Consider the following 144,179-nt stretch of genomic DNA (forward strand, 5'->3'; position numbering starts at 1 on the left):
AAGATAACAGAAGCATGCTTTATGTACTAATTTGATACATGTTTACCAGCCAAACAATCCAACCATGAAGCCTCTGAAAATGACTCCTTTGTAATTATGACTATGAAATTCAACCAGAACATATTGCTGTCTACAGCATCAATGCATCAAAACCCATATACAGCTACCCTGCTCAACTAAGACAACAATTTTTATGATATTATCTCATCTACATATCTGGATATCACACACCACAACAATGGCAAGATCATAACTGGCACATTATTGTTGTGCACACTTCATGGTATAATGACACATGTAGCTGAGAGTAGTCCCCAAACCATGGTTCACTTCAAGTGACAATGATGTTAACTCATCTCTAATGTTAATCGACTCACTTTAGATATTAAGGGAAGCTGCATGTCACATTTGTGGCTTTGCATTTTACATATTTCCTGAACTCTTAATAACTAAAGGTTCATGACCACCAACCTCAATATCCAAGCAAAGGAAAAACAAATAAGAAAAGGACTAGATGCCAATTTTTAGTCCCACAGAAAATGATTCAAGCATGGAAAAGTATATTACGTTGCCATTAATACATGTTAAAACTTCGTTAGTGTGGACAATGAGATCAAGATGAGCTTCTTAAAAGTCAAAAGTTTAATGAACGTAGATGCACCAATCAACACCACCAAATTACATCATGTAGCACTTCTAGTGATGGGTCACCTAACCCCTTAAAACATTATTGTCAAACTTGGGCAGCGGTTTTTGCGACACGCAATTGAGTACTACATTAGATAAGATCTTCCACTGATTTCAGTTTACTTAATTGCAAACGACTTATATCATAGTAACATTATTGTCAAACTTGGGCAGCCAATTTTGCGACACGTAATTGAGTACTACATCAGATAAGATCTTCCACTGATTTCAATTTACTTAGAATTGCAAACGACTTATATCATAGTAATCCTTCTAGTCCCTCTACTAATTGGACCTTTTGGTTTCCACTAGACCTCCAGAGGTATCAGGCATGTCCAGCAAGGACACGCGGGCTAGCGTATGACACTTATAGACACTTCCAACTAAATAAATATATGTAGAAGTCTTTGTAGTTCATACCCCATATTGGTATACTTGTTGAAGCAACACAAATCAAACAGTAGATCTACTAATCAAGGATCTAGGGAACTTGCATGCTTACAAAAGTAGAGAAAAGGATTAATGGTGTATTCTCTTCACCTTAGGGGGAAAAAAAAAGACGTTTCAAGTCTAATGAGTTCAAATAATTCAAAACAGTTTCAATAAGTTCAGAATAGATCCAATAAGATCTACCACCTTAAACAATAAGCTTCAATAAGGTTACATAAGTTCAGTTCAAATATGTTCAAAAACAATAAGGTGAATATAACACAACCTAAGGCTTCCCTCTTTTCACAAGAAAACCCCTTGTTTAAAACTTATTGGCCCTTATCAACTTATTTCAGAGTGACTTAGAGTTAGGCAGCTCTTGATCGAACTTGTTAGAACTTATTGGCCCTTCTTTCAACTTATCTAAACCTATTAGAACTTTATTGGTGCTCACCTAAACTTATCTAAACTTATTGTGCCTTATTTGAGCTTATCGACTCTTATGTGAACTTATTTTTCCCAAACCCACTTTTTCAAGGTGACAAGTACAAAGCCTTTACCTACCCCCATGACTAGAAATAGCACTCCAATTATCCTCTTTCTACTCAGTTCTAAATATCATCATAAGGCACTGAAAAAGGCTCCTAATTACCTTTCCAAAATGCTAGGGAAAGAAATATAAGAAAGAGGAGAATCATTACTAGGCTTTGTTGCTGAATACAGAGGATATTTATGTTGATGCACACAATCAAATATGTACTACGGTGCAAAGATAACATGCTCCACAGTTCTAGCCTAGAGAATTAGAAGCAGAGAAAAGCTACTAGAAGACAAGAAAGGAAAAAGAACTAGTGATATAAATACAAAACAATCTGAAGAACTGATATAGAATACGAGATATAACCCTGATATCTTGTCTGTAACACTAAATTGCTTATGAACAGACAATTTTTCAGTTGCTAGGGCATAAATTATTTACGTCTACAGAAACATACATGCAGAGTACTTATAAAATAAGCATATTAGTAGCTTAAGCTCAATATTCCACACAGCCAGAAGACTTAAGCTGCTATTAGTTTTGGGAATCAGACAGGAAGGAAAACAAAGTTAAGCACACCCTTTCCTGATTTATATAGCAGTATAGCACAGAAGGAGAAGAGGAAGGAAGGGGAAATAATTACCAGGTATCATTTCCATTCTCCAAGACTCCATGCAAAATCACCTGTGGAAACAGTAGTTAATTACTGCAGCCTTTTTGTCAGCACTAAGTCAGCAACTCATGAAACAAGCATAAAAAATTTCAAGAGAAAAACATGTGCCAATTTCAGGAATCCCGGATTCTGGATCATTATATAGAAGGAAATGAAGATGGACTGCCAGAAGAACCACCACTAATTTCTATTATAGATTAGCTTTTTTGAACTAAATATTCCCCTTATATTGTCAGTGCTAAATTGAACCTACATTCAACATTTACTCCACACTATTAGTTCCATTCACCCCCATCAATAAGTATATCATCACTGGTGTGGGGAGGTTGTGAAACTCGTAAAACATTAATCAGCTGAAAGTTTGACAAAGCCATGGGACAATCGATTTATCCATATTGAGAAGGTGCACAGATGAATTTAATAACAATAGCCCATCAAAACTACATCACTAATCCATCCATATTCACTGCCCGCACTCTACTCATGCATATGGAGCATGTTTCGAACCATAGAGTGATTTTATAACGAATTATCTTCTTGTCCCTTGATCATAAAACCTTATAGTTGTTTAACGTAATCTTTAAAATTGTCATTTAAGGATGCGGACTAAACATCGAGTTGATATATCTTCCACTTGTGGGGTGTCGTAAGTGACATCAACATTCTCATTAAGTCTAGCCAAGTAACACGAGCGAATACTTCTGCATATAGGCAAGAACATATTCTTCCCTTGGCACCTTAATCTTTGAGCCTATTTAACACCTATAGCCTTAAGGCCTTGTCACGAACAGTTAAGTTCCATATACTATTATATTCTATTGCAAGTATCTCCTCTCTCATAGTAGAACTCCATACTTCTTCCTCAATGGCTTTGTTTCCTCGAAGTTGATGAAGTTCATGGTCCGCATAGAAAGCAAAACAAGCCAACTTATTCATTCTCTTCGTAGATGTCTCAAAGGCCACTTATAACTGATGGGTGATTTCAATGATGTAACTGACACTGTAAAGAATATGTACTGCTTCTGCTTGCTGATTGTGAAGTTGGCACCTTCTTAAGACAATGATTTTGTTATCTTAATGGTTTTTGACACAGACCAAGCACCATTAGAACCATACAATCATTTGTGGACCATTGGAACCAATATCTCAAGGAGGTAATACTTTGTCGAGGATCATAGCAAGGTGTATATGCTGAAAGAAAATTCAGCAGTATTTTGTACTTTCACAGAATTCAAGGCACTACTAAAACTAGAAAGAGATGCAAAAGAAAAAAGTTGTGATTATTTGAGAGAAATGTTCATTATAACGAAATTTTGTTCCAGGGGGCGTGTTAAGAATAAGAAAAACAATAAACTTAAATTTGGAAAACTAAGAGGATATCATTACCTTGTAATCAGAGGTAATTGTTGAAATAAGTTGTTGACCTTAAAGAATAAACATTTTATAATGACAGAAGAATGTTAACTATTCCGTGGATAGACCTTATTATTGGTCACGAAGGAACATAGGTCATGCTGGGCGGATCAACAGAAGAGCAAAGAGATGGGAAAGATGAGAGAAAGAGAAGTGAGCACATGTTATATTAAAATCCCTTCTAACTTGACCCTACTCTTATACCCATCTGGATACCCTACTCAAAAACCAGGCCTAGTTGTAAAACCTCTTATATTTTCGTTCTCGGATATAAGTGGAAGAAAGTTGTGATTATTTGCAACATACACACAAGAAAAATAGAAAAGAAAAGCTCATTCTATTGAGGGGGCGTAAATCTATCAAAGTTTAGACTTCAGACAACACAGATGAGTATCTAATATTCTAATTAGCAGAAATAAGACAGAGCTATACCTGTAGTACTACTCACTTTATGGAGAAAAGCAAGTAGCCCGCACAGCTTGAGTCAAAAGACACGTTGCTTAGGAGCTGAATAGAATATCAAGGATTTGAAAAGAAATGCTAAAAAATGATGCCTTAACACCTTCGTTCCCAGGAGATGAAAGATGCTGAACTCAGCTTCAGCATGAATAGCACTCCCGCATCATCTAAATTGCATATAGAACATCCAATGTCGAAAACAAAAAGGAATATTGCAGTGTGTTAATCATCCACAGGAATCTTTAATTTAGATTAGAATCTTCTATCTCCATCAATGATAATACACCCAGTTTGTATCCTGTCAAGGAACGACTAGCATAGTGATTTCAATGTACATAGCCCCATCCATGAATAGAAGACAGAAGTCCCGAAACGGCCTCTGCACCAAGAACAGGGACAATTAAATTCTTTTCCCAAAAAAAAGCACGAAAGAGACAAGAGTAACAGATATGAGAAATATGTAAGATTAGGAAAAATAAGTGTAATAGATACTTGACACAAAATAGATTGAAGAGGTGGTCGCACAGCTAGTCTATGGTGGGATGTTCTCATATTTAGCATATACGTTGATGATGGATTGTTCACTGGTAATTGATGTTGGATAATTCAAATTTGCAAGTCTGAAGAGATTTGAAATGACAATTGTGGGCTAATGTTTTCTTTTTCTTGATACAGAGTAGAGCCGAATCAAAGTGAAAATAGAATTTCGAATTGCTGAAGAAAGATTAACAGAATCTTGACAAATTTATAATGGATTAATGCAAACCAATCAGCAATTCAGCATTTAAACATCCAATATCACCAGGCTGGATTTTGTATATGGAGTTGGGCTTGTTAGGAGACACTTAAAGAATCAGTAGAGCACAGCAAAAAGAACTATAAGGTGTATTAAGGGTACTTCAGATTTTGGGATGATTTATTCCTATCATCCTATGAAGATGAAGTAAAAGTGTTCCGTTACCCTGATAATGATTAGGCGGCAATTAAGATGATAGAAAAAACACACTTTTACCTGGAATATCAACATAAGCTTAATCAAGTTGTGAAACCGGATAGAAAGCAGGTTCCTATGCATGTGAGGACTAAAAAACTCCTACAAGAACTTGGTCACTTGCAACAAAACTTGCTAAAATCCAGTACAGCATGAAAAGAAGCAATCACTTTGGTACAACATTCCCTTTCCTTGGAGATCAAGTTAACCAAGGAACAACCATGTTGAAGTAATGTAACACTACTATTGTAGATTTTTAGTACCACTGAGTAAACTGTAGATATTCTAACTAAGCACTTACCACTTCATATGTTCGAAAATTTATGAGAAATGTCTGTCCTAATAAAATTTAAGTATAAGGGGGCATGTTTATAATAAGAAAATTAGTTAATTTAAACTTGGAAAACTATAATAATGTGATTACCTTGTAATAAGAGGTAGTAGTTTCTTTAAGATTTTAATCCTAATTATTAGCACCTTATAGTGACAAGAGAGTGTTCGGCTGTTCGCTATGTTGTGAACAGACCTCATCATTAGTCGAGGTTAGAGCACAGTGGGTATATAGCAGGAGGATAACGAGCGGGTCAATGGAAGAACAAGGAGATAGAAAGAGGAGAGAAAGAGAAGTGAGCACATGTAAAAAACTAAACCATATGTAATTCTTTTTTTACCTTATCTTTTCTCTTCTACAAAGTATTGGCCTGCAATCTTGGCCCTGCATTGACAATTTGACACTAAGTCCAACCTCATAAGTAATAAAAGCTCTTTTATATTGACCCTGCCTTTATACCCATTAGGCTACCCTACTTGTTAGTCCTGCCTAGTTGTGAACGCTTATATTTTCGCTTTATGATATATAGGAGGTTGTGATCAATTTGCAATATGCGCACATGAAAATTAGATTATTATTTTTTTTTTTTTGGTGAGGGGGTGTTAATTTATCAAACTTTATAGACTTTAGACAACAAGGACGGAGTATTCAATTAACGAAGAAAAGAAAGAGCTATACATGTGTCTCTTTATGGAGAAGTTCAAGTACCCTGCACTGCCTCAGTCTAAGACACATTGCTTAGGAGCTAATAAAATACTAAGGAATCGTCATGAATTTTGCTTCAAATAAAAAAAAAAATACACACTAACTGCCTTTGTACCTTTAGTCCCATAGGATGAAATATACTGGACTCATCTTCAACGAGAATCACACTCCTGCCGTATCTGAAATTGCATAAAGAACATCCAATATCAGCAATCAGCATGAGATGCTGAGATGAAAAAGGAGTTACAGAAAGAAAATTGCAGAGTGTTAAATATCCACAGGAATCTTAAAAACAGATTAGCATATTTTTATTGTCAGCAAAAATCATACACCCAGTTTGCATCCAGCCAAGGAATAACTAGGGAAAGTATAGCCTCGTCCCTTAACAGAAGAGAGAGAGGTCCCCAAACGGCCTCCAGACAAAGAACAGCGTAAATAGACACTTCTATACAATAAAATTGTAAGATAAGCAAAAGTATGTACTGTAAATATTCACATTTAGGCCTTCTATTAGATTATACTTCATTTCTTTACGTAATTTTATCTATTTCAAAATCAATATTCCTGATAGTGTCCATCCTACAATACTCAGCATCAACAATCTAATCGCAATTTGTGTTCTATATTCATAGACAATAATCATGTATAATGATAGCACATAGAGATTTCACTTGATCTGGAAACTAGAGTTGCCCAACTCTCAAATTAAAGCACAGAACATGAGGCAGGCTTGCCTAAATATTACTACCTCTGTCCCTTTAAATCCACTTAGAAATATGTTATCACATATTTGAGAGTCTAGGTTTCTCACGCTTCTGCCAAAAGTCAAACAAGTCAAACTCTAAATATGAGAGTCCATGATGGCTCAAGATGAAGTCAATCAAATATAGAAAATCCAAAAAGATATACAGTAATACAAGCCACTGGTTAAAATACAGATTTTCATATGTACCAGGTGCTATTACAACATGGAAATCTCCAACCTAACTTTTTTTTGTTGATTACGAAATCATATGGACAGTCATATATCCTAAAAAAAAGATTTTGGGTGAACGGTTGTTTCGAAAGATAAAGCTTGCCTCAAAAAGTTCATATCAACTATAGAATACCCTCTGTAAATTGGAACTTGCTCATATAAGAAGAGGGGTATTCCTAGCAATTACAAGTGAGAAATTCGATCCTGAAAAGTACAAAATCCGGCACAAGGAAATTCTGGTGTGATATCATCTTCAATGAGCCAATAACAGATAAAAGGGTAATATCATCCTGTCAATCATGTGTGCCTTAACTAAGGACATATCTCAATCTACAAGACTCAACAACAACAAAGACGGCCAACTGCCACAAGCAATATGTGCAGAGTCGCAAATGTATGCAGCCTTACCCCTATCTAGACGAAACTAGACTAGACAAGAGGCTACTTTCAACCACAAAAAATTACAAAACTCATCATACAGACACCTTTTGCACCAGCAGCTGCTAAAGAATTAGTAAGCATGTGCAGTAACTTACCACGTTAGAGACTAGGTACTTTCACAAGTATCTAAAATCAGCTCGTGGTGACTCCACATCGACCTAGTACATAACCATCTTCCATGAAAGAACAACGTTATGGAACATTTTAAATTGTGGAACCAGTCAAATAGACGAAACAAGAATATCCGCAACTTGTGTTTCGTATTGCACTGTGAGATTTCACCAATAATCACCACAGGAGCAAACACCGTCCGCAAAGTGGTGGAACCGATTTATATCCCGGACGACAATTTCTCGATGAACAACCTTTGATATGAGCTTAACTGCCACATGACAATCTGCACATATTCGAAGATTCTTTAGTATACGAACTGGACTACCCACAGGTGTTCTAACTAATGCAAATGCCAAAGCTAGTCTTTCACTATGTGACCACACGAGGCGCTCTTTTTCTTCATCTTCTACATCAAGCATAACAACATTGCAATTAGCAATGTATCCTTCTCTTATAATTCTCATCTTTAGCCATTCAAGAATCCCCTTGATTAGTCTTATATCAGGATGTGATGTATCACCAACAGTGAAATAATGTGCTTCACCCTGTATCTCCACCCAGCTTAACCCTGGTTCTTTCTTCACTCCTTTCATTTTCATGCTGTTCCTGACATGAGCTACATGTCCCCATCTCTTTACAGAGGCATAGATATTAGATAGTAGCACATAAGCTGACTCGTCCTGTGGCTCCAGTTCAAGCACATGTTCAGCTGCCACTTTCCCCAACTCAACATTCTTGTGTATGACACAAGCTCCAAGAACAGCACGCCAGACCATTACACTAGGTTCAAATGGCATTTCCGTAATCAATTTCATAGCCTTATCAAGATTGCCTGATCTCCCGAAAAGCCACACCATACATGTATAATGCTCTATGCATGGTTCTACGCCATAGTTCTCGATCATAGAGGTGAAATGAGCTCGTCCTTCATCTAATAGTCCCATGTTACTGCAGGCTGATAAAACACTAACAAAAGTTAGCTTGCTTGGCTTACAGTTTGTTCCCTGCATCCTCTCGAACATTATTAGTGCCTCCTTTCCAAAGCCATTCATGGCATATGCTGAAATGATAGCATTCCATGAAACTTCATCTCGTGTAATCATCATGTCAAAAACTAAACGAGCAGGCTTAATGTTTCCACACTTGGCGTACATATCTATCAAAGAATTACCTACCACACTATCTTTGTCAAATTTCGTTTTAACAGTGAAGGCATGGATCTGCATCCCAGGATCAGCTGCTGCTAAGCCAGCACAAGCACAAAGTGCACTAGAATATGTTACCTCAGTTGGTAGCACGTTGTGCTCAAGCATACACCGAAACATCATCAAAGCTTTCTCGCCATCCCCTAATTGGCCATAGCCAACAATCATAGTGTTCCAAGAGACATCATTCACGTTTGCTGCGGCGTCGAACAATACCAGTGAATCCTCTGTCCTTCCACACTTTGCATAAACATCCATAAGGGCATTAGACACAAATACATTAGAATCAAGGCCGACCTTTAAGACAATGCAGTGCATCTGCTTCCCCATATTCAGACTGGTCATACTCGCACAAGCCTGCAACATACTAGCTAAAGTAAACTCGTTAGGCATGACAGAAGCTTGCCTCATTTGATGGAATATATCCATAGCCAAACCGCTCTGGTCAGTCTGTGCACAGCGTGCAATCATAAAACTCCACGGGATAACATCCTTTATTGGCATATCCTTAAATACTAGCTCCGCTTCACAAATGTCTCCAAATTTAGTATACAAGTCAAGAAGAGCAATACCCACATAGTTGTCCTTCTCATAACCAGTCTTTAAAGCACACCCATGTAAAGTCTTGGCAACACACACTCCCCCCAAACCAATACAAGCCTTCAATCCACTAGCCAAAGTGAAATTATTGGGCATGAAACCAACCATCCGCATTTCTAAAAAAAGCCGCAACGACTCGTCAAAACAACCATTCTCAGCATACGCAGCCATCATTCCACTCCAAGAAATCATATCTTTACACAAAATCCCATCAAAGACATCCCTCGCAATATCCACAAAACCACACATGGCATAGGAATCAATAAGAGCAGTACCCACAAATGCATTACTATCCTGTCCAACCTTATAAATACAAGCATGAACATTCCAACCCAATTCCGGGCGTTCCATACTCACAAACATCTTCAAAATAGTACTAAAAACAAAGGGATTCAATTCATGACCTTCCCTATGAAGCAACAAAAAAAACCACATAGCTTCATCAAAGCAAGCAGCTTTACTTAGTCCCTGAATTAAAGTTACAAATGAAATAGTATTTCTCTTAGGCATTTCATCAAACAGTTTACATGCATCATGAAGTAGGTCAGATTTCACGTATAAATTGAGCATAACATTGCTGCCAAAAAGGTCCAGACAATTACCTTTCTTGAGAACTTGACAATGAAAGGCTTTGCCTTTGATAATGTCGTGATTTTGCACGCATTGTTGAATTGCACTTCCATATGCGTAGGAATTGAACTCCCCAAGTGAGAAAAAGGGTGTAAAAGTTGCGTAATTTGTGCAGTAATAATCTTGGTTGTGTTGAGTAGCTTGTGATGTAAATGTTTGCTCTTTTAGAAGGATGCCATTGAAGCGAGGAGATGTGTTGATTATCCATGGTAACTGCGTACCAGTTTTGCGCAACAATTTAATCATACGACCTTCGACTAAAGAATGCTTTGCTTTGTTGGTTAGAGTTAGACTTAGTAGTAGCCAAGAGGTGATACAAGACTAGAGGTGATCAAGATTAGCCCGGATTGGCTCGATTTTGAGCGGGTTTTGGGCATATTTTTTTTGGCCTTATTTTAGGGGGTGTTTAGTTAGGGTATTTTTAATGGAACGACATTCATTCCATTATTTGGTTAGGCATATTTAGGATAGAGTCTCATATCCAATGGTATCTATCCCCATTTCTCTAGAATCCAATCTCCCCTCCCCCTAAAGGGGCGTTTGGTATAAATAGTGTAAATGAAATAGAAAGGATTTAATAAGAAGGAAAAAGGGTAATGATAAGTGTTACCTTTATTTGATGTTTGGTATAATGGTGGAATGGGAACAATATGAGAAGATTATGATTGAGGAAGGAAATGGATTTTGTTTTCACTAGTTTAACAAGGGTAACAAATGGGAGGATTGTATTACCCTTTGGAAACGGTTTTTGTTACTTATAACTCATATCAAACAACTAGAAATGAAAACACTTACTTGAATCTGTTTCCAACATAAAAAAAATTCATACCAAACACCCTATAAGTTTCTAACTCCAGTCCCCTCTAGTTTCAAACTCTAATGTGTGTGGAAGGGAAAGATAGGTTAAACCCTAGACGAGAGAAGCCCACTCTGGTTGCTGGCCACTTCGCCGGCGACTCTTGCGGCCGTCTCACCGCCGCTGCACTACTTCCAGTTATTTCAATGGTGATTGGTGTTTTTGTCGTAATTCCTGTATCTTATAGTTTTGCCTCTTCGAGATTCAACAATTCTAGTCAGGAGAGATTGCAAACAGCTGATGGTGATTTGTAGATATTAAAGTAGGTACTATCATATTCCCTTTCTAAATTTCTTATCAATTTGTCATTCCTGGTAAGTATGAAGCTAAAAAGTATAGTAACACTTTTTCTCAATTTTTGTCTTTTTTTATATATATAAATTTATGTATTTTTTTAATTTTTGTCTTTTTTATGTATAAATTTATGTATTTTTTTAATATAAATCTCTGTGTTGTAAAGCTTTGGTATTGAATTTGAGCATGCTTTATGGCTACTTGGATTTTGGACACTATATGGATATTGGGGTTCTAGATCCATTCCAAAAGTGAACCAAAAGCAGCAATGAACATTGAATCCATTACAGGATTGAACCAAACAGTTTGAAATTGGTATGGGGCTTTGGATCCATACCACCCTAGTATGGACATCCATACCATTCTATTCCAGTTCAGTGAACCAAACATGGCCTTGATATAATCTTCTAATTTCGTTAGAAAATATATCCAAAGTTTATTGCACTTGATTTTAACTATAGTTAAAGAAGCGTAAAATTGAAACAATTATGAAAGATTCATTCAATTCATTACTAAGCAAAACACTAGAACTACATATACATTGACAACCTAATGTATAACCATATCAAAAAATAGGAAACTAACTCCTACAAAACCGCCTAGGATATTGACTCAATATACACCTACTATATTTACATTATACTTCATATAATATCAAATCAGATTCGATATTATTGATATCATTTTCACACTCCCCCTCAAGTTGGACCACTTGGGAGACCAAGACCCAACTTGTGTTGTAAATGATTAAACGCTTCATTTCCAAGTGCCTTGGTAAATAAATCTGCTACTTGCTCCTTGCTCCGAACATGCATTGTCTTAATAGTATTATTAACAAGATGTTGCCTAATGAAATGACAATCTATTTCAATATGCTTTGTTCTATCATGAATTACCAGGTTCTTTGCAATGTGAATTGCCGCTTGATTGTCACAATACAACATCATCGAATTTGTATGAAAAACTCCCAACGAGGCCAAGAATGATTTTAGCCAAATTAATTCGCTAGTAGCACTTGCCATTGCACGGTATTCAGCTTCCGCCGTTGACTTCGATACTGTTGCTTGTCTTTTTGCTCTCCACGAAACAGGAGATGAACCAAGAGCGACATAGTACCCGCTCAAGGATCTTCGTGTTAATGAGCATCTTTCATAATCTGAGTCACAGTAGCCTTGTAATTCCAAATCTGAATCCTTGCTCAAGACAATGCCTTTACTTGGTTAGACTTTATGTACCTGACAACTCTCTTCTCGGACTGCTCACAAAACGTGACAGTATGTGGACAGCGTATGTACACCAAATCCGGCTGTCTTATTGTCAAGTAAACCAATCGTCCAACCAGCCTTCTATATTTCATAGCATGTTTGAGTAAATAACCATTCGCAAGCTCCAGTTTATGATCAGTCTCCATGGGTGTATAGGCTGGCTTTGCTCCGTTCATTCCCGCTTCTTCAATTATCCCCAAAGCATACTTACGTTGATTAAGAAATAATCCTTTTTTCCCATGAGCCACTTCAATTCCTAGGAAGTACTTTAGCTTTCCCAAGTCCTTAATTCCAAAATTTGTATCAAGGAACTTCTTAAAGTTGGTGCTTGCGGTATTGTCGTTACTAACAATTATCATGTCATCGACATATACCAATACCCCAATGAAAATCTTCCCATTGTTATAGGTGAATAAAGAATAGTCGGCTAAGGATTGAACGAAACCATACCTTTTCAAAGAATTTGTAAGTTTTGCAAACTAGTTTCGTGAGGCTTGTTTCAAGCCATATATTGATTTCAATAGTCTACAAACTTTGTGCTCCCCCTGTCGTTCAAATCCTTGAGGAAGCCACATGTACACATCTTCTTCTAAATCACCATGCAAGAAGGCATTATTTACATCTAGTTGATCAATGTGCCATTTCTTTGCAACCGCCACGGCCAACAAGCATCGAACACTGGTCATTTTTGCGACTGGTGCGTAAGTTTCATGGTAATCAATCCCCTCTACTTGCGTGAAACCTTGAGCCACCAATCTTGCTTTGTAATGTTCAATTATACGTACCGTCAGCCCTGTACCTGACTTTATAAACCCACTTACATCCAATGGGCTTTTTTTCAATTGGTAAATTGACCACTTTCCAAGTCCCGTTATTCTCGAGTGCTGTGATTTCTTTGTGCATTGCTTTGCGCCATTTCGGATCACCTGCTGCCTCACGGTAACACCCTGGTTCTCGCACTTCATCAAGCTTCGCCAAGTATGATCTGTGGGTGTTAGGAAAACAATCCGTAATAACATAATCTACTAGAGGGTAACGAGTACTTGATTGCGAGGAGTTTGATTGGCTATGGAGGGCATTTGTGATGGGTTTTTCGAGCCTCATGGATTTGCACACATAGTCCTTTTTCCAATACGGTTCCCTTCTCTCCCTTGCTCCTCGACCAACATTCTCCCTCTGCTCACTTTCAGGTGATGCTGCCCCTGTAATATCCTCGGATCCCTGCACATTTTCGGGCAATGCTACCCCTACAGCACCATCTGGTTCCTGATTGATGTTGCTGCCATGAATTTCTTCTTCCTGGTTTACGTCATTTTCAAGTGGTGTTCCTATGTGCAGCTCTTCAGATTCATTGTTTTCCAAATACTCATCAAGTTGCTCAACATAATTATTATTTTCAGCCATGTGAGTAATAGGAACATTGGAACCAACTGGGGTGTAAAATGGGTAGACATGCTCGAAGAAGTGTACATCTCTTGAAACAAATAATCGTCGTATACTTTCCAGCCTTTTTTTACTGTGGGGCTACCCTAAAAACAGACACCGCTTTCCCCTTTCTTCAAATTTATCACGAGGGTTGTCCTTATTGTGAGCATAACATAGACATCCTAGGACCCACAAATTGGTCAGATTGGGTTGTTTGTGATACAATATCTCATATGGGGTTTTATTATGCAATAAGGGCGTTGGTGTGCGATTAATTAGATATGCTGTTGTCAACACGCATTCCCCCCAAAACTGTAAAGGTAAATGACCAGCGAATCTCAAAGCTCTAGCCTTTTTTAAGTATATGATGTGTTTATGCTCAACTCTTCCATTTTGTTGGGGGGTATCTACATTACTAGTTTGGAATAAAATTTCGTTGTCTGCATAATAGTGTTTCATAGCGCCAGATAAAAGTTCGATTCCGTTATCACTTTGTATTATTTTGACACATTTTCCGAATTGTGTTTTGACCATTTGACAGAAGATTTTCATCAATTCCGCAACCTCACTTTTTTCTTTCATAAGGTAGACCCACACTCCTCTACTATGATCGTCTACTATGGTCAAAAAATAATGAGCTCGCGACAAACTAGCAACATGATATTTTCCCCAAATATCGCAATGAATTAAACCAAATAAAGTATCACAACACTTATTATTAAGGCAAAAAGAGGAACGTGTTTGTTTGGCCCTACAACAAGGATCACAAACTTGACCAGTACTCCAATTCACATTACAACCAATTAATGCAGAGAAAAAAGGCGATTTACTACTTGACGACGGATGCCCAAGCCGCTTATGCCATAATTCACCATCCTTTGTTATTGACATCTTTCTGGCTTGCTCCAATTTCTTTCCGTGAAAAAAAATAAACCCCATCACAATGCTATCCTCTACCAATCTCCGTCCTCGTAACCTGATCCTGCATCACACAATAGTCAGAAAAAAAAGTTACTACACAATTGCTTTCACTAATCAATTGTTTGTCTGAGATCAAATCACAAGTCAGCGAAGGGACATATAACACATCCTTCAAAGTGAATGTTTCGCTCAAAATAACTTCACCATGCTCGTTGGCCTTGACACGTCGTCGTCCGTCAGGTAAGCTAACAAAATATTGTTCTCCAACCCAAATATGTTTAAGATAATCCCTTCTTCCCGTCATGTGGTGTGATGCTCCACTATCGATTAGCCAAGTTTTATTGAAATTAATATGCATACCTGCTAACTTGTCACTACCTTCGGGACTAGCATTGAGCAAATATCGAATTTTTTCAATTTCTTCATTAGTGAATGGCACATTCTGTTTTGAACTTTCCTCTTCCATTCCTGCTGATGCTGTAATACTCCGTACTTTTTAGTAAGTTATTATTTATATTTTTATAAAAGTTTTAGTTTTAAAAAGGTTTTATTTACTAAAAAGGCTTATTATTTATTAGAAAGGTTTTTTATAAGAAAGGTTTTGGGTATTTAAAATAAATTTTAGCCCAAATGAATTTTGGGCCTAACTTTCCTAAGTTTTATATTCAAGTAGTTTGTTCAAATAAAATTAAAAATATTTTAAAAATCATTTAAAAAGGTTTGCAAAAAGAAAAGAAAAAAAAAGATTTAAAGAAAAAGAATTTATAAAAAAAAAAAAAAAAAAAAAACGCACCGTGCATTATGCACGCTAATGACTAAGGAGTGAAAAAGCCAAAAGGTTTGACAAGTTTGGTTACTTTTCCCCTCAAAAAAAAAAAAAAAAGTTTGGTTATGTTGTGAGAAATAGAGAGAGAAGTTATGCAAATATATCAGAGAGTATTGTATTGCATTGATGTGTAGAAACTGATTTCTTACATCGGTATTTATAGGCAAAAAACTTACTGTGTATTTGCATAAATCAACAAATACGGCGAGAAAAAACCTACCATGCATTGAATGCATGGCAGTGGAATTCATTGTGCTCAACAGTGGAATTGGTCATTCCACTGTTTTCACAACACTCCCCCTTGAATGTCCACTGATAACTCATAACAGATGTTGTCCTATTTAGAATGCTGTTAGGAAAATTCCTGTGGGAAAAATCCATAACTAGGGAAAGGAGTATAACTATAATATATCCTTATATGCTTAAAATTAACTGCCTCATTAAAAACCTTGTCAGGAAAAACCCAGTGGGATAAAAACCTGATCGAAGGAAAAAGAGTGCAGGCATATAATACTCCCCTGAATCTAGCATATATCATGAAGATGACGCATTCCAATTTTTGGACTAATTCTTCAAATTTCTTCGCCGGAAGGGTTTGGTGAATAAATCTGCAAGATTCTCACATGATTGGATTTGTCGAATGTTGATCGTCCCTTCCTTTTGGAGGTCATGAGTGAAGAAGAGCTTTGGTGATAAATGTTTAGTTCTGTCTCCTTTGATGTACCCTTCGCTTACTTGGGTATGCATGCAGTATTGTCTTCGTAGATGATAGTTGGATATGTTGTTATTGTTTCCATCCCGCATTCTTCTTGGATATTCTTGATCATTGACCTTAGCCATACACATTCCCTTCCAGCTTCATAAAGAGCAATTAATTCCATGATTTGATGATGTGGCCGTCAAAGTCTGCTTTGTAGATTTCCAAGATATTGCAGTACCTCCATAAGTGAATACATATCCGGATTGAGACTTAGCCTTTTGTGGGTCTGAGAGGTAGCCAGCATCTGCATATCCAATGAGTGACGCATTGGGTCTTGACTGATAGAATAATCCGAGATCTTGTGTTTCGAAGATAACGTAATAAGTGTCTGACTCCATTCCAATGTCTCTTGGTTGGTGCATTGCTGTATCTAGCTAACAAGTTTACTGAAAAAGCTATGTCAGGTCGAGTATTGTTAGCCAAGTACATTAAAGCCCAATTGCACTTAGATATGGTACTTCAGGACCAAGAATCTCCTCGTTCTTTCTCGTGGTCTGAATGGATCATCTTTCTCATTCAGGGAACGCACTACCATTGGAGAACTTATTGGGTGGGCTTTGTCCATGAAAAAACGTTTCAGAATTTTTTCTGTATAGTTTGATTGATGGATAAAATCCCATTTCTTAGATGTTCCATTTGCAGGCCAAGGCAAAATTTTGTCTTCCCGAGATCTTTCATCTCAAATTCTTTCATCAAGTATTTTGCAGTTGCTTCAAGTTCTCTAGGAGTTCCGATAATGTTCAAATCATCGACATATACAGCAATGATCGCGAATCCTGATTTAGATCGCTTAATGAAAACACAGGGACTGATTTGATTATTTTTGAATCCTTCTTTCAATAGGTATTCACTAATTACCACATTCTTCCAGACTGTTTTAACCCATAGAGTGATTTTCTCAATTTTATTGAGAACATCTCTGGTAGTTTTAGTCCTTCAGGAACTTTCATATAAATATCTGTGTCAAGTGAGCCATACAAATATGCGGTCACTACATCCATCAATCTCATTTGCAATCCTTTCGAAACTGATAAACTTACCAGAAATCTTAGTGTAGTTGCATCGACTACTGGAGAATATGTCTCATCATATATCAATCCCTGGCATTTCCGAGAAGCCTTGGGCTACTAATCTTGCCTTATATCTAGTAACCTCATTTTTCTCATTTTGTTTTCTCACGAATACCCATTTGTACCCATGGTTTTACACCTTTTGGTATTTGGGTTATTTGACCGAATACTTCACGTTTTTCAAGTGATCTCAATTCTGCTTGAATTGCCTCTTTCCATTTTGGCCAATCTTTTCTACGGCGACATTCATCAACTGTATTTGGCTCTACATCATTTTCATCGTATGTCATTTCAACCGCTATCGAGTAAGCAAAAATTTCATTCAAGACAACATCTTTTCGATTCCATTGTCTCTTTGTAGAAACATAATTAATTGAAGTTTCATTGTTGTCTAGCTTTCATGTTCCTTTTCTTCTGGAACACGTTTCTCTTCATTTTTGTTTTCATCATGCTCTGTTGGGAGATTTATATTAATTTCGTTCGTTGTCTCCCCTTGCCTTTTCATTTTTCTCGGTTTTAAATCTTTAGAACCGGGTGGTCTGCCACGTTTTCGACGTGCTATTGACTCATTTTCAATTGCCTTATTCATTAGGAATTTCAATCCGTTCCGGAGCATTCGCAGCAGGTACATGTGACTTTGTCACTTTCTTAGAATCTGTGAATGCATCTGGCAATTGGTTTGCAATACTTTGCAGATGAACAATTTTCTTGACTTCTTGTTCACATGAATTTGTTCTCGGGTCCAGAAACGACATTTGCGATGCGTTCCATGTAATTTCCGATTTTATATTTTGTGGGTCCACTTTCTCTCCCCCTAAGGATGGGAATACCGACTCATTAAAATGACAGTCGGCAAATCGAGCCGTAAATAGATCACCAGTTGTTGGCTCTAAATATTTGATAATTGATGGAGATTCAAATCCAACATATATTCCCATCCTTCTTTGTGGACCCATTTTAGTACGTTGGGGGGAGCAATAGGTACATGTACAGCGCACCCAAAAATTCTCAAATGTGAGATATTCGGTTCTCGACCAGATACTAATTGTAATGGTGAGAATTTGTGATAGGCTGTCGGCCTTAATCTTATCAATGTTGCCGCATGTAATATAGCATGACCCCAAGTAGTAGATGGCAATTTTGACCTCATTATTAATGGTCTTGCAATTAATTGTAGTCTTTTGATTAATGATTCAGCAAGACCATTTTGTGTATGTACATGAGGTACAGGGTGCTCAACAATAATCCCAATAGACATGCAATAGTCATTAAATGTTTGGGATGTAAATTCCCCGCATTGTCTAATCTTATTTTCTTTATTGTATGATCTGGGAATTGAGTTCTTAATCGAATTATTTGAGCCAAAAGTTTTGCAAATGCAACATTTCTGCTTGACAGAAGGCTCACATGTGACCATCGAGTAGAGGCATCAATTAATACCATGAAATAACGAAATGGTCCACATGCAGGATGAATAGGCCCACAAATATCTCCTTGAATTCTTTCTAAAAACATTGGAGATTCAGTGGCAATCTTATTTATAGATGGCTGATTATCAATTTGCCAAGTGAGCATGCAGAGCATGTTAATTCATTTGACCGAGGAATTTTGACATTCTTTATAGAGTGTCCATTTGAGTTTTCAATGATTCTATGCATCATTCCTGTGCCAGGATGGCCTAATCGGTCATCCATAGAGTAAATGAATTTCTATTATCTAACTTCTGGTTAGATATCATATTAATTTCAATCGGACGTATATCTATGCGATATAGTCCCGAGGAAATTGCTGGCAATTTTTCATAGATGTATTTCTTGCCGTTTTTCTCTGCCGTTAGGCATATGAATTCCTCTTTGTTCACGTCATTGTTTCCAAATGGTAACCATTCTGACGTACATCTTTGAAACTTATGAGGTTCCTTCGAGATTTACTCGAATATAATGCGTCATTAATTATCAATTTTGTCCCATTTGGAAATATAATGCAAGCTTTTCCAGAGCCTTCAATTAGCTTGGCTGTCCCAGAAATTGTACTAACATTTGCTTGGAATATTGTAAGTTTTGAAAAATACTCTTTATTTTTCAATATGGTGTGTGTTGTCCCACTGTCCAGGAGACATTGTTCTTTAGTTCCAACTTCTGATGAATTCATATCTTCATAAATAATAAATACGATGATTAGTATAAGAAAAATACGTATTTTTATTAATAATAAGGAACAAATACATGAAAGTGGATATTGAAGCAGTTGAAATAAACTAAGCACATTAATCGATTGTGATCTAAACAAACTTATTTTCAACTTCAGCATCATCCATAAAAAAATCTGAAACATCAAGGCTGGGCATGGATGTAGTGGCTTCATTAACAAAGTTTGCTTCAGCATTTTTTCCTTTGTTTTTTATTGAAGCTTGATATAGATCTACCAAATGTTTGGCAGTACGACATGTGCGGCCCCAGTGCCCAGTCATGCCACATCTATGGCAAGTATCATTTCCTTTATAGGACGTCTGCTCTGATTTCCAGATGATTGTCCCCAATTTTTATCAGAATGTTTAAAATTATTATTTCTTGGGGAAAATCGGCCTCTTCCACGTCCACGCCCTCGGCCACGGTAATTACCACGTCCTCTCCCACGACCGTTGTAATTACCGCGTCCACCACTATGTATAGCATTTGCTTCTGGTGGATTAGAGCTTTCTATAGCATTTATCTCATGAGTGGCTGAAGACCCCGTAGGTCTAAGATTATGATTTTTCAGCAAAAGATCATTATTTTGTTCAGCCACAAGTAGTACTGAGATTAGCTCAGAGTACTTTTTGAAAGCTCTGAACCTGTATTGTTCTGCCAATATGATATTAGAGGCGTGGAAAGTGGAGAGCGTTTTGTTTATCATTTGCTCTTCTGTGATGGGATGATCACAATATCTTAACAATGATACAATTCTAAACAATGTTGAATTGTAATCACTGACCGTTTTAAAATCCTGGAACCTCAGATTGGTCCAGTCATAATGTGCCTTTGGGAGAAGCACATTTTTGTGATGCCCATATCTTTCATTTAGGCTATCCCATAGTTCTTTTGGATCATCCACAAGTAGATATTCACTTTTTAAACTTTCATGTAAATGATGTCTTAGGAGGACTAAGGCTTTTGCCTTTTCTTGTACAGTCGCAATTTTAACTGATGTAGTTGCATCCCCTTGTTGGGTTGTCACATCTTTAATTGTATGTTCCAGTCCTTGGGCCTTTAAATTCATTTGGGCGTCCACCGTCCATTCTAAAAACTTTTGCCCAGATAGATCTAGTATGTTAAATTGTCTTTTCACTAGATCTCCCATTCTTTTGACTACAAATAGGTAAATATTTGAAATTAGTAATGATGATAAATCACATATATATATTATCTCCCCCTGATTTATATTCTTTTTATTCTAGATAAATAATACAAACAAAAAAAATTAAAAATAGCGACAACAATAATGAAGCTAAGCAAAAAAAAAAAGAAAATACCAAAAATAGAAACAAATACAACAAGTGAATAAACAAAAAAAACTTCCTAAAATGCACTTAAAGACAAAAAAAATTGATATTCATGTGCATTTTTCGCCATTCTTCCGGGGGAAATTTTTTTTTTGTCTCCTATTTATGTATTAGGAGATATATCATTAATGCCATGAGGAGGAAAAAGAAACCGGCTATAAGAAATAAGTAGAGTTTTATTTTCCTAAAATCCTCTTCAAAAGAGGAAGATGAGGGTGGAGGACGGTTGTCGTCGGCGTTAAACATGGTGGCCGGAAGGTTGAGGAAGAAGAAAAAAATTTGTGGGTTTAGAGAGAAAAAAATCGGAAGAAGATAAGGGATATGTGGTGAAAATGGGGATGGTAATCCGCTTTTATAGAGGGTTATCCCTAACTGTGCAGTTCATATACAGTTAAAAAATATACAACGCAATAAAATTCTAATATTGACAAATATATATTAGAGCATGCTAGTAAATTGGTAATATAATATATGTAACTATAAATGCAAAAAAAAAGAGATTAGAGACAATAATATATAATAATGTTCTGAATGCTTGTTCCCTGCATACATACGACATTATTGCACATATAAGACATAATAATGCTATCATTTCACTAGGCCGTCCATATAGGGGCAATAAAAAAATTAACCTGTCCATATAGGCGGTTTAAGAGCAGATAAAATAAAATAACGTAAATAAAATGTCCTTGCCCTCCATGAAGGTGGCGTTAAAATTATTTGTTTTTGCGTTAGTAGTATGGTGACGTTTACTACTAGTTTCTTCCTGTTCATCTCTATCTCTTTTATTACTGGGCGGAGGTTGATTTTCAGCTGGTTGTATAGGAGGGTTATTATTGGTGTTGGGAGGGGTTTGTGGGTTTTCTCTGGTATGAGTATTTGTACCTTGTTACGGTTACTGGGTCGGGGCTGTATTACAGTTCCCCTCGCTGGGTTGGTAGTGAATGGCACATTGTTTCGCTCTATCCAAAAATAAATACCCGAGACAGAGACATTGTGTAAAACAATGTTAATCCCTTACTTTGTTGGTCCATGTTCGGGTAGTAAAAGGGTTGGGCTTGGAAAAAAAATTTAAACTTAAAAACAAAATGGATGTAAAAATTTTAAAGATACCTTAAAAAAATTTCCGGTAGAACACTCGTGCTGATAACGTGTTTGAGAAATAGAGAGAGATTATGCAAATATATCAGAGAGTATTGTATTGCATTGATGTGTAGAAACTGATTTCTTACATCGGTATTTATAGGCAAAAAACTTACTGTGTATTTGCATAAATCAACAAATACGGCGAGAAAAAACCTACCATGCATTGAATGCATGGCAGTGGAATTCATTGTGCTCAACAGTGGAATTGGTCATTCCACTGTTTTCACAACAGGTTACTTTTTGTTATTCTTTGTTATCTTTTAATTATGTTATCTTATATAATGATGTATTAGGGGATAATTTATATCTTTTCCTAATCTTAGTTGGATAAGCGTAAATATTAGTTATATTTTATCTAGATTAGTTTATCTTTTTCCCTAAATCTATCTTTTAGTTTTCTAATCCTATTCCAATACTACTTTTCCAACTAGTATAGATAGGGGTCTCCACCCATCATATTCTTCACACCAAATTTGAGAAATAAATCTCTTTTCTCAAGTTTAAACTCTCTCTCCCTCTTAGCCTACCTTTTCTCTTCTTCCTAGTAGTTATTATTTATTCAAGGTGCGTGTATTTGTAGATCTTTAATAATTGTTTTGCAAGTATAGTATCATGTTTTTAGGAAAATATTTTGGATCGAAATACATGTTTTATGAGTTTTATTATGAACTGCATCCGTTTTATATGAACATGTTTGAATGTTTATAAATTTTATTTATGAACTTTGAATTAACTATGTCTTTTATTTAGTATATTTATAAAGTTTGATATTTGAATTTATATTCAAATACTTTAGAATGAGTTTGATCTTTTGATTCATGTTTAAATATTTTAAAAGGAGTGTTTTTGAACTATTATTATTTTTCAAAGGTTAATCCTTGAGCAAGTTATTTTATTTATGCCTTTATATGGCTAAGTTTTAAGAATTATTATTTTTTTTAAAGGAGGATTATTTCAGAAGGATTTTTATTAGATATATGATCTTTTATGATCACAATTTATAAAGAGGTACGGCTTGTTATTTATTAGCAAGAACGGTAGCTATTATATTATTTACCCATGTACTTTTTGTATAAGTCATGTGGACAAGGTAGTTCCCCTCGTAATAGACTCAGTAAGGAATACTAAACTTGAGGGGTGTGCACACTTTAGGCAAGGTACCTAGGCAAGGAAAAAGGATTTTTATCAAGGTTATATATATTTATATTATATAAGTATTATCAAGTATTCAAGAAAGGTTTTTTGAAATTAAATATTTCAAAAGTTTAATCAAATAAAGTGTTTAATATTCCGCATATACATGTACTCCGTATTTTTACTGACACGCTTTTGTTTTGTTTTGTTTTATGGCATTGTCCCTGTGATGACCCTTTTGGTGAGCAGATTTTACAGGTTGATTGATGCATACTTCATATGGGGAGCTAGTGAGGAATCATAATTAGTCAAGGAGTTGTTATTTTAATTTCTTTATTTTCATTGTTATATAGTTGTACAATGAAATTTATATTAATAAAGAGAAGTTATTTAAGTTATTTCCGCTGCATTAGTTTAAGGTTCTGTACTATCCCAAATTTTTATAACTATTTTATAAAATTTATTTTGTTATAATAAGATTTTTATTCTGAAAAATAAAGTAAAATCATAATAAATCAGATTTTTATGAAACTGTTTTATATATTAAATCAGATTTTTTTTATCTTTTAAAAAAAAAAAATTCAAAATCAGAATTTTATCTTTTTTTTAAATCAGATTTTTTTCGTTCAAAAAGAAAGATAGAAGAAAAGAAAATTCTGAAATTTTTAATTAAAACCCTAGATTTACACACATATATATACCCTAAATACCCAAAAAATTCTCACGTAATACACTTTCTTCATCTTTTTGGTAAGTTTAAAATTTCAGATCTAAAATCACCATTGTTGTGTTTCGAAGGTTTCAACAGAAAAAAAACTTTTAAAACCGGATGACTTGGCCGGAGTCCGGCGTCGGTTTTCTTCTTTCTTCTTCCTTCTTCTTTCTTCTTTCTATTTCTTCCTTCCTCTTTCTTATTTCATTTGGCTTTGCGTGCGACGCTTCACAGTATCTCCAAGATTTGATGTTTTTAAAACAAAAAAAAACAAAAGAAAAGAAAGGGTCAAACGTGTGCAGCAAAAAAATCACGTGAAAGGATGATTTGCTGTCACACATTACATGAAAATGGTTTTTCAATAAGTGACAGTACATTTGCAAGTATTTGTTTTTTTCCCAATTATTTTTTTTCTTTTCTCGTTTCTTTTCCTATTTCGGCTATTCAACTCTATCTTGTAAACTTGATCAATTATTTTTCGGGATACTATATCAAGTGACTAACTTTAGGTAATATTATTTGTTGTAGACGGAAACTTCGTTGGAGGCGAATTTTAGTTGATATTTACTTGGGACGCGTGCGAGGTAATTCACAATGTCCATCAACAACTAGAACCCCGTTAGGAATTGTATGTGCTATGTGTAATACATGTGATTATGTGATTCTATGTTTATGATTAGATGTATATTATGTGACAGGAATAGTATAGTACTTTACTATAGTACTATTATCCCTGTGTATAATATATATGTGTCTTACTGGTATTGTTGTTATGAATTTGGATTTTTTTAATGTACCTAGTTATACCATCGTATTAAAATTATAGTAATATTGATAATGTACTTAATGGGTATAACTAGTGTGTTAATGATGTAACGAACGTATTATAAGTTGATATATTGTGACTCTATGAGGCTCTAATGATGGATATATTGGTTACTATGATTTATGGACGTTGATTATTATAATTTTATTAAGTGGCTAAGTTGTGAAAAATATTCATTGAACTGAAGATGTTCTTGTTAATGTTAATGTGATTTTTTGATGTGTCATAACTTTTAAAATTTATTAATCACGTAAAGTGAAACATTATTGAGGGAATAATCCTGTGGACTTGGATCCTCCATAGGTGATGAACAGTACTTAATTTTATTCTGTTACAACTTTTTATTGTCTTCCTCCTAATACTATTGGTGCGCATTGCGGATACCCATTAGATTAGAGAGGGGTGTGCACACTAGGGACGTTCTGCAAAACGATATTGGCCATTGCTCTTAATTTATTGGGTGACGACCCATGTTGAAGTAGGTGGTTACTGGGATTAGTCCCGGCCTACTGACGTTCGATTCCCCTCTAATAATTAAATTTGATGATGTGTGAATCATATAAACTTGGAGTATTTGAATTGATTAAGTGTGTTATATACTTGTCTGTATTACATTATACATGTCTGTTTTATGTTATACTTGTCTGCATTATATTATATTTGTATGTATGTTATAAAAACTATTTTTAAAATATAACTATTATTATTTTACGGGATGGAGTTGTAATTACTTAGCTTTCGCTAATTGTTGTGTTGTTGTTTTCCTTTGTTCTCTTCCTATTTATATTGTGCAGGTTGGTGAAAGGGACTACGTTGCAGGAATGAGTGAATTTATAGTTTTTAAGTTCACCTAGTTTAATAAATGTTATAGTACTGTTATTTGGGATTGTAGTTTTGGATTGGTTTAAATTAGACAACTTAGCTGGTTTATTTTGATACTTTGGTTTTTGAGTTAAATTTTTATTTCTAATAATTAGCCTTACATTTATTTTGAACAATAGATGCGGCGGTAACACCCTAAAGGTTTGGTCAGATATTTTAATGAAAAGACGATGTTTTATAAAATTTGAAACCAATGTTTTGGGGTGTTACAGGTTCAGTTAGTAGTTAGTATTAAAGCTTTTAACGTTATCACGTGGCGGTAATACTCTCAAGTTTCTCAAGGAGTTTTATATTAAAATAAGTTTTCCCAAAGAGAGAAATTTGGGGGTGTTACAGATGTATTTCCCACAGCGTTCGCTTGATGATTCCCTTGCTGTCCACGGCCTTGTGAACGCCCCCTACCGCGTCCACGTCCACTGCCTCCTCGGCGGCCTCTTCCTCTTTCTCTGCTTCTCACTGTCTCATATCCGTGTTTGTCATAGTAATTTTTTTTCGTATGATAATACTTGCCACAGTGGGTACACTGGGGTGGTGGTGACGACTCCTGTTCTTCCTGACTTTGGCCGAAGTGACCTCCTCTGCCCATTCCTGCAACCACGAACTTAGCAGCCATGGCTGCTTCATTATTCTCCTCCTTAATTTTCGTCATGTTCGAATGCCTTTCCTCACTGAGAATCAGTGCATAAGCCCGAGATAAATTTGTAATGGGATCTTCCATTAGCAGATTTGTACGAACATGTCCGTACAGATTCTTGTCAAGACCCATCAGAAACTGATGGACTTTCTCCTCTTCCCGTTCCTTAGCCATTGCAACCGCTGCTCCGCAAGTGCAATTTGGGATTTTGCTATAGTTTGCAAGTTCGTCCCAAATTGTCTTCAGCTTCGTATAATATTCCACCACGTTCAATTTCCCTTGCTTGCAATTCGCAAGGTCTCCTTTTAATTGATGCACCCTTGGTGCATTCCCGGCTGAATACCTACTTTGCAATTCTTCCCATACTTCTGAAACGGTCTGCTCAAAAACAATACTTGGATGTAATTTGAAATTAATTACATTCCGCAACCATGCCTTCAACATGGCATTGCACTGTCTCCAAGCCACTGACTCAACGTCCTCTTCTTCGTTTGCAACAAATGGCTTTTTAACCTTTCCTTTAATAAAACCCAACTTATTTTTCGCATCCAAACCATTGCGCACCGCGGGTGCCCATAGATCGTAATTGTCTCCATTAAAAATGATTTGTGTCAACATAAGATTTGGACTGTCGGAGGGATGAAGGTAAAGAGGAGAATTGGTAGGAATAGTTTTGATCTTCATGCCCTTGTCTTCATCTCCTGGCATGACTCTTTGATAATTGAGAATTTTAATTTTGTTATGTTTTGTGATATTCAACCTAAGCTCTATAATACCATAAAGAAGCGTAAAATTGAAAGAATAATGATGAAACATTCATTCAATTCATTACTAAGCAAAACACCATAACTACATATACATTGACAACCTAATGTATAACCATATCAAAAAAATAGGAAACTAACTCCTACAAAACCACCTAGGATATTGACTCAATATACACCTACTATATTTACATTATACTTCATATAATATCAAATCAGATTCGATATTATTGATATCAATTTCACAATGAGTTTATCTTGTAAGAGACCGCCTACTTTTAAATTAAAATTAGGCAATGGTAAGCCCAATATTAGAAAGAGAATTAGCCCAATAGTGATTAAGTAAAATTCTTTCGGTGACTAGTTTAATTCATTCAGTGACCATGTCTACTTTTATATTAAAATTAGACCGTCTCTTTCAATAATTTTTGTTTCACAATAGTGAACTTTATTTTTAAAGGGTCATTTACAATTGTTGTTAGTTTTCAAACTTTGGTTTTAAAAATATAAAAGTAGCATATAGGTGGTGTATAACATTTATCATATTGTGTATTATGACTCTACGAGTATAAGATACCCAAGCCTATCTTCCTGCTCACCGCTAATTTGGAGGATTCAATGAGAAAATTCGTATTATGGAAAGAATTGTAAATTAAATGAACAAGAAATAGTCATGGTTGCAGCAACACTGATGCACATGGTATACCAAAATGTATGGTAAATGCACACTCTAAATGGAATAATGAACTCAAAATCAATCATATTAATCCTAATAATTATGAAAATTCACAATAGAATACTGAAAACTAAACACTTCACAATGTGATAATACGTGAGGAAAACTTCGCGCTCTAACTAAGCTAGAAGATCATCTAACAGTAGCGCTTTAACACACGCCTAGGGATGTTCATGTGTGGTTAATTGTCCCGAAACAATATTTCGGTTCGATGACTGAAAGTACCGATTCACTCTTTGGTGAACCGTAACTATAGTCATTTAGACCGATTTATCTGTTAACCATTAACCGTCATTTAAGTTATACTATTACATTTTACTTAATATACACATATATATATTAAATTTTTTCAGTGCATATATTTTAATATTATATATACTCTAATATAAAATGTATTATAAAGTGGATAATAAATCCATTGGAAAACATAACTAACACTAAAAATTCACTTCATTTTCTAATTATAGTGTTTATATTATTACTAGAGTTTTCAAATAATTAAATACTTCCTCTAATTGTTGTAAGTTGTAACTTAGCAACAAATATTATAATTAATGTAATTATTTGAAAATGTTTCACAACAATTAATTAGAGAAAATTTTTTAGTATTTCGGTTAACCGTTCACTTAGAAATCATAACCGTACCGTTTTAACCGTTAATTCTTTTGGTTCGATAACCGTACCGTTATTTTTTTTTCCCTGTACGACAACCATCCATTTAGACCGATTTTACAGTATTTCGATCCGATATTTCGGTTTTGTTTTTTTTTTAACACTCCCACGCCCACTACATTACAAACAAATTAAAAAAAACTAATGACATGGGTTTCGAGTTTGGACTCAATTTTGTGTTTCGTTTAGCAACAGCCCACATAATAGGCGTAATAACTACACTAGTTTACCCAGCAACAAACAGCACGGCTTAAATATAGCGCGGCCCATTCAATCTCTCTCCCTCTTTTACATCTAGGGTTTTCTTTATCTTCCTTTAAATTGAGACGCTTTTTTTGTTTTCCTCACTCATTCACTATTTCATCTGCAAATCTTTGATCTTTCATATTCACTTTTCCGTTCTCTTTAATATATTTCTACTCGTTTTGATTTCAAATTTATGAATTTTTTATATTCACTTCTCCATTCTCTCTAATATATTTCTACTTGTTTTGATTCCCAATTTTTGATTTTTTTTTGGTTTCATTCACCAATTTTTTTTTTATGAGTATTAATTTTTCCAACTTTTTTTTTGCGAATTTGTGAGCAGATGATGAAAGAAATGAAACAACTACTGCTGAAATTAAATTGCATGATGTTTCAAAATTTCGAGCTTTTTAAAACTGATGCTCAAAAGTTAAATCTTTAAGATTTATGATCTTATATTAAAATTAGTAGTATGATTCTGTAGTTTGTATTTATTATCTGTGTAATTAATTATGAAACTGTGTACAATAAGCCGATGCTCTGGATTAAAAAATATAATGAAGGAAGCATGGTAATGTACACAGAGATTGATAATTTAGGTCAACATGTCTGCTCCCTTGGATTTAATTCATGATATGGGGGCCTGGTTAAACCTACATTTTTTTTTCTAATTTTTCAATTATTTGATTTTGATCTTGATTTAATTTACAATGATTTCTAACTATAAAGTGTTTTATAAAATAGAAAGAAGATCTTATGCTTCGGTTACAGAGTGATTATGCTTCGGTTATGGAGTGATTACATATATACAAATTGCGCAAAAAGTGAAATACAAGGAAGTGAATTGAGATGCTCTACACAAATAGACTGTGTGGTGAACAAACTATTGGGACTAATTTCGTTGAGAATTTTTACATGACCTATGTTTGGTAGGCAGTGTTAAAAAAGATGCTAGAACAAAAAAATATTGATGATTTTCTAGAAAAGAATTTGAACACCCAATATTCCAATTATTTCTCCTTATGGTGTTGAAATTTTTATAAAAGACTGGTTTTTTTTAGTTGCACATTTCCTTTTTCATGATTTACGAGACATAAACATGTATGAAAAAATGAAAAATACAAATCTAGACTAATCAAACAAGATTTAAGATTCAACATAAACTTAGATTATAAAGTGACTAGATTAATATTTTTTCGTCTCAAAATATAGTTTCTATTTTTATTTTAGGAGTCAAATTTTAAAAACTGTGACCAAATATTCTTATTAATGTATAAAAAAAACATGAGAGATTTTGTTAGATTTGTAAATTTGTAATATTAATTTTTTATATTTTTTATTAACAAAAAATAGAAGATGTCGTAGGTTAAAGATAGTCTTGGATATTGTGCAAAATAAAATAAGAACTATATTTTAGGACGGAGGGAGTAACAAATAGAGCCAGTAGAAATTAGAGAAACATAGGAAGGAGTTAAAAACTCCAATGCACTTTGTCCTTTGATATTATTTAAACCCTATCCTATGATGTGCGTAAGTGACCTAATCCAACCCAAAAAATCATTGCATTTAGGGTTCAATTTAGATGGGCCTAATTGGACTTGGTATTTAAAGTTTTTTAGACTTGAAAATTGAGTTCACGTTTAAACATTTCTTAGACTAAGATATGATGCCCGAGATTGCAAAAAATTAAGCAAAGTTGGAGGCCAAGATTTGGGAATCAAGTTTATTGGCCCATTCAAGAGCAAGGCCTACCAGCAATACAAATAATTAGAAAACACTATCTCTATTCACAATAGTTGCACCATTTGACATTTGATATTTAGGAACCAATTTTGTTAACACGTGATATTAACATTTAAAAAAGTGTTTTGACAAACGAAAAAAGCAAACGTTGCAACTATTTTGAAACGAAGAAAGTAAGTATACAATTAAGATTTAACGGAAACTACAGCCTAAAATGAGACAATTTGTGATCTTAGATCATCAATAATTCAATATCATATGGTTTAGATGCTTTCAATGTTATATACTACCTCCGTTTCTTTTTAATTGTTACACTTACACTTTTCACGCATGTCGATGCACTACTTTGAGCCTTTATATCTCTAATTTTGTATTTGTAAAAAATATAAAAACTACATATTAATAAAATACATACTAATACGAATCTAACAAGATCCCACATGACTATGTTTTTATTCACGTATAAATCACAAACGAGGGTCAAAGTGCAATTTGTGAATAGTGTAAAATGTCAAAGTGTAACAATTAAAAAGAAACGGAGGTAGTATATCTATTTAACTTTACAAACTGGTTTCCAAATTCTCTATTTTTAAATTAATTGTAAAAACTTTTTACCGGTTGCATTTACTTTTCCTCTTAAAAGCAAATTCGACATTATCCAACTTACTTTTGTTGAGCTCTTAATAACTGAGTCATTTCTTGTGCAACGAGTGATTAGGCTATGTTCTATTCAATCGATTTTAGAAATATAAGATTTTATAAGATAAAATCAGATAAGATAATATATAATAAGATGTTAGACATACCTAATAAACTATCTTATAAGATATGATAAGATTTTATAAAATCTTATAAAATAAGATAAGACAAAAATTTACATGAATAATCCCAACTTTCACCAGCCTTCTAAAAATAATCCCAACTTTGGATTATTTTAGAATAATCCCTACTTTATGAAGTACCTCCTCAAAATAATCCAACCTATTAATTTTCTATATATTATAGACCTAAAACAGATTAGTGTAGGTAAGAAAAGTGATACTTTGGTTTATTTTGAGAAGATTCCCTCAAAGTTAGGATTATTTTGAAATAATCCGAAATTGGGATTATTTTGAGAAGACAGCTGAAAGTTGGGATTATTCACAAGGGTTAAAATTACTCAAACCCATGATTCCAATGAATGAAATATCTCATACTGTATAATCACAAATTCACAGGGCAGGGAGAATGAAACTTGTTTGTCTGACTGTCTCCACTCCCCCAATATATCCAGCAACAGAAGAGTACACAAATGAAGAAAAAAACCTCATAGTAATTAATATCAATGGTATATAAAACAATAAACTACTATAGAAGAAGAAGACTAGTACTTCATCACGGAAGACTAATTAGATGCAAAAGATAAATACAATGTCAACCAAACTTGGTTGGTGGAGATTGGAGAATGAAGAAGAACAAGTCAAATTAAACGTGACTGAAATCTTTATTTAATTTAACGTAACAAACAAAAGAAATAAAGGATATAATTATATAAAATAATAAGCACCCTCTTCATTGCTTTATGAACCACTCCATGCTAGACATATATAAAGAGTATTTTCTTTAATGATTTGTCGTTGGTCGGTGTGGTCTACACCCTAGAAGCTTCATTTTTCAACCATATAGTAATTTATATACGACAAATCAAAACGTGCAAAATTCCCATAGGAAAGAGGCACGAAATATGGAAGAAACTTTATACAAAAAGAGAACAAGACTAATATACTATAAAGAATACTACTAGATAGAACAACAATAATAAAGAGGGTGGTAATAAACATAATTAATTTAACGTTTGTTTGTTAGTTTGATAACGTTAATTAGGTCCTTTGTAGGTGGAGGAAGGAAGCAACGTGGTCCATGCTTGTATATGGTGATACTGATATCAACCTGCATACAACAACCAACAACCAATACCACCACGTCGTTAGTTGGTTCCAAATTGAAAAATAACTATTGATGAAAATTGTATAATTGATGTTTTAAATTATCTTTTATGTATGGGATTATATTATGATAGATGACGATGTATGATAATTTATTAATAACAATAATCTCCTTGGTCCTTTCAAAAGAAAAAATCGCAAGGAAGATTGGAGTATTATGTTAATATATACTCTTATTCAACAAAAAAAAATGTTATTATTTCTAAGTTCTTGTTTTGGGTGTATAGAACTATGTGGAAAATAGTACTGATGTTTTCCATGAACAAAAATGATATTGATTTTTCTCAAAAAAAAAGATAGGTTTATATAAAACCGTTTAAACAGGTTTAGATGAACTAAAAAGTAAGTGGCCTTATAGATCATCAGTATATGTATAAATCTCACTCGGCTGATATGTTGTCGATAAATCAGAACCTCTTATTGAGTATAATACATTGTATTTATGATTATATATTATTTTGGATTTATCACAGATATGCCACTTGATGTAATACTATATTTATATTAAAAAGATCAGTTGTGTTACTTAACCCAATAACATCATAATATATTCAACTAATTACTTTGTATTTCGATGTTTCTATTTGCTTATTTAATACACTTTTCAGTGTAGCATTATTAATGATGTGAAGTATTTTAATACGAATATAGCAAGATATCGTTGTCTCAATATATAAGAGTGTATGTGACACGTATTTTTTTTTTTATTATTTTTGTTTTAGTATAATGTAATAGTTTTTTTTATCCATATTAGATACAAAGGTAGTAGAAAAAAAAGAAGGGAGGATTCAAACATGTGACCTATCGTTTCTGAACTTCTAAACATCGCCCAACAATTACTTAAAATCGCCCAAAAAAAACAATGAAATTACATTTATAACCTTCCTCATTTTTTTCTTAAATAAACACCATCCACCTCACCTCCTGCCTGCCTGGCTGCTGCCACCACCACCACCACCATCTCCCTCACCTCCTGCCTTCCACCACCACCCACGCACCTCACTCCACCACCCTCACCTCCATTGAAATTACCCCTCTCTCCTTCACTGTTTATGTACCACCACCACCACCCTCACCTCCACTTCGCGTGACGTCGCACACCACCACCCTCACCCTCACCTCCACTTCGCGTGACGTCGCACACCAGCACCACCGTCGCATTACGTTGCACACAACCACATTTGCGTCGAAATTTTTTTTACAGGAGAACGTCCCGCCAGGACGTTCAGCCCATGGGGCGATCGTCCGGCCAGGACGTTCTGCCCATGGGGTGAACGTCCTCACCGGACGATCGCCCCATGGGCTGAACGTCCTGGCCGGACGATCGCCCCATGGGCTGAACGTCCTGGCGGGACGTTCTCCTGTAAAAAAAATTTCGATGCAAGCAAAGCTGGCTGCGGTCGAGGTTGACGGTGGTAGTGGGAAGATAGGTGGTGGTGGGGTGGTGGGTGGTGGGTGGTGGGAAAAAGAGAAGGTGAATGGCAGTGATTACTGAACTTCACATTCTAAATCACAACTATATCAACCAAAACAAGAGTAATTCAAAAATATATAATTGCGAAATCAACGAACATGTGAAAAGCAGATTGACCAACAAAATCATAATGTTGTTTCAATTGAACGGAGGTAGAAGCTCGAACGAAATAATAAAATCAAAGTGAGAAAGATGCAAATTTCGAGCAATAATTTGAGTTGAGTTAACTCGGAATCTCATTATCTCAGTAAGCATGGTGGAAAACTCAGTGTTGAGTTAACTCGTCGGCAAACGCAATGCGATGGTGAACCTGAAAAGAGGAATCTCATTATCTCAGTAAGCATGGATGTACATCATACCGTCGCGTGGAAATCTCATTATACCGTCGCAGGGTGGTGGGTAGTGTAGAAAAGAGGAAAGGGTAGATTGGGCTATAAAAATATATTTTGGGCGATTTTAAGTATTTTATGGGCGATGTTTAACAAACCCCCTATCGTTTACATCACCTCAATTTTAACCATTAGGTCAAGACATTCTTCGTAGTATAATATAATAGTAGTAGATGTTAGAAGTAGATGAGAAAGAGGTTACACGGATATCACGGAAGGGGAGAGGAAGAAGACCCACTCAACCAAACAGACAAAGATGTTTGGAGAAAGTTGTCAATTCACATAAAGATAATCAGATGATACTTCCAGGAAAGAATGCAAATAATGTCCCCCAAACACTAAAAACGTGTATACCTTCCACTTCCAGAATTAAAGTACATCACATGATATCGTTGCCAATCTTGCCATGTGAAAGTCTAAACTAGTAAAAATGTACTCCTTCACGAGTCAATCATCAATGCAATTTAGGGGGCCATTGCATATTACTTGCTAACATACGTCAATGGTCTCAAGTCTATTATTATGTGCCCATCTTGGTGGAAAATGGTTATTGTCGTAGACATCGTTTGGTTCAAAGATATCGAAAGAAAAGAAAATGAAGGGGTTGAACCAAACAAAAAAGAAGTGATGAATTCGGTAATTGATTTTGTTTCTTGGATCCCACAATAGCGAACCAAACAACTCCTTAGAAAAATACTAAACATGTGATTTGCTGATTCAGTTGTTCCAAATTAGCCTTCACTTATTACTAATTGAATGTTCTATAAATAATCACAAACTTCACGTATACAATTACAATTTTTTTTTTTCACATTTGAAGTATGCAATTTATTATCCTTTTACCTTTATTGAAATGATCTTTTGTACCTTTTGTGGTTTTTTTTTCTTGCGTAAATTATCAATGCTTGTCTTAATTGTTTTTCAAAATTGTAAAAGATAAATCCTTGAATAATAGTATGCAGACATATTTGTGAATGTCATAGCCTTTTATAATGAATAATGCATATCTTATTTCCCCTTTTCCGAAAACCATTTTTTCGAGGGGAATTTTAGAGACAAATTCTTTTGAGGGGAATTTTAGAGAACCATTTAAAACAATTGGACAACTACTTCTAAATTCGTACCCTTTTTGTGTCAAGTAGTTGAAGGTTTCAACTTTTCAAGCATGTTTATCATCTTTTCTTTTGTGAGGGATCCTCTTAGTCTAAGATATCGTTCTCACAAGAGTCTTATTAATCGCAAAGGTCTTTAAAGTCCAACATTCAAAGCAAATGCATGACTCATTAACTGACCGATGTTCTTAGTCTCATGATACTTGCGGAAAATTCAATCTGGGGTGTCAAAATTACTTCTTTTACCTTGTCATGGTTACACTTAAAATTCATTCCCATTACCGCAATTTATTAACGACTACCAAACAGATCGTAAGAGATAGAAAGAAATAGATCCATCCCATTAATCATAAGGTACTATGGCAAATAAGTTATCGTACATGAGTCCAATACATTTCCTACTCCATCCTCTCCTATATTCCTTGTTTCGAGTCCGAAACAATCACGTAATTCACACCATGTTCCACTCTTCAAGATTAATAGATATTGTCTCTCTTATAATTCTTTACTAAAACATTGAAGGGGAGTTTCTCAATAACTAATCTCAATTTTAACTTATGTGTATCCTATGCAGATAATTAGTTAGACGCATGTGATCGTAAAAATTAAGTCTTTTCTTACGTCTTGCAACAACTCTAAATTAGGTTCAAAAGTGACTTATAACAACTACTCTTGTAAACCCGACCAATAGAGTAGAGAGTTAGATAAATGTATACAAAAGACATGTGGAACTCTTAACTTCTAATTAACTTATAACAACTACTTATTATGTACGGAATGAAAGACTTTGTTTTTTTTAAAAAAAAAAACAGCACGTGGAATGTGTAGTTCGTATAATTAAATTATTGTTGTTAATAATGACTAATCATGCGATAATTACTGAAATTAACTTATAACTTGAAATCGGGCGACATCAATTGGCATGCTTTGCTATGACATTTCTAATTAACTTAATTAAACACTAATTTAAGAAAAAATTATGGAATAAACCATCCTAAAAGGGGAGATTTTAACAATTCCATAAGAAGATAATAAATTACCTCTCTTTGCGCTTCTCAAAGAACCTTTGAAGTGATTTTTTACGTTTAATAGGCATATCTACATAAATGCAAAAAAATCATGTTATGAAAGAAGCTATTTGCAAATAACAGCTTTAATTGTTAAATCAAATTAAACTTACTACTAACCCCCATCATTAAGTGGCCCAAAGATATTCATACTGTCAGTAGTTTCGGAGTTAAAACAGGAATCATCCACGATTTGGCCATCATTACCAGAGATATTATTCTTTTCCATTGCATACTTGATTATGTACTCAACCTGTTGATCATCAACTAAATTAATTATTTCCTTACTAAACAGCTTATTATAGCGCAATTTAGATCCTACACACGAGAGTATACTTCGAGTAAACAGATTATACGTGTTCTTTAATTATTATCTACGAAACGATAACAACAACAATAACAATAACAATAACAAAACCTTGTCTTGGGGAAGATCAAAAACTGAGACTGTCCCATTGTAGAATATGGTCATGGGAGGAGTATCTCCTGCTTCTTTCTCCATGCTTCCTTGCCTGTTTTATAATATAGATTAGTTAAATCATTGAAAAATATTATATTCATATTTAATTCATTCATAAACTATTTTTTTAAAAAAAATTAAAAGTTAAACTTTTATAATGCTTATAATTTTTGAATGTCCACCTGTTCTAAAAAATAAGTAAATAATAAGTGAAGCGCTTATCTCGAAAAACTCTCACATGCATAACATAAACGAGCATAGTATTTCACTCATTTCAGAATAGACGATTTTTTTTCCATTTGATTGTTCTATCCACGTTCAGTTACTTTACTCATTTGATTTAGCACGGCAATATTAAAATAAAGCACAGATTGTAAGATTAAAAGTTCTTAAAAAATCAATTATATTATAATGGATATAGAATTTGACCATTTAATTTTTCTACAATTTTCTCTAAATTCAACTTTAGAAGTTGAAGAAAAGTATATACTTATACTCCCTAAAAAAAAGGAAGAAAAAAAACCTGGAATATGGATGAGGATGAAAGATGGGCAGTTGAGAAACTCCAACACGAGGAGTTCCAGGGAGAGTAGCATTTTCTGGTGTACTATACTTACTAGCTGATGCAAGTACACTTTTCACAATCTCTGGATTCATCTTTGAAATTCCTGTTGATATAATATAGTTATTATTTACTTTATAATAAAACATAGTAAAATCATTCAAAAAGAGTATAAAATATTATTTTATTTTATTTCTCTCGAGAGAAAGTTATCCTATGATCAACGTTAATAAATAAATAATATCGGGATTAGTAAAGAGATAGTTTCGAGAAAGAATAATCTTACCACGGAAACTTTGACGGCGATCAAGGCGAGATTGAGGTTGAGGTTGAGGAGTAGGAACCAATCCAAAGAAGTCGAGTTCAACGTGAGATTTTGCCATAGCGGGAATTAATGCGTTACGTTTAGAGTGGTGTGTTTGTCGTGAAATAATATAACTGCATAAGAAGAAAATAGAAGAATATGTAAACAAGAGAATGAATCAACCTATTAATATAAAGAAGTTGAAAAGAAAGAGTTGGTTTATATAGTGTATGTAGTATGTACTTTGGAGTGAGAAAAGGAAGGGAGGAGACAAGAAGTTGAGAAGTGGGGTTTTAATTCAATCACGTTCACGGTGTTCACGAGATACAATAGGGACTACCTATAGGGGTAGAAGTGGTAAAGTGCGTGAAAGAGCTCTAATTCTATCTTTATTTTATATTTTTATATTATTTGTGCGGGGTTGTAATAGATGTTAATATTTCACTTATTATTTTACTTTAAAATTGCAAAAGATCGTTAAACCTCATTGTAGAAGACCGTATCAGACAGCTATATGAGAGATTATGGTTTTTGGAAGTGTTAGATGACTTAGATTTTCTCACGATCGTGGTTTTGTCATATTAAGATTATATTTATTTCAATTTGATTTGTACTCCCTCCATCCCTAAATAGAGTGTCAATTACTTTTAACCACAAGTATTAAGAAGAAATCATGTATAGGACCTTATTTGTATTGAATCATGATTAAATATAGAAGAAGTTGGTACATTTTTTTTTATAAATTGTTCATTAAGGAGCGAGAGAGAATGTGAATATTATAAAAGTTGAAAGCAAAATAATATTTTAATTTGTGGATTCATACCAAATAAGGAAATGAGAAATCTATTTGAGACAAGCATAAATGAAAAAATGGACATTCTATTTAATTAGGAACGGAGAGACTATTGTTGAATTTGAGCATGGTAAATATCTTATGACTTTTAAATGAATGAATGAGAATTTTAATTAAAAAAAAGATTATTTCATCATACTTTATGGTAAGATAAGAATTACTATGACTTATGAAGTTGAAATAACCTATATAAGGTAGACAATGAACTTTTGTTTATAAGTGATCCATTTGATTTAGGGTGCGTTCTCTTAACTTGAAAAAATATAAACTTATTTGAACTGAACTTATAAGACTTGATTGACCCTTATTGGAACTTATTTTTGATCTTGTGTTAGACCTGATTAGACTTGATATGAACTTATTGGACTTGAAACTTATTTTTTAAGTCGCAGAGAACACACTCTTATATATACTCCCTCCGTTTCATTTTAATGGTTACACTTTGATATTTCACACTATTCACAAATTTCACTTTGACCATCATTTGTGATTTATACGCGGATGAAAATATAGTCATGTGAGATCTTGTTAGATTCATCATAACATGTATTTTTTTAATGAGTTTGTCTTGTAAGAGACCGTCTACTTTTAAATTAAAATTACGCAATAATAAGTCCAATTTTAAAAAGAGAACTAGTCCAATAGTGATTAGTTTAATTTATTCCGGTGATTAGTTTAATTCACTTAGTAACTAGGTCTACTTTTATACTAAAACTACACCGTCTCTTTTAATAATTTTTGTTTATTAATATGTACTTTTTGTAATTTTTACAAATATAAAACTAAAAATATATGTCCTCAAAATTTTGCATTGACATGCGTGAAAAGTATAAATGTCTAGATTAAAATGAAACGGATGGAGTAGTAGGTTATCTTTTAGGGTGACAAGTGAAAAATCATTATCATAACTTTATTGTAAGACAATTTTACAATGAAGATACTAATCCTCAAACAAGGTACTTAAGTCTTTGCGGTGGCTTTTTTTCATCTTAAACAAGTTTTTAAAGCTAATAATTTTTATTTACGACTAATCACATTAATAAAGACTAATCACATTAATAAAGTAAAATTGGGGTTGATCGGGGGTCCAGTCATATATGATAATCTTAGCATAGTTTAATCTAGATGAAAAGATCCGTATCCTTAGAATTCTTTGAGGTAAACATTTTCAAAACAAAATGACTTTCTACTTGGAAATTATAGAGCAAAACAAATCTTCGCATGGAAAATTTAGATGGAACTATTATGTATTACCCTCTTTCTCTTTTCCCCATCTACCTTCTTCATTCAATTTTTAATTTTCTTTTTTTGACTAATTTTAATTGTTATGAATCACATAAATAAAGAAAAATTAACTTATACTTGAGGTTTGTACATGAATTGATTTTCCATTATAAATGTTTCCATCCAACCAACTTAATTTAATTTGAAAAAATTTATCTATTTTGAGGTGTAATTTTGATTCATCATGGAACACGCAAACTTTGCTGGGGGTGGGGGAGTAGGACTGTAGGAGGGATAAGGGGGATGTTGCGAATTTGTGATTGGGTATTAAGGGGAGATCAACACTTTTAAGATTAAGCACGTCTTACACGCAGAATTGACAATAATTCAACGTTTTTGTCATTGTTAGGACCGGTTCTCTTCGACGTAAAACAATTGAATTGAAAGTGAACTGATTGCAGTTGAATAGAGCTGATTCGATTGCAATAGAATTGAACTGAACTGAAATAAATTAAATTATAACTAATAGAAATGATAATTAAAGCCGAACTGAACTAAAGTTATTGCAACTGATCTGAACTAAACTGACTTGAATTAAGGGAGTCAATCCCTTATTCTTATAGATCTAGGGAAACATAACATATCATCTTATCGACAGGAAGTTTGTCAAATTGACGAGCATATAAAGTAACCACGTTTCTAATCTTTACACCTCGTGCATATGTTTGCTATTTTCTTTTGGTGTCGAATACTTACCGATCATTTTAGTATAAAACAAAGACTATTATCGTTCATAATTAGATGTGGGGCTACTTTTGAGATGTGATATTTTTTACTCCACTTTTGATTTTTTTTTTTGTATTTTGTTTTATAAAATGGAAATTCCTGATAGTACATTTTTAGATCTAACCTTTGCGAACAATACATTCAGGGACGTCTTGAAGATTTTGGAGCCCCGATTCTAACATAAAAATTGGGCCCTAATTTATAGAAAATAAAAATGGAAGGTTAGAATTCTAAAGACGAAAAGTTGAAAATCTAAAAATAAATCATTGACAAATTTATTAAGGGTGGGAAACAAGAGTGATTTCTTAAAATATAAAGTGAAATTTTCTAAATAATATATTTTGGGGCCTTTATAATTTTGGAAACTCTGTACTGTTAGGCTCCTTGCATACCCTCATCTACCCTCTAAATACATGCACTTACTTTTAGTTATGTTATCAATAATACACTTAGACCAATGAGTTTTTAACTATATCGAACCAGCCATATGTTAATACATGACTTTTTACGCTAGCTCTCTAATATATTATTGTAGATCTGCTACTGCCCATGATATGTACGTCTATTTTTTTTGTTGGAGTCTATAAACTGATGTATGATTTACTAATTATTTTTTTTGCATAAGTTATTAGTTAGATTGAATATATAGTTTTTTCACCATATTATCACCAACTATATAAACTATTTAAGCTGGTTTATAAATTAGTTAGATTTAATAAAGTTGGATGTGAAATTTAATTCCACAAAGTGGCAAAATCATTGGGAAAAAAAGAATATGAGTTCATACACATCTCATTTTATATATTCCGATGGAAATTTAAGCTTCCAGTTCCATGTCCTCGAGAATTCGATTGAGTTTTTTTTTTTTTCAAATGACGTCCACATGGTTTTTCCTATCTTTCTCATCAAACTTTAACCTAAATTTAGAATTTGGCTCAAATTCGACCCATTATCGTCAGCTTTATATATCATATTTAATTAGTCTAATTTCTTTAGGGTTTTAAGAAAAGATAAGTTATTTTGATCTTATGTAGACTATTCCCAATGCTAAGAAACATTAATCACCCAAAAATGTTACCATTGTATATAGATGTGGTCATTAGCCATCCATCTTTTGACCTATCCTTCGCTTGAAAACCAATTTAATGTATAGTATTAGTAGCTAGTGTCAAACTTTTAAAATTTCAACTTTTAATATCTTTCACATTAAAAAAATTATTTTCAATATTATTATTGATTATTTACATAAGTACTTTGGAAGATATAGCTAAAGTCTATTCAAAGAAATCGTGTAAATTAAATGAAAGTGAGAACAACAAGTCAACAACTAACCAAGTAGTTAAGATAACGAAGACACAGGTTGTTTTGGCCCGTAAATTAGCATCTTTTTTTTTTGGTTAAAACGGCAAGCATAGCATAACTAAATCCAGTTAGGGTTTAAAGCACCCATTACAATCCAAGATAAGTAATTCATTACAGACATTAGGGGGGAAAGGGAAGTCTCCTCAATACATTAATTTCATCATCACTAGTTCTACTACTTTTAGCTAGGCAGTCCGCAACTTGATTTTCCTCACGCTTCACGAACACGAACTGGGCATTCCTGAACACATGTTCATACTCCCTACACGCACTCAAAGCATATGCATATAGATCAGTAGTCTCTTTCTCTTGATTCAGTAACGTAACAATCTCCTTACAATCCAAGCATATCAGAATAAAATTACAATTATTATCAATAGCGATTTTCATACCATGAATTATTGCAAGCAATTCAGACATTTTGGCACTTAGGGTGTAAATTCTTTTTTGAAAACCCTCCACCCAAATACCCGTTCTCGTACGTAAACAACCTGCAATTCCAGCAGGGACCTTAGGTGAGATAAAGGAGGCGTCGGTGTGGAGCACCAACCAATTTTGTGGAAGGAAAGAAATTGCGGAGGGGTTAGAATCAAGATTCGTTTTGTTAGACAAATTGGGCATTAGGGCCCTGAATTCTTGTGCCGCAGCAGAAGCTCGCTGTAGGATTTGAGAGTGGTGGGGGATGGGCGTGCTTTCAAAGAGGTATTTGTTACAGGACGTCTAGATAACATAGCAAATGAAAGGGAAAAGGATGGCCCACGGGATATCTTTAAAGGTATTGTGATTGGACAGGTTCTTAATGAACCAATTTTCAGTTTCGGTGGTATCTCCGAAGGTTTCGAAGGGGATTAAGCTCCAGACTTCTCTTATAAGCTCACAGTCTCTCAGGACATGTAAAATATCCTCCTCAAAGGAATCACACATGTTACAAATCGAATTAGGGACAATTTTCCTGTTATATAAAAGTTTTTGCGTGGGGATTCTATCATGCCAGACTAACCATAAGAGAGTTTTATTTTTGGTGGTTGTTGGCTTCCCCAGACCCATGATGTGCTCCTTGTGATGTCAACTTGTTTATTTGTCATTGTTTGGAAGGCCATTTTCAAGGAGAAAGTATCACTCATCACAAGAGAAGAGAAGGGTGTATCATGGTCTTCCGTTGGGTGCCACTGAAAGCTGTAAATGTTATTCATAACATATTCTGGAAGGTCCAGAGAGAAGGTGATGCCATCCCAGTCCCCCATGTTCCAAACTTTCCGGACACTCACATCTGATTCCTTTTCTGACAAGGGACCAATCACACAGTTGCGGATAGGGCCTAGACCTAGCCAGTCATCATCCCAAAAGGAGGTCGCTAACCCATTCCCTAGTTTCCACTAACAACTATTCTCGAGGATATGCCAACCTTTCCCAATACTCTGCCATACATGGGATCCATTATTAAATTTAGTGACCCTCGAATTTTTGACATATTTTGATAAAATACATTCCTGAGCAAGATTGGGTGGGCCCTGACACATTTTCCACCCTAGCTTAGCCATGAGGGAGGTATTTAAGGTTCGGTGATTCCTAATTCCTAGGTCCCCAAGCTTCTTGGGTAGGAAGGTGTTGTCTTTAGAGACCAAATGCATGCGATTTCTTCCCTCAGTCTCACCCCATAAGAAATTATTACAGATTTTATCAAGTTCGACCAGGGTAGCTACAGGGAAAAAGTTAGCTTGCATGTAGTAACTGGGGATAGTATTCAAAGTTGAGGAGATAAGAATTAACCTACCCGCCCTTGACAAGAAATTCGTTTTCCATGAGGCTAGTCTTTTCCTTACTTTATCAACCACAAATTCCACATCTCTTTTCTTTGGTCGTTTATGGGAAAGAGGAAGGCTTAGGTACATTCCTATGTTTTCAGAGCTCTTGACCTTAATTGTTTCCTGGAAGAGATCCTGGAGATCCCTAGGTGTATTGGGGGAGAAGATTAGCTTACTTTTGTCCTCATTGATTTTTTGACCTGACTCCGCACTAAAAACCTGAAGCACCTCTCGGACCGCCCCCGCAGTTGACTCATCCACCCTCCCAAACAACAGAAGGTCATCTGCGAACATTAGATGAGATATCGGAACTCTCTTCCTACCAACCCAAAAGGGAATCCAGGTCTTAGACTCAGTGGCCTGATTGATAAGACTTGTTAGATATTCAAGGCAGATATTAAACAAGTATGACGACATAGGGTTTCCTTGTCTAAGGCCCCTGGAGTGAGCAAATGCATCAGTCTTTTGGCCATTGACAAGCACAGAGGAAGAAGCTTTGGAAATGCAATTCATTATTAAGTTCACTGAAGCAGGGTCAAGGTTATGCATTTGCAGGCATTTTTTAACAAAACTCCACTCCATACGATCATAAGCTTTCTCAAGGTCAATTTTAAGGGCGAACCAACCCCATTTTCCTTTCTTTTTGTGGAGAGAATGAAGAATTTCAGAAGCCACCACTATGTTAATTTCAGGCCCCCTACCCTTCATAAAACTGTTTTGGTTCGGGGAAATCCACTGGGGGATGACAGGCTTTAACCTATTGACAATAATCTTGGTGACCAGCTTGTAAAGAGTGTTGCAGAGGCTTATAGGTCTTAGGTGTTTTACAATTTCCGGGCATGGTTGTTTAGGGATAAGATAGATTAGGGCTTGGCAAAGTTGATCCGGGATCCTCCCGCTTTCAAACCAACTTTGAATGTCATGAGACACCCTGGGGCCACAACCTCCCACTTTTTCTGAAAGAATACAGGGTGGAAACCATCAGGACCCGGGGTCTTAAGGGGTTTCATTGAGAAAAGCGCTAGTTTAATTTCTTCAGCACTAGGCTTTTGGGCAATGCTAAGGTCAACATACTGAAAATGCATATCATGCTGGCTCACTAAGTGGTCAGTAGTGTAAAGGTTCAGGAAGGCATTCCTAAGGTGATTCCTAATAACCTCCGGTCTGTTCAAATTTTCCCCCACGTCATTTCTAAGGGTAAGAATGCGGTTGGAGCTACGCTTTATTATGACACTTCGATGAAAAAAGGCTGTATTTCTCTCCCCATCCGTCATCCAATCCACCCTACATTTCATGATCCAAAGCCACTCTTCTTGATCTAGAATTTCCTTTATTTCCTTCTCTAGGTTTTCCTCAAGATTTTGAAGGAATGGTGAAGTTGGGTTCAGGTGTAACGCTATTTGAGTTCCCTCAAGTCTTCTAAACGCCCTTTTCTTTCTTAAATATATGTTCCCAAAAACTTCCTTATTCCACTCAATTAGAGAATCCTTCACATTTTCTAACCTTCCTTGCGCATTGGTATTTTCTCTCTCCCACGCTCTATCCACAGTTTGGTCAAAGGATGGATCTCTAAACCACATGGGTTCAAATCTAAAGGGCTTAGGACCATGCCTAGGGGTCGGGTTATCAAGCTTTAACAGGAGAGGACAATGGTCGGAAGTAACCCGCGGGAGGTGCCACAAGCTCGCATTTGGAAACTTCGAACACCAAGCCCCGTTACCCCACCCCCGGTCTAGACGTTCGAGAATTGGGTTGTTTCGGCGCTTATTGGTCCAAGTAAATTTAGACCCATTATACCCCAAGTCAATTAGCTTGCAATAATTCATGGCATTCACATACATATTGACCTTTCTATAATTAATCCTTCTACCCCCAAATTTTTCATTTTGGCAAGTAACTTCATTAAAGTCCCCTATAACTAACCATGGATGGTTTAAATTATCAGAAAAATTACACAAATCATCCCACAAATTCACACGCAGATCATGATGAGGGATCGCATAAACGGCCGTAATAATAAAAGAAGTTTGAGAAGAACATACCTCCACCAGCGCGTATATTCCTTGACGATTCTCCCCAAGTATGTGGATGTTGATTTTATTCGACTTCCACAGTAGGAGAATCCCCCCCGCTCTACCAGTAGGTTCAACAAGATGTGATGAGTCAAAACCCAAGTCATTAACCAAGCATCCCGTAGATACTCTCGGAACTTGCGTTTCAACCAAGATAATCAAGTGTCGCACATTCGGTTTAAAGGAGGGGCGACTTATCCCCCTTGCATTCCACATGATTATGGACATATCAAAGGGTAGGTGGGGTTTGTTTTTGAGTGATTTCACTACCGCACTCTCGGTTTCCACCCACGGCAAGACCGGTTCGCCCGTCTCGGGGCATAGCCACATGTTCCTCATCGGTTTGAGAGTGACCTCGGCTTCCCGCAGGCCATTTTCTCCTGTGACCTCGTCCCAATTTGCCATAATTTTCATCTGTTTTAGCATGGGAAGAAGGTTCGCGAGAAGGAGAGCGTTGGTATTACTCAATGCCTTGAACACAGTCGGTTCTAACCTGAGTTTTACTTTTTGGCGGTGGTGAGGCAGCAAACTTCGGGGGTCCAACCACGGCCCGAAGTTGTGAAGAAGATCGCGTTCTTCGTTGTCGGCTCCGTCCTCTCTCCTCATTAGCCACTTTAGCAATATCTGAACCACCGGGGGAAGATGGTTTGTGTTTTGAATTTGGGGAAGGTGAGCGGGAAAGAACCCCACTCCCGAGATATACATTAACAGCCCCTTGAACCGTGGGTCCGCATTCTTGGGGTCGAGGATCATTTGTTTCTCTTCGAACAATGATATTTCTATTATTTCCCCGTGATCCTCCGCTAGCATGTAGTCCACGAATAGGGGAGAAGTTTCTGGTTTGAGGGGAAGGGCTGGGGTAGTAAACCTTATTGGGGCTATCAGTTTTATGTGATGGACTCGAGGGGGTGATTCTGGAGAGGGTGGGCTTAAGGATGGTGATAGAGGTGGTGGGGAGGATACTTCGATCTCCATGGGGAAGTTCATCATTTTTTGAAGCTGGGCTAGTGTTTAATGTTTTTTGTGGTTTAGAAATTGGGTGGGTATGGGTTTCGATCTGTTTTAAGCTATTTTTTGGAGCCGGACTCACACACACACTTGACGAGGAGCCATCGGTTTTCCGGGGCAGCAGGGTAGCAGTACCCTGAACGCCACGTTTCGGCAGCAGAGGGGATATGGTATTTTCCATAAAATCTTTCGAAAGATTTTGAAGGAGGGTGAAGGGATTTTTATCATTGTTTACCTCTACAGCGACAGGTTTCCTAGGACGAGACATTTCTCTCTAACCCGCGCCGCCTTCTTTTTCTTCGATTCTCTCTCCTGTTTCTTTTTCTTTCGTCTTTTTTGGGGTCCACCTAGAAATGTGGGATTGCCCTCTTATTTTTGACTTTCCTCTTTCAGTCATCATTTCCTTTGTGTTGACTTTTTTCTTGTACCCAGATGGCATCCACGTGGCTTTGGGATTCTCAGGGAGTTTACCCTCCTTCGCGACCTCCGGAGCTTTATTATTCCGGCATGAGTTCCCTGAATGACCACTTATGTTGCAGCACTCACAAAACCACTGGCCCTCCATGAATTCAAGAGGTTGGAAGGATTTCCCAAGCCAAGCACCTGAAGGAGGTTTTTTATTTCCTTCCATTAGAAGACAGATCGAGTCTTGCAAATCGCTTATTCCCTCCCTCTAGCGTCCTCGCATCGATCTTCACAACCTCTCCCATGGTGCGACCCAATTTTACTAAAATTTCTTGCTTATAGAATTCCAAGGGTAGTTCTGGTAGGTTAACCCAAACTACACCCTTGCTACATTTTGCTTGTGACGGCCTAAACCCTGGTTCCCAACATTGCACCCAAATGTGCGCTCCTTGGATGATCCATGGACCATCGGCAAGTATGGTAGCTCTTTTTTGGTAAGATGGGCAAACAACCACGTAAAACCCTCTCCCAACAGCGATAAGATCAATGTTCTCCGGCAAAGACCATAATTTAACTAGTTGTATCTTCAAAATTTCTCTTGAGAAAGATTTTCCAACTACCTTGCAAATTATGGCCATGTTCCATGGCGTACTCAGAGCCGAGTAATCTTCATCAGATATTGGAACTATGACATGATCCTTTTGGATGGCTAAAGGGCCACCCCGATCTTGGCTCGAGAAGGGGATGGATTCAGGCTTACCCTTGAAGCTGGAAATCTCAGATGATACGGAAAGCCGAAGAGAATGACTCGAGGGATGACCATCATCAACAACCTGGGATGGACTCAAAGCACTCTTGTTGACCCTACTTGGCGGCGGAGCAGAACTATGGCGCTGGTGGAGGCTGGATGGTGCCGTGAGGGCGGGCTGAGGGGGGGAGGGGCTTTTGGGTGGAGGAGTTAAGGGTTTGTCTCTCTCTACAATTTTCTCTCTCATCTCTCTATAGCAAAACTAAATACAATTATCTTTATTCTTGGTGTCGACAATACCGTATGGATGTTTAGTTTTCCTTCTGTAATCTTTATTTTATTGTAAGTTACTTCGATGTCAAAAAAAAAAAAAAATCAAATTGGTGATTCATTTGTTTTAAAATAACCCAAACACAAACTAAGGAAATTCCATGCAATACTACATCTTAATCTTGTTTTTTATCTCGTTCAACCTTAAAATAGCTCTGAAAGCCACTACATGTCCTTTCTAATTATGAACTTGCTTTCAAGTAGTCTCTCATGGCTCTAGGACGCATCTCATGAGATATATTATATTGCTCAAACCACAAGAATATTTGAAAATGTGTAGCAGCCTTCAAGTTTGGATGGTTTATTTCTATTTGTTTTTTCATGGTCCTTATTACTCATTCTTAACTATAAAACTCCAACTTTGGATGTATGTATAAATTTTGACATCCTAACCTACATTACTTACTAGGTACACATGGTATCGAATTGGTCAAATTACCATGACTCCGTCTAGCACTATTTTCCCCATGAATTGTGCAAATTCTTTGGCTTTTCCTTTTACTGGCTCCAACCCGAATATACCGGAAACTCAATCCCAATCCTATCTCATAACTTTATAAGCCTTTTTATTCGGGTGAAATCTCGTCACGCCCGCCTTTATAACTCAATTTAATATGAGAGTTAGTCTTGTACGAGATCTTCTACTTTTAGATTAAAACTATTATTTGGGTATGGGCATTGCCCCTAGTTAATTGGTATTGTGTTTCCGACTTAATATCATTTTTTTCCACTCCCATTAAAATATGTTAAGGAAAACTCAATATTTAAAAGGTGCAAATATAGTAATGTAAAATTAACTTGCAACAAGATTTGAACCACATGGTGTGTGTAGTGTGTACATTATTATGTACGCCTTTTAATGTATTTATATAGATTAGGCAATGACAATTCCTATATTAATAACAAATTTAGCTCAATAGCGAGTAGTTTGATTTCATTCACTGACTAGTTTAATCTATTTGGTGATTAGATCTACTTTTATATTAAAATTAAAATGTCTCTTTTAATAAATCTATACAAATATATTAAAAGGCGTGCATAAACAATAAATTGTGCCACGTGACGCTCTCCCTAGGGAGTTTTAGTTCATGTAATCCATGTACAATAAAACATTTAGAAATTGCATAGTACTTCTATAAGGTTTGATCCCAAGACCTCAAGTACGTATACTAAAGTCTTAACCACTAGTTAAGTTGTATTTAGTGTTATTATAATAAAGTATTATATTAATAAATGAAATTTTCTCTTACCCGGGACATAATCTGGGCCTAATAACTAATTGTGTTAATATAATACTAATTTATAATTTCTTTGTTTGTATAGTGGACAATCGGAGATAGATGTCGGCAACAGAATACATTATTCAGCAGCTTTTATCGACATGAAATGAAAAAGAAATCAAAAGTAGCAAAAACGTCAAAAACATGAAACTGGCAGAGTGGCAGGCGTGAAAACCTTTTAATCTAGCAACAAATCCATATTCCTAACTTCCCGGCTGCCACTAATGCTAACAAGTAAAAAGTCCATCAAAGTGCATCTTTTAGCCTAAACACACAAGGTTTACAAGTTTGAAAAATTAGTTCGGTGGGCACACTTTTTCTGGTAGATTATCTTTCAAATTGAATGAGTTTTAATGCTGATGAACCATAAAAATTCTAGACCAAAATTGAAGAGCACGTTTTTTACATTGCTACTGACTATGTTATCATATATTGTACTGTCCTTAGACAAGAAAAGTTTGCGTGAACAACGGACTTGGTCAGTGCCTCAGTGTGTTGGATGACCAAACGTTCGCATTCTTCATTTTCCACACTTGCGTGAGGCGTGAGGCAGCTCGTTGAAGATTCTAGTGTGGGCCGGATGGGGACTGGGGAGCACGTTGGATTCTTCATTTTCCAATATACTAACTATTGTTAATTAATTTGTTTATCCGGTATATACTGACTCAGGGGTGGAACTAGCGTGGATTCAGTTGAACTCACGCAAAATCCTGAAAAAAAAAGGGTGAAAAATCGAAATGAAAATAGTATATTAAAATTTCGCATGCTGTTTGTTTGATTGTAGACATTTGGCTCAGCGGTCAACTGGGCTGCATCAAAACTTCCCTACTAGTTTAGGACGCAGGATCTCTTCTTATGAAGAGCATTTTTCTTCCTCCCCTTCTCATTTTTCTCGTTTTACTTGGCAGTTGGCATTGCATCCTGCTTTCCATTTTTTAGGTTTTTTTTTAATGCAATTTTTAACTTTTTATTTATTTTTTCTTTTAAGTCTTATGGAATATGTCTGTCTCATACTATTCATTTTATTTTTTGAAAATCTATCTAAACAACTTTTATCGATCGTTCGAAAATAATTTTGACTTTGAATTGTTATGATAAATTCCAAAAAGTTTGGGTGTTATCTTATCAAATAATTTGGACTTTTTATTCTTTGAACCTTAATATTTCTAACTGCTATCAGTAACTTTTACATTTCTTACATATCCAAAATGATCAACGAATGCAAAAAAAAAAGTAAAGGTTGATTATTTTGAGAAATCCCTCTAAAACATGAGAAAGTTCCTGAATGATACAAAGTTGAGATTATCTTCAAAAAGTGGTCGAAAATTTAGAAGTTGGGTTAATATTGCATGGGATAGTTTTAACATTTAACAAATGGATGATAAACAAATTATAATAAGTCATAATTAATTTTACTACTTTTAAATGTAAGTTATAAAATTTGGACTAGTGAATTTCAACTTTAACTAATCTATCTTGATTTTTTTTCTCCAAATAATTTCGAACCCATGTAGGTAAATTCTTGGATCCGCCACTATATATTGTACTACATAAGATATACAACGATTGTACTTCCTCCGTTTCATATTACTCGCTACACTTCACAATTCACGGACTCCTAGGCAATTTTTGAAGAAGAGAGAGGTAGAGAGTAAAAAGAAAAGGGACCCATGTGAGAGGAGAGAGATAGAGAGAGTTTATTGCGCAAAAAGGAAGTGTAGCAAATAATGTGAAACTTCCTACAATGAAAAATGTAACGAGTATTATGAAACGGAAGAAGTATGAGATTTTACTAAACGAAAAAAAACGACTTTTGAGTAAAGGAAATAGAGTTGGGGTAAGTTTTGAGGATTTTTAGGGTAGGCTTCGAGCCAAAAAAGGGAAAAACCAAACAAGGCAGATCGAATCTGTGCACCCCGATCAACTCTACACTATGTGTAGCTAATAGAAAATGAAGTTCAGATGTCAAATTTCTTGAATACAATTCAAAAATTTAATAGTTATGTTTAACAGAGATCATGAAAAAAAATTAGAATAAAAAAAATAATAGCTGAAAGATAACAAGTATCCAATTATCAAAACTTGAAGGCTACTTCTTACTTTGAGGGCCATGTCCCTTGTCGCTCCAAAGAGGAAGGTTTGGATCTTTCAATATTATGTCGGGCCAAGGTGGTCCCAGTAGTCAGCCTCTATTCAACTTTATGTGAACCATCTCCCGACCTTTTAAACCCAACTCGAGTACCACTTGAATAGGCGAACAACCGAACACGAAGGACTACACTTAATAAGCCATGGGATACAACCTAGAGTTATAGGAGATCATCATTTGAGAGCTACTCTATAACTAAAAACAGACATATTGTGATTTTCAAGCTATTTTGGAATTAAATGAGAACTATACATAACAGAGTTGTAGATGGCGAATTAAGTTGATGTATAAGGTCTCAGCCACCTAAGAATCATTTCAAGGACCTTCGGAACGGTTCTTAATAGTATAAAATATTGCCGAGTCCAGGATAGTTCAAAAATAACTAGTCCCTTTGTCCCAAAATATTCTTTACACTTTCATTTTTCATCTGTCCCAGAATACTCTTTATACTTCTATTTTTAGATATGACCCAATATTATTTTAATTTTTCTATCTTTTGACCATTGACCCACACTCTCTTTTCTCCAAATAAAATAATACCACCCCTACTACCATCAACTCTAACCATTGGCCCACACTCTTTCTCCACCAAATAAAATAATACTATTTCTGCTCTCTGCTAACTTATATCACATCTACTTTTTCAATAAAATAACAATTGACAACCAAATAACAACTTATCATCTAAAATTACGTGCCCTAATAAGTTTCAAGAGTATTTTAGGAAGGAGGGAGTATAAAAAACCAAATTTCAAGGCTATAGTTCATGTTTTTGGACGTTCCTAAATTCTACGGAATATACCACATAGAATACATTCTAAGCTCATAGGAAACTACCTAGAAATATCCCAAAGTCATATGATGGTGTCATAAGGTCTTCAAAAGTAATTGAAGTTGGATTCTTGTGATGTGAATGATAGTGATGCTCGATGATTGACGCCTCATGATATCCACCATGAAAGGGAGTGTGTGATCCAATGTTTGAGACATAGAAACAAGGTTTTTAACATATAAACCTAACAATATCTTACGAGAAAGGGCCAAACTATGAAAGCATAGGTGTAATTTGTAAAGGAGGGCAATAGCAAGCTCGAGAAGACAGAAACATGTGATACATGTTAAAGGTTAATCTAGAAAAATCTAGATGTGTAATGAAAAATTTAGTGTAAAGTTTAAAATAATCAAGTGATGATGTATCTAGAAATATCTTGTAAAAATCAAGATATTAGACAAGTGTAGAGAAATCTAGAAACTAAGGTACAACAACTATAAATATGTTGTATGTGTATGAGTTAAGGGGGAGCCAAACAAGTGAGCTCCACACAAGATATTAGGAGAGGTAGAAACAAAGGGTTCTACCAAGGTAAATGAGAGACATGAGCTCTTACATACACAACTGTACAATTAATATCAATGAAAATGCAATTTTATAATACTATTCGGGTCCATCAGAACTTCCGCGTGCGCCACAAATTCTATCAATACATTGAATTTCAAGCCGACGTAGAGATTCGTTAACCACCAAAGATACACTCTAGGATCATATGATACCATTTATTAACATATCCTTGGCAAGGAGAGGTCTTATTGATAATAATTCTGATAGATTATGAAAATATGTCAATATTTACATTATAGGTAGTAGTGTATAATTAGTTGCTTAATTCTAGCCTTGGTTCTCTTGTAATCTTGTGTATATAGAGGACAATTTGTAATCTTTATGATTAAGGAAAATAACATTCTTCATGGTATCAGATTAGGGTGAACTTTCCTCACACTTTTGCCACCTTATCGCATGCCCACAACCTCCATGCCAGCCACCATGACTGGCAGCTCTTCTTCTTCTCTTCTTGTTTTTACAGGTTCTAACATCAAACACAATATTTCAATTACTCTAGACATGAAAAATGTGCAATATTCAACGTGGGCCGAGTTATTCAAGATTCATGCACGTTCATATCGAGTCATTCATCATATTATTTCTCCAGCGAAAGGAAAAGAAAAAAAATACCTATCACCAATGAGGAAAAGGACTCATGTTGATATTGTTTAAAAATTTTAGGGACAGTCTTAGCATCTAAACCTCCTCCCATTTCGACTGCGGGGGTGTGATAGATTATGAAAATATGTCAATAATTTATATTTGTATACTTAGTTGCGTAATTAATTATTCTAGCTTTAATTCTCTCTTGTAATCTTGTGTATATAGAGAATAATATGTAATCTTTATGATTAACTATTTCCAGAAGTCTCTGTTTATCCCCAATACATTTTGCTCGTAATGAACCCTTTGGATGTTAGTGGTAAATGAAAGCCATTGAAGCTTATTTTGATCATTGATATGTTAAGTATTTGATGCGCCTAAGCAAAGTAAACTTACACTTATGCTTTATTCTCGTGTCATCCGAAAACAAATAATGAGAACTTTTATAATGGAAAAACCTATAGTATGTTTGAAAAGAGTTGATGGAATATAATCCTGTAATATATATGTTTCCCCTATTCACCTACATACCCACTTATTACTTCCTCAATTATAATCTTTGTAGCTTCTTATTTACTTTACAGACAAGTTCTATTCTTACTGTTAACATATACACACATGTTCTGGTTCTATTAAGGAAGAAATACATACTATTTTAAGAAAAAGTTAAGCAAACACCTTCATATCGAAAAAACAATTACTAGCTTAAACTAGAGATGACCAACAATGCGGACCAATTCAACCCAGCCTGTCTCTTGGGCGATCGGGCCGTATGGGCTAAACCTGCGTGCAAAAAGCCCGATCCAACCCAATTCGAACCGTGAAATTGGTGGGGGAAAAGTGGACCAGATTTTTCGAACCCAACCTGCGAAAGCCCGTTACTAAAACCACCCAACCCGGTTCACGAAAGCGGTGCAATCTAGCCCATGAACCAGACCAGCCCAACCCAAGTAATATTCAACCAAATTGTGTATATTTTAATCAAATTGTATATATTTTAATCAAATTGTATATATTTTAATAAAATTGTATATATTTTAATAAAATTGCATATATTATAATCGGTTATTTTACCAGATACCCCCGATAAATCAAAAAATTCACAATATACCCTCAATGTTTCAACAATTCACCATATACTCCTGACTTTTCATTTTTGTGCACCAAATACCCTTTTTTTAACGGACGTTAGGTTGCCGTTTGCTTTATTTACAATTTTGCCATCTGTTATTTCCCTAGGAATACTACAAGAGGGGGGGTGAATTGTAGGTGTAGAAATAAACGTAACTTTTTGCGGAAATTAAAACTTAAACGAATAAACAAGCTAAAGGAACACAAGGGATTTTTACGAGGAAAAACTTCTTGGGCCCAACAAGAAGAAACAACCTCGACCACTAGGGATTTTAAACTCAACACTTTCACTAATTAGGCCAAACAACTCTGTTACAACCTAATTCTAACTCGAGCCACACCTTGAGTTCCTAAACTCAAGTTCCTGAACCACTGTTCCCTTAACAGCAGTTCCTCTCAACTTCACTCGAAGTTTTCTCACACATACAAGCTTCACTCAAAGCCTTTCTCTTACAGAACTTCACTCAAAGTTCCCTTACCCCAAAAACCAAAATACAATTGATCGAAATAAGCTTAGTGGAATTAGAGTAAGAAGGCAAAGAACAAATGGCTATTATGAGAGAATGAAGGCACTGACACTTAATAAGTTAAACTCACTTAATTACTTAGTCAGACACAATTTGGAACTTATCTAGACTTCTATATTTATAGTGTTAATCATGAAGAACGTGGGATTAATGTTAGAGTACACGTTTTAATCCATTTACCCATGATGTTCCTTCCCCTAAGGAACACGTTTTACATCATGTCCCATGATCCCATGAACTATAAATGAACGTGGATAAAATGCAGCCATTACTCCTAATTAATAGGAGTTCCTTGAGCATTATCCGAAAATCAGTTTTTATAAACTCTTTTTATCTTTAAATCTGAATTTCTATCTTTAAGAAAATAATATCTTTGAAATAAAATCTTTCTAACAACCGGATATTTATTTTCTTATTTTCCGAAAAATAAAATCTTTTTCCAAAACAGATTTTCTTTTTAAAACTGATTTTATCATTTGAAATTAGAAATAACTAATTTCCTATAATCTAGGCATGACTTACTCCATTATCTTTTAACCTTACATATAATACACGCCTAAGTCTAGTTCCTTTATTAATCAGTTCCTTTAACATATTGCTAAGTGCCACTTAGTTTGTTCCTTACAAAGGAACAAACGCTTCATTCTCAAATAATCTGCCACAGTTCCTTACCATTCTTTCTTTGTTCCTTTACATTGGAACTAGAAAATAAAACGCCTAGCTTCTATTATTCTTGATCCAATGCTTGCTCCAGTATCAACATAGAAACTTCTTTACTTAGCCTTTGAAATCCTCTCTTGACTTCTTCATTGACTTCGTATTCTCCCAGTTCCTTGCATTGATACCTTAGACACCATACACTTAAATAATTCATTAGTTCACTACTTAGTTTGTTCCTTTGTTTCTTTGTCATTATCAAAACTAGGGTTCAACAATTTCCCCCTTTTTGATGATGACAACAAAGGTACAAACTAAGGAAAATAACAAATAATATAAGTGAATGAAAATAAAAACATAAAGAAGAAAATGAAAAATAAAACACAATATGTAGTAACTGAATGTAACATTTATTGATTTTTCATTTACCTTAACCTATTTTTGATTTTTCATTTACCTTATCCAATTTTTAATTTTTTTCAATTTTCATTTTTTTAAGTTTATGTACAGTTTGTTCCTTAAATCCTTTTCCCCCTTTGTCATCCTCAAAAAGAATAGACTCTGCATGAATTGATGAATTGATTTAACACCTTAAGACCAATATGCAAGCACCATTAGTGGTTAAGTTAGAAAATCAAAGAGTAAACTTGCTCAAACATCAATCACATAATACTAGCCATTCCAAGGAAGAAATTATGCAAAACATTTAGAAACATAGACAATATAGCAAAAGTCATTGATTATATAGCACTTGTTCCATAACAAAACAAAGAAAGAAAAGAAAAAGGAAGAAACAAAAGTTGTGTTCCTTGATGAAAGAAACAGGAACAACAAAACAAAATAAAAGAAACTAAGAAAGGGAAGGGGAATGGTGTTCCTCTACAACTTCTTCTTCAACCACATCCTCCAATTTTTCATCACCACCCCATGATTAGTCAACCTGTTCCTTCAGCTCCTCCAAGGACGAGCCATAACATCCATCTTCTTTTGCTGCGCAACCACGGTATCACTCAATTTCTTCATAAGACTTATCATAGTATCAGTTTTGGCATCCAAAGTCCAATGAAGATGATTGTAAAATTTTATCATATGTTGTGCAGGAAGGCAGACTTCATTAACCCAGTTAGTATCATCCGGATTTCCTGTTCCTTACCCTTGGAACTAGAGGCAGATGGGGGATTTGTGAAGGAACTGGAGGGTTTGAGTGGAAGGCTCATCTGTTCCAGGAATGGAAACAGAAGGTGAAGGGTGATAAATGGGAGGAAGAATGGTGGTGTGGGTGGAAGAGTTGTGGAGGTGGAAGCAAAAGGATTTGGCCTTTTATTTCATCCTTCAACTGCTCAAAACTGGAAGGAACAGAGAAGGACGAAGGTGAAATGGAGGGATTTTGTGAAAGGAACAGAGAGTTTGGGAGATGGTGGTGGAGTAAGTTCCTTGAGAGTAGAGGGTACCTGTTCCTCATTATCCGAAAGGACTAATGGAGAGTCCTCGTTGGAAGGAACAGGAACGGGAGCAATTTTTCGACGAGTGCTCTTTCTCACTCTCAAGGAACAGAGGGTTTAGGCTTAGTGGCAATGTGTTTGCGCCTCTTAGGTTTGGTTCCTCCGGCTTAGGAACAGGGTTATCCAAGATTACATCATTATCTTCTTCTAAGTCAGTTTGGGCAGTTTTCTTTTTCCTGAGGAACTGGAAGCCATTCTTCCTTGAATGAGAACACCTTCTTGGACAGACAAGCCAAGTCCATTTAGGGTCTTCTCATTCAAGATGTTCCCTTGTTTGACCCTATGTGGTCCAACCAGTAAGTCTTACTTCAAAATGATGAAGTAAGAAGTTATCAAGGCACCGTACCAATACACAATATTCTTCAATACATGGGTTAAGTGTTGAATGAAGAGGGAAGGGAAATTGATTTGTATGTGGTGGTCCAAGCAAAACATGTAACACATATCCAAGAGACCCACTTCATTCCTCTTTTCAGTTCGAGGAATGAGTGCTCTCCAAACCAAGTTAAACAGTACTTTGTGAAGGGAGGAAGAGTAGTTATGGTTAAGTTTGTTTTGGCCAGCTGTTCCTCCAAAATATTCTAAGATTTTGTCTTGAGGAAAATTCGGAAAGGAAACAGTTCCTTTCCTTTTAAAATACAAATCAGTTCCTTTGCAAGGAACTTCCCATACTTTGTTAAAGTTGCTTGATTAAACCTTATTTTCTTTCCTCTAACTCAGTTGTGCAAGTTCCATTAGTATTAACAAATTTGCACAAACTCATCCATAGCTAGAGGAACAAGAGCATTATTAAAGGCGAATTCAAACAAGAATTCCATGCCTTGTTCCTTTAGAATGGAGGTTAATTCTAGAAATTCATTTTATTGCCCATTCTAAATCGACGCAAAAACCCAAACATACCTAGATTCACTTCGTTCGACCCTTTCTTTTGGAAGACGAAGAAACAGTTCCTTTGGAAGGAACAGGTGCAGTTTCTTCTTCTTCCCCCTGAGATTGTTCCGGGGTTTCTTCTTCATCGTCTTCCCCAATCAATTTTCTTCTCCATGCTCCTTCTAGGAGATTCTAATTGCTGTTCCTCTATGGGGTTTTCTTGAATTATGTCGGTTTCAAGGGTTTTAGTTGGAGATGAAGAAATTTCCATTTTTGAAGTGTCGGTTGTTTTTGGTGTTGGAAAAGGGAGTTTCTTGAAGTTTTTGCCATGATTTTGAAGGTTTGGAGGTTTTTATGGAGTATCAAAGGGTGTGATGAGGTTTCGGTTTGGTGAAGATGAAGCGTTTGAGAGGAACACGGTTTCTTAGATGAATTGAAGAAGGAAGTTTTGCATGTAATAGTAATTATGACACGCGGGAAAGAAATAAAGCAAAAAAATAAAAAATAAATAAAAAGGAAGAAAACGAAAAGATAAAAAGAACCAAGATTTAATTAAACTGGTTCCCCTTATTTTTGGGATTTTTCGGATTTTTCGGATTTTTATGAATTTTAATTTTTGAAAGAAAATAAATGCTAAGGAACTTGTGCTATAGGAACAACTAATGCTACATATCAATATCCTTCATACTATGCATGTTTCTTGACCTTAGGAACAGTAAGGGGAGTATTATGTGACATTTGTGAGTTGTTTATTTCTTTGACTTCATGTTTATGTTTTGCAACATTCCAATTTGCAATGGTCTTAGGCAATTAAACACAATTATTTTTAGCACACAAAGTCACTCAAATTGATTCAAACATGGGGGAATTGACATAGGAACAATCACTTAATTTTTATTAAGCCTAACTCAAGCCTTAATTTTTCATATCTATCTCTTTGCAAAGGCTTAGTTAGGATATCAGCAATCTGATAATCAGTTTGACAAAACTCAAGTTTAATCAAACCTTTTTCAACATTTTCTCTTAAAAAGTGATGTCTAATATGTATATGCTTTACTCTAGAATGATGCACTGGATCTTTAGATATACTATAGCACTTGTATTGTCACAATAAATAGGAACACATTCAAAGTTTATTCCATAGTCACTAAGTTGTTGTTTTATCCAAAGCATTTGAGAGCAACATGCAGCAGCAGCAGCTACATATTCTGCTTCAGCAGTGGATAAAGCAACTGTGTTTTGTTTCTTGGTACTCCAAGAAACTAAACTATGACCAAGGAATTGTGCCATACCTGAGGTGCTTTTCCTATTTACAAGATCTCCAGCATAATCTGCATCTGCATATCCTTTTAGTTCGAATGTATCACTTCTTGGATAGTAGAGTCCAAGATCATCTGTTCCTTTAAGTATCTAAGAATTCTCTTCACAGCAGTGAGGTGAGACTCCTTTGGATTTGCTTGAAATCTAGCACACAAACCAACACTGAAAGCTATGTCTGGACGACTAGCAGTTAGATACAAAAGTGAACCAATCATTCCTCTATATTTTGTTTGATCAACACTTGTTCCTATGGAGTCTTCATCTAATCTAGTTGAAGTTCCCATAGGAGTGTGATTTATCTTTGAATTTTCGAGGCCATATTTCTTTAATAGTTCCTTTATGTATTTTTGTTGGTGAACAATTATACCTTTTTCAGTTTGTTTGATTTGTAGTCCAAGAAAGAAATTTAACTCACCCATCATACTCATTTCAAATTCATTGCTCATGAGACTTGAGAATTCTTTGCACAATGTTTCATTAGTAGCTCCGAATATGATGTCATCAACATATATTTGAACAAGCAAAATATCAGTTCCTTTAGATTTTAGGAACAAGGTTTTATCAACCTTTCCTCTTTTAAAGTTGTTTTCTAAAAGGAACTTGGATAATCTCTCATACCATGATCTAGGTGCTTGTTTTAACCCATAAAGAGCTTTATCAAGCTTGTAGACATGATTTGGGAGATTATTATTTTCAAACCAGGGGGTTGTTCAACATATACATCTTCGTTTAGATAGCCATTTAAAAATGCACACTTAACATCCATTTGATATAATTTGAATCCCATGTAAGCAGCAAATGCAATTAAATTCTAATGGCTTCTAATCTAGCTACAGGAGCAAAGGTTTCTTCATAATCAATTCCTTCTTGTTGGTTATAACCTTTTACTACAAGTCTAGCTTTGTTTCTTACAATGGTTCCATATTCATCTAGTTTGTTTCTAAACACCCATTTTAAGCCAATTACTTTTTGTTGTTTAGATGAAGGAACTAGATGCCATACCTTGTTTCTTTCAAACTCATTTAATTCAGCTTGCATTGCATAATCCAATCAGAGTCAGTTAAGGCTTCTTCATGATTTCTTGGTTCCATCATTGATAGGAACGCATGAAATGCACAAAAGTTCCTTAACTGAGATCTAGTTTGCGTACCTTTGGATATGTCGCTGATTATGAGTTCCACAGGATGTGACTTTTGTAATCTCCAAGGTTTTGGTTGAAACTCTCTTATAGGAACATGTTGTTCCTCATGAGTTCCTTGAGTGGATGAGGAACTCTGCTCAGTTGTTCCTCTGTTAGCCTCGGTGGACTCAGTTCCTTCATTTAGAGGAACAGGAGCATCTTCTCCTCCTTGAGGAACAGGAAATCATTGTATTCATTATTTTCAATTCCTCGTTCCTTTCCTCTTTCACTTCTTCTTCTTCTTGTGAATCTGTGTTCCTTGGACTAGGTTGTGCTAACCCTATCTCATAGTCATCAACCTGTATGCTTGGATTATGTTTGTCAGATTCATCAAAGATTACATGAATGCTTTCTTCAACACACATAGTTCTCTTGTTATATACTCTATAAGCTTTACTATGTGAGGAGTATCCTAAAAATGTTGCTTCATCACTCCTTGCATCAAATTTTCCAAGATTATCTTTTCCATTATTATGCACATAACATTTGCATCCAAATGTTCTAAAATAGGTGATGTTTGGTTTCTTTCCAAAGTAAAGTTCATAAGGAGTTTTATTAATGATAGGTCTCATCATGGCACGATTAATTATGTGACAAGCAGTATTAACAGCTTCAGCCCAAAAGTTCCTTGGAAGTTCACTAGCAATTAACATGGTTCTAGACATTTCCTCCAAAGTTCTATTTTTCCTTTCTACAACACCATTTTGTTGTGGTGTTCTAGGGGCAGAAAAATTATGATCTAGGCCATTATCTCTGCTTAGGTCATCAAATTTATAATTTTCGAATTCCTTGCCATGATCTGATCTAATGTGCATTATTTTATGTCCACTTAGGTTTTGAACTCTTTTAGCAAAGACAAGGAACTCATCATAAGTTTCATCTTTACTAGAGAGAAAAATAACCCAAGTGTACCTAGAGTAGTCATCTACAATCACAAGTACATACCTCTTTCCACTTCTGCTTTGAATTCTCATGGGTCCACATAAGTCCATATGAATTAACTCTAATGGTTTAGTGGTACTTACAATCGTTTTAGATTTGAAAGAGGATCTTACTTGTTTACCTCGTGCACATGCATCACAAACTTGATCAATATGAAATTTTATGGATGGTAATCCTAAAACAAGGTCTTTTGATCTAAGTTTCTCAAGTAATGAAAAGCTAGCATGTCCTAGACGCTTGTGCCATAGAAGTGAATCATCTTCAATAACACTAAGACAAGTTAAATTGATTTGAGGAACAAGGTCTAGATCCACAATGTATGTGTTCCCTTTCCTTGTTCCTTTCTTAGTTTTAATGTTGATGATTAAGCATTTTTCCTTATCAAATTTTACAGTATTTCCTTTGTCACAAAATTGAGAAATGCTTAATAGATTATGTTTTAGACTTCAACTAAAAATAATTTTCAATGGAGTGTAATGGTGGACTTACCGACCTTACCCATAGCAACAATGTTACCTTTTTATTATCACCAAATGTTACACTGCCACCTTCATAGGTTGTGAGTGAGAGAAACTTCGTTTTGTCTCCTGTCATGTGCTTGGAACAACCACTATCGAGATACCAAGTGTTGTTCCCCCTCACTCCAACCTGCAAAAATCAACTAGTTGTTAGTTGAAGGAACCCCATCTTTCGTGGGTTCCTGTTCTTGACTAGGATTTGTTTTGACAACCCATTTTTTCTTACTTATTGTCACATTTTTTCCCAATCATCTCAGATTTTAGTTGGACATTGATTTATGTAATGACCTACCTTGCACAATACATACAGAACTTATCACTAGGTAGATCAACATATTTCTTTGTCTTGTTCCTTTTCTTGTAGTTTTCAAAACCAAGACCTTCCTTCCTTTTGGTCTGTGGTTTCTCAATCCACTTAGGAACTTTCATGATTTTGCCTCTGTTCCTTGCGACAACCAGTTCCTTTTTAAGATTACAGATCTGTTCCTTTAAAATATTTTTCTCTTTATTTATTTTTTCAATCTCAGATCTGTATCCTTTCAAAGGGGTTGATCTTATATCAAAGGAACTCAGAACAGGGACAAATTCCTTCAAGTGTGAAATCTCTAAATTAATTAGATAATTTTCATTTTTCAAACTCTCATAACATTCTTTGATTTTTAAGTTTTTATCAAACAAATCAAAAAATCTAGTTTCGACATCAGTTCTCATTTTCTTAAGCCATTCTATGTGTTCCTTGCAAACCTTTAAGGCTTGTTCCGTTTGTTCACGTTTTTCACGTTCATCTCTACATTCAAGAATTGCATCATAAAGAAGATCATATATTTCAGTCCTAGTTTTACCATCTAGTTCTGACTCAAGTCCATGTTGACTTACCTCAATTTTTTCTTCATCTTCTTTTTCGTCAGTGTTTGCCATGAGGCAAAGGTTTGTGTTTCTTCAGTTGGTTGTTCCTCCTTCTCCGTCTCTGAATCTCCCCAAGCAGCTATCATAGCTTTGCGCACTTTGCCTTAGAGAAAGGTGTTTTGATTCTTTGTTCCTTTCAGCAAAGCGTTCCTTGTTCCTTTCTTTGGTTTTGTCATTTTCCCAAAGAGGACATTCCTTGATGAAGTGATCTGTACTTCCACATTTATGACAAGCAGCTTTGTTAGAAAATTTCTTAGTTTTACCTTTGAAGTTTCCATTCTTCATGTTCCTGTACATCTTTCGAAATTTTCGAACCATGAGGGCTGCTTCTTCTTCTTCAGAGTCCGAATCATCTTCTCATCTGCTTTGAGAGCAATTGATTTTGATTTGGAGCTTTCACCATATTCAGTATCAAGGTGAAGCTCATGAGTCATAAGTGACCCTGCCAGCTGTTCTAAGTTGAACTTAGTGAAGTCTTTTGTTTCTTGAAGAGCAGTGACTTTAGCCATCCATCTGTCCTTAGGAAGACTCCTAAGAACCTTTCGAACCTGTTCCTCAGATGAAATAAACTTTCCAAGAGAAGCCAACTCATTTATAATGTTAGTAAAACGAGTAAACATGTCTCGGATGCTTTCTTTGGATTTCATGCAGAACAGTTCATATTGATTCATAAGTAAATCAATTTTCGATCTTTTAACTTCATTAGTTCCTTCGTGGGTTACTTCTAGTAAATCCCATATTTGCTTTTGATCCTATTATGTTCATGGGGTCCAAGTCCACAATGCAATAATTTAATAGCCATGGCATTTACTTCCATTTTTTCAAAATCAGATTTGTCATAATCAGAGAGGGGTTTAAGAGTTACCTCATTTTTGTCATTTGTAGTTGTGACTTCGAAATCACCAACTTCAATGACTCTCCATACCTGATAATTTTCAGCCTTGATGAATATCTCCATGCGGTTCTTCCAATAGTTGTAGTACTTCCCATTGAACATAGGAGGCCTTTGAGTGGAATAACCTTCTTCAAGTTTCTCGGTGGTATTCATTGTTCCTTGGATCTTTTTCTCAATAGGGTTTCCTATCTTACGTGAGTTCTAGCTCTGATACCAATTGTTATTTCCCTAGGAATACTACAAGAGGGGGGGTGAATTGTAGGTGTAGAAATAAACGTAACTTTTTGCGGAAATTAAAACTTAAACGAATAAACAAGCTAAAGGAACACAAGGGATTTTTACGAGGAAAAACTTCTTGGGCCCAACAAGAAGAAACAACCTTGACCACTAGGGATTTTAAACTCAACACTTTCACTAATTAGGCCAAACAACTCTGTTACAACCTAATGCTAATTCGAGCCACACCTTGAGTTCCTAAACTCAAGTTCCTGAGCCACTGTTCCCTTAACATCAGTTCCTCACAACTTCACTCGAAGTTTTCTCACACGTACAAGCTTTACTCAAAGCCTCTCTCTTACAGAACTTCACTCAAAGTTCCCTTACCCCAAAAACCTAAATACAATTGATCGAAATAAGCTTAGTGGAATTAGAGTAAGAAGGCAAAGAACAAATGGCTATTATGAGAGAATGAAGGCACTGACACTTAATAAGTTAAACTCACTTAATTACTTAGTCAGACACAATTTGGAACTTATCTAGACTTCTATATTTATAGTGTTAATCATGAAGAACGTGGGATTAATGTTAGAGTACACGTTTTAGTCCATTTACCCATGATGTTCCTTCCCCTAAGGAACACGTTTTACATTATGTCCCATGATCCCATGAACTATAAATGAACGTGGATAAAATGCAGCCATTACTCCTAAGTAATAGGAGTTCCTTGAGCATTATCCGAAAATCAGTTTTTATAAACTCTTTTTATCTTTAAATCTGAATTTCCAATCTTTAAGAAAATAATATCTTTGAAATAAAATCTTTCTAACAACCGGATATTTATTTTCTTATTTTCCGAAAAATAAAATCTTTTTCAAAACAGATTTTCTTTTTAAAACTGATTTTATCATTTGAAATTAGAAATAACTAATTTCCTATAATCTAGGCATGACTTACTCCATTATCATTTTAACCCACTAGTGGAAAAAAGCAGTAGGGCTGCGCTGAAAATGGTATGTAGGGCTGCGCTTTTAGAGGGCAGCCCTTTCCATCGCAGCCCTTCATTATTCAAGTAGGGCTGCGCTAGAAAAGCGCAGCCCTTCTAGACGAAGGGCTGCGCTTTTTTCAAAAAGGCGCAGCCCTTCATGATAGGAAGGGCTGCGCCTTTTTGAAAAAAGCGCAGCCCTTCTTAGTAGAAGGGCTGCGCCTCCTTCACACGCGCAGCCCTTCTTGCTTTAGAAGGGCAGCCCTTCTTGCTAGAAGGGCTGCGCTAGTTTAAACTAGCGCAGCCCTTCTTAGTATAAGGGCTGCGCTATTTTAAACTAGCGCAGCCCTTCACTATAATTTTTTTTTTTTTTTATTTTGCTTGCACACAGCAGCCTGCACATACCAGCAGCACAGCCTGCACCCACACACCAGCCCCAACCCCCACCCATAACCTCTCTTGGACAAGAAAAAAATGCAAATTGCAAATACGATAATATATGACAAGTGGAGAAAGGTAATAATTAACTTCAAATATATTAAAATAATGTAAAAAGTGTACATAGGTGATAGAAACTAGCTAGTACATTATTGTTGGAGCGAAAATCTCATCCTATGCAATCATCGGTAATGTAGGACGCCAACTTATCCCGAACTTCGTCAATTTCTTCTTTGGTGAAGTTCCTCAAACGTGGTTTGGAACTAGCATAAACCTTGCAAAATAACCAACAAATAAACATATACAAAAAGTCAATCATTTTACCGTAGTTAGTACTTCTAAAAATGACATATATCTTCCCGAAATGGAATCAAAACCAAATGCAAGCCTAAAAGTCTACACACTAGTTATAATATATCTCATATAATCATGTTCAAAGAGAATTTGAGGTTAAATCACTTCATAACTACATTTTGGGAGCGAAAAGGCCAAATTAGGCCAAAATAGGCCGGAAATGGCCTTTTTCGTTCCCGAAATGCAACCAACAAGAAATTAAAGCCTAAAAGTCTACACACTAGTTATAATATATCTCATATAATCATGTTCAAAGAGAATTTGGGGTTAAATCACTTCATAAATACATTTTGGGAGCGAAAAGGCCAAAATAGCCCAAAATAGGCCGGAAATGGCCTTTTCGTTCCCGAAATGCAACCAACATGAAATTAAAGCCTAAGAATCTACATACTAGTTATAATATGCCTCATATAATCATGTTCAAAGAGAATTTGAGGTTAAATCACTTCATAAGTACATTTTGGGAGCGAAAAGGCCAAAATAGCCCAAAATAGGCCGGAATTGGCCTTTTCGTTCCCAAAATCAAACCAACAACAAATTAAAGCCTAAGAATCTACATACTAGTTATAATATGCCTCATATAATCATGTTCAAAAAGAATTTGAGGTTAAATCACTTCATAACTACATTTTGGGAGCGAAAAGGCCAAAATAGGCCAAAATAGGCCGGAAATGGCCTTTTCGTTCCCAAAATGCAACCAACAACAAATTAAAGCCTAAGAATCTACATACTAGTTATAATATGCCTCATATAATCATGTTCAAAGAGAATTTGAGGTTAAATCACTTCATAACTACATTTTGGGAGCGAAAAGGCCAAAATAGCCCAAAATAGGCCGGAATTGGCCTTTTCGTTCCCAAAGTCAAACCAACAACAAATTAAAGCCTAAGAATCTACATACTAGTTATAATATGCCTCATATAATCATGTTCAAAGAGAATTTGAGGTTAAATCACTTCATAACTACATTTTGGGAGCGAAAAGGCCAAAATAGCCCAAAATAGGCCGGAAATGGCCTTTTCGTTCCCAAAATCCAACCAACAACAAATTAAAGGCTAAAAATCTACATACTAATTATAATATGCCTCATATAATCATGTTCAAAAAGAATTTGAGGTTAAATCACTTCATAACTACATTTTGGGAGCGAAAAGGCTAAAATAGGCCGGAAATACAAGAAACAACAATTGGAAACCTAAAAGTTACATACCTTTCGAAGATCAACAACATCTTTGCAATAGTTGACGATATCGAGCATGAACCTCATGACGTAATACCCACACGCAAGTCCACCTTCTTGTACCGGACACTAAAATTCACCAAAGATGCAATAAATGACATGTTATATGTGTATTATGTGTTTGTATAAAAGGATGCAAAAAATATTACATGTTACCTCGACTAAATACCAAACAGGAGCTTTTCCTTGTCGAAGTCCAGATGAAGTAATCTTCTTCATCACACTACATCAATACACATTATTATAAGATTAGATGTACATTTAATATTTAATAAGCTAATAAGTGTGCATATATAGTTTCAATTAGGCTACCTATTTAACAATGATTTGACTAGTAAGGACCGTATTGTTTTTTACGCAAAGAATCAAAGTGGTAGACTTCGTTACTTGACACACATATTGCAATGAGTGTCCAATGGTTCCTACAACAATAAAAATAATGTTATTGTTATCGTAGAACAACTAATAGGTCAATTTAATTAATTAAAAATCAGTTTACGAAGCATACGATTCAATGTAAGGAAGAAGAACGATCTTATATCCAAGACGAGAACATGCGTTCAAAGAATCCTTGAGATATACTTTCACCTCTTTTTCGTTTTGTACGCAACTGTCATCTCGTACAAAGCTTGGACATAACCAACCAAAGATTGGCTGACTAGATCGCCTCACATCATTGTATAATAGCCTGAGAATTCATATTGATAAAAATAAAACTTACTTATTATGGAAGTTATTATTAGTTGGATTGAATACTACTTAATTAATAAAGTATTACCTCATGAATGTTTGTATCATGGAAACATTCAACTCTTCCCCAAGTAAGAATTCTTTAATATCATCCTTACAAATGTAGGTCGATGTATCCTCATCAATGTAGTGGAATTGGTGGTGCGACAACTTAATCTCAATCATTGCTCCATCGCTGCATCACTAATGCACTCATGTAGCCAGAAGCACGGTTTAGTAAGGCGTTGCACCACCTCCATATCCGTAATGAGTGGATACTTTGCTGAAGAATTCGTTCCCACTTGGGCACGTCGGCCTCCCTGAGGTGAAGCTACCTTCTTTCCCTTCCTGTCGGCCTTCCCCGAACCCTAGTAATTAGTTAAATTAAAAGATATTACTGACAATCATATATAGGAACTATAAAAGAAATAACTATGTATATAACTTATGTTAGAGATTGTACCTGATATGCTAACCGCACCAATGCACGCGGCCATAGAATATAACTGCCAATGGAATCAGACAATAACTGTAGACCAACTGCTGCATTCGGCAGCGGAAGAGGAAATGCTTCGAAACCGGTCACAATGTCTTCAACGCTGACCACATAGTGAATATCAGCTACTGGCTGGTTGTGCAATAGTGGCCGTCCCTAGGGGGCTGTACAGATCCATAAGCCACGATAATGAATCTACCATGACCATCTCCTTGATTACATAGCTCACATGGTGTCTCTTCCTTTAAAAAAAAACTCTATTCAAGGTTAGTCTATGAAACAACATATTTAAGAACAATAGTTGTTGTGATATTAAACAATTACCGTTAACTCCGGTTGTGGACGAGGCTGCGTAGGAACAGGCTGCATAGGGAACATTGCCCTGCGTGAAAGCACCAAAAGTCGGTAAGCCCATCTGCGCCAAAATGGCGTTGAAATTCTGAGTCATCTCCGCTCTGAGCTCCTCCCGAAGTTCGGCTTTCATAGCCTCCACATCTATGGAAGGTGATGAATTGACACTGGAGGTAGTGGATCTGGACGTAGAGGTGTATTGATCACCATACACCTTTCTCACCCCGAGGCGGACACCTCCTACGCCCCTCACACGTCCATACTGGTCCCGTCCTAGAGTCTCGTGTAAGGCATCAACTTGTCCTCTAGGAGTGAACTCACCAGCTGCCTCCTTTTCCTTCAAGCCAATCTGTATAAATGATGAGAGAAATACTCGTGAGCGCAGAAGTTATATTATTATGTAAACCTTATCAATAACTTATAATATGTACTTACAATGGCATTAGCTATCTGTTTTGTTCCGGGATCAGGTATGATTCTCTGTCCCTTTGCATCAACCCCATGCATGGAACACCACCAATCGAGCACTCTATCTGGTTGCCGCTGTGCAGCTGTCGTCGTAGAGCTAGTGCCCGATTGCGTCGTGGTCGACGCAACACTACAAGAAAATAGGTTTTGGGCAACAAAAATATTCGTCGCCCAATGGGAAAAGTTCGTTGCACAAAGGTTTGGGCAACGAAATTTTTGCGCGCCAATTTCGTCGTCTTAGGCTCGACGCCCATTGTGTTTTGTGCGTCGAAAATTGTGGTCGTTGCACAAACCACATCTTGGGCATCGAATTACATTCGTTGCCATAATGGTCTTTTGTGCTACGAGTCCGTATCCGTTGCACATTTATGAAAACAGTTAGGCAACGAGTTTCTTACGTCGTTGCCCATAATGGTCTTTTGTGCAACGAGTTTCTTACGTCGTTGCCCAATATTAATGAACTTTGTGCAACAATTACTGTTTTTTTGTCGCCCATTATATCTTGTAGTCTTACATGACATGATGTCTTGGGCAACACTGGTTTCGTCGCCCAAAATACTTTAGGCTACGAATTGTTGTACATATTTTTCAATCAAACGCTAAATTGAAATGACAATGTACGAACTCTATTTCGTTGCCCAAATTGGTATGGAATACGAATTATTGTTATCGTGTAATCTATAAGCTTTTTCCCTGTTCATATAAATGACATGAAAACAAAAGTATGAGATAGAATAACAAATTGTATATAATCGGAGTACAACAAAATAATCTTCAAATTTGACATTCAATGTACCTTATAATTCTAAGTAAATCTTAAAAAAACTAATTAGCAATACCCATAATCTACGAAAAAATTCACATAATCTAAGCCATAGCTCCCCTCTACTAGTTCCGGAAAATAGTCACGACCTATTGTTCCTGATAAAATAAAAAAAACGTTATAGTTAGATACCCATAAAAAAAAAACGTTATAATAAGTCATGAACCATTATTCCTGATAAAATAAAACAAGAACAAAGCAATATGTCTCCATAACTAAACATAGAAACATACATATTGAGCAAAAAAAAAAAAAACATATTCTAACCAGTAACCACGGAAACTAAATTCTATTAGCAAAAGTTTCAAATTATGAACAACAAAACCTTTTTTATCATAATTTGCAAGTTCAGAAGAAGTAATATTCAAGGTCAGTGTGCAGCAACAGGCATAGCAGTTCCATTTCCATTAACAGCAACAGACTTTGTCTCACCCTCCTGAGCATCGCACACCTTCACAATCTTGTCAATAGGCACCAGAGGCATATAATTTGCAACTCTGTAACCCTCATCATTGCCTATTTTCAGAGTTTGATTATACTTCTAGAGCTATTCAACAATGCTGTCACTTCTTTAATATGCCTTAGCTATGTCAGTTCACAGCACATTACTTGTGCTTAAAATGGGTTTCTTAATTTCAACAATTACCCTTTATCTGCTAATAATAGTCATACAAAGCACGTTTCCTCTCTGTTTGTTCATTAAAATTGTACCCTTCTTTTACTTCAATGCTGACAAAGACCATATTAGTGAGGTTGTAGCAAGGAGGATGGAGCCTCCTGCCTTATTGCAATGAAATGACGTGTTGGTTGAGAATAGCTATCTAGGCTTTGTTCTTTTCACCTTGATCAAAGGCCTTGGACAAGGGGGGGGGTGTGTGCAGGGGGAAAAAGTGAGTCTGAGACCAACTTTTAGGTTCATGATAAGGATGCTCTTAGCCGAACCAACTTCAATATCACCAAGAGGTTAGAACATGCCTATAAATCTCTACAAGCCAATCTAACTTCAATCTCAGCAGTGGATTCTAAGCTATATCACCAAGAGTATAGTGAATTGGAAATCTCCAGATCCATACACATATAGACATAAATATAACAACAAAATTTCATGACTTGTTATTTTTTTATTTAATGGTATTTTCATGTCAAAAATTTCTGATAGGCTTCCCCTGAAACCTTGTTTTCATTTCTAATCCTCATCGAAGGTCATCAACGCCGGTGTAAAAACTAATCTAGATATTTTGTCTTTAATTAGCTTGAAACTAAATAAGAAGATGATTAAACAATGAAAATTTTCGACATTAATAATACCAAGTATATAATGAATAAGCTAAAAAACTTATACCTCATGTCTTCAAACATTTTCAGCATATCTTCTCTCATTTTCTTTTCACGTTCAATAGCTTCTTTGTTCAATTTAGAAAATTCAGCTCTAAGCTCTTCATTGGATGCCTTGAACTCTTCATTAGATGCTTTAAGCTCTTCATTAGATGCTTTTAGCTGTTCATTTGATGCTTTAAGTTCCTCGTTTGATGCAGCAAGAGTGTCAACTTGGGTAGACATCGTTCATTGTTCTCTCCAGTTCTAACCTTTTTTTGGTGGTCGAGCTCCAGGACCAAGTCCTCTCACATACCCAGATTTACATTTTAAAGCTTTAATGTAAGCATCTTTCACATTGAGATTATCCTCACCATGCTCCTGAATCTGAGTTTCATGAAGTTTTTTCAATTCTTCATAATGTTTTTCAGCAATCGGTTCCCAACAAGTAGTCCCATCCTTATTTTATGCCTAGCACATGAAATTTACCAAAGAAATGTAAACTAGAAGCATATCAAAACTCTATAAACTATAAACCATGCTTTGATCACAAATACATCTTCTTATTGCTCTATTTGTGACATGAATAGTCAACCTACCACATTATATGTTTCTATATAATATGGTTCTATACAATATATGAGATTAAATGAAGGTGAATATGCATATAACATTATGTAAACACATATATAACTAAGATTCCTCTCCAGTGACCTTTCAACTGCAAGATATATGAATTGTAATTTTCTTGTATAGTCTACTGCATTCTTTTCTACTTCTCTATTCTCTTTTGTCCACCTTCTAATTCTGGGCAAATTCATGAGTTCCAACCCTTCTATTTGAGTGCACAGATCGAAGGGGCTGTGTAAAATCTTGGGGAGCAAATACAATATCCGATTGTACCTTTGTCGGGGTGAAATTTGCTTCAAAGACAGTGTTCTAAACACGTCACAGCATCAGCATTTTCCTCTCTTCTTCATATTAATATTCAGCTTTCATTTCATATTATTTTCTTCATATGAAAATCTGAGATAAATTTTTCTAGCTGTTATGGTTGTGGTACAAAAGATCATAAGGCATGGCAAGGTAACGACTAGAAGGACAAAGTTTAGAAGAGGAATCAAGTTCATATTGCTGAACACAAAAAATGATGCCATAGCTGCTGTTGTTTCAAACATTAACCTGGTTTACAAGAAAACTTACTTTTTGGTCTTCTCAAATAATCTAACATAGATGGGTTCTTGCTCCACTTGAACGGCTTCGGATGATCCTTCAAGATCTTGTGTCGGAACAACGGGTGGCTCATTCATCTACATATATTAACAAATGATTATATATAATATATATATCAAAAGAACATATGTACATAATATAATAAAGAAAGCGAAAATTAAAGACAACAAAATTACCGACCATGTCATACATTATTCTTGCTTGGATCTTGAACCATTAGCTGGTGTTTCAGTCAACTTTAGCTTGTTCTCCGTATTAATTTTGCTAATACGCTACAAGTGCATGTGAAAGTAATCAATTGGTGAAAATTTTCAGTAAATGAGAAACAATCTTAGTAAAATTTGATGGAACGCGTCAAACCAACGGTTACTGTTTAGTAAATGAGAAACAGTCTAGCAAATATAATAAGTAAACTAATAACATGATAAAAGAATTAACCTCTTGTTTTTCAGTACTCCAATGATTGTCAATCAACCAATCCCATTGGTCTTCATCAATAGTCAAGGGTCTGTTGCGTCTTGCTTGTGACTTTGTGTAGCCTCTATAAAATTTTTCCTTCAGCCTAAATCTCCAATGTCTATATAAAGATGAACATTGAAAGCTCAATGCATCAACAATACCCTCTCCACCAACCTTTTCAGGTAAATTATACTTTCCCTAACACCATAAATGATATACGAATTAAATTCCAGCAAGCATCATTCTATGTTACGAGAGGAATCTTGTTAGAAGTGTAAATAATTCATCAATGACTTACCAAGATCTTGTCATATAACCTTTGCTTCTTATCTGGGTCCATTTTAGCCCAATTCCTATCAAATAATTCCATTCATTACAGAGCTTAGAGATGAGTTTTACGCATAAAGAACACTATAAATAATAAACTAGAGTAATTAAACATAGACATACTTAGTATTTAGGGGACAAAACTCCTTTACCCACTTGCTACAATCACATAAAAATTCATCTGCCTTTTCACCAATCACACGTCGAACCTCATCCATGAAACTGACTGTGACTTTTTCTTCTGAATTTCTTGGCCTTTTAGTGTAATATTTCATTCCCCTAGTAGGCCCACGCCTCTTACGATCAGGAAATTTTTGTCGAAGCTCATCTTGATCCAGTCTTCGTTGCTCACGGTAAGTAAGCTTTGGTGGTTCATCATCAGGTTGAGTTTGTTCCGATGATGTCGGGACAATTGCCATTTTCCTATAAATAAAAATAAATTTTTGTGGAAGGTTGGTAACTAATACTTCAACTCATGGTCACAAAATTCCAGACAACTTTATATCTGTGATGCTTTACATGAAATTGATAAGCTCATCTACTGTTCAGAGCAAACAAGGGATACATCTAGCAAAAATCAGTGATAGTACCAGTCAAGTTCATAACAGATTTTTTAGAACTCTGTAGTCTAGCACACAAGTTGGGTATACAAATAGCTTCAACAATCGCGTTCAATTTTAGTATATATTTCATAAACAAGTGACAAACACACTACTTTCAGGTTCTGACTAAAAGATACTTCTAAGTTTCAGGTTCAAAAAACTCATTTATATAAGGAACTAAAACATATTTCTGAATTTCTATGTGCTTTCCCACAAGACCCAATATACAAAACCCAGAAGTCCAGAACACTATTAGTCTCACATGGCATTAACTATAAATTGATACGATTGCATTTGCAATTCAGCGGCCTTCATGTACGGCTGAATTATTGCTAGATACGGTTGCATGAGATGTTCCCAATGATGATGATGAAATTGACACATAAGTACTCCAACTCCCACCAAAAAACCCATTGCTTTCGTGGTCATAATCAGAAAGATATTTCAGGCAGATTCGCATCTCCATATAGAAATTGAACTGCCTGTCTCATGCTAGGCCTTCCCTCTGGCTTAGGATGGGAACACAACAGGCCTAATTTTAGAACAAGCTCCATTTCTTCAACTTGGTAGTTTCATTCTCTTAAAGGTGTGCCATTAGCATTTAAGTGGTGATTAACTCTGATGTCTTCATTTACTCTGCTTTAGTTCCCAGTTAATTTATCTCTGCAATATATTTAATATACTTAGCTAATTGTCAGTCACTTTTTGGCATCTTATGATGATATACTGGTCTTGAGACATTGATTCGTAATATTCTGAGTTCACTAAAATGTCCCTTGTAGACAATTAGCTATTGAGTTGAGAGGTTATATATGCCCTACACTAGTAGTATAACACTAGTGGTACTTCTGTTAAAAATATGAAAAATGGCACCCGCATTTAAACTTCTTTATGAAAAAAGAACACACATAAGAAAGAAAGAAAGAAATAAAACACACCTGCACAGGATCCGATGTCTACAAGGGAGCAGCACAATGCTAATTTCTCTCTCAAAGCAGACTCGGCAAAGAACTTTTTTCCTGATTGAATGACAGAACTATGATGTCAATCGTGTGAAACCAATGAAATTCAACAAATGCTAATTTGTTATGACATCATCCAAGGTCCCACGCTTAACTATATGCACTATCCTGTGACTGTATCCCGTGAAGTTTATGAATGTAGAAATGCAGCATGGTCAATATTTGCACAGGTACATTTGCCAATATGACATTTATGGATGTAGAAATGCAGCATGGTCAATATTGCATACAGCATATCAGAACAGGAGCAATAAAAGGAAGAAAACAGAACCAGCAGAGCTGCAAAATGCATCTGAAAGAAAAAGAGGATGGAAAAGTGCATGTATATATGCTATGAATTACTCTAAGTCACAGAAAATTATGCAAGGAATAGATTAAGGAAAAAACAGGAAGATAGATTGTATTAAGATTCAGGGGAAATCCTTCTACAATTCTCACATTCGAGAGGTGAGATCTCTCCAAGGTTCTTCTCTCTACTAATTTCTGGATGCCTCTCTCCTAGTCTCCTTTCTCTATTTATTACAACCTTCCTCCACTCTCTAGCCTCCAGCTGTCCTAGAATGGAAATACAGAGAATCTAGCACACACCTCTATAACAGAACTAACAACTGAAAGCTGTAATTTAGAAAAAGACCCTGCTGCCCTTTCATTAACTGAGTATTTCTTTTCCTTTACCCTTGCCCCTTCTCTGGTATGTTATCCAGATAGGTGCCTTGGGCTGATTCCTTGCAATATAGTTGTTCAAACCGAAACACTTCAGACATCAGCAGACAAGCATCAGGTATCGGAGCTCTATATCCAAACAAATAACAGTCAGTTATCATAGACTGGGACAGGGCAGCGGGGATTCAGCTAATGACTGACAGAGGAAACGAGACCGACCTGTTTGACAGGTTTCATAGGATCTGCCAAAAAAAAACAAGGAACAAAAACATATGTTTGTACTAGCATTTTTAAATCAGAGTAATAGGTTGCGAAAATATGCATCAAGCCAACAGATTAAAAAAAAGACGGACAGGGAGGAAACACACACCAAAAGTTCTCTCATCCACATGTACATTTTTAAGTCAATGTAAAACAGAACCAGCAGAGTTGTAAAGTGCATCTGAAAGGAAAAGAGGATGGAATATAAACGCAAGTCCTTATATGTTAAGGAATTCATAGCTGAATTTGAGAACTTAGCTACATTAAGCAATTTGCAAGAAGGTTAGAGGCTTAGAGCTCAAAATTTCCCTTTTCCATTCTGGTTTGAATACAGAACGGAAAAGGTGGAGGGGTGGAGCTGCTGCCATACTGTTTTCTGATGAGGTATGGTAGATGGTTCTGAGGACAGAAAAGCTGCACAAAACCAAGAAGAGTCAAGCCGTACAACAGGACTTTTGACAACAAGTATGAAAGTTCCTCAAGGTAGGGCAAGCTGATGATTAAATACTAGTAACAACAAATTATACTTTTCTTCCGGGACATCCAAACGATCAGCTTCTGCTGAATTTATTCTCTTATACCAATAATGTACACTTAAAGGTTACTTTAAAAATTTAAAAGTAAAGGTTAAAACATAATTTTTAGAGTGCATCTCAATACAATATACCATTACTCAATTGCTAGTAGATGAATTAGTAGAACTATCACTTTGAGACCCCTCATCTTCAAAAGAATTGTAAAAATCATGCAAGATAGGTTCATCTTCCGTGTCCGAAAAATCATCCTCACTTTTTTCGATCTCTTCATCATCTTCATCCTCCTCATGTTCATTATCCACTTCATTCAACAAATCTTCTTCGACATGAGCCTCAACCAAGGTATATTCAACATCATTTCTCACTATTGGAATATCCTCATCTTGAACATCTTCGTAGTTGGTTACAGATTGTGACACATGTTCCCATAATGATTCAATTTCTTCGGTTTCTTCGTCATTAGGGAAATCAAAGAAGTTCCTTGGATTTGCCTTAATAACAAATCTCCATTGTGGTTCATTATGACATGGTACATAGAAGACTTGCTCAATTTGAGAGGCTAATGCAAATGACTCATTGGTTTTTAACCTCTGAGTTACATTAATAAGCACTGCTCCTAAATTACCCTTTTTAATCCCTTTTCCTTCGTCGAACACATTAAACCACTTACACTTAAACAGAACGATATTGGGACTAGTTCGGTTCTTAAGAGCATCATACTCTAGCACAATAACCTTCTCTAAAACCCCATAGAAATCCTTTTGCCCACTTTCCTCGTCCCCTTTCACAACTATGCCACTATTTTGTGTTTTTCGATTTCTTTGCCGCTTTTTGGTGTGAAATCTAAACCCATTAATGACGTATCCATCAAAAGTGACAACACCTTTCATTGGTCCTCGTGCTAAACACAACAATTCTTCAGTAACTCTAGGATCCCCTTCTTTCCATAGATTTGTAATCTACATATCATTATAAGTTAACCACGGAAACAAAATAAAGATACAGAAAATAAAACTAATGTGTTCACTTACTCTATCTTCAAACCACTTGCAAAGGTCAATCCTTTGAGAAATTGGTGCATGCTCATATTCACTAGACATAAGAATGTAAGCAACTAATTAGTTCTATTAATGGAAAAAAAAAATCATTATGCATGACAAATATCACACTTACGTCAAGAAAGGTTTTGCTTCATCACAATTAAACATGACGTAAAGTTGAGCTTCTCGTCTCTCCTTAGTAGTCATTTCTGTTAGACTTGCCTTCCCTAAAGGCTTGCCTATTTTGAGAAGACAGACAAGTTACAGGATTGAGGATGGTTAATGTCATCATTTCGATCTGGACGATTGTGTAACGTCTCAATCTTAGACATATATCTCGAGCAAAATGTCCAGACATTCCATTTCAATGTACCCGTTAGCAATTGAAGCTTTGGGTGAGCTTTGTTCCGCACGAATGATTTGAACGTTCGCATGCCCTAAAAGAGATATATTAGTAAAACACACTACATGTATACAATCCTATGATAACCATAACTACTAACAACTACCTTTCAAAGCGATACATCCAACGATAATGTACAGGACCTGCCATTCTAGCCTCAGTAGCCAAGTGAATCGGGAGATGTATCATTACATCAAAGAAGGCAGGAATGAATACGCGCTCCAGCTTACATAAGGTGATTGCTATATTCATTTCCATCTTCTCTAGTTCTGCTACCTTTAAGGTTTTAGAACACAGTTGCTTGAAAAAAAGACTGAGCTCTTGTAAAGGCGTTAGAACATTTTCATCTAAAACACCTTGGAAGGCAGGTGTTAGTAAGTCTTGCATGAAAACGTGAAAATCATGAGTTTTCATTCCCATTACCTTCCCATCGTGCAAGGAGACACACCTTGAAATATTTGATGAATAAGCATCTGGAAAAGCTAATTTGGATAGAAATGTGACTATTTTTCTCCTTTCACTCAAAGTCAAGTTGTAAGGTGCTGGTGGGACTTGCCATTTATCATTCCCAAGTGACTTTGGACGTAGCTTATCATGCATTTTCATGTCTATTAAGTCTAGTCGGGCATTTAAAGAGTCCTTATTCTTTCCCGGTAAATCAAGCATTGTGCCTAATATACTTTCACACACATTCTTTTCCACATGCATCACATCCAAGTTGTGTCGAACCAAGAGATGTCTCCAATAAGGTAATTGGAAAAAGACACTACGTTTTTTCCATTGATGCACAATATATCTTTCACCTCTCTTGCGTTTTCCCTTAGAAGCTTTTCCAAACTCCATATTTGAGTATCCATTTAATTGCTCCAAAACATCAAACCCCATTAGAGGAACTGGAGGAGGACCCCTTTGTACCTTACCACCAAAGGAGCTCCTATTAAGCCTCCATTTGTGATCGATTGGTAGCCACCTTCGATGTTCTGTATAGCAATATTTGTGTCCACGCTTCAAATAATGAGATTTTGTGTCTATATGACAATTAGGGCATGCAAGGGCCCTTTGGTACTCCAACCAGACAAATTAGCATAAGCTGGAAAGTCATTAATGGTCCATAACAACACCGCTCGCATATTAAAAGTCTCTTTCGCATAGGCATCAAACGTTTTTACCCCAAACTCCCACAGTTCATTAAGTTCATCTACTAGAGGTTGCAAAAATACATCTATATCATCTCCTGGAGATTTAGGGCCAGGAATTAATAAAGATAATATCATATTATCACTCTTCATACACATCCAAGGGGGTAGATTGTACGGCACCAACATCACTGGCCAAATACTATATCTACTACTCATGTTAGCTCCAGGATTAAACCCATCACTAGCTAAACCCAATCGTACATTACGTGCATCTTTAGCAAAGTCTGGAAATGTTTTGTCCAAAGACTTCCATGCTTCTGAATCTGCAGGGTGTCTCATTATCCCATCATCCTTCTTATCATCTTTATGCCATCGCATATGTCTTGCTAACTTGGAAGATATAAACATCCTTTGTAGTCGTGGAATTAAGGGGAAATGACGCAAGATCAGTTGAGGAACTCGAGTTGTCTTTTGGACATCCTCGCCATCTGAATACTCATCACCACCTTGCACGACTTTCTCCTTCCATCTAGGAGCTACACATTTAGGACATTTTTCTTCATTCGCAAATTCTTTTCGAAACAAAATACAATGGTTAACACAAGCATCAATCTTTACATAATCTAACCCTAGTGCTTTTGTGTATTTTTTTGCTTCATAAGCATTTGCAGGAAAATTCTTGTCATAGTTAAAAGCCCTATGTAAGGTCTTCAATAACATTGAAAAAGATTTATCACTCCATTTATTGCTAACTTTATTGTGTAGCAATGAGATAATAAACTCTAATCTTTTGAATGTGGTACACCCCGGATACAACTCGGCCTCCATGTCTTCTACTAATGTCATTAACTCCTTAGGATATTCATGATTGTCTGACTTTCTATTGTTTCCATTATCATCGGGCACAGAAGAAGTAGTTGAATTCCATGCATTTGTTGCTTCAAAAATTAATGGAGCCATGTCATCAAAGGGCATTTCTATTTCATTTTCCTCGTTGTCTGAAACCACCTCTGTTTCGCCTTCAAGCTCAACTGATTCCCCGTGACTCACCCATGGATTGTAACCATTATCGATACCATGTACTAGTAAGTGAATTTGCATTGCTTTTCGATTTTGGGCAAAAAGCAATCTACATTTCACACAGGGACATTTCAGTGATGTTTCATCACTTTTTTCTTTGAAAGCAAACTCTAGAAACTCATCGACCCCTGCTTTATACTCCGCTTTTCGCCTATCCTTTATCCCACTATGATTCATCCAACTTCGATTGGTATTCATTCTTTCAATCAAGTAAGAAAAAATCCTTAAGAAAGAAAAACAAAAGATATCTCTCATTCAGTTAGAAAAAAAAATTATCTCCAAACTTACTAGCTTAGGTAATTGAATGCAAAAAAAAAATAGTTTTGGCACTATCGAGCAATAGTGTCAATTTAAAAGATTAGTTTTGGCAGTAGGGGGTGGTGGCAGCAAGGGGGGGTGTCTGCAGAGGGGTAGTGCAGCAAGGGGGTGTTTGCAGGGTGTCTGCAGAGGGGTAGTGCAGCAAGGGGGTGTTTGCAGGGGGTGGTTGCAGCGAGGGGTCGCAAGGGGGGTGTCTACAGGGGGTAGTGGTAGTAGGGAGAGTGTCTGGAGGTGGGTAGTGGCAGTAGGAAGAGTGTCTGGAGGTGGGTGGTGGCAGCAAGGGGGGTGTCTACAGAGGGGTAGTGCAGACAACTAAATTAAAAAAAAATCACAACAAGGACAACGACATCTATGAAGGATGAGCACTTTAAAAAGTAAAACATTCAATTCAAAAAGAAATAATTTTCTCGGTGTATCTTCATCTAGCTATTGCAGAATTTGAGATAATAATCATCCTTATTTATCTTCCTTTGCTTACAGGGCCTACATGTCAACGCTATTTCATTAAAAATCTAGCTATCAAACTAGTTAATTCGCATTACTTCTCAGTTCTCACATAGCATCATCCATACAAGTATTGTTACATTCACTGTCTGGTATCTTCTCTAAACCAAATCTGATCTAATATATCTAAGAAGCAGCAGCAATAAAGCATGATATAATTAATACTTTTTGAATTGATCAGATGATTCTCTTCAATATATATAGCCATAAAAATCTGACCAACAGTAATAAAAGTAGAATTTCAACTTGTTAGTGGTAAAGAGAAAGAGAAGAAAGACAATGTCGAGGGATGGAAAGAGAAAAAAGAGTATTGTGATAGAAATAAAGTTTGATTTGAACTTAAATTTGGACAATAACACTTAAAAAGAAAATCTTCATCAACCCAATAACAAGTATGAAATTCATTACGGGACCTAAGGAGTATAATCTAATAAAATAGTTCACTTTCAAAAGCACAAGATCTTGTCTAAGGCAGAAAAGTTGCCTTTATGGGCTTCACAAGGTTGTGTAATGCACTAGCCCTCAAACACTCTAATAGTCTACAGAAATAGTAATGGTCAAGCACTAAATCCTAGCACCCAAAAAAATGATATCAACGAGTCTACATACTATAATATCCCTTTTTAACTATTGTGAACAGCCATCCCTGTACATGATTATTAATAAAATTCAAAATTGGTAACAATACAGTAAATCAAACAGCAAATTTGAAACAGGAAAATACAAAGAATGATGATGAAGAAGAGAAAAGAAAGTAGAAGACCTAGAAATTTCGAAATTCATAACAATAATTCAAGGTAAAGAACTGTTTTGCTTGACAAGAAGAGAGGATAAAACAATAAAAGATACCAACCTTGCCGCCGAAATCGCCGCTAGCCTCACCGTTGATCTCCGGCAGCCACCCACATCACCACCTGCGAAATTTATAAAGGTTAGGCAACCATAAACCGAAATTTCGATCATAATTAAAGAATTCATCAAAGAAGATGCTGAGAAACGTGAGATATGTCGATTTGATTCAATGAAAAAATTAATTGGCCATCACAATTGAAGTCGTCACCTGAGAGACGTCCAATATCTCGTCGGAAATCACAAATCACCGGAAAAAACCGAAGAAGATGGCACCCTAACCACCGTGAAACCGAAGAGAGTGTGAGTTGAGAGTTGAGAGTTGTGAGCAGTTGAAGTCTCTGGGTGAGGGGAAGGAACGTTTTTTGTGGGAAAATTTTGGAGCGAGTTTAATTTTTTTAGCGTTTTTCTATTTGGTTTGGGCAACGAATTTTTAATTTGGACTGGCCCATCACTAAACAAGGGCAACGTAATATGTATTTTTGTCGCTTTATTAAGGTAGTGGGCAACGCAATTTTAGTTCGTCGCCCTAATATGTATTTGGGCAACAAAAAACATTTTTGTCGCACAATAGTGTTTCCTAGGGCAACAAATTCAACTCGTCGCTCTTGTTGTCAACTATGGGCCACGATATTCAGTTTTGTTGCCCTTGAGTTTCAAATTCGTCGCCCAAAACCTATTTTCTTGTAGTGCAAGCGTGGGGTAATGGTCATACATCCACGATTCTCTCGCCTGACCATACGAATGAGCACCCAGATGGTGGTAGTGCTTCCTAGATTTTGCATTCGCGCTATTTTGCTCACGAATTGCCTGAAACACACAAATATAAACAAAGGTTAGATATGGTGTTATATAATATTGGATCTGAAGTAATAAATCTTAGCTAGTAAAAAATTCTTACAACAACTTCTGGGGTAGTTGTTTTTTGTGCAACAAATGCATGCCACTGCTCAGCTGTGATATGCCTCCATATCTGATATGGAAGCTTGGAGGGATCCTCGAATGATGTGTCACGTGAAGCCTCAGAAGAAGGTGTTGCTTCCCCGTCATAGATTTTCTTCTTCTTTGTTCCCCCGACTTTTCTCCGCTTCGTGATCCACCCCGACACTAGCTTGGCCTTGAAGTCTCGGAACCTTTGGGCAACTGCGGATAGAAACAGATTCTTCTTCGCTTCATCGTTTGGAATATGGAATTGATTCTACAAAGAACGCATATCACAAATTACTCAATATTACATAGTATATTTAACCAAAGTGTTAAAATTCTAAATAAGTATACGCGAATCTTACCATAGTATCTTCCCAAATCATCTTCTTCAAAGACTCGGGGACCTCTTTCCATGAGTGGAGAATGGAGAGCTTATGCATGCAAATCCCAATTTGCATGGCATACTTTTGACGCCATTTTCCACAAGGTTGCCCCAAGTGATCGTACTCCAAAGTCATTAGGGTGGGTTTCCTAGTGACTTTGTAGGTCCCCTTCCTTTCCTCTTTTTCGTCTGCAAGTTCTTACTTGCAATTGACTTTTCTTCACGGCGAGCCATAACCATTTGCCGTTGTTCCTTTTTGTGATCGAAACACTCATCCTCGGTAGTGTGTTCCGCACTCGTATCCGTATGCACATCCTCCATGTCCCTGAAATGGTAAAAAAACATACGAATTAATTAAAAAAAATTTGGCAATTAAAAATGTAACTAGTATGGTGGGGGTAAGGTGGGCGGTGGGGGGGGGGGGGGGAAGGGGGGGTCTGCAGGGGGGAAAGGGGGTGTGGGGGGTCTGCAGGGGGGAAAGGGGGGGGGGCAGGGGGGGTGTGGGGGTCTGCAGGGGGGAAAGGGGGGGCAGGGGGGGGGTTGGGGGTGTGCAGGGGGGGAAAGGGGGGGGCAGGGGGCAGGGGGGGATTGGGGGTGTGCAGGGGGGGAAAGGGGGGGGCAGGGGGGTTGGGGGGGTCTGCAGGGGGGGAAAGGGGGGGCAGGGGGGGTGTGCAGGGGGGGAAGGGGGGCAGGGGGGGTGTGCAGGGGGGAAAGGGGGGGCAGGGGGGAGGGGGGTGTGCGCAGGGTGGGGGAGAGGGGGCAGCATGGTGGGGAGGAGGGTGGGCAAGGGGGTGGGGGTGGGGGTGGGCAAGGGGGGTGGGGGGTGGGCATGGGGGGGTGTGGGCGGGGCATGGGTAGCGAAAAGGCCGAAATAGGCCGAAATAGGCCGGAAATGGCCTTTTCGTTCCCAAAATCCAACCAACAAGAAATTAAAGCTAAAAATCTACATACTAGTTACATTATACATCATATGATCATGTTCAAAAAGAATTTGAGGTTAAATCACTTCATAAGTACATTTTGGGAGCGAAAAGGCCAAAATAGTAGGCCGGAAATGGCCTTTTCGTTCCCAAATCCAACCAACAAGAAATTAAAGCCTAAAAATCTACATACTAGTTACATTATACATCATATATCATGTTCAAAAAGAATTTGAGGTTAAATCACTTCATAAGTACATTTTGGGAGCGAAAAGGCCAAAATAGGCCAAATAGGCCGGAAATGGCCTTTTCGTTCCCAAAATCAACCAACAAGAAATTAAAGCCTAAAAATCTACATACTAGTTACATTATACATCATATATCATGTTCAAAAAGAATTTGAGGTTAAATCACTTCATAAGTACATTTTGGGAGCGAAAAGGCCAAAATAGGCCAAATAGGCCGGAAATGGCCTTTTCGTTCCCAAATTCAACCAACAAGAAATTAAAGCCTAAAAATCTACATACTAGTTACATTATACATCATATGATCATGTTCAAAAAGAATTTGAGGTTAAATCACTTCATAAGTACATTTTGGGAGCGAAAAGGCCAAAATAGGCCAAATAGGCCGGAAATGGCCTTTTCGTTCCCAAAATGCAACCAACAAGAAATTGAAGCCTAAAAATTGGAGAAATTACACACACCTGAGTTTATGTCTCATGATTCATTGAGCTTCCGCCTTTTCTTAGGATCCTCAAGTACATGTATCCCTTCCGTGTGATCTACACGCATATAATTCTCCGACATATTTACATCATCTTCCACACGAATTTCAGGATAGGTAAAGGGGGGAGGTCCTCAAATGCATCATATTCTTCCTCATTATCAACATCACCAATACCGAGGATACTCCTTTTACCAGGTACAACAATTGACCACTTATGATCAGCAGGATCAGTTACAAAAAATACTTGCTTCACTTGTGATGCAATTACAAATGGCTCCTCAGTTTCACGTAAACGACTAAGGTCAACAAGGGTGAAACCGCAAGGATCATCGTTTCTTACACAACGGCGATTATTGTCAACCCACGTGCAACACAAGAGGCAAATATTAAAGTACAGTAGTCCAGCTCCCAGATTTCTTGTATTCGCCCATAGTAGTTGCTTTCAGCATGTACAGGCGACTTATCTTTCGAGCTTGCATATTGTGTAGACGACGCCACAAGTGAAACACCACTATTTTGTTGCGATCTTGACTTGAGATCTTGACGTTCAGTCCAAAAAGTATACCCATTAATATCATAACCCTCATAAGAGCGTACAGCTTCACGAGGACCAAATGCTAACCACTTGACTGTTTCAGGAACACTTTCATCCAAATCATTGAGTACTCGTTTATGAAACCAATCAATGAAAGTCTTGTTATGCATTTGCGTCAATGCCCTCACTCCTTTTCCAGGATTGCTAACACGTAATTCCTCCATATGTTCACTTAAATAAGGATGGACATCTGGTACGTGATGCAATACAAATAAGTGAGCTTGTTTACGCTTTTCTACGGAAGGTGTGATCAATTTTGAACCAATTGTACCCTTGCCCTCAAGTCTGCCCTCGTGTCGGGATGTCGGAAGTCCAACAGGATCAACACTAGCAAAATACTCAGCCACAAAATTACTGATCTCTTCACCCACAATCCCTTGAATTATACTACCTTCTGGTTGTGCAGGATTACGAACTTTATCTTTCAAAGTTCCCATATATCTCTCAAAAGGATAGCACCACCTCAAAAACACTGGACCACACAGCTTAATTTCTCGAACTAGATGGACAATGAGATGGACCATAATGTCAAAGAATGCAGGGGGGAAATACATCTCAAATTTGCATAGAGTTTCAACTACTCTAGTCTGCAAGGAATCGAGGGTCGACGGGTCTAGGACTTTGCTGCAGATTGAATGAAAAAATGAACACAGTTCTGTAATGGTGTGCCTCACATGCTTTGGAAGTATCCCACGAATTGCAATCGGTAAGAATACTTGCATCATGACATGACAATCGTGCGATTTCATACTCGATAACTTCAACTCACCATTTAAGGTAACAAAGCGCTTCATATTCGATGAGTAGCCAGTAGGGACCTTAATGCCATACAATGACTCGCAAAAAATCCGTTTCTCTGCACGCGACATCGTGTAGCAAGCTGGTGGCAAATAATTCCTCTCGAATCCTCCACCTTTTTACTTTTTGTGTTTCATCATCATCAACTTCCTCCCCTCTTTTCTTCTTTCTTCCGTCCCTTTTCTGAGCCCACAACTCTGGTCGAATCCCCTCTTGTTCCAAGTAAAGTCGTGACGCCTTAACATCTTTTGTCTTACCCGGAATATTCATAAGTGTCGCGATAATAGCTTCACAAACATTCTTCTCTATGTGCATGACATCCAAACAATGTCTGACCTTTAGATCTTTCCAATATGGGAGTTTCCAAAAAATGGACTGTTTTTTCCATAATCCTGTAGGTCTATCAACCTCACTAGCAGGTTTACCAAAGACTGTTTCAATGCCCTTCACCTGATTATAAACTTCAGTACCAGTTAATGGTCTAGAGCAACTTCTTCTTCAACCGTCCCATCGAATGCCTTCTTCTTAAACCGATAGGGATGGTCGCGGCTGAGGAGCCTTCGTGTGCGCATATACACATGTTTGCAGCCCTTAAGGTGTGTAGATTTCATGTCATCTAAACAAATCGGGCAAGGTTGTTTTCCTTTAGTCTTATACCCAGATAAGTTCCCATAAGCTGGATAATCGTTCATAGTACAAAAAAGCATGGCACGCAGAGTGAACATCTCATTAGCATACGCATCAAATACTAACACTCCTTCGTTCCACATCTTCTGTAAATCTTCAACAAGCGGCTGAAGGTATACATCTATGTCATTTCCAGGTTGTTTGGGCCCCGATATAAGAAGCGACAACATCATGTACTTGCGTTTCATGCACAACCAAGGAGGCAAGTTATAAACCACTAAAACTACTGGCCATGTGCTATGCTGCGAGCTGAGATTGCCAAAAGGGTTCATGCCATCCGTACATAATCCAAGCCTCAGATTCCTATCCTCATTACCAAATGACTTATGCACCCTGTCGATAGTTTTCCACTCAGGCGAATCAGCCGGATGCTTGAGCAGACCGTCTTTCTTCCTACGATCTGCATGCCACCTCAAATTCTTCGCATCTCCTTTCATTGAGAACATGCGCTTAAATCTAGGTATTATGGGTAGATACCACAACACCTTGGCTGGTGGTCCTTCACTACCTCCAGCTCCTTCACGCTTGTACCTCGACAATCCACAACGTGGACACTCATGTAAATGCTCATACTCATTACGATAAAGCACACAATCGTTAGGACAAGCATGTATCCGCTCGTACTCTAAACCCAAAGGACACATCAACTTCTTCGCATAATAGTACGACTTTGGCAGTTCATTTCCTTCAGGGAGCATCTCAGCTAAAACTTCCAACAACGATGTGAAACTAGAGTCCGTCCAACCAGCGTTCGACTTAATGTTGAACAGTGTTACCACGCAGAAAGTTTGGTGTACTTTGTACAACCTGGATACAACGGCTTTTCAGCAGCCTTAGACATAGACTCAAAAATACGAGGTCGTCTACACGACTGATCTTCAACCTCGTGTATCATCTCGTCTACCCGATCCCTATCATCATCTCCAAATTCATCATCCAAATTCTCATCCCCTAACTCATCATCATCCTTCTTTTTTTTCTTCACATACATCATTCTTTAATCCAGAGCTTCCCATATACCTCCCCTGCTCACCATGCCAAATCCATACATGGTATTGAGGCCTAAACCCACGGCGAAATACATGCTCCCTAACCACATGTATACTACTAACCTTGCTCACATTTCTACAATCCAAACAAGGACAATAAAAGTCGACTGCTCCAGAGGATGTTTGATATTCTAATGCACTTCTACAGAATTCCGAGACCCCATTCACAAACTCAATCGATTCACGACTACCATACATCCAAGTACGATCCATCTCATTCAAGAAGACCACCTCTAATAATTAAACACAACATTCATTATAATGCATCAATCATTATTAAAGTACACATACACTCACATATTCAAATCACACACGTATACAACAAGCTAAGATAGTCACATGTTCAATTGTATGCATGCAGTCAAAGGTCCTTATCACTCCAACCTAACCCATCCTTGGACGTCTAATCTCACTAGTGAATATATGCCAACTTTCAATTCTAAGGAAAATCCGGCAGCATTTCCCTACAGTTCTCCAAGTACACAATGTAGATAATTGCTTATCTACATATGTACCCAGAGAACAATGTAGCGAAACGATAAACCAAGATTTTCCTCAGAATTGAAAAGAAGACACACATTCACCACCTAAGTGAGATCAACGTCCAAGAACAGTCCCAAACCGGGACTATTCAAGACTTACCCCTAATGAGTAAGTCTTGAACGGGTATCTAGGCATATATGATGATGATTCAAACAACTACTTATATATTTTCATATATATAGCTAAATCACATTGCGTTTTCATACAATCTCATATCAACAAATAATATATACATTATAAAAAATACATATACATTCAATAAATTATCAACTTTGTCTACATGTTAAAGTAGTTACCTCTTAACACCAACGACGAGCAATGAAGAGAAAAGAGCTACTTGGGACTTTATTTGCCTTCCTTAGCCTCTTCTTCCTACAATTGACAAAACCCACATTGCACATTAATCATTTAATTCAATTAAGAAAAACAAAAGTAACTTAAAAACAAAAATAATTCATACCTTATTAACCACTCAAATGGTGGAGAAGAGAAGAGAAGAGAAGAGAAGAGAAGAGAAAGGTAGTGGTGATGGTGGAGAAGAGAAGAGAAGAGAATAATGTTGTGGGCGGCGCACAAGGTGGTGGTGGTGGAGGTTTTTCGCACGAAATAATGTTGTGGTGGTAGTGGTGATGGTGGAGACAAAATGTTGTGGTGGTGGTGGTAGTGGTGGTCGCGCAAAGTGGGTCTTGGTGGTGAGAACTAGGGCTCGCAAATGGGTGGTGGTGGTGGTGAGAATTAGGGCTCGAAAAATGGGTGGTGGTGGTGGAGGTTTTTCGCACAAAATTGAAGGTGAAAGAAAGAGGGAAAGAGGAAAGAGAAAATATGGGCGCGCAAGTGCATAGTAAGTATCGAAAAAAAAAAACGTACCCCAACAGCTAGTAGGGCTGCGCCAGTTTAAAAAAAGCGCAGCCCTACCTTAGGAAGGGCTGCGCTTTTTAAAAAGCGCAGCCCTTCACCTTTGTAGGGCTGCGCCTTTCCTTAAAAGCGCAGCCCTTCATAAATAGGGCTGCGCTTTTATCAAAAGCGCAGCCCTTCTTGCGCAGCCCTTCTGTTTTTTTCCTCTAGTGACCATTACAATAACTACACGCCTAAGTCTAGTTCCATTTATTAACTCAGTTCCTTTAACATATTCGCTAAGTGCCACTTAGTTTGTTCCTTACAAAGGAACAAACGCTCATTCTCAAATAGACTGCCACAGTTCCTTACCATTCTTTCTTTGTTCCTTTACATTGGAACTAGAAAATAAAACGCCTAGCTTCTATTATTCTTGATCCAATGCTTGCTCTAGTATCAACATAGAAACTTCTTTACTTAGCCTTGAAATCCTCTCTTGACTTCTTCATTGACTTCGTATTCTCCCAGTTCCTTGCATTGATACCTTAAACACCATACACTTAAATAATTCATTAGTTCACTACTTAGTTTGTTCCTTTGTTTCTTTGTCATTATCAAAACTAGGGTTCAACACCATCATTATTCACTAACCCTAATTTAAACCCTAATCCCTAACCCTAATCTAAATACTAACCCTAAAATCTAAACCCTAATCTTAACCCTAAGCCCAACCCAACCCAACCCAGCCCCCTCCCCTTCCCCTCCCCCTCCACCATCCCCCCACCCTCCCCCTCCCCGCCCTCTGCCGCAGCCTCCAACCCCTCCCCCTCCCCTCCCTCTGCCGCAGCCGCCAACCCTCCCCCTCCTCTCAACTCCCTGCCGCAACCCCTCCCCCACTCCCTCCACTGCCACTGCCCCCACTATTTCCCCTCCCTTCCTCGTCGATTTCCCCTCCCCTTCCCCATCGATTTTCCCTTCCTCGTCGCCTGCGCTTAGCTCGCCGGAGCTTTACTTCCTCGCTCTCTCTCCTGGGTCGCTACTTTGTCGTGGTTGTGTCTCGTGCCGTTGTGTCGACGGGGAAGGGGAGGAGGAAATTGACGGGTAAGGGGAGGGGCTGCGATGCCTGCGACGGTGGAGGGGAGGGGAAGGGTTGGGGTTTGTGGGGATGCTGTCTCGACGGGGAAGGGGAGAGGAGGAAATCGGCAGGGATGAGGAGGAGGAAATCGACGGGAAGGAGGAGGACGAAATCGGCGGCGAGGGGTGAGGAGGGGCAGCGGCGGTGGAGTAGGAAATCTACGGGGAGGGGAGGGGAGGGGGCTGTGGCGGTGGAGTGGAGTGGAGTGGAGGAGGAGGGGTGGGGGCTGAGGTGGATGGGAGGGGGGAGGGTGGGGCTGGGTTGTCATGGGCTCAGTGTTATGGGTGTGTTAGGGTTTAGGGTTTGGGTTATAATTAGGGTTAGAATTATGTTTAGGGTATTAGGATCTTAGGGTTAGTAGTTAATGGTGGCAATATCGTAAATAAAGCTAACGGTCACTTAACATCCGTTAGAAAAAGGGCATCTGGTGCACAGTTTTGAAAAGTCAGGAGTATATGGTGAATTGTTGAAACATTGAGGGTATATTATGAATTTTTTGATTTGTCAGGGGTATTTGGTGAAATAACCGTATTATAATTCAATCAAATTCTAAAATAATAAAATTATTCATTAATATCAATAATATTAAAAATTGTTTAATATTTAATATTAATATTAAAGATTTTATGTAACAATAATAAATTAAATGATTATATAACTTTGAAAAAAAATTCTCATGCCCGCCCGCTAGCCCGCCAGGCCCACGAACTGCCAGATGCGATTCATGAACCGTAAAAACGGTAACAAACCGATGTAGGCTAAGATTTTTTAGCCCGTGAACCAGCCCACCCAAACCATGAATTTTACAGTCCAGTCTTGAACCATGAAATCTCAACCCGACTCAGTAGTACCCACATACCAGCTCGCACCAGTGGCCTTCTCCAGCTTAAATACTTACGAGTGGCCATAAGTTTTAACGTAGCAACCCGCTAGGGCTGACCATAATACTAGATCACTAATAATGTAAAATACACTTTGATATCCATGGTACAATTTCTATCTAGTGTTTTTTCTTAAACAAACATGATGAGTGACTGAAACACAGTTAAGATAATTGATTACAAAAACAATACATGTTGTTTATGATAACCTTAAGTCTTAACAACTAAGCATTATATTAATTAAAGAGTGACCATCCTGTCACCAAGGATTGCAACACTGCTCCAGAATACAGCAACAACAAAGAGCAGCCATACTGCATCCACAACACAAGCTATTAGTTATTATTATATATATAATATATTTTCAAAAAAATTGATAAATAAAGGTATAAACTTTGGACCAGAATTTTTAAAAGGTTTGAACTATTGATTAACCTGTTAGGTTCTAATTCTAGGAGGTATTAACTTTTAGCGGGCCTCGATAACTTAAAACTGACAAAATTTTTTAAAAAATCTTACCTAGTTCCTACTTCCCTCCCGCAATTAACCCTTCTGATGTGACCCAAGTCTTACAAATTATTTCTTATTAAGTCAATTTCAAATCACATAGGCCCGCTAAAAATTGCCCCCTAAATTTGAGACCTGCACAGGTTAATCAATAATTTAAACTTTTTAAAATTTATCACCCAAAGTTAAGAAATCTATTGTCAATTTTTCCTAAAAACTTCTAGCATATACATACTTCCTTTCTTGCAACATATTTTGGTGATGGAACATCAATATATCTATATATCTATATCTATATATATATATAATAAAACAAGGTTCAATTGACTTATGTGTCATTCACTAAAAGATCTGCCCACATGTCATTTGCAAAAGCCCCCTCACTTCCTTCTGCCACGTGTAATTCTGACTAATGAAATGCATCACTTACAATCTTTGTAACTTTAATAAGTGTATATTTATGTAGATTAATTTCTAACTGTTTTCCTATTTAATATATATTAGCGATTTTTTTGGCATTTTCTCTCCACTCTCCACATCAAACAAAAAAAATTCAATATATGATAAACGGAAGTAGATACTTACTGTCAACCACCTTATTTTTAATTCTCGGTAAAAAAAATACTTTTTAAAAAAGTTGTTAAAAATTAAAGCTTAAATCATCAACTCAAAAATTCAATGACCACCTACTTATTAGGATTTAGTGGGTTAAAGCAAAGAGAATTGGTACAACTTTTAATTAAACAAAAACATTAAGAGCATATTCACCGATTTGAAGTATAAACAAAAAACGATGAAGTGTCACGTTAGAAAGTCGACAATCTATGATTCCGCTCTCACAGTCTCACTTAGATTTGACTGGATCAAGAGGAAACAAGTGACATTGATAGAGTTTTTTCAAAATAGGAGTTTGGTTTATATAATTGAAATTAAATGGAATGACAAAAACAACCATATTATTATACAACAACCATATTACTATGCAGTCGGGCTATGGATGACGAAGATTGAAAAAATTCGTGTAAAATGAATTACCTTATGTAATTATTATACAACGACCATATTCTTATAAATAATTGTAGCTCAAGAAGATTTGATATACCATTGTCAATTACCATCACTGTAATAGCCTATATTTTAAGCAGGTTTAAATGAGATTTGATAAGTATAATAGCTGATATTTTCAGACACGTTTTAGTCAAAGTTAGCTATGTTCATATTAGTAAAAAAATTACTTTGAGAATTATTTTTATCGTCTAAAGTAAGTTCCAAGCACAAATAATTTAGTATGGATTTTATATAATAGAGACATTGTGTTAAGGATTTTAAGCTTTGAAATAAAGATAAACCCATTTTTAATTACAAATTATGCCTCATCACTCATGCTACCTACTCTAGATGCTAGAAAATCTCTCTCTCCTTTCATAACTTCTCAATCAAGTGCCAAAGTGTATTTTTCCCATAGATCAATTATTCTCTTCAAGATTTCAGTTTAATGACCCAAGTGGTTAAGAATTGGGAGAAACCTTAAAACCAAAATAAAACCCCAAACGATAATTTTCTCTCTCCTCTGATTTGATTTCCCGTACTGTGCATGCTCAATTTCTGCATTTTAGAGTTGGAATTGGACCAAACTTATTGAATCAAAGTTGTAGATATCGAAAAGTTATTGAACTTAGACCCAAAAATCACTTGATTTGGAGTTCGGAGCTATGAGTTATGGTCTTTGCAAATTTGGTGTTGCTACCTCCATTTCTCTCTCCTCTGTTTTATTCCGACAATCTGTTGTCCCAATTATCTACAACATGCAATCCAATTTTGCTCTTTGTTGCTGAATCAAAGTTGTAGATCACTTCGATCTAATGAATTTGGGCACAAAAATCACTTGATTTGGAGTTCAAAGCTATGAGTTATGGTCTTTGTAAGTTTGGTGTTCCTATCTTCATTTCTCTCTCCTCTGTTTTTATTCCGACAATCTGTTTTCTCAGTTTCTGAATCAAAGTTGTATATCACTTCGAGCTAATGAATTTGAGCACAAAAATCGCTCAATTTGGAGTTCGGAACTATGAGTTACGCCTTACACAAGTTCAGCACTACTGTTGTACTTTGTGTTGCGCTGCTGCCATGATTGGCTTGCTTGCCTTGTTGCTGTCATTATTTTGGTATTCCTTTACATATGAAGGTATAAGCTAATTTTTCTTAATTCCTCATCTCCTTTATTCCAATTCAAGTGTGGTGCAATTGGATTTTATATTCTGATTTTAGAAATAAACTTGGTTCTCAATTTTGTTATTGATTAGCAAATATAATTATGATAAGAATTGTTAAACTTAAAGATAGAATATTTTATCTTTCTTATTAGATTGAAGCTTCTAATATGAAGTAAGCCTCTTAAGTAAGTTTATAAAAACTGATTTTATAAATTATGTCGTTTGATAATACTCTTTGAAATCAGAATGATGTTAATTAGAGATGGAATTGAGGTTGTGAGTTGGATTATTAGAATGGGTTGTATATAAGAGTTGTGGTGGTTAGTTCATGGAATAGCTTAGAAAGTATGAGTAATTCAATTTGTTTATCCAAATTGTTGTGAAGATGGTTAATGATTGTTGTTATTCTTTTGAGGTCGTTGTTGGAGTATGTATATGGAGATAATTTATGAAGTTCGAGCTATAGTTGGTTATCCAGAATGTCGAATTATTGGAAATCGTTTAAAGGTAAACACATGTCCTTCCACCTTTGAATCTATATTCGTGTTTTATGTGATTTCATGTGCTGAGTTTAATAAGCCTTTTATATAAATACAAAATTATTCAAAGTGTTATTTGGGTCTTTACAAGAGTTGTTAACTACATATTTGGTTTTAAGCTATGAGCGAAAAGTTATATATGTGACGAGTTTTACTGAGTGATATTTTTATGAAGAACTGATTGGAGGTAGTTGAATCCTTCAATAATATAGATGTGTGATATTATTAAACCTACTTGTTTCCACATCGAATTTATAATAAGCTTCTTATGCTTATTATGTTGATCTTTTATATGAAAGTGTAGCTATGAGAATTAAAGCAAGGATCTTTAGTATATCTAACTATATAAATGGTTTTACAACAAGTACTCCGATTTATGAACTAAGTCGGGACGTCGACTCGATATATGTATGAACTTGCTCTTGATTAAACTATAGTTATATTTGGAAGTTTCAGAGAAAAAGAAAGGAATTTTGATCAAGGATGTTAGAGTTAAAATTTCAGGTTTAAAACAATTGTGAAAATATATGTGATATAAGTTTAATACTTCCTCCGTTCCGTTTTAAATGAAACGTTTGCTTTTTCACGCAACCCAATGCGCTTCTTTAGTCATTAATATCTTTAGTTGTGTAAACGTAAAAAATATAAAAAAGTTATAATTTGATAGTATACATCGAGACGAATCTAACAAGATCCCACTTGACTATATTTTTCTTTATATAATAGCGATAAATTGGAGTTAAAATTGATTAGTGAATAGTGTCATTTCATCCAATGTTTCATTTAAAACAGAACGGAGGAAGTATGAAATTTTGAAAGTATGAAAGACTCTTTATTATGGTTTGAGATTTTGATTATATATTATCATGAACGTTGAAAATTATGAACTGGAGTTATGAGCAAATATGGACTCGTGAAATTATAAATCAGGTTTTTCTAGTTCTATTGATGACGGGGAGGATCTTCACTCCTACTTAAATTTTTATGAAGAAGTTCTCATAGGAAAAAGTCTCTCGAATTTGGGTCAATTTAATGAACATTATTTTCGGAATTTAAGTTTGGAAACACGTAAGTCTAGTGAAACAAGTTATATCTTTACAGAATATCATGGATGAATTATGTTATATGGAGTTTGGAATCTAAGTTAGAATGAGTTTGCTGTGAGATGGGTACTTGTGAAGTTCTATTTAATAAATACAATTGCCGCTTTGAGGATATTATTAGAAGTAGTCATATCCCAAGATTTACTTATGGCGTATAAACAAGGTTGAATGGTATCACCCGAAGAAATCTCCGAAAATAATATGGTGCTTGGTTATATAATTAAGAATGAAGATTTGTGATGTCATAATTGAAGGATGAAGTAATTGTTGGGAGGTTCTAACTAAGAATAAAGATGTTATGTTGTGGACGTAGATTAGATAGTTACGGAATAGTAAATTTGATGTGAATTTCAAAGTCAAATATTAATTTATGAGTTAATGAAGTTGTTACAAGAGGTTTGTGAGTTCAGAGGATGTGTAGGATTTGAGATATGAATGTCGTATCAGTGAAATAAAGGATCCAATCTTGGTGGTGGTTTAGATGAGAATCTATTAGAGAGATATAATTTACAATACTTATGTAATAAAAGATCTATCCGCAAAGGGGTCAAGTAAAAGAGTTTGGAGCATAATTTCGTCTATTGGATGAGTAAGATTATATAAATGGATGTTGGGAAAGAAAAATATAAATCTAGATAATAGAGAGCATGGTAATTAAGTTATATAATGACAATACTAAGCGTATGGTGTTAAGGCTAATATGAGCTTTCAGTACAAATACATGGGGACGTATGGTTGTTGAATTATAAATTTGAGAAGGATGAGGACAACGAGTGGAGTATTGGGAAATATGGAGTGAGATATTTTGACTTGCATAGTAATTGTAGGTGATTTATGATAATGTAATAAGGTTATATTATGGCAATGAAAGTTCATGTATTGGGAATAAGAAAACCTTTAAAGGGAAAATTCATATCATGAGAATTTGGAATGCTATAGTTTAGATGCTATAAGTTAAAGACGGAAGTCCAAGTACAAAGAGAAACTATTATGATGAAGGGAATTGCCAAACATGTTAGAGGATACCTTATAGTCTACAAGTAAAATATTCAGGTTAATCGCACAGCTTAGAATTGGGTATCGATAATAGTTCATTATCTTATAAGTCTTTGAGAAACATATTTTACATTTTGATTATGTTATGGGTTCGACTACGGAGAGACATTTGATTTCGAAGATGTTTTATGTATATTACTTCCTTTAAAAGACTATTTGAGGTAAGTGAGATTATTTAAGATTCGAGTTTGTGTTATAATAAGATTATTGAAGTTCAGGTATTTTGGATATGTTAATTACATTTCAACTTTGTTTTATTATATATTAATTTACGGACGGAAGTTTAAATCGTTGATACACTTTGGAATTGAGTATGCGATACGAATTAAGAAAAAGAGTATAAGTTTTGAAAGATATAAGTTTGTGTTATTGAGAAAATAAGCATTATGATTTAGTTATTGTTTTATGGGGAAAGTAAACAACATTCATGGAGCGAGTATTGTTCCTTTGAGTAGTCATAATCCAAAAGTAATTAAGGTTGAGTTTTGGAAATTCCTAATTCGAAGTACACAGGAAGTTATGTTCGTTTTAAGTTCAGTATTTTTGTTGTAATTATTTTGACAAAAGTTCCAAATGTTCAAGTTAACTCAACCTTTTTGGTAAAGTTTAAATGAGCACACTAAGTGCCTATACGACTTTTACAAGCAGTAAAGAATTGATTATTTCCTTATATCTTTACACGTAACTAATATGTGAAATTGTTGACGTAAAACAAAAGATTTCAAAAGAAGATCCAAGTCTTGCAATGATTAGCAACACCATAGTAGTTGTGATTCTTTTTACTCTTCATGGATAAATATGTGTTCTTTGGAACACATGTGGTATTGATAAACCGTGCATTTAAACTATTTATGTAAATAAACTATGGATACAAGTAGGTAAAGACCGATACCAAATAAGGTACGGTATGAACAACCACCCATGGAGGATGGGTGATCTCCTTCCGAACCCTCGCTGGGTGGGTGAAGTCCAGCAAATAATAAAAATGGGACATGTCCTGGTTAAGGCTGCAAGCATAAATATTTAAACGGGGGGTGACGACCTCATTAGCTTAGAGACAGTCGGCTCCTTGTGTAAGGAGCCCTTTATTCGTTCGCTTTAGCCAATGAAATTAAATGCTATTGACCCAAAGGGTTTTTGAATGATCTAAGTGGTGATCTTCATGATAAAAATTCCTACTTTAATACGATTATGCAAGGATAGTTATCCTGAATTTTTTTATAAACAAGTACCTTACCGTGAAGCATACTGAATTCTAGCATGAATTGTATACGAATGGTCTTAAGCCACCAAAATGAGGTTTTGGGATGAGCTTATGTATTTCAATTGTTGTTGAACATTGTCCTTATGGCAAGGAACTTATTATCTATAGTACATGTATGAGTACTTTTTATTGGACTTTCTAGTTAAGGGTTGCTGGAGTCATGATAGAAACATTCTAACTATTTGATTTTAAGTATTTTTGAAGTCTGGGATTGTTCCACTTGATGAGTAATAAACCGCACAACTATATTTTAAGCCACTAAAATGAATTTCTGGTTGGACAGTGTGTGTACTCAGTTTTTCTGATTTTGTTCTTCGAACCTGTCCTGGTGGGGGCAGGGTTCATTGTTAGTGATTTTGCAGATGTCGAGGTCGTGGAATATGATTATTGATCAAGAAGAAGAGTTTTATGTTATGAAATGGTGGGCTGAGGTTAAAGTTAGATGTTTTGTTTCAAAGTATTCGTAATCTATTATATGATTTTCAAGTTGTTATATTGTGGGCCCCTGACCCACAAATCCAGGATCGTTTTTATAGGTTTTGTTTCCGCTGTAAATAAATGCAAATTCGAGGTTTGTTAAGTGTTGTGTTTTGTGTATCTTAAGTGTGATTAGTTAGCAGCTCGGAAGTGCGGACTGTTACAGGTGTGAATAAATGTAAATTCGAGGTTTGTTAAGTGTTGATTGTGTTTTGTGTATCTTAATTGTGATTAGTTAGCAGCTCAGAAGTGCGGGCTGTTACAATCACAAACAAAATAGTGATTTCGAAGTGTAGGAGCCTTTTAATGGACATATCTAATAGTAAGATAATCAAATATCAAAGAATAACAAAGAATCTAAAAAAGGGGAAAATAATTTTATTCTACAAATAATCTTCAAAAATATAATTAAGAAAAAAAATCAAATGGGTGATTTCACAATTTAAAAGAGGTACCTTTTAAGCAAAGTGTAACTTTTAATTTTAAATGGGTCACTTCTAGATTAATAAAATTGACGTATTTAAGGCAAAAAGTTACCCCTGTCCCACATTAATTTATTGTATATTTGTATATCTGTGTTACTAAAGAATTTGTATAAATAAAATAGTCAAATATTTTTCAGTATATCTAATCAAAAAAATCTCCCGTGTATTTTATCATGACATTAGCTACATCATTCATTGGATGCACAGGTCATAAGTCGATTTTAAAATATATTTTTTATTACACGATATGATAATAAAAACTTTAAATCACGAGCTTATATTCAAACCATGATTTTAGGAGAAACATCCTAAAATCCTAAATTTACAAAAAAAATATTCCGCGCACTTTAATGTGTATTTTGTTTCATCTATGTATTTATATATGTATATATCACGATTACAAGATTTTTAAAGTTTAAAAATGTTGCAATCAACAAAGGATTTTTATATATCATGAAATGTAATTTACATCTTACATTATTTCCATCTTAAGGCACGAATTCTAATAATAATTAGTGATTCAATAAATTCGAAACAAACAACTACTTAATTAATAAAAGAATTCTCATGCATTATGCACGAGTCCAAATCATATCTATATAAATCCTCCCGTGCATTGTTGCAAGTGGGTTTACTGGGACCGGTGTAATGCGTGGTGCAGCCATAAATACTCAATTAATTTTTCTCCAAAAAATACACTTGCTAACGAAATAACATATATACATGAGTTATATTGATGATACCATGCACCATTGGCATAATATTCATAGAATTTCACACCGAGGTCCTTTTTTGCAATTTAAATTTATAGTTTAACACTAACTTAATAAATCAAAATCGAACATAGGTACTACAACTTATAAAATTCACGAGAACAAGTTCATTGGAACATAATAACAAAAACCTATAACTTCTACGTTGCTCATGTTGCTCTATTCATTTATTTAAATAAATTATGAAGTTTTTGTTTCTTTAAGCAAACTACATGTTTTACAATTATGAAAGTCACTGAGTTGATGCTCGAATTCTTGATCTCACTTTTGTAAGGAGCAGTCAATGTGAGATATAAATAATGAAATATATTGTTTATGCATGTAATAAGTCAAACTTATTTTTTTAATAAATTGAATTGAAAAATGTCTTTTCACTTTAATTTTTGTTAATTTATATTTAGTACATAGGATAAATTACAATGTCACGACTTTTAGGTCATCAATATCTTACTAAATATTTAATTATTTACACAAGATTTCAAGGAACATATTGTAAAATAATAAAAAACTAAAATTTGAGGTAAAATATTAATCAACTTTTCGATCCGATTGAACACAAGTAACCATCACAACATGTATGTAAATGATATAAATAATATCTAATCTCAAATATCAAACAAGCTGAAATATAATTGATAAAAATTAAGTATTTTTTAGGTGCAAAAAATCGAAATATCATTTGTCATAAAATAGATCAACAAATTTAAGGTTGTAATTTTTGGCAATTTCGGTACGAAAAAAATTGAATTCTGGCAAATTCGAAGGAAAAGATAGAGAATGAAGGAAGAGGACCGAGAAACAAGGGTGTAGAACGAAGTGGTGGATGATTAGAGTGTTAGGGTTAGTAGGTTTTATATTCAATTACTATTATGTTTATTAGGAGTATAATAAGTTTATGTCAGATTATTTCACTTTTGGTCAAAACAGGTCACTTTCAAGTCCAAATGGGTTACTTTTTTATTCAGAATGGGTCACTTTTAATTTTAAACAAGTCAGCTTTGCATAAGTCAATTGACCCATTTAGGGAATAAAGTTACCCTTTTTTAAAGTTGGGTTATGTATTTAACCACGACAATTATATGTTACTATTTCAAGAGTTACAAGCAAAAAGGGTATGAAAATCTTAATATGTGATAAAGATTGTGGCAACTCATCTGTTTCAACCAAGTGGTTTATGAGGAAGTTTTTCAAAATGTTTGAATTGTATATGAGTTGTAATTGACCCAATTTTTTATGTATCAATTTAGATAGTGTAAGTGTTTTTTTTTTATCATACTGTGTTGTTCAGTTTGATTTCAATCAATCTCATTAAACAAAAATGCTGCTAACATTAATAACATATTTTTTTTTTTTGTCTGATAAATAATTTATAATATCACATACAAATATGACCTCCAGTGCATTTTTGCACAGGTTAAAAGCTAGTTTTATAGTTAAATGAATTCTTAGTATAAATGATGACTTGATGAGTACGGGATATATTTCTTGTCAAGGAATTTAGACGACCGAATATACTAGAAATATATTGAACAATGACACAAGAAATTTCAACAAATCTTGAATGGACTGGGCTCACAATAATAATTATTTGTGAATCTAAACCGACTATATCGCCCAAAATCTAACTATAAAAGAGAACACTGACTATATCATACAAGCGATTATACAAAAAATTGACTGGTAATTTATATCATACAAAACTTATTGAGTTTGTATTATAAGATTACCACCTACTTTTAAATTAAAATTAGACAGTAGTAAACCCAATATTAAAAAGAGAATTAGCCCGATAGTAACTAGGTTAATTTCTTTTGGTGACTAATTTAATACATTTAGTAATTAGGTCTACTTTTATATTAAAATTAGACAGTCTCTTTCAATAATTTTTGAAACTTATTTTATCACTCAATACCTGGTGGACAAGATTGGTCTCACAGTTGTTGAATTCTCACATTATTTGTATATATATGGAATACATTTTTACTGCTGATTGAAAAGAGCAAAACAACGAAACTAGTAGAACTTCAATAATGACAATATTATGTGTTCGACAGGTGACAGTGTTCAATTAACAACAAAAATGGCAATTATTGTTTGGCACTAATAAGATGATTACATCAATCTTGCTTTGAAAGGGTGATCAATGTCCATGTTTGCCGACTGTTTTCTCTCATGCCTATTGCTGATTCTAGTATGGCCTGGTCTCCTAGTTTCAACAAAATTTGATTACATGTTGATACAAATTTATATGACAATTTTTTTTATTATTACACGAATTTTCGTAGGACTTTCTTTTTTTTTTTAAGGAAAATGGTTTCTCATATCCAAAAAGTTTAAAAATCTACTATGCTTTTTTTTTGAGGGGGTGTCTAATACTATGGTTAGATAATTATATTTGTTAAAGATGGTCTGTGACTGTATGCGTTGTTCATATTTGTCAATGTGCATGTATGACACGAATAACGGAACAAGTTCACTATAAAATAAAAAAAATGACTAGCTAGCTAAGTAAGCGTGGATAATGCAATTTAGTTGAGTTAGTAAAGTTTTGTGAGAATGATATGAAATTGAATCTCGTTTATTTTACTACGCTTAGTCGTTCATTTAAGGAAAAAAAAAATAAGCAAGTAAGCAATGGAACAAAATTTAAAAAGGAAAAAGAAAGAAAAGGCATACCAAGCTCTAAAGAGGGAAGAACAGCCAGAATCATAGGGGTAATCATTCTGATAGCTATAGGGCTGTTGATGAAAAGGATGAGTTGGGCCGCTGTGTTGAACATGGGCTACTTGTGGTTGTGGTGGGTAGTTGTCACTTAAATAGCCTTGATACCCAGGCCCAGGCCCGGATGCGTACCCTTGTTCAAAACCCGGTCGAGGCGGCGGATGCGGAGGCCCATACCCCTGTTCGAACCCGGGTCCAGGATACCCACCTGCGCGCCCAATTAGTTATATATTAGCACCAAAATATAATCAAACTCACGTAACGTACTAAAAATCAAAACTATATTACAAACATGAAATGAGGAGATTAATATAATAAATATATTTCTAAACGGAGGAAGTATACGCGCGAGGAAATCTAATAAAGTTTAAAGAAAGAAGGTTTTTGCCTTGTTGAGGGTACGAATCATGGGCTACATGAGAAACTGTAGAGTAGCTCATAGTTATAAAATGAGGCAACTCTAGGCTGTGGCCTGTTTCTTTTGGGATAGTAGTACAATAAATTTGGGAATCTCGTGACAAGAGAAAATCTTAATGGTTAAGATAGAGACTAAAGAGGAGAAGTTTCTTATGTACTACTCAGACTTAATAAGGAGATAAGGACAGACGAAGAGTTTTGGGATCACACTTCCTTAGCTTTGTAGGCAGACTTTAGACGTATTTGAGGAAGTTTCTAGGTTCCACCATCATTTTGTTTTGTCTCATGACCAAATCTACATTTAAAAGGTCGAATCCTTTCAACTATGATATTTAGAGATAAATATACTGTCATATTTTTTTCTAATTCTCAAGTGCCTGACTTACGAAGACCAGAACAGAACAGAGTATGAGGTTTATAAACAGATATTTCTTCTTACTATGTTTTAAGGAAAATAGTTTAATGGCCAAAAACAGAACTTTTTTTCTCATATTTGGTGTATGACTGCCTACTGTACAAGATTTTAAACTAGCTAGCATTTTCATTATCCTGGCCTAAATAAAGCCTAAATGGTGCTTCTACTAGTTTTATTATGTTGGCCTACACATGTATTGACAAATTTGAAGTAACCTACACAATAGTTAAACGTATTTATCACACCGCTAACTACTAAGTCGACACATGTGTGGTGGTGCTTATAAAAATTTAAAAAAAAACATGTGTGGTGGTACAAGCATGTCAAGCATTGTTAGAGGATATTGGACCATAGGTCTATATCTACGGGCAAGACCCATTAGGTTAAATTTATTTGGTTAAGTTTATGTTATGTTCTATATATAAGTAATGTAATTGTAATTAATGAGGGTACAATAATACAACATCTCTTCTTTCTATATTTAACATGGTATCATATTAGGTTTCGATCCTAGGGTTCGTTATTTTTCCTATCTCTCACCGCTGGTGGGTGGTCGATTTCTTGACACCCACCAGCCGGTATATGTTTTTTTCCGCCGCGTTTCTCAGATACTCCGTAATTCCATTGGTGTCGGTCCCTTTCTTTTGTCTAGAATGCTTCGTAGCAGACACTTGTTTCAATTGGTATTTTCGTGTGTGGTATTAGATGATGTTGGTGTGTTATTATTCTTCTTTTCTTCAAAAATTTGGTGTTTTTTGTTTGGTATTCTGTACAGATCTGTTTCAAAACAGATCAGTTTCTTTCAAATTGTCGATGATGTTCATTCCATCTAAAATTTGTTCTTTTGTCGTTTCTGTAATGATGATCATTCCATCACAACTTTCACAAAAATTGGTTCTTTGGTCTCAATTTCAGATCTGTTTCAAAACAGATTGTGAGACATGTTTTGACTCTCCGTGTGTCGTGAGACACGGTTTATCGGTTCTCCTTGTACCTTGAGACGAGGTTTGTTCATTGAAGAATTGAAAAATTGAAGATTTGAAGAATTTGAGTTTGGTTTTATTTTTATTGGTGTTTTTTTTATTGTTATTTGTCCAATTGTAATGTTCGTTTTACTGCCGTTACAATTGCGGGAGGGTGTTAGAGGATATTGGAATCTACGGGCAAGGCCCATTAGGTTAAATTTATTAGGTTAAGTTTATGATATGTTCTATATATAAGTAATGTAATCGTAATTAATGAGGGTATAATAATACAACATCCCTTCCATCTATATTTAACAAGAATCCGTACACGCATTTGATGCAGAGGCAATACTCCTGTCTCTTTTTTTTTTTTTTTTGAGAGTAAGGGGAAGAGTAAGGGGAATCCCCCAACCTTGAGGTTAGAAAGGTGTTTTTCTTACCATTAGACCAAGTACTACTTGGTAATACTCCTGTCTCCTTAGTCCCTGCATTGGACAATCTCCGTATTACTCGGTACAGTTTGATCGTAATCATTATTTATAACTTATTTTGATTATATTCTTTATAATAAAGATTATATGTTAATATATTTTTCAAATACGTTTTGTTAATTAATAATTATACTCAAAGTTAGACATACATTAACATGCATGAAAGTTAAAACGAATTGATATATGTGAAACAAAGGAAGTAGTCAGCAACTAAATATTTGTTCATACTGTCAAATATAGAAAATTATATTGGAATTTAGATGAGTTAAAATTCAAGATTAAAATCTGAGTTCTAGTTGTGATATTCATTGTGTTAGTTCGATGGAATACATCATAAAAAAGAATGATCTTTAATTATTGTGTTACTTTAGCAGATAATTTTTTAAACAATATAAAATATATTAAAAAGCGTATTTACACAAGTCTACACGTCAGTGTCACTCTCCCTTTAATTATTTCACTAGTTATTAGGCTCGGGCTATTCCCCGGGTAAGAAAATTTTCATTTATTAATATTGTACTTTGATATGATATCACTAAATACAACTTGGTCTAGTGGTTAAAACTTTAGTACATGAACTTTCTAATTTTTTTCATTGTACATGGATTACATGAACTAAAACTCCCTAGGGATAGCGCCACGTGGCACCGTTTCTGGTTTAAGCACGCCTTTTAATACTACCTCCGTTTCTTTTTAATTGTTACACTTTGACATTTTACACTATTCACAAATTGCACTTTGACCCTCGTTTGTGATTTATACGTGAATAAAAACATAGTCATGTGGGATCTTGTTAGATTCGTATTAGTATGTATTTTATTAATATGTAGTTTTTATATTTTTTACAAATACAAAATTAGAGATATAAAGACTCAAAGTAGTGCATCGGCATGCGTGGAAAGTGTAAGTATAACAATTAAAAAGAAACGGAGGTAGTATATTAGTATAGATTTCCGTCATAATTAAACATTAAAAAATTAAAAACATGCTCCATGTAGAATTCGACCACGTTATCTCAAGTTAATATACTAAAGTTCTAACTAATAAGTTAAGTAACATTAAATAATACTTTTTAACATGAAAATATTAATAATTCGGGAAATCACTTGTGACTAAAAACTAGTTTATAATCGAAATAGCTATGGTGTCTCCTTTGAAAAGACTTTTTAACCCTTCATTCAATAAAAAAGATTACCTATTAAGATTTTGAGATTTTCCTCAATCATAACCCTTCCTAATTTAAAATATGTATATCAAAGGAAGTTCAAAATAACTAAGATAAACTTTCATAAAAATATGTGTATTGAAAGAAAAAAGTTTATGATTGAAAAACAAATTAACATAACTAAAGAATTTTTGAAATTAATTACAAAACCAAAAACATAAAATTTTAATTTTACTTAAACTTTGAAATGCAATAACAATATACCAACATCCATTAACAAGTAATAATAATAATCACTAAAATAATTCACGCACGCATCGCTTGCAAAAACGACTAGTGTTTATTAAACCATCAGCTCCATATATTAAGAGTAATTAAAGTCAAGAAAATACCACGAGCAAGGGGCCTAATCTATATCAACCTTACCAAAAACGTTTGTTAATGGCTTAAATGATCTTGTATCATTGGGTTAAACTTAAACCTTATATCATGACTTATATGATCCTATAATTTTGGTGGTTGGGCCTATAGTAAATGATCAATTCTTTGGTAATGGACTTGGTTAATAGACACATTTTATGTAGGCCTTATAAGCGGAAAGACTTTAGTAGTTTGTAAAAAGAGCAATGGAGAGAATATGGATGTCTAGAAGCATCTGTAGCTTTTGCTGATTCAACATATCTGAATCTGACGTTACAATTAACTGTCGGTATCTCAAATCTTCTATATAAAGCCATAGTGGCCAGCTATGCGTTTCTAGATAGTCCCATTGTTTATATAAAAACTAGTTTTTGTCTCCAATGAATTCGCGACTCTTTGAATTATTTATCAACGTAAATTTAAATTCTTCAAAAATAGAAATAATATCTTGTCTTTAAATGAATTTTTCTGACACACAAACCAACATGAATATTGTAATGGAGTAGCTGATTAATGTATTAACATATCAAATGAGAGGTTTTGAGTCTTAAAACAAACATTTTTATTGCTTAATGCCTCATTTGATTGTATGGAAAAGGAAAAAGTACATGTAACTGTATAACATTTATTTGTCTTGAATTATATATATATAAATTACAAGATGTTAGAATATTATTCCTTGTCTTTTTTACTTACTAGTCGTTATATTTATTTGTCGACACTATTTACATGACAATTTGAATTTCTTTAATTTCGTACACAAAGAACAAAAATGACCGTCTAGGTTCTTGTTTGATTTATGTTATATATACTTTTTAAATAAATATATATTTTTAATTTTTTTATGAAGTACATAACTCAAGATATTAAGGTTTGACATAATGTCTCTATGATATAGCGAATAAAAAAAGACAAGAAGAGACTACTTAAGTATATCTAAAATAAATAAACTAGTAATGGTTGGATGAGATCAGCTCTAAAAACGCGAATTTGCTTAACAATAAAGTAACTACGACACCGCGTGATAGCTAGTGACATCTATATTTTAGAAGAACTCATGTTGAATTAGCTTTCTTAGCACATAGGTTATACAATTTGTATAAATTAAAATCATCCTATACAAAACTTTCTCATCATCAATCAATAAAACCATAACTCGTTACACATCTATATTACATAAAATTGTTTACTTTGTATATCCTATTGATCAACAAAAAAAACAGCATCAATATGACAGGAACACCCCAAGAAGATCACTCACATGTACCATCACAACCACAAACACCACAACAACCAGAGACAACATTGAAGGATCATGACGAAACTAAGAAGTGGGGGACTCACGTAATGGGACCGCCTTCGAATCCGACGGCCCATCCGGACAACCAACAGGCGGCGTTATGGAGGGCGGATGATCAACAAAGACAATATTTCCATGATCAGCCTTACTTGGTTTACTCTCCTATGGATAAAGCACCTAGCAATAACCCTCTTCAGCCTGTTATTCATGCTTTTAACTCTTGGAGCCAAAAGGCCGAGACTATTGCACGTAACATTTGGCATAACTGTAAGTCTTTTCTCCTTGTCCTAAAATAATTAATATACGTGTGATGCATTTAATAACTTGGTCAAACAAACTAGTTGGGTTAGGTTAAGGGTTGTCCTTCCGACTAATGATAAATAGGCCTTAACATGACAACAAGTCAATTTGAATACATGTAAATTGTGACACGATGATGACTCATCTAATTTGCTGTCTCTAGCTTTATATATATTTTTTTTTAATTTAGTAAGATAAATAATCTCTAGACTGTCTCGACTCTTCGTATGGAGTTTAATTCAGAGACCCAGGCAATTAGAAGGAGGGGGTGTTGTAAGGGGAATTTTCCTCCAAGTGATCTTCATTTGATGGATTAAGGTCATGAGGTGGAATACCTACCAAGTGAGTCAAGCTAAGCTTCGTCCGTTTTTAGCTACATGGAACTCTAAAAGTACTTAGTATAAAACATAAATACATTTTTCTTCGAATAGCCGAAATATTGTGAAATTCATTACAAAATCACCCTTGATCGTAATGTTTTTTCAATATATAATACCGCTACTTTAGTTTTTATGCTTTTAAGATTTTGTTGAATTAAGAGGAGCTTAGATTAAGAATGTATGAAACTTGATTGCAGTGAAAACAGGGCCATCAGTGTCAGGCGCAGCTTGGGGAAAGATCAATCTAACAGCAAAGGCGCTCACTGAGGGTGGATTCGAGCCGCTTTTCAAGCAGATCTTCCAAACTCAGCCTGATGAGAAGCTCAAAAAGACCTTTGCTTGTTACCTCTCCACACAAACAGGACCTGTTGCAGGAACCATGTACCTGTCTAATGCCAGAGTAGCCTTCTGCAGTGACCGCCCACTTTCCTTCATTGCTCCTTCTGGCCAAGAGGCTTGGAGCTACTACAAGGTACCAAACACGCGACCTAATTCTATGTAGCACGAAAACAAGGGGGTTATCTAGTCCAACTATCCCAGTTGTTTTCGTGCTTCATAGCCTAGTTTAGCTCATAGAGTTTTTTCAGGATAATATTAAATCCGACCTATATTTGAACAAATTAAAACAAGTGCTTACCGTAGTCTTTAGTAATCATATAGCCTCTATTTTTCTTAAATGCAACATTTGCCCTTATGGTGAGTGGATTGGAATAATTAAATGTTACGTTTAAAAAATAGAGGTAACATGTATTCATACTATTATTAATGTACTGATTGAAATGTGCATTTTGGTGTGTTAGGTTATGATACCAATGGCACAAATAAGCATGATAAACCCAGTGACAATGGGAGCGAATTCGACCGAAAGATACATTCACGTTACAACAGTGGACAACCATGAGTTCTGGTTCATGGGATTTGTTAATTTTGACAAGGCGAACCACTATCTCATTGAGACACTCACTACATTTAGGGCCGCTGAATATGGTCCCCATGCTGCTGCTGCTGCAGCATCACATTAGTAATCTTATATGGATGATGGATCATCTACTTGATTGTATAATATGGTTGTTGCTTTTATGGTACAAGTCTTTTGGGCTCACTTAGCATGGATTTAGCATATGTATGATTCTTCTTCGTTTGTTAGGTTGTTGTAGGACGTATGGTTTGCAATGGTATGTTCCTTAGTTTTTGATTGATGTGATGTAGTCATGTACATTGTTGTTATGTTGTACTTCATTACTTTAATTTATGGTAAATTTTGTTCAATAAGTTTTGATCTACATCAATATCATCTAATATCACTTTACGTTATCTGTCTAGGCTATATGTATGTATGTTATGTGTTGGAATATATATCTTTAAATGCATAATTAGATTTCTTTAATTTACCGTCGTCCAATATTTAGACTAGAAACGAGCAATTGGTATATAAGATGTAATCAATATTTTCATATACTTTCAGTCTTTCTTTGTCTTAAGTTAATTACAACATCTGCTTTTGTCTTGTAAAAATATAGTTTTGATTATCTATAATATGATGACTGATTAGTGTGCTAAAAAAATAGATATACTTAAAATTGTGAAATAAACATTGAGACAAAACTAATAAGATTTTCACGATAATTATATTTTCGAAAAAACACATATAAGATTGATTCACAATGATAAAGTGAATTTTGCAACTTATTGGGAACATAGGGAGTATTTTGTTCAGCATAAAAAACTGATTTTGATCTTTACTGTTTTGGACTCTTGGTTATTAAAAAAAGACAACCATCCTGAATTTTGGCTTCTTCCAATCGTCTTAAGAATAGTTCTAATAGATGGTCTCACTCTCAGCCATATACTTTTGGGCCATAGTGAAATGGGATATTTGTGGTTGGAAAATGAAGATGACAGTATAAACACTTGGGTGGCCCAATAAGCAGTTATCTTTCCCGACAGCCCATTGAACAACCAAGTGGATTCACATGATATCATGGACATTATGTCATAAATAGATGTGGCCATGCGCACTAATGGTTTAAAATTATCATGAGTTTATATTTTATAACTTAAAATCATTCTAAACCATTAGATTTTCATGTGTTATATTTAATTATGATCGAGATTGTATTTCCATGACATCATTGCTTAAATCTATCCAGATTTACCTTCGTCATTTCAATAATATAATGCAGTAATGAATCAAGTACAACGTAAATCAAACAAAATAGTTCATGAGTTTCTCCAACATGAAGCCATTATAGTTTGCTCAAACTCGAGTAGAGTGAGTGCGAATCGAGAGCTTGACTCATGATGTTGCCGAGTAGAGTGGAGGAATTGAAATCTCGACTCAAATACTCAAATATATATACAATTATCAACTACTACCATAAGTTAAATAACTACGTCTGATCGATTCAAAAACACAATTATCGAAAGTTAAATGCCTAAATCCAACATATCGTCTACCTAATAGGAGTTAATGAGATGAGATAACATGTGAGCTAGTACTTGAGATCAACTCGGTCACAATCAGCTCGAGTGACCTTGACTCGAAAAGCTAGCAAGTTGAATCGAGTTACCTCAAACAGGCCAAACTCAAACTTAAACTTGCGTCATATTATTTACACACTTAGCACCAAGATGCCATTTAACCTCCAAAGTATTATTTTGAACTTTTTTTCTTCAAAAACAAAAGGGTAAAACACTTATTGTATAATTAAAGTGGATTTGTATCTTATGCTAATCCAAGATTTTATTCGGGGACTAACTGGACTAACTTATAATGATTTGCAATAACCTAATAATTACCTTGTATAAGATGAAAGCGTGAAACAGACGGTCTCATTTATAAACCCTTCTCCAAACAAAAAATGAGAAAAATCTCTACTATATCAATACCTTTTGCATGTTAACTAGTTAATTTTAACAACTGAAGGCCTGTTCTCTTCGGCATAAAACAGCTGAACTGAACTGAACTGAACTGAATTGAATTGAACTGAAATGAATAGTGATATGTGAGAGTAAAAGTATTGTCAAGAGCTGAACTGAACTGAACTGAACTGGTCTAAACTGAACTGAACTGAATTGAACTGAATTGAATTGAACTGAACTGAAAATAAGTTGGGAAGAACAGACCCTCATAAGCTTTGAAAGTAATGGAGAAGAAGGGAATAAGGAATTCCATTTCCAAAGTGCTCCTAGTCAGACTTGACCTCGTAAACTCAAGGTCATGATGATTAACATGTGAAAGATATTGGAGTATAGTAGGGAACATGCACAAGTGCATAAATTATTACTTCTATTTTACTATCATCTCAAAAAGGAGTGCTAGGGAACATGCATAATTAGTGCACAACTATTCATTAAAACTATAGAAGTACTAGTAAACTTTGTAATAGAGAAATATAAGAGTACATAGATTCACATGTATCTTTCTCGTGTTTCCCCTATATATTTTATATAAGTTTGGGCATATTCATTTGTTATTTCATGTTGCTTCCAAAGAATTTTTTACCCTAGGGAGGGGAAACTGGTGAACACAAGTTTGAACAAAAGAATCTCTAGTCTTTACACAAGAGAACAATTTCTATTCTTTTGATTGCAACAAAGTAATAAAAAGAGTTTTTAACTTACCGAGAAAAGGGAGAATTTTGAGAAGGAATTGAAAACATAAAATAGTGGTAAAAAGAAGGAATATGAAATTTAACTATAGAAGAAAATGATGCTGGATAAAAAGAAGGGTATAACAATTCAACAACACAACAAAATAAAGAGGTCAGAAAGGAAGACAAAAAGGCCCCCACAAAAAAAAGCAGATTCTCTTTTCTGGGGTTTCAGACTCTCAGAAAGCACTGATATAGATACTCTCTTTAGCCTCTGCTGTTTCTCTCCTTAAGCTATTTTCTGTCAGCTGGACCAATTTTTATCTTAACCTTAACCTTCTCTAATCTTTTCTAGCTAAGCTTTTGAATTCATATTTTCTCCTTTTGTTGGACAATTTGCAACACAAAGCACAAGAAAGTATTAGTTGATGGTGCGACGTCTGTTACTGATTTGTATATATCATGATATGTCACATTATTAGTTGATGGTGCGACGTGGGTTACTGATCTGTTCGTATCATGACATGTCACATTATTAGTTAATGGTGCGATGTGGGTTACTGATTTGTTCATATAATGACATGTTACATTATTAGTTAATGGTGTGACGCGGGTTACTGACTTGTTCATGTCATGATAAGTCACACTATTAGTTGATGGTGTGACGTGTGTTACTGATTTATTCATGTCATGATGCGTCACACTGTTAGCTAATGGTGCGACGTGGGTAACTGATTTGTTCATATCATGACAAGTCACACTATTAGTTGACGGTGCGACGTGGGTTACTGATTAGCATTAATAAGATTACGAATAATGCATATATGAGTTTACTAATAAGAAGAATTAATTACTAATCAAAATACGTAAATTTGTAATGAGATTATTGTTAATACATTACATTGGACACAAATAATTTATACATGAGTAAATGCCACCCCATTATTTGAGTGTGCAAAAAGTTAGGAAATCAATTGCTTGTTCTCATTGTAAACATTATTAGAAACTTATCGATTATCTTCTATTTATTCCTCTAGAAACTCATAAAAGAGAAAATAAAGGCCATTGGATGAGAGTTGATCAGCTAATAACATATGGTTTGACGAAAAACTAAGACAACAATCTTCTTATTACAAGGTTTTAAAGACGTATTGTCCTTAATAAGAAAGAGTGAGTAAGAATATTGATATCAATGCGACCTCTATTCTTCACAAAATGATTTGATGTTTTCCTTGGTATAGTATTCCACTTATTGAAAAAAAGAATTCTCTAAGCTTTATCCAAACCATATTTCCTACTTACAAGCTATGTTCTCGCACTCGAATATTCATGTCTGACACAAATACGACGTGTCCAAATGTTCGACTCAGTTATTTTTTTGGTACTTTTTGGCCTAAACTGAAATGTCCAAATGTTCCACCTTCGTCTGAGTGTCGATGATCTGACAGGTGAAATGAAAAATCGGAGCAATACATAATAATGCTGAGGATAGGAAGAAAGAGGGAAATAGGGAATATTTGTCACAGAGTAAGATGGTCCATAACGAAATGTCATATGTCGATATGGAGGGGTTAGTAGTACAAGAGTAAGTCATATTCCTATCAACTCAACCAAAAAAATTGAAACAAATTTCTCTCTCTTACTGTTGCTGGCAAATTGAGCAGCTGAACCTGCTTAGATTCCCCTGCTTTTCTTTTCCTGACGAATGACAATGAGAAACCAATGGTAAAAGGTCCCCTTAGTTTTGTTTGTTAGTTTCTTCTACCAGCATAGAATTGGAGAACTCATTACTTCTCTCTTCTGCTACGCACCCCTCCCTTCAATCCGAATCTCTTACTAGCGTTTCTACTTTCTATACCACCAGACAAATACCAGTGTTTACAGCTCACCTTCTTATACCCACCCAACCCACCTCTCTCCTTTTACGCCGACTCAATATTATCTCGAGTCGAGTATTGATCGAGTCGAGCTTTGACCAAATAGATTTCGAGTAGCTTAAAAGTGTCTCATGATAAAAGCAACAATAAAGTTGAAAAATATTGAAGTTAACTAGTCTGCTATTGATAATTACATATTCGAGTTTCTCACGAGTTTTAGAGTCGAGTATCGAGTTTCTCAATTAGACTCACGGCTCATCACCAACCTCTCGAGTCGAGCGTTGACTGAATTTTGACCAAGTTGATATCAAGTAGCTCGCGAGTTGTCTCGTCTCATTAACACCCCTATGTCTAAACCGAACTAAACTAAAATAGGTCCAAAAGATCAAGACCTTATTATGAAACAATCTACTATAGAAAGAAATAATCTTGTAATTGTTTTTTTTAGGACCACTCTATATTTTGATTGTGAGACAAATGATTCTCCACTTTTTAGCATGATATTATTTCTCTCCTTGTTTCTTTCTCCCTTAGCTGCCACATTATGCTACATCTCTTTCACAATACTACGGTTTTTTTATGCACAAAAAGAAAATCAAATATGATGGCTTTTGATAATTATCTTTCGTAATCAATAGATAGAGACTTATTTATATACAGTGATTAAGACAACTAATATTAATTGAAAAGGATAATTTTTCATTAGGTGGATTAATTATTTAACATAGAGTTGCTAAAGTGTAACAATCTACTTGATTTAATAATTAGTAGTAAGATACAATTGTTGATCAATTAATACAAGTTAAGATTATATTTTTTTATTAGAAAAGATAATTGGTCCGAAGACTAACCCCTGCTAGGCTACTAGCTTGCAGTGCACACCAGTTCAGAGGCTGAATACAAAGCTAAACAAACCACAATAAAATGTCCAACATATTGTTGGGATGAGGATTCGAACCCTGGACAATATCCGAGATGATATTCCGAGGTGGTACTCTACTGAACTACCACCTCTCCTTCTAATACAATCTAATATGGACTGACTTAATTTGGTGGTGAATAATTCATGATTGTGCTACCCATAATAAGTTAACTTGTGCCATAGAACTCTCCTCCCGTAGAATAAGGGTCAAACTAATTAATCATACTTTCGGTTACACCTTTTACAAAAAGGCCAAAGAAAGAAAAAAGAAAAAGAACTTCCACATTGTCGTAGAATACAAGTCAACGATTATGATAAACGAAAAGGTAATAAACAACTACTCTTAATTTCTTAACAATTAGGACTGATTTTAAGTATGTGGCAACAGCTGATTTGCTTCCATTTCACCAAAGTAGCACAAAATAGGTAGGTTGCCACTTCTATGACTAATCCATTTTTTGTTACAACTTCCACATACTTCCTCCGTTTTTTTAGATGTTACACTTTCTATTTTAGGAAGTTTTAAATTAGATGTTACACTTTTATTTTAGATAACAACTCCTCTCCATCTCTCTCCTATCACATGTTTACATGGGACCCTTTTGTTTTTCATTCTCTCTATCTCTCTCATCTCCAAAAATTACCTAGGAGTCTGTGATTTGAAAAGTGTAACATCTAATAAAAAACGGAGGAAGTATATGATTTTGTGGTAATGGGGTTATGAATCCTTCGAATAATTTTTACGTCCTGTTTGATTAGTAGTCATAGATACTGAAAATGGTAATGTAATTTAGTTTAGATTTGTAAAAAAATTCTCATGTCAATGACCATGATAATGAAACTTTATCACAAATTCGGGTAGCTTTTTAGGAAAACGCATAAAATTTGGAAGAATTGTGTATTTGTCATATTTGTAATTATGATTTATAAGTAACAAGATTGACGACAAAACTGACACCTATACTAGATTATGTGGTTGATTAAGTTAATTATTTTAACTCTTGGTTTAGAGACTTATTTAATTCATTTTACAAAAAATATTAAAAAAGACGGTCTAGTTTTGATATAAAAGTAGATTTAGTCATTAATTTTATTATATCTTAAATTTTCTGAAATAATTTGAACTTTACACGAACTTAATTTCTTGGCCCGAAACTTAACGGATCTGAACTTACTCGGGTGAAAATCAGTGAAAAGAACAATATTTACCTAGTGCTTCCAAGATATAAGAAAAATAAGATTAATCTGACTTAATTAAGAATGGAGTAACAATTAAACATATTTCATTATACGTACAGCTCATTCCAAAAATATAAGAACATGAAAGACCATTAAATGACCTAAATAAATAAAAGAATTGCTGTCATCAAGAAGGATGTTTGCATACATATGCATGAATCATAACACAATCATAAGTTTAGCACTTTGTAGTTTTGACATTCTGTTACTCTATAATAAATGTCAATGGCGTATACTTATTAAATACTCCATAGTCAATGACGGACACTTAAATCATGGATGTGGATTAGATATCATATGATCATATGATAAGTTAAGGAGGAATAATATAACAATCAAGGAGATTGAGGATATTGGTTATAGCTTCCCTCTCGATTCCAGATCATCCTAGAATCGTCATCCTAGGATCGATACTCATCCCCGTCCTTATGGCTCAATCACACAAAAAGAAAAAATATAACAATCAAGTAGAACAAAATCAGGCATGTAAGTTGCTAGATAGAGAATCAAATAAAACTTTGCATAAATTATGGAGGGAAAAGTGAAAAATTAAATGAGACAAAATTGAAAAAAAGAGAAAAGAAAAACCCAAAAATAATATTTATGTGGGCATGGAAAATATAGAGAAAGAACAAAGAGAACAAAGCTACATAATGTCACAATCAAGAAATCAACCATTCATCCACCCACTCACTCTTCTTCTCTTTCTTCTTTCTACCAATTCACCTGCGGCCTTAAAAAAAACACACACTAAAAAACATACACTTTCCTCCTTCATTTCTTCTTCTTTTTCATCCATTAGTTACTTACTTACTTATCAAACAACAACCTAAGAGAAACTCCCAAGTTTCATATTGGAATACTACTTAATTTTGCTTTTGGAATTTTAAAAAAATTTGAGGAAATTAAGAAAACTATTAAGCTAAATTCACAAGTTAATCTATGGAATCATCCACATTACACAAAGTCTCCATAGTGCTCCTGGGAGCACCCATATTTTGCACATTTTACATTTTGCGCATTTGACAAAAATACGTCACAAATGTGCAAAAAAACTGTACCTAAAAGCACATAGTTCTACGTGCTCCCAGGAGCACCTAAGATTTTGCATCCACATTGAAAATAAACACCCTTCTCTTGTTTTTCTCTTCTCCTCAAAACCCAAAAAAATAAAATAAAATTATAGACTTAAAAATTTGTAGTACTACCCTAGTAGAAAAATGGGAGGTTACTTAAAAATTTTAAGGAGAGGAATGATTGGCAGCAAAGTGAAGAAGCTGACCAGAACATTTGGGACAGTCTTCTACATGCTTGGGCACCATGTAATACATTAAGCAACTCTTGCAACCTGCCACTACTAAAACTGAGTTTTGATTCAATTGTTGTTGTGGTTGTTGATGCTTCTTAAGTGATCTAAAACTCTCTTTTCGATTACTCGAACACGAAGATGATTGATCAGTTGATGATCCTTCACTATCATAACAGTCACTCTCTTCTTCGTCTTCTTCATCATCACCTTCTTCTTCCTCTTCTGAATAATAGTCACCATTGTAACCTGTTGCAGTTGTTCTTGGATCTTCTTTTGCTTTCATCCCATTACTCCAATTTATGTAATATATCTCCCCTGTCTGTAAATTTAACATATATTATACTCAATACATCATCTTTTAATATACTCCAAATGTAACATTATTAGAGTTATGGTAAGTATATTATATTAGAGTCGACTAATAAGAAAACGAGTATAGTTTCCTAACTCTAATAAGATTAATAACAAAAAAGTACTCCATGTAAACAAAAACCCAAAAGGTAAGAACTTCAAACTTTTTCTCAAAAAAGAAGAAAGCTATAATAACAACCACACAAATATCAAGTTTTTTTTTTTCTTTCATGATATGTTTATCAAAGAAAATTGTAGTGCATGCAAATAAACACAAGAAAATGAAATGATTAGAATTTAATCTTGAACTAGGGTTTGTTTCTTTAGAAAGTAAATTTCTATACAAAGGAGGTTGAACATTGAATGCAAATAACTAGTGATGAAAAAATAGATAAAAGATCCGTTTATAGAGTACTACTAATTAAAAGGGTTATTTATTGACAAGAAAACATACATAAATGAAGAATCATATTTATACTTCTCTAAAAAAACATATCAGATAAGTGTTTCATTTATTTCAGAATGGAAAAAAAGAACGAACCTTCAAATCAAGGCATTGCTCCCAATGATAAGGAAGAGAAGCATGAGAATTAAGATCAACAAAAGTGGAATTATCATCAGAAGAAGAAGCATTTGATTGTGCAACTAATGATTGATGATGATCATTATTTCCTCTTCTACGATTATGATTATTATGATTTTGTGATTGACAGTTTTTGATTGTTTCCGAAGCATCAGATGAAGATGATGACCGTCCTACACCACCACCACTGTTGCGGCGGTTTCTAGTAGTTGTTTGGTTTAAAGAACAGTTTTGTAGTGATCTCTCTAATGATGCTGTTATAGTTGCCATTTTTTTCTCTAAAACAAAACTAAATCTACACAAACTTAACTAATTAAGAACAAAAGAAGATGGAAAAAAATGAGAGAAAAAAATGAGAGAAAAAAGATGAATGAACAAGAAAAAGAAGGGATTTTTTTGGGTTAAGAGTAAAAGTGGAAAAAAAAGAAGGGATTTTTTTTGAGTTAAAGGTTGAAATTTTGATTTTTGAGGAGGGTGTGGAAGAAGAAATGAGGAAGAGGCTAAAAGAAGCTAACTTTGGTGGGGGAGACTTTGGTGAAGGGTATATTAGTAAAAACATATTATGGATTACAAAAATACAACTAACTATTACTTCACACGCGCTAGTTGATTATTAATTTAACTTATTATATATCATCATCTTTATTTATTTTTCATTTATGATAGTCATGGGATCAAATTATTGACTATAAATTTATTATAACTTTCCAATTATCTCTTTATTGTTTTCCTGAAATTTAGGGTTAGTGGGTTATTTAAAAGTTGAGTTTTTTTTTTTTTTGGGTAATGTTTAGTATATTAGGAAAATTTCTTTAGAAAAGATATTATGATACAATTTTGACTATGACTTATTAATAATGAGACAACATGTTTGGAAATGGGGATCTATATAATTGATATGTTGAAGTAGGAGGGAAAAATAATAGAAATGTTTTGAATATATTTGATCCTGATGGTTAATGAGTCTTGAAAGAAATGGATCTAGAGTCATGTGGTAGATGCCAAGGTTTAAATGTGATAAAAAATCTTGTATGATCGAAAAGAACGAATAATTGAATCAATATTTCATCTGTTACTTTCTAATTGCAATATGTTCAATTTCATAGTCTCTAGCGCACAACATTGACGTAAATCTATTGCATACTCAGTTTGTCTTTATATATCAATGAAATAAAGACGATTAACACACAAATTGTGCAAATGTCAAAGTAGTTAATAAAGAGAAACAAAGGAAGTAAGCTAGTTTAATAAGACCTACATGCTACACATTTATTTGCGAAATTTAAATTATATAAAACATTGCAAAAATCAAAGTATTGCAAAAGTTAATATATCTATATATATTATATGGCAAAACTTTTTTCAAAGATAAAATGTCATTATATATAATTTGAAACATTTTAAACGAGTTATGTTAGTACACGAGATTAGGTTGGTTGATGGTTCATATTTTCATTACCCCTCATCGTTTATTAATTTCCTTTTTTATATTTTACCATGGAGACTACTATGTATTTTGATCACATTAATTTCTTTTTTATTTGTTCCCCCCCTTTATAAATGTTTCTTCCTTCCCATATGAAGAACACTAAATACAATATACTCCCTCCGTTTCCTAAATATTTTCTCTCCGTTTAAAGGTGTTTCCAAAAGATCTTCCCTCTTTTGCTTTATTCCTTATTTGGCAAAACAAATTTCCCTATTTACCCTCTCATGTCACTATCATATGGTCCACCATTACATTATTAATTCAATTTTACTCCCTTTCTCTCTCCTACTTTACTCACACCATGCCCCAAACTTGATTTTCCTTGGTATCTGTAGGAACAGTAAGTGGGAAGATCTTTAGGAAACGGATGGAGTATATATATATATATATATATATATATATATAAGTGAGTTCATATGAGAATGCATACTTATATGAGAAATGAGAATGAAATTTACACGCTATAACTCTTATGAATAAGTGATGTAACTCTAATGAAAAATTGATGTAACTCCAAAAACAAAATATTTGGAGAAAAATATTCAAAAAAAACAAAAAAAAAAATTTGAATTCAAATTTTTTTTGAAGGATATAACTCTAATGAATATGTGTTGTAACTCTAAACCAATCGTGTGGTTGAGATTCATTCTCATTTCTCATGTAAAGAGCATTCTCATGTGATCTCGCCTATATATATATATATATATAATTACATACATAGTCACATTCTATCTAACTCATGTATTTAGACTATATTCTTCTTAGCTTATTCAAAATAAGTTAAGTACAACAAAAAATCTACTTTAAGTTTCAGCATAAATAAGTTTAGTAGAAATAAGTTAAATAAAATAAGTTAAGTTAAACTGTTAAACAAAAATAAATTAAATTAAATAAAAATAAGACGAAAATAACAAAGCCTTAATCAGTCAAATGTCAAGTTAAAGATTGTTAACCCTTGATAGACAATCACTATCTTGAATTTGGAACTATATCTATAGACTATATATGGGTTATAGACCATATTTATATATGATGGAAAATACATGGTTTTAGTTGGCAGAGAAAAACAAACTTATTGAAAAGAGGACAAATTTACTCTTTGTTTCTTTTCATGATTCATATAGTTAGGCTTCGAAATTGAATTAACCTTAAGAGGTAAGCATGGATATTAGCCAGATAACTTGCGACTTGTATAATCAAACTAAACTTGTGGTTTGTATCTAAAGCAGAAAGCCTTTGCCAAAAAAAATCTAAAGCAGAAAGCAAAGCAAGGACATGTGTCACCCTTTTATTTAAAAATTTCCCGCCTAAATTATATGTAAATTCCACATTCGTTTCACAATATATGTATCATTTGCTTTTTCACTGACTCTAACACTCTTCTTTGGACATTAAGATTTTTGATTGTGTATATATATATATATATATATATATATATATTATATAATATATATATATATATATATATAATATATATATATATTATATATATATATATATATATATATATATATATATATATAAAGTTAATATTTGGGATGATCGCATTGAGACGAATATAACAAGATCTCACCTGATTATGTCTTTTCTTACATAATAGTGAGAACTGATAAAAAGATTCTTAAAGTTGATTGATGAATGGTGTGCCCAAATGAGAAATGGTGTATGTATTGTAAAACGGAAGTAGTGTTTTATAAAAGGAATTTTAGATTATACTGATAAACTAATTTTGTAAAACTTTTTAACGAATTAAGAAAATCCAAATCGAAATATTCAAATTGAATCCATAAACAAACACTTTTTAATATTATAAAACATATGCCAAGCTAATATAGGGCCAAAAACTAGTGTGTGTGAAAATATTAGGGGTTAAATAATGTTACATTTTCCTTTCACAGTCTTTAACCACACTTAACAGTTAATATCCATATCCATATCCAGATTTACATGTTATTGGGGTCTAAATACCGATCAAAACACATGTTACGCCCAAGATAGGAAAAGTGAAAACTAAAGTGTACAATGGGGCGGCAGCTCCTAAATCTATTCTTCACTATAAATATTTCATTTGTCACCAAATGAAAGATAACTTCAACTAATTAAACAATCACATACATTTGACAATTCTCTCCATTCTTTTGCTTTTCTATTGCTCAGCTGACAAACTTAAGCATCGAAGAGGATTCATCCGGAATCCTCCCAGATTAGTCTTCTTGTTTTCTCAGGTGACGGTCCATTTGGAGATTTGATCTAATTCATTAAACTTACACCCGTTTAGTAAATTACGACTTACTATCTACCTCCACATTACTATTTTTAGCAGAAATACGTGTTATATAAAATGATTTAAAGTTGAAAATTTGAATAAGATCTCAGGTCATAATAATATTTCTTAGGAAAAATGGATGAGAATACCCCCAACTTTGGGCGGTCCGCTTTTAATACTCCCAACTATGAGTTATTTTTAAATAACCCCAACTATGGGGGTGGTACGCCTAAAATACCCTGCTTTCACCTGTGACCTGTTGTTTGGGTAAAAAAAACCCATTTCCCTCCATTTGCTTTACCTACCCCATTAATGCGTAATTTTCGAAACCCAGTTCATGAAGAACAGTTACTGTACTCCATCCATTCATCTGCTCAACAAGTTAGGAGATTTATCATCAACACACAAGTTTTGATCTTTGGGGGAAAATTCTGCCACCTAAGTCTGCCAGAGAGGTAAATTTTCATCTTTGTTCTTCAATTTTGAATTTTTCTTTTCCGTTTTAATTTGTTAAATTTAGGGTAAGTTGGTTTGTATTTGGTGTAAATTGGTTATTCCGCTTGTGTTGTTGTTGTTTATTGGAATTCTGTTGATAATATATCATTGCATTACATTAGGTACCATGAAAAAAACAATTACTGATGACACCATAGTTACTGTAATGTTTTGGCATGGTGGGACTTTTACTAAGAATAGTTTAGGAGTAACACAATATGTTGGGGGTGAAGCAAGAACATTCCCTGTAGACGCAGATGAGTTATGTTGGTTTTATTTGGAGGAATTAGCAGAGAAGTGTGGAAAGTACTCAAAGTACCTTGTACCTGGTAGTAGTACTTTTGAAGAAGGTTTGAGATGGGTTAAATTTGATGATGAAGTGAGGGTGATGATTGATCTTGTACTTAAAAGCAGATATATTGACTGCTATGTGGTCCATGTAGTTGATGTTCCTGATGTTGTGTTGTTGTTAGAGGGTGGATCACAACCCAGTGGAATGCCTAAGTCTAGTAGTGCTGGACCAGAAACTGACCCCACAAAAACCCAACAAATTAGGCCCAATAATGCAAATGATGGTTATTAAAAGGCAGCAGATGGAGAAAAGTACAGCTAAGATTTGTCCGAGGATACAAAGTAGGCTAGAAAAGGAGAAAGATGAGGCAGCAAATTGCACCCCACTGCCATCTAGTGCTACTTTATTTCAAGTAGCTCACAAAATGGACACCTTAACTGTGGATCTGGAAAAAAAATCTTGTACTTGCAGAAAATGGTATTTAAGTGGTGTTCCCTGTTGTCATGGGGTTGCTTGTATTTTCTTCCTCCACCATGAAGCTGAAGACTATGTTGATGAATGCTATAAAGGAGAAGCTTACCTGAAGATGTACTGTGGGGGAGTCAGTCCATTGACTGGAGAGAGACATTGGCCTAAAGTGGATATGCCTTTGGACCCTCCTCCCATTAAGATTGGTCCAGGCAGGCCGAGGAAGAACAGGATCAAAGATCCTCATGAAAACTCTAAGAAAAGTGGCAAATTGACTAAGCATGGAGTGGAGATGTCCTATAGTGTGTGCAAGAACAAGGGGCACAACAAAAGAACATGCCCTGACAAGGGTAAGGCAGTGGAGCCAGTACCTAAAAGCCATGTGCAGATCTAGGAAAGACATCACTCAACCAATAAACACTGCCAGTTCTGCCCTCCTCTTCAACATGAAACCACTGCACAACCATCAAGGATTGGTAAAAATGGCAGGGTGGTTGGAAAAGGAAGAAAGAAAACACTGCTCCAAAAAAAAGGGTGAGTTGATCAACATTTTTCCTTAAATAAACCTACATTAACTAACCCTAGCTAAACTAAGTATATTTGTGTCTGTGCAGATGCCACAGGGAGTTGGTGTCCTTTTTGATGGTCATGGCAACACTCTCATCAATGTGAGTTTTTGACAACTGCTTTCATTTTCATTGTATTGAGATATTATGCCACCTTAACTAACCCTAGCTGAACTGACAATTAGGCTCCTGGACAGAGTGGTGGACCAAGAGTGGTTTCCTAGATAAGAGCAACATCTGAATTAACTCAAGGAAGTCAAGCTTCAAGCACCACAACACATCTCAGTTTAGGAAGTTAAAATTGTCTTGTATCCCATGTTTTAACTTCTGTTTTTAGGTTCAAACTGACATTAGCTAAGTTGTGGTCTGGTTTTCATCTTTGTTTATGGTTGTGTATTGAACTTATGTTCTCTTAATGACATATTTGGTTATTTGTATTGCTTATTAGCTAAGTTGTGCTTTTGGTTATTTGTATTTCCTTAACACTGAAGTAGCAGAAAAGCATAAATAATTGACATAAAAGATTCTAATATAATTCATGTTGATTCTAAGATCATTCAAAAACCATTACATCATTGTCTTTGCTGTCTATTACACAAAAGGGCCAAAAGACTAGCAAGACACAAGCTTAAACTTCCTACCCCAACCAAAATTCTACCCCAACTTCACATACATTACACCTTCCTACCCCAACCAAAAAACTGCCTTCTCCTACAACTCCACATACATTACTTCAACAAGAACATAATTGCAAAAAAAACCCAAGACATGAACAAACCAAACAACAACTTCTTCTCAGTGGTGTTGGATTTCAACTCATACAGAGTTTCAGTTGTGGCAATACCCATTTCCTCAACTTCATCCACCAACTTCTCCTGCTTCATTTTCAACTTCTTTATTTTCTCTCTCAGCAAAATATTCTGATCTTCAAGTTCATGAATAAAGCCATCCCTTACAAAAATCCCATGTTGGAGTTCACCCACATCATCCACCTCATCTGCCCATTTGAAGAACCCACAGGTTACCTGCAAAATTAAACAAAAAAATAAGATTTTGCAAACCTAATTAAATACAAAAGCCACAAAATTCACATACTTACAGGCCAATAAGCACAGCCATAAAACCGTTTGCCTTTTGTTGGCCCTTCAACCCTAACAACCCTCATGGGCGCAATTTGTTGATGATAACCCACCATCTAACCACCACTTTTGGACCTTGTGGACCTAGACCTGTAAGAAGAAGAACCAGTTGTGGTGTTCGACGCCATTGAAGAACGAAGGAAGAGATGTGAGTAGAGAGATGAGGAGAGATGTGAGCAGGGAGATGAGGAGAGATGTGAGGGAAGGGGGTTTAATGGAGAAATTAACGATCAAAAATTAAATATGGACAGTTGGTCCATTAACCAGGTAATTTTAAGCATGAGTAAGGCACGTGCCTTTTTTTACCAGTTCTTCCGGTGGTAATAGGTCAGCGGAGTATTTTAGGCGTACCACCCCCATAGTTGGGGGTATTTAAAAATAACCCATAGTTGGGAGTATTAAAAGCGGACCGCCCAAAGTTGGGGGTATTCTCATCCATTTTTCCTATTTCTTATATATAAGATCAAAACTTATAAAAGTTGATCGTTGAAAAATAAAAAAAGTGCTAAAAGAATTATTCTTTATAAAAAAAAAAAAAGATTAAAACCAATTCAAACAAAATCTCATATAATTTTTGTTTCTTACAGTTCACTAAAAGTATATGGTTAATGTTAATGGATTTTAATTTTTAACCATGAGAAACATTTCTTAAAACTAATTTTCTAAAGGAAAATGTAAGATTTTCTTTTTCATGTACAAAATAGTTAGCTTATGCACAATCCTCCAGTATCCCTCTCATTTGATGAAGTCAACCCTTGTTCCAGTGAAAGCTCCATATACTAGTTTATCTTGCTCGTCTTACAGAAGAAATGTAGTATATGAAAAGGAGCCAGCTTTAACAGGGGGCAAAAATGCCAGCATACCCAGAAGAAGAGGTCAAATTACAAACTGTTGAAGGACGTTACTGTGTCATACTCATACACATATGTATGCTATCATGAATATATAATATGCTCCTTGAATTTGCATATAGAGAATCAGGTAATGAGGATCATGTGATGTGATAGTGTTTCTCTTAGCACTTCCTATTTTATTTTATCTTTAAAAGGAAAGAGACCTAGGGATGTGAACCCACGAACTGCTAGAATCGCTTTTTGAACCGTAAAAATCGACAACAAACCAGTGTGGACTAAGATTTTTCAGCCCGTGGACCAGCCCACCCAAACCGTGAATTTCACGGTCCGGTCCTAGGCCGCGAAATCTCAACCCGACCCACCAGAGCCCACGGACCAGCCCGTCCATCCCGCACCAGTGGTCATTTCTATTACACACCCTAATATTAGGATAACCTAGCTCATTCTTTCGGATGATAAGAGGGTGACCCAGGGGAAAAGATGAGCAAAAAAGCCATAGTTATTGAAGATTTTTACCCGAGTTTGCTAGCAAATTTACCCCCTAATTAGCTTCTTTTAGCACTTTCTATATTTATGGTTTGGTAACATTTAAATTTTCAAGGTGATGAGCACAATAACACATGTATGTTTGAAAATCATTCAAAATTAAAATGTACACACAAGCTCAGTAACATTATTGACCATGAAAATTGATGAAGTAACTAGATTTGGCATGTAATTGATTGCTAATGTGGAAAGTCAGCAAAAACTAAAAGATTTACACTATTTCCCATTGTTTAGCTTGTGAAAGAAAGAACCTGATGAGTACAAGCGGATTTCCAAATATTAAAATCTTGCATTTTACACAGTTTTTTCATGTAGGTTCACTCAAATTTTGCACTTTACACACAATTTTAAAGGTTCATTCAATAGGGGTGTGTTCATCACTTTACCTCAATTATTTTGAACTTATTTGCAATGAACTTGTTTAAAGTTATCAAAACTTAATTGAATTCATTTGAACTTATCTTAACCAGTATGAACTTATATATATATATTTTTTTATAAAGTATTAAAACTAATTTAAATTTACCTGAACTTAATTGAGGGTTCACCGGATCGATTACAACTTAACTGAACTAATATGAAATTATTAGACTTGATATTTTTTTATAAGGTGAAGAGAAATCCCCGTAAATCTGCCTAAATATCTGTCAATAGATTTACTAGATATTTGCAATATTTTAAAGAACAATTGAGTGCACGAGTCATGAGTTGTCATAATGAGATTATTACCCCAAATTTTATCTGTCAAAAAATTTCAAATACATTCTAGAATATAACTGGTATCTATACTTTTGTAGTTCTAAGTTCTTTGTTATATGGTTATCTTTAAACCCTCCTATTATAGAATCAAGATCCATACAAAATTCTTGCTTGAGAATTTACTCTCTTTTTTTTTTTACGAAGGAAAGAAGAACTAGCTAGGTAGGACCCTTCAACCTAATATATCCTTGCGGACAAGAAAAGAAAATTCAACATCATATGAAGGAAGAAGTAGGTAAGAGAGTGATACTCGTGAGAATTTCCTAAATATTTATTTTTCGTATTTTTGTCGGAAAATACTAAAACCAGAAATATGTGAGGATAATTAATCGATATTCATGTTCAAAATGTTGATATAATGCTAAATACTCTATAATTTACAATATTAATAGTTAAGGGCCCGTTCGGTATTACTGTGGTATTCTGTTTTTTGGTTTTTTGATTTTCAAAGTCATATGATATATGTTCTATAATGAATAAAAAATTAGTTAAATTTATTGGGAACACGATGATTTTGAAAATTGACAATTGAAAAATAAAAACCACTTTTTCTAGTTTCCAATTTTTGGTTTTTAATTTTCAAAAAAAACTGAAAACTGAAAACAAAAGATAACGAACGGGGCCTAAAATTCTGTAATTTAAGCTAAATTCTAAAGCGCGGAGACTGTATCAAAGAAAAAATAATCGTATGACAATGGATCATGAACCCGATATACCTTAGAAGAGAGTGACCAAAAGAAGAATAACTGAAATAAAAAGATGAGAAGAAGCAAATTAGTAGTCCATATTGAAGGGAACCAGGAAGGGAGAGACAGAAATATGCTTGCACATATAGTTGCTTGGTATGTGGAATACATAGACATACTTCAATTAATAAATCATTAGTACTGAAACTGAATACTGATATTGACTGATAGTGCCATAGTGGAGAAGAGAGCCCATTACTCTTACGACGACATACATACCAATGCAAATGGCCCAAATATTGGCCTTAAATTGTTATTTTGCCTGTTGTGGGAATCTCTGCTTGTATCTTCTGACTCTTTGTCCCTATCTTCCCCTCCATTCCAACTCTACCTAATATTCCTTTGGCCCTCTTTCCTTTCCTTTCATTTCCTAAATAATAGGGCCACCTCCTCACTTCTACATTTACATTATAGCTGGGGTGATTTTTAAGTAATTTGAGGACGATGAATAAAATTTTATTATAGAAAATCTCAAATTTAAATGTTAATTTACAAACAAATTTTGTGTTAGTTTCATCTTTTGCTTAACAACAAGGATCAACCTCATGAATTTTGGCGTCACGAGCATTAAAGTAGGAATCTTACTAAAGCTCTATTTATTTTACTTGATTTTTACTGATTAAAATTTTTATGTATTTGTCGAAATTGATTTTGCTGTTGCTGATTGTTAAGTGTTTTTTTTTTATGTAGTTTGATGAATTTTACATATTATAAATTAAATTTTAATGATCGGAACTTTATTTTACAAATTAGAGTTTACTTTTTCTTAATATTTTTGTATGGTATTACTATTACCAACTAAGTAAGTGTCAAACCGACCTATTTGACCATGATAACAGCAAAGCTTTAGTTGTTATGATTGAAATTGAAGTGGTATATGAGCTCAATACCTTTACAATCCGTTTGGTAGTCGTTAATAAATTTCAGTAATGGGAATGAATCTTAAGTGTAATTTTACTAGGGAAGCACCCTTATTACAATCTCCATGTGCAAGCAATCTCACCCCTAAACTTGTGTTTTGTCTCCAAGGGGAAGCAATTTTCATTACCATTCATTACCACCTACAAGGTGGTATTGGATGGGAATGAAAATTCAAGAAGGAAAATGGACACTTCAGGATAAATTAGCATTACCATGGGAATGTACAATGATATTCTTTACAAATTTACACTCAAATTCATTCTCATTACCACCATTTATAACCAACTACCAAACGGATCGTTACTCCTTTATGAAGCAGTATACTAGAAAAAGTTGGAGCTAGTATATAGCAGCCTCCTAAGTCAGGTCAATTGGAGCTTGAATAATCACTATAAGTACCCTTTTATAGTCTTATTTACTGCTTGTAATGGTCAACTATACCGAATTTAGCACCAAATAGGAGCTTACCTCAACTGTTAGAGGGTAGCTAGCAATTAGCATGTTTTGCCATTGCGACCCTTCTTGCTCATACCGATAACAATTGCTTAGTCGTCTACAAAGAAGGGGATGGAGATTCGAACTTGTAACCTATCGTTTACAACACCTCAATCTTAACCACTAGGTCAAGACATCTTTAGTCACCGAGATCCAAGTAGTTATCTTATTAACATCTAAGTGGCCATGTTTACTTGAAACCATATCATATTAATTAATGCATAAGAAGTCTTTATTGCAAGCTTGTGCACAACTCCTTATGTTCATTCTACCATTTTATAGTTGTATACTTTGTATTAAAGATAAAAAATTTCAAGATCAACCACAAGAAGGCATTACCCCACCAGACTTTTTGATCTAGTCCTCTATATTGGATTGTGCTTTACTTCAGCAAAGTTTCTGTCGAGTATGGTCCTCTTAACATGTTTATAAAAGTATTCTGAAATACACATTGATATTATTACAACAGTATTATAGAGGAACAACGAGTACAACAGCAACAATCTACAAGGTTATAATTCCAAAACTAATGTTACTATTACAACAGATCAAAACTCCAAACAGTTACAATGTACCAAGTTTAGACTACCAAAATCCCAAAAATTTATTAAGCTTGAAACAAATACCAGTTCGAGAAACACGCCATGCTGTGCTATATGACAGTACCAGATACAACCACAATCGTATATATATGTGCAAAAGAATAGTATGGTTTATGTGTCAAAGCCATCATCTTTATTCCTTAAGAAAGCTCTCAATTTGCTCAACCACCTGGAAAATTAGAATTATTAGGTGACTGGAATAAATGAAAATTATGAATTTAATAAACATCGCGAAACAGATATAAGAGAAGGCATGACACAGTAAATGACCTTTACTATTCTATTTTCTTTCATGTACTTGATCAAATAGACCAACAAGGCAACAATGATCCCTGTAATGGGTAGCTAATCTATTTCATGCATCTTTTACAAAAAATATTTGACCAATAATAACTGCAAGGAACCCACCTCCGCCGCAATACTAGCTGGACTAAGACTATCCACATTTACATGCCCTTGTTTAGATGCAATATCTGCAAGCAAAAAAAGAAGTTATATTAAGGTACAAAAGTACAAACCATTGTAGATATTGGTGGTTGTCTATGTACTAAGAAGCATATGAAGATTGAAGAATGAGGAGATTTGATGTAAAGACAAGATTTAGACCATCCCACATTCTAAGTAGAGTTGATAAAATACAGCCCAACGAGGAAAAAATCTCAGTTTGGGAAGAATTTGATGGCCCGAATTTCGGGCATATTTTTCGGGCTTCGGGAATGTTTTTTTATGCCCAAATGTAAAATTTAGCCTAATTTAGCCCAAGGCCTGACTAGCCCGACCCTTTTTTTTTGTGTGTTTGGGCACAAAGCTTAGGCCCAAAACAGGTCACTTTTTGGGAAAAGGGTCTGCATGGCACGACCCATAATCACCTCTACATTTAAGTGATCAAGGTAATATGGAAGTACAGAGAGATGCAGAGTGAGGTCATACGTTCCAACGAAACCCGAATGCTAGAATTGGCATAAGCTTCACCCCTTTCTTCTAATAGTGTGGACAAGCGTGTCAATGCCTGCACAGAGATAAGCAATAGTTTTAACAGGATTCTTACTGCGTGGCTTACATTTTCGATCAACAAAAGGAGGCAAGCAACGAACCTTGGAGTAAGCATCCCCCGATTCACCATGCAGCAGAGGACGACTGCTGGTCCCTACTGACGAAATCCTCCGTGCTAAGCATTCCAATGGAACATCTAACCAAACACTAATACCACTTCGCATATGTTTCCTGGATGAAGAAAGAAGAAGAATACTAATAATCAACAAAAACAATCATGTAGTTGTTCAAAAGATTAGTAGCAGTGAGACATGCAAATCACACCAATTGATGGGCCGTATAACAGCCCCTCCCCCAGTGGAGATAACTAATCGATGCATCATAGATAGCTCCTTCAACGCCTCAGTCTGCAAACAAACAAGTAAAATCAGCATTCTACCAAGTATTGCTAATTATGGAAAAACAACTAAGCGTTTCAAACAAAGTTCTCTTTGTACATGAGTAATTGACAAGAATACTCAAATCGTTAGAATATATAACAAGCCCCAATCTGCGACCTGCTATGACGATGTTGTGTGAATTGTTATATTGTGTAGTACTTCAATTCCTCCGTCTTGTTTTAGTTCTACCATTTGCTCTTTGCACTCTATCATATGCTTGAAATCAGAATAATCTAATACTCTATTTCATATGATGATGTCTGTGTTTCATGACTTTCTATCAGTCTCATTCAACATCCCATAGACTATGTAAAAATGATTTCTTTGATAATATATAACTAATGATCTGGTTCTCATTTTCTAATTCCTTTTTGGACTCTGACTTTTTCTTTCATTATAACACATCAGAAAATTACATATGCATGACAATAGAGTGATTGAGTGAACCTTTAGAAAGTGAGAAATAAAATAATAAAGAAGGTTGCTGGAAAAATAACAGTCATAGCTTCACAGCATTGCTATATCAGTATATCTATGTTTATTCTGCCAACTTTTTATTCTTAGAGTAGGCCAATAACTTTGAGATAGGATGCATACACACTTGGGAATGAAATCACATTTTTGAATCAGCAAGCCAGTTAACCTCCTTGCAAATAAGCTTATGTTAACCCAAATAGTTTTTAACAGTTCAACACATCCTCATACACAAATATGTAGACAAGAAGGTACAAAAGCATTGAGGTGTAGCAGATAAACTACTTTGACTCACCTCTTTTTCCCTGAAGAAGCATTCTCCGTGTTGCTTGAAGATATCTGCAACAGACGTTCCCCCCATTGTCTGCTCCACCAATAAGTCACTGAAGCATGCAGAGCAATAATTAACAATTAATAAAGCAAAGAACCTAAAATTTATATTTCAATTGTTCAAATAATTTAGTTCCAACTAAAGAACAATTGAGTAGTAGTCAAGTTTAATATAAAGCTTAAACTATAATACATCTAAAACCATCCATTTACTTCCAGACCTATCAGCAAACGAATAAGTAAGTGCATCTGACAAAACCCTGCCAATAGTTGTTTTCCCAGAGCCCATCATACCTGCATGTCAATTTAGTGATTAAAATATTTTTTTTAAAAGAGAAAACTAAATTTCATAAGTTACAATTGTATGCCAATCAGGAGCTAACCAACAAGGTATATGCAGCGTCCATCCAGAAGTTGTTCCACCTCTGCTGACTTTTTCTGCAATTATCATCGAGTTTCACTAAGATGATATATATTGTTTAAGATAAGACAATTGATTATCAAAACTTATCTTCTTAAGTCTATGTTAACAGCCTCTCGAAGGAAGTAATCTAATATTAATAGGAAAAATAACACACCTTCAAACCCAAGGACTCATCGAAAGCAGCAGGAATGCCACCAGACTTGAGCACTGAACCTGGATAAGAATACAAATTTTAAGTTATATAGCTATGTAAATAAGACAATCGTGAGAAGAAGATTCTCACAGAGATGACTATTGCCAAGAATTTAAATCCAAAAATCTCTTCAAAGTTGTATGTATCAGAGCCTTAGTTAATGTATTGGTAGTCATTGGCTCATAGGACGTTACAAACTTCTTACTATATTCTGAGCTCTCCCATGAACTCTTGAATCTTTCCACATTATCAGGAAAAGAGAGATTAAAAGGTTGAAGTGTAAAATGCAATGAAAAATAAGAAGACAGGAATTCTTAACACTTTGTTTAATTACGAGGAAGTGGAGAGAAAGGGAGGGAAGGGTTAGAGAGGGGAACTAGTTCCCTTGTTTAGATAAGCGGTGAGAGAACGAGGGATCCATTCTCCCTCCGTCTTTAATAAACATCTTCTTCAACATTGGAGTGATTAAGAAGGAATTTAGAGCTCGACCTTCCCCTTCCCCTTCCTCCTCTTTCCCTTCCCTTCCTTCCTTTCCCTTTCCATGTTGCTATCCAAAAAAAAGTAAAAAGGAAAAGAATCTAGAGAACTGAAAATCTAACTAAAGGGAAGTCTAGCAGGGGGATCAAATGAGTAAGGAAGTGTTTCACATGTCTTTTCCACGAGCATAAACTAATTGCTAGAACCTCACACTCAGTCAAAGAAGTAAGCTATTAACAAACTTCCAACACTGAAAGAATTCAGATTCCAATCCCACCAAAGAACCTATCCTTCCCTAAAAAAAAAACCTGTTCTTATGTATACCATATTACTTTGTCCTCAGACGTTTGGGCACACCAAAAGGGACTTCTGATAAGTCTGTAAACTTTATGTCGAACATTCCCTTGCATATTATGCAATTGTATAGAGTCTGATGTTTTAAGCTTTACAAGATAAGAACTTGCATCAAAATACAGTTTCAGTGCATCCCTACATGTTTCTCGTACAAATATATAATTGATCACCCTTCTCTAAATCAATATTCATCTCATTCCAGTGATTCATCCCTAAAATTTCACCAGTAATTATTCACTCTCCCTTCTAACAGCAATCACTCCTCATAAAGAAGAAAAAGTATTTGACCTTCTGCTTTTGGCATCCCAAGTTATCGACCTTTTCTAAATTTAACTTCCTTAGAATCCTGGTATAGCATTGTTAGATAGCCTGCTTTTTAACTGCTACAAGATAATGAGTACAATGGCTGCACAATAAACCGAAATACTTCAACGATTTCCATTTATAAAAAAAGATTACTTTTCTACAGTTCCAAAACATAGGCCTTCTTGCAAGAACGGTTCAATATCATCTCTCAGCTTATAGCTTCTACAAGCTGATATAATATAGACAGCATAAAAAGAAAATAATCGGCCTTGCCCAAGCTGTAACGATTGCACTTTGCCAACGCGATTTTCAGCTTATGAAGAGTCCCATGAGACCATACTTCCTACATAGAAGATCATGCAGCAATTTGAAATTTACTTAGCTCTATGTGTTACATTGTAACTAATGGTCAGCTAACTTCCTTCTAAGAAAGGGGTTATTCAGTTATCCATCATATCATAACTTGTTTCAAAATAAAACAGGCAAGCAAATTAAATGCTCCCTTGTTTTTCTACAAGTTCAATAAACAGTTTTACAGCTACTCATATCAACAAGAGAGAGAATCAGGACATAGTTTTGGTTTGCTAACTTGGAGGTCACTAAATTCTACTATAGCATCAAGAAATTCTCAACCTTACTCTTGAAAGTAAGAGACGAAAATCTTCCGGTGTGATCTTGATTCGTGACTAAGGATATAATATGATACTCCCTCCGTCTCAAATAATTTACCCCGTCTGCTTCCTCGAGGTCTTCAAAATAAACCTTTGGCCATTGATATCTTTAATTATATACTAGTATATTACCAAAACGTATAATATGTTCATATTTTGAAAATACACATTGCAACTTACATATACTTCCGCTATTTTTTTTACTTGCAACACTTTCCTAAAAAGAAAATAATTAATTACTTCCAATACTTTTTACTTTTGTTTTTCCTTTCTCTCTATCTCTCTCCAATCACATGGTCCCTCTTTTTTTTCCTCTCACCCTCTCTGCTACCCAAATTTTGTATTGGAGTTGACGAAAAAAAAGTGTTGCGAGTAAGAAAAAACGGAGGAAGTACAAAAAAAAAAAAGAATGGAGCAAATCATATGAGATTCAACCTTGTAGCATTAAAAACTGCATTAATCAAATCAATCTTCGTATCATTTCAATAACTACTACCAAAATCATATATATAATGGATCACAAGAAATAAGCTCATATCTTCCAATCAAACAGTAAAAAATTTACCTGTAGAATTCTTCAAACAACATGAAACCTTCAAAAGAACTGGTTTGTAATGAACTGAAGTTTTCTTATTTGATTGAACATTCATAAACATCTGTGTCCCTAAATTATCCTTAAATCTGTGAGAAACCGGGAAAATTGAACTGGGTTTCTTCATCATATTTGTTGTATCCCCCCATTTGTAAGGCTTAATGCTCTGGAAAATCTTAGCTTCCATAACTCCAATATCTCAAATTAATCACTTAATTTGAGATTAGACAATAACAACAATCCTGCATGACAATAACAACAATCCTGCATCAAATATATTGGTAAACAAACTATACACAATATTTTTTATGCTAATTTAGGTGTTAATTTCAAGCAATTTTTGAGCTATTCAGAAAAAAAAATAACAAACGAACAGAGATTTAACGAGTTTGTTTTTGTTCCCAGAAAAATCTAGTTGGAAATAATCGGTTGGTAGTACTAAAATAATAGAGAATAAAGAGTTTACCTGAGATAATTAATGGTAAGATGAGAGCAAAAATATTGAGGTAGATGAAAGAATTAGTAGTTGTATACTTGTATGGTGTGCTAATGTGCTTCCGTGTAATGAACGCGGAAAATTGACTTTGGAATTTCCCCACTAGTATTTTATTCCAAACAAAATGAGGTAGGTGAAGAAATTTGCAACCTATTTTGTGTTAGGTGAAGGTTATAGTCTTGGCCAAAGTTTGAGCTAAAAAGTTAATTCAAGTTGTTCAAAATTCGCCCTAAATAACAAAAATTTGGATCTGTTTGTAATCGGGCCAAAAAATGTGCCCAATTCCGAGCATTTTTCGGGTTGAACTCGCTTTGATCAACTCTAGTGGTAGGTATCGATCTCCAAAAAATGGCCTCAATGACCTATTATTTTAGATTTTAGCCTTTTAGGTGGTGTTTCTCAAAGTAGGTGTTTCCAAACATATATTCTTTTCACATTTTTTGGGCCTTTTTGGAGAAGTCTGTGGTGAGAAAAATCACTATATATTCTCGCATAAGGCCACTCAGCAAGAGGTCAAACAAGCACCAAACCACCTCCTATTTTTTCACATTTGTTGCATATTAAGCTTAAATGAGCAAAATTTTAAAATATACAAAAATAAAATGTACAAAAATATGGGAGAAATGGGTATTAATCTTGCATGGACTACTTGAGATATGAGAGAAAGTCTAGCATACTTGGATCTGTAAGTTGAAAGGCCCACGAGGCTATACAACCTTTTGAAGCAAAAGCAATAAATCGTCAATTGAGTAGAATATTATTAAAGCATAAATAATTTCATTAGAAGTTCTTTTTTCAAAAAATCAACTTAATTTGAAGTTAGATAACTTCTCGATAGTTAATCCATGATTGTTGGATTTTTCAAAAAAAATATTATTTGATCTATTGATTTTAGTGCTTCACCAAATTTACAATTCTGAATCTATTTCTGATCCCGATACAAAATCATATATTAAAATGGGTAGGGTCGTTGACTTGAAAAAATAGGACATGAATTACAATCTCTAACAATAATTAATCTAGAAACCTAAGAGGCTAAGACCATTTGCAATCTCTTTCAATGTTCAAATATCTATATGCTCTATAAAATAGTACAAGAGTATTATTCTAAAATTTTATGAAGTAAATTTTTTAAAAAGGTGCACTTTTTGAAGGTTGATCAAATAAACTATTTCGAAATATCTTTCTATGACCAAGCACTATTTAAGTCAGCCCCATTAGGCCATTACACTAGTTGAGCGTACTATGAGTCTATGATGGAAGGGTAAGGGGGAAATCCTCACCCCTAAGGTACTTCTAATGGCCTAATGAGTCTAATCCCAAAACATCATGAGTGTGATATACAAACCTTTATCACTAGACCAAACAATATTTAGTATTCAGAAATGTGCACTTCAACTTATGCAATTTGACGTAATATAACAATAACAACAAATATCAACCTACACCTCTAATTTCAATCATAAATTGTTGGCTCATTATACGACCACATAAATTCTAAGATCCACCTAATCCATAGCGTATCCTTTGTCTCAATTAGAGGTGGACATGGGTCGGACCGGCACGTGGACTAGCCCGGTCTGTCATGAACTCGCTTGAGGCCCAACCCGAACTTTGTCCGCTACGTGGGCCATGAGTCTGCCACGACCAAGAAATTTAATTTCACTCCGACCCGACCCGGCACGAGCCCGCCTATATGGCACATGGGTTGGCCGCGGGTCGAACGCCACTTCTCTTTATTTTTTATTCTAAAACTACTAAGAATCTAAAAAAACTACAGAAAATACGGGTCAGCCCGGAGGCCCGTGAGCAAAATCTGAAAATTTCAGTTCTGACCCAGCACGACCCACTCGACCCGTCGTTGCCACAATCCCATGAGCCAAGCCTGTTCACATGCTCAGCCCGACTCATGAGTCATGCCCATATCTAGTATCAACCTTTTGATTAATTTTACATTATATTTTTCACATAACACTGACTCGCTAAGCCCTATTTTTCACACACCTATTTATTCCTTACTTTTATTTTTGTTCACATTAGAACATTTTGCCAATAGTATTTGTAGAATTGTATCAACTATAATGGAAGGAAGATATCACAATATTCCAAAAATGTTTACATAATCGTTCTAGAAATTTACAACAAATACTTGTGTAGCCATATAGCCATGTAGTAAAAGAAATGGAAGATAATGACCAGCGAACAGCCGGCGCTGATAATTCATAATTGAATTGGCACAACACAACCACGTTTCCTTCCTTCCTAAATCCTAATTCATCAAAATTCCACAATCATCATCATCATAAATATAAAACTCCACTCTCAAATCTCAATTTTGATTCGCAATCAAACTCAATCAATCGAACATCAAATTCATCTCCCTCTTCCAGAATTTCAGAAGAAAAATCATGAAGAAAGATGAAGAAACAGTACTTGGAATTCCATATACAGGAGGAAATCCACCACCAGTAATGGCGTATCAACCACAACCTCCTGCGCAACCTCAACCTCAATATTTCTATGTCGGAGAAAATCCTTATCAAAGAGGAACTCTTCCTCCTAACGCCATTTTTGACGATCCTAAAGGTGTACCTATTCATCAGACTTTTTACAGAGATACTCCTGCTCCTTTTACCTGCGTTTTCTGCGCTCATTCTTCAATTACCTCCGTCAAGTTCGTCTTCTTCTTTCTTTGATTTTAGTTTTTTTTTTCTGTTTGAATTCCTATTGATTAAGCTTGGTTAGTTAATTTGATGATTTAGGTTAACTAGTGCTATTGTTTAGAATTTTTTTTCTTTGATGAACTTCATCGTAGTGTTGATTAATTACTAATATTAGCGTTCTAGTGATCATTGTTTGTCAATTTAGGGCAAAATTCGATAGTTAAGGGAAAATTGTGGTGTTTATTGACGTCCATGATCAATTTTGGAGCTTGATTAGTTCTTTTAGGTTTTTTCTGCTTTATTTTCTGTTTATATTTCTATTGATTGAGCTTGATTAGTTGATTTGATGATTTAGGTCAACTACTGCTATTGTTTAGATTCCATTTTTTTTATGAACTTCATCTTAGTGTTGATTAATTACTAATTTTAGCGTTCTAGTGATCATAGTTTGAAAATTTACGGCAAAATTTGCCAGTTAGGGGAAAATTGTGGTGTTTATTGACGTCAATGATCAATTTGGAGCTTGATTAGTTTTCTTTATAGGTTTTTTCTGCTTTTTTTTCTGTTTAAATTTCTATTGATTAAGCTTGATTAGTTAATTTGATGATTTAGGTTAACTAGTGCTATTGTTTAGAAATCATTTTTTGATTAACTATATCTTAGTGGTAATTAATTACCAATTTTAGCGTTCTAGTGATCATTGTTTGTCAATTTAGGGCAAAATTCGTTAGTTAAGGGAAAAAATTGTGGTGTTTATGAACGCCGATGATCAATTTGGAGCTTGATTAGGTTATTTTTTGTAGGTTTTTTCTGCTTTTTTTCTCTGTTTAAATTTCTATTGATTAAGCTTGATTAGTTAATTTGACTATTTAGGTCAACTAGTGCTATTGTTTAGATTTTTATTTTTATTTTTATGAAGTTCATCTTAGTGTTGATTAATTACTAATTTTAGCATTCTAGTGATCATTGCTTGTCAATTTAGGGCAAAAGTTCGTTAGTTAAGGGAAAATTGTGGTGTTTATTGACGTCAATGATCGATTTGGAGCTTCATTAGTTTTTTTTTTAAAAGGTTTTTTCTTCTTTTTTTGTGTTTATATTTCTATTTATTAAGCTTGATTAGTTGATTCGATGATTTAGGTCAACTAGTGCTATTGTTTAGATTTCATTTTTTCATGAACTTCATCTTAGTGGTAATTAATTACTAATTTTAGCTTTCTAGTGATCGTTGTTTGTCAATTTAGGGCAAAAATTTGTCAGTTAAGGGAAAAATTGTGGTGTTTATTGACGTCGATGATCAATTTGGAGCAGAATGATGATCGTAATAGAAAGAGTGTGATAAAAGGAGTAGTAGTTTATAATCTTAAAAGAAGAAAAGGATTGAAGCCTGAAACATTGTTATTTTACTCAATCTCTGATAAGCATATAATTGTATTTTTGAAGAATTGAATTTTTGGAAGAATTGTGCGTATAAAAAAAGGCCTAAAACTGAACCCTAGCTAGTATGGTTATTGATTAGTTGATTTGCCGAGTTAAGTTTTAAAGGATGTAATTGAATTGTTTCCATCAAGTGGAATTATATGCTATCTTTCTTCTTAATTTAGGTCAACTAGTGCTATTGTTCATAAAACATATCTTCGTGAACTATATCTTAGTACTTCTATTAATTAATTGCTAATTTTAGCCTTTTAGTGATCATTGTTTGTCTATTAAGGGCAAAAATTCGTCGGTTCAGGGAATTTTTTTTGATGTTTATTAACGCCGATGATCAATTCGGAGCAGGATGATGATTGCAATAGAAAGAATGTGATAAAAGGAGTACTAGGTTATAATCTTAAAAGAAGAAAAAGATTGAAGGCTGAAACATTGTTATTTTACTCAATCTCTTATTAGATTGAATTGAATTTTTCGAAGAATTGTGCATATAAAACAATGCCTAAAACTGAATCCTAGCTACTAAGGTTATTGATTAGTTAATTTGCTGATTTAGGTTTTGGAGGATGTAATTGAATTGTTTCCATCAAGTGGAATTATATGCTATCTTTCTTCTTGATTTAGGTCAACTAGTGCTTTTGTTCAGAAAACATATCTTCGTGAACTACATCTTAGTACTTCTAGTAATTAATTGCTAATTTTTGCCTTTTAGTGATCATTGTTTGTCATAAGGGCAAAATTTGTTGGTTAAGGGAATTTTTTTGATGTTTATTAACGCCGATGATCAATTCGGATCAGAATGATGATCGCAATAGAAAGAATGTGATAAAAGGAGTAGTAGGTTATAATCTTAAAAGAAGAAAAAGATTGAAGGCTGAAAACATTGCTATTTTACTCAATCTCTGATAAGCATGGAATTGTATTATTGAAGAATTGTGATTTGTGCATATAAAACGATGCCGATTTAATCATGGACGAAGTGAACCACTGAACCGTAGCTAGTATGATTATTGATATTTTGAGTAAACACGAAATGGTAACTATAAATGAGTGAATGCGCAAAGACACAAATTTTTGTAATTCTTAGATGCCAATATAAATTTGACTCTGTGTTAGTTGCTATTAATTGTATGATGGTTTTCTAAAACAGAAACGTTGGTGGAATAAATTTCATTAATGTCTTTTCACATGGCCGTAGGATAGCATGAGGTTCGATCCCATGACCTATGTCATGGAAGAGAATTTAGCTACCTGTTGAGCTACCCCTCAACCTCATCTTACCACATGACGTGATATATGTTTCATGTTTTGTTTTGGATATAATATATATAATATCGATCTCAACCATATAAGGATACAAGTTAATAACTCCTTTTTCTTTCTTCCTTTGGTACTTATTATTAGTTGATCGTAGTATCTTCAATGTTTTACTGGCTATTAATCTAAAGAGTCCTCATACTTTACTAATTTGGAGATGGAATCCAGGTCTAAACCTAGTCTTGCGGCAGTTATTGGTTGCATGATACCGATGATGTTAGGATTTTGCTTCCTTTGCCCTTCTATGGATTGTCTCTGGCATAAGTATCACTACTGTCCCAGATGTGGAGAAAAGGTACCAGAATCACTTAGCCCTTTATTTTGACATTCTTTTTTTTTTTTTTTTTTTTGTTTCTAGACTTCTGGTGCTTCTCTACTGTCATACTATTGATATGATGTGGAGTTTATTTAATAATATTGCTTATCTTCCTAAATATAGGTTGCTGACTTCGAGAAATCAGATCCCTGCGCTGTGATGGATCCTCCATTCTGGGTAGAGAGGAGTTTTGCATTAACCAGCTGAACCTGATATGCGGAATGGTTAGTTTGTCTGCTGTTATGCCTTGTTTCTCACTCCTCTTGCACTAGTCTATGTCATCTATGATCTATAGGATGCTCAAATTAATACATGAGTGAGTTTGAGGTTTGTGAATAACTAAAGATGTCATCTGTTGTGCATTGTAATTGTACTAGTGTTACCTTTTTTTAGTGTATACAAAGTGGTCTTGTTATGAAGGATCTTACTTATTCCAGTGATGATTTTTGAACAGATGTTGTGTATACTTTAATAGTGATTGGGATACTTACTGTGTGTTTGGATATAGAAACTGGGAGGGGAAGGGAGGGATTTCTTTTCCATTGGATATAACATGGAAGTATAGAGAGGAAGGAAATTGAAACTCTTGACAACCAAATGTTTGGAATGTTGGAAAGATTTGGAAGAAAAAGGTAACTCTTTCCTCTCCTTCCATCTTCTTCCCTCCCTTACATTTCCTTCTATGATTGCTATCCAAACAAAGTATTGGCAATTTTGATGCCAAAGGCGCTCGCAGAATTGTGGAAAGAAAGAGGGTCAAAAGCAATACTGTCATTATCATGTCACTGAACTGTTAATGCTTCTAGGCTGGCATAATAGCTTGTTGCAGGAGGAGTGAATGGCTGAGAAGGTGGTTTCTAATTTTTTAGTGTTTTATGCATTTGAGAGTACATATTGATTACAACAAATGCATCTAGAATGACACTCCCTCCCCCTTAAATCAGTCAATACATTCACTTAGGCACAATATGCAAGTGAAGTGAAAAACGATCAAGATAATGTAGAGAAAAAAAAGCTTGTCATTATTGTTGTTAGTTTTTTGACAGTGGAAAAAAGCTTACTATAAAGAAAATGTTGTAGCTGAATTTGGAAATTGCAAAAAGGAAAATTTACCTACTAACTCCGGAGGGAGGGAGTATATCTTCACTTATCTGTTGCTTAATGCTCTATCATGCATATGTTGGAAAATAGATAAGATCGCGCTTCATGTGACCTCTAGTTAAGTTGGAAAGAGAGTTCCAGCATGAGGGATAAGAGCCTGCCAGGGTAGCCAAGAATGACCTGCCTCCAAATTCTTACTAAAGGATACTCTCTTAAATCTTTTTACAGAAACACCATTGGTAGCCATATTATTGTGGATTAAGTTTGGCATGTTTCTCTTGTGTAGAAGAGGCTTTTTATGCGTAGAAATCCGATAGAAAGCTGCAGGCAAGTCATCCTTGGCTGCCAGGAAGAACTCTTCATCCTCATGCAGGGACTTTCTTCCTCTAGAACAGCTCGCTGTTTGGACCGCCTCAATTTGACTAGAATTCATACACCTTACTCTTAGGCATTAATGTTAATTTATACTGAATGTCGCTTTGTGGGTTATTTAATTGATTCTGATTGTTTGCCTCTTAAATCAGCATCCTCTAGGATTTCAATGATTCTGAATTAATGGACCAGAATCAATTCTTTGTACTCTATGGCTGGATATGTATTATTTCACTCTCCCTCCCCTCCTCTTTCTCACCACATAATTGCTGAACATCACGAAGATAGACCATTGGGAATGAAGTACAATGGCCTTAATTTCTGAGCTGAACAGGGGAAGATTAAGGAACATAGGTCCCTATTCGCATACTCTTTGTGCCTAACTACGGGGTTAACCAACCCTTCCCCTCAAACATTTTAGACCCCAATGGAAGGGAAACACATCGTTTAAGTCATCCGATCAGTGCACCTCTAGTTCAATGGAGATCCACCTCGTGTTTAACGGAGAACAATTAGGTGATGAACCTTCTTCATAAGATTATTGTCCTGATAGTTCTCGCATAAATAGAGAGTTATGTTAGACATTCTAACCCTTTCTAGTTATACTTTGGTTCATCAAACAAAGAATAAAAATGTCGATATTTGTTCTGTCGAGAACAGATAAGTGAATAACCAAGCTCATAAGGTTGTTCACCCAAATTGATTTTCGCAGGATTATCAAGTATATTGATAATTGTATCAGCTCTACCCTGGAATGGAAAAAAAATGTCAATAAAGATTTATGGTTTTTTTTTCTCTTCTAAGTTTACAGACGTATTGGCTTGATTCAGTCCATGCTGAAAACAAGATTTCTTCATTTATGAAAGTTAAATGAGGACCCCTGAAAAGGATTAGTCAATTAGGCCAGCAATTGAAATGTTTGTCTTACTGTCAAATCTAAAATCTGG

The 144,179-nt window shown here is 35.1% G+C and overlaps 13 protein-coding genes, 1 long non-coding RNA gene and 2 other non-coding genes across 21 annotated transcripts in view; 5 read left to right on the top strand and 11 right to left on the bottom strand.

The window, feature by feature from the left end:
* The window catches only part of LOC104897479 (putative pentatricopeptide repeat-containing protein At5g13230, mitochondrial), a 12,159-nt gene extending 1,465 nt beyond the window's left edge, over nucleotides 1–10,694 (bottom strand). For 2 of the 5 annotated variants that reach the window (XM_010684364.4, XM_019250434.3), the window contains exons 1-4: nucleotides 7,739–10,694; nucleotides 6,342–6,405; nucleotides 4,173–4,578; nucleotides 2,298–2,338 (exon numbers count right to left, since the gene is read on the bottom strand). In XM_010684364.4, coding sequence (XP_010682666.1) covers nucleotides 7,922–10,438 — 2,517 coding nt within the window. In that variant the 5' untranslated portion in view covers nucleotides 10,439–10,694 and the 3' untranslated portion in view covers nucleotides 2,298–2,338; nucleotides 4,173–4,578; nucleotides 6,342–6,405; nucleotides 7,739–7,921. Of the gene's footprint in view, nucleotides 1–2,297; nucleotides 2,339–4,172; nucleotides 4,579–5,861; nucleotides 5,906–6,341; nucleotides 6,406–7,738 lie in introns of all 5 variants that reach the window. The other 3 variants (XM_010684363.4, XM_019250435.2, XM_048646296.1) reach the window with 3 other exon arrangements.
* An 18,545-nt stretch (nucleotides 10,695–29,239) lies between these two features.
* Nucleotides 29,240–29,328, top strand: LOC125499148 (small nucleolar RNA SNORD36). Its single transcript, XR_007275866.1, has one exon. It is a non-coding gene; the product is annotated as a small nucleolar RNA SNORD36 (small nucleolar RNA).
* A 129-nt stretch (nucleotides 29,329–29,457) lies between these two features.
* On the top strand, nucleotides 29,458–29,563 carry LOC125499252 (small nucleolar RNA snoR100). The gene has a single exon (XR_007275967.1). It is a non-coding gene; the product is annotated as a small nucleolar RNA snoR100 (small nucleolar RNA).
* Nucleotides 29,564–32,090: 2,527 nt separating this feature from the next.
* Nucleotides 32,091–38,222, bottom strand: LOC104897480 (protein TIFY 9). The gene is made up of 6 exons (XM_010684365.4): nucleotides 37,981–38,222; nucleotides 37,656–37,800; nucleotides 37,091–37,184; nucleotides 36,793–36,925; nucleotides 36,646–36,703; nucleotides 32,091–32,574 (listed from the first exon to the last, which is right to left on the bottom strand). Exons 1-6 carry the CDS (start codon nucleotides 38,075–38,077, stop codon nucleotides 32,505–32,507), a joined length of 597 nt encoding a protein of 198 aa, XP_010682667.2. The 5' UTR covers nucleotides 38,078–38,222; the 3' UTR covers nucleotides 32,091–32,504.
* A 9,503-nt stretch (nucleotides 38,223–47,725) lies between these two features.
* On the bottom strand, nucleotides 47,726–48,508 carry LOC125498469 (uncharacterized). The gene has a single exon (XM_048646682.1). It carries the CDS (start codon nucleotides 48,506–48,508, stop codon nucleotides 47,726–47,728), a length of 783 nt encoding a protein of 260 aa, XP_048502639.1.
* Nucleotides 48,509–66,170: 17,662 nt separating this feature from the next.
* On the bottom strand, nucleotides 66,171–68,604 carry LOC125499095 (uncharacterized). The gene is made up of 6 exons (XR_007275780.2): nucleotides 68,464–68,604; nucleotides 68,194–68,373; nucleotides 67,998–68,107; nucleotides 67,842–67,908; nucleotides 67,656–67,754; nucleotides 66,171–66,365 (listed from the first exon to the last, which is right to left on the bottom strand). It is a non-coding gene; the product is annotated as an uncharacterized LOC125499095 (long non-coding RNA).
* Nucleotides 68,605–69,132: 528 nt separating this feature from the next.
* LOC130591948 (uncharacterized) lies at nucleotides 69,133–69,850 on the bottom strand. Its single transcript, XM_057395957.1, has 2 exons — nucleotides 69,697–69,850; nucleotides 69,133–69,610 (listed from the first exon to the last, which is right to left on the bottom strand). The coding sequence occupies exons 1-2, from the start codon at nucleotides 69,766–69,768 to the stop codon at nucleotides 69,155–69,157; spliced, it is 528 nt and encodes a 175-aa protein (XP_057251940.1). The 5' UTR covers nucleotides 69,769–69,850; the 3' UTR covers nucleotides 69,133–69,154.
* Nucleotides 69,851–77,106: 7,256 nt separating this feature from the next.
* On the bottom strand, nucleotides 77,107–79,297 carry LOC125498468 (uncharacterized). Its single transcript, XM_057395849.1, has 5 exons — nucleotides 78,556–79,297; nucleotides 78,366–78,446; nucleotides 78,143–78,248; nucleotides 78,001–78,061; nucleotides 77,107–77,928 (listed from the first exon to the last, which is right to left on the bottom strand). The coding sequence occupies exons 1-5, from the start codon at nucleotides 79,295–79,297 to the stop codon at nucleotides 77,107–77,109; spliced, it is 1,812 nt and encodes a 603-aa protein (XP_057251832.1).
* Nucleotides 79,298–79,440: 143 nt separating this feature from the next.
* On the bottom strand, nucleotides 79,441–80,829 carry LOC130591892 (uncharacterized). Its single transcript, XM_057395850.1, has one exon. It carries the CDS (start codon nucleotides 80,827–80,829, stop codon nucleotides 79,441–79,443), a length of 1,389 nt encoding a protein of 462 aa, XP_057251833.1.
* Nucleotides 80,830–87,177: 6,348 nt separating this feature from the next.
* On the bottom strand, nucleotides 87,178–91,809 carry LOC125499085 (uncharacterized; the record flags this gene model as incomplete). Its single annotated transcript, XM_048647531.2, has 2 exons — nucleotides 91,761–91,809; nucleotides 87,178–88,121 (listed from the first exon to the last, which is right to left on the bottom strand). Coding segments are annotated over exons 1-2 (993 nt in total), but the record flags the coding sequence as incomplete, so codon positions are not given.
* A 40-nt stretch (nucleotides 91,810–91,849) lies between these two features.
* On the bottom strand, nucleotides 91,850–103,506 carry LOC125498952 (metacaspase-1-like). 2 transcript variants are annotated; one of them, XM_048647306.2, is made up of 3 exons: nucleotides 103,306–103,504; nucleotides 102,873–103,125; nucleotides 91,850–92,096 (listed from the first exon to the last, which is right to left on the bottom strand). In XM_048647306.2, the coding sequence occupies exons 1-3, from the start codon at nucleotides 103,355–103,357 to the stop codon at nucleotides 92,042–92,044; spliced, it is 360 nt and encodes a 119-aa protein (XP_048503263.1). In that variant the 5' UTR covers nucleotides 103,358–103,504; the 3' UTR covers nucleotides 91,850–92,041. The 2 variants fall into 2 exon arrangements, with proteins under 2 accessions (XP_048503263.1, XP_048503264.1); XM_048647307.2 differs by lacking the exon at nucleotides 91,850–92,096 and adding an exon at nucleotides 92,397–92,424 and having other exon boundaries at nucleotides 103,306–103,506.
* Nucleotides 93,739–99,141, top strand: LOC104897482 (uncharacterized). Its single transcript, XM_048647305.2, has 4 exons — nucleotides 93,739–94,210; nucleotides 94,292–94,471; nucleotides 94,915–95,006; nucleotides 98,800–99,141. The coding sequence occupies exons 1-4, from the start codon at nucleotides 94,195–94,197 to the stop codon at nucleotides 98,926–98,928; spliced, it is 417 nt and encodes a 138-aa protein (XP_048503262.2). The 5' UTR covers nucleotides 93,739–94,194; the 3' UTR covers nucleotides 98,929–99,141.
* A 4,346-nt stretch (nucleotides 103,507–107,852) lies between the features above and the next one.
* On the top strand, nucleotides 107,853–110,042 carry LOC104897483 (GEM-like protein 5). Its single transcript, XM_010684367.3, has 3 exons — nucleotides 107,853–108,357; nucleotides 108,968–109,242; nucleotides 109,571–110,042. Exons 1-3 carry the CDS (start codon nucleotides 108,021–108,023, stop codon nucleotides 109,790–109,792), a joined length of 834 nt encoding a protein of 277 aa, XP_010682669.2. The 5' UTR covers nucleotides 107,853–108,020; the 3' UTR covers nucleotides 109,793–110,042.
* A 6,850-nt stretch (nucleotides 110,043–116,892) lies between these two features.
* On the bottom strand, nucleotides 116,893–119,121 carry LOC104897485 (protein CURLY FLAG LEAF 1). Its single transcript, XM_010684368.4, has 2 exons — nucleotides 118,603–119,121; nucleotides 116,893–118,029 (listed from the first exon to the last, which is right to left on the bottom strand). The coding sequence occupies exons 1-2, from the start codon at nucleotides 118,912–118,914 to the stop codon at nucleotides 117,643–117,645; spliced, it is 699 nt and encodes a 232-aa protein (XP_010682670.2). The 5' UTR covers nucleotides 118,915–119,121; the 3' UTR covers nucleotides 116,893–117,642.
* Nucleotides 119,122–130,115: 10,994 nt separating this feature from the next.
* On the bottom strand, nucleotides 130,116–136,160 carry LOC104897487 (shikimate kinase, chloroplastic). The gene is made up of 11 exons (XM_010684369.4): nucleotides 136,003–136,160; nucleotides 135,510–135,778; nucleotides 133,098–133,156; nucleotides 132,903–132,957; nucleotides 132,741–132,813; nucleotides 132,485–132,572; nucleotides 131,600–131,682; nucleotides 131,377–131,506; nucleotides 131,213–131,291; nucleotides 130,691–130,755; nucleotides 130,116–130,451 (listed from the first exon to the last, which is right to left on the bottom strand). The coding sequence occupies exons 2-11, from the start codon at nucleotides 135,721–135,723 to the stop codon at nucleotides 130,416–130,418; spliced, it is 882 nt and encodes a 293-aa protein (XP_010682671.1). The 5' UTR covers nucleotides 135,724–135,778; nucleotides 136,003–136,160; the 3' UTR covers nucleotides 130,116–130,415.
* A 1,977-nt stretch (nucleotides 136,161–138,137) lies between these two features.
* On the top strand, nucleotides 138,138–142,212 carry LOC104897488 (hypothetical protein). The gene is made up of 3 exons (XM_010684371.4): nucleotides 138,138–138,706; nucleotides 141,612–141,738; nucleotides 141,883–142,212. The coding sequence occupies exons 1-3, from the start codon at nucleotides 138,441–138,443 to the stop codon at nucleotides 141,964–141,966; spliced, it is 477 nt and encodes a 158-aa protein (XP_010682673.1). The 5' UTR covers nucleotides 138,138–138,440; the 3' UTR covers nucleotides 141,967–142,212.
* The last annotated feature ends 1,967 nt before the right edge of the window (nucleotides 142,213–144,179 follow it).

Source organism: Beta vulgaris, chromosome 6, assembly GCF_026745355.1.
Source record: "Beta vulgaris subsp. vulgaris cultivar EL10 chromosome 6, EL10.2, whole genome shotgun sequence".
In the NCBI taxonomy this organism is placed as follows: Eukaryota; Viridiplantae; Streptophyta; class Magnoliopsida; order Caryophyllales; family Amaranthaceae; genus Beta; species Beta vulgaris.

Excerpts from the sequence above, each read along its gene's own strand:
- LOC125498952 (XM_048647306.2), bottom strand. The coding sequence starts at position 103,357 with ATGAGCTACTCTACAGTTTCTCATGTAGCCCATGATTCGTACCCTCAA. Across the intron at positions 103,126-103,305 it reads TGATTCGTACCCTCAACAAG|GTGGGTATCCTGGACCCGGG; the intron begins GCAAAAACCTTC and ends TTGGGCGCGCAG. Across the intron at positions 92,097-102,872 it reads TCTTCCCTCTTTAGAGCTTG|TATGGCTGCTCTTTGTTGTT; the intron begins GTATGCCTTTTC and ends TTGTGGATGCAG.
- LOC104897488 (XM_010684371.4), top strand. The coding sequence starts at position 138,441 with ATGAAGAAAGATGAAGAAACAGTACTTGGAATTCCATATACAGGAGGA. Across the intron at positions 138,707-141,611 it reads TCTTCAATTACCTCCGTCAA|GTCTAAACCTAGTCTTGCGG; the intron begins GTTCGTCTTCTT and ends GATGGAATCCAG. Across the intron at positions 141,739-141,882 it reads GTCCCAGATGTGGAGAAAAG|GTTGCTGACTTCGAGAAATC; the intron begins GTACCAGAATCA and ends TCCTAAATATAG.
- LOC130591948 (XM_057395957.1), bottom strand. The coding sequence starts at position 69,768 with ATGCATGGGGTTGATGCAAAGGGACAGAGAATCATACCTGATCCCGGA. Across the intron at positions 69,611-69,696 it reads AACAGATAGCTAATGCCATT|ATTGGCTTGAAGGAAAAGGA; the intron begins GTAAGTACATAT and ends TCATTTATACAG.
- LOC125498468 (XM_057395849.1), bottom strand. The coding sequence starts at position 79,297 with ATGGGGTTTGATGTTTTGGAGCAATTAAATGGATACTCAAATATGGAG. Across the intron at positions 78,062-78,142 it reads GAAGCAAAACCTTTCTTGAC|TGAATATGAGCATGCACCAA; the intron begins GTAAGTGTGATA and ends TCTTATGTCTAG. Across the intron at positions 77,929-78,000 it reads GCAAGTGGTTTGAAGATAGA|ATTACAAATCTATGGAAAGA; the intron begins GTAAGTGAACAC and ends AATGATATGTAG.
- LOC125498469 (XM_048646682.1), bottom strand. The coding sequence starts at position 48,508 with ATGAGAGAGAAAATTGTAGAGAGAGACAAACCCTTAACTCCTCCACCC.
- LOC130591892 (XM_057395850.1), bottom strand. The coding sequence starts at position 80,829 with ATGAATACCAATCGAAGTTGGATGAATCATAGTGGGATAAAGGATAGG.
- LOC104897483 (XM_010684367.3), top strand. The coding sequence starts at position 108,021 with ATGACAGGAACACCCCAAGAAGATCACTCACATGTACCATCACAACCA. Across the intron at positions 108,358-108,967 it reads ACGTAACATTTGGCATAACT|TGAAAACAGGGCCATCAGTG; the intron begins GTAAGTCTTTTC and ends ACTTGATTGCAG. Across the intron at positions 109,243-109,570 it reads AGGCTTGGAGCTACTACAAG|GTTATGATACCAATGGCACA; the intron begins GTACCAAACACG and ends TTGGTGTGTTAG.
- LOC104897480 (XM_010684365.4), bottom strand. The coding sequence starts at position 38,077 with ATGGCAAAATCTCACGTTGAACTCGACTTCTTTGGATTGGTTCCTACT. Across the intron at positions 37,185-37,655 it reads CATCCTCATCCATATTCCAG|GCAAGGAAGCATGGAGAAAG; the intron begins GTTTTTTTTCTT and ends ATTATAAAACAG. Across the intron at positions 36,926-37,090 it reads TTGATCTTCCCCAAGACAAG|GTTGAGTACATAATCAAGTA; the intron begins GTTTTGTTATTG and ends GATGATCAACAG.
- LOC104897487 (XM_010684369.4), bottom strand. The coding sequence starts at position 135,723 with ATGGAAGCTAAGATTTTCCAGAGCATTAAGCCTTACAAATGGGGGGAT. Across the intron at positions 132,573-132,740 it reads ACTTATTCGTTTGCTGATAG|TGACTTATTGGTGGAGCAGA; the intron begins GTCTGGAAGTAA and ends TGCATGCTTCAG. Across the intron at positions 130,452-130,690 it reads CAGCTAGTATTGCGGCGGAG|GTGGTTGAGCAAATTGAGAG; the intron begins GTGGGTTCCTTG and ends CTAATTTTCCAG.
- LOC104897482 (XM_048647305.2), top strand. Across the intron at positions 94,472-94,914 it reads GTATTCCTTTACATATGAAG|GTCGTTGTTGGAGTATGTAT; the intron begins GTATAAGCTAAT and ends TATTCTTTTGAG. Across the intron at positions 95,007-98,799 it reads TTATTGGAAATCGTTTAAAG|GGTTCATTGTTAGTGATTTT; the intron begins GTAAACACATGT and ends TGGTGGGGGCAG.
- LOC104897485 (XM_010684368.4), bottom strand. The coding sequence starts at position 118,914 with ATGGCAACTATAACAGCATCATTAGAGAGATCACTACAAAACTGTTCT. Across the intron at positions 118,030-118,602 it reads AGCAATGCCTTGATTTGAAG|ACAGGGGAGATATATTACAT; the intron begins GTTCGTTCTTTT and ends TTAAATTTACAG.